Source organism: Thermobia domestica, chromosome 14 (genome assembly GCF_964235325.1).
Source record: "Thermobia domestica chromosome 14, izTheDome1.hap1.1, whole genome shotgun sequence".
Classification (NCBI taxonomy): domain Eukaryota; kingdom Metazoa; phylum Arthropoda; class Insecta; order Zygentoma; family Lepismatidae; genus Thermobia; species Thermobia domestica.
This window is the reverse complement of record NC_137467.1, coordinates 43,310,008-43,454,186: the sequence shown is the minus strand read 5'-3', so window position 1 is coordinate 43,454,186 and position 144,179 is coordinate 43,310,008. Positions and strand designations below refer to the sequence as shown.

The following is a 144,179-nucleotide window of genomic DNA, read 5'->3' as shown; positions in this document are numbered from 1 at the left end:
ATTCTTATAATCCTAATAATTATAATGACTAGAGACCGGATATTTAGGCATTAAAAACCTGGGAAATAGGCAGGCAAATAGGCATTTAAAATTTAAACAATAGGCAGTAAAATAGCTCTAAAATGTAACTCGAATTAATGAAGATAAGTATTCGATACAATTAAAAATAATAGTCAAGTCATAGATAACGTTCAAGAATATAAGAACATGCCTATTTGTTAATATCTTCGTTTGTTTTTTATATATAAAAACGAAGTTTGACATGTGTTTCATGTATTTTTGGTAAATACATTCTCTATGACTACACGCAACGGTCCAATACACTTTATCAGTACATACAGCAATCCAAAGTTTTACAGCACTTTATCAGTACACGTAGCAGTCCAAAGTTTTACAGTATCTTATCAGTACAAACAGCACTTATATTTCTCGGAAGAGGCAAAATCTTTACTTGAAATGCTAAATTAGATATATTTTCCCCAATTAAGTCTTAGTTTGAAGCAAATGCATAAAATAGGGAACATTAGGCACTAAAGCAATTATTTAGGCACGAAGGTGCGAAATAGGCCAAATAGGTAAAAATAAAATTGGCTTAAATGGAAACTATCTTTAATATTAAAGAATAGGCATTTTGCCTAACACCCGGTCTCTAATAATGACTATTATTTGAATAATGTTCTATACACGGAAATTCTCTTTGTCGGTTTTTCTTCGTCACAGGACGTAATTGCTCATTCGTTTCAATACGAAAAGACTAAAGCAACGTGTTAAACAATCTTTAGAAGACTACAATGAACTTAAGACTTAAAAAAAAAAAATCTTCCTTTGTCTGTTTTAGGTGATCTCACTTCCTTGTGTTGTCTTTCACGTCTCTCTTGACATTTAGAAACAATTCCGGCTGAACCTCAACTTGACCACGAGGCTTGGATTTGGAAAGGAGGACAGGGTAATCACATAACTTCGTGGGCTGCCTACCTTTATAGCTTAAATAAAGCTGATAACTAATAAGAAATCTAGAAAATGACGACAGTTATAAATGGTATTTTGGAGAGAATGAAAGTGTATATATATATAACATGAAGATGGTCAAGATTTATTTAAATAATTTCATAATATCTGTTTCTTTGCTCACAAAAATGAACAAAAAACAACGATAGGACAAACAAACATGTTTCTCGCTCAAGTGGTTGGTACCTTTTCCTGGTTTGAATTTCGGTAAAGATACAACAGTCTAAATCCATAAAAGGAAATTAAAGTGCTGTAATTTGAGAACTGTTTAGCAACACAAAATTTTGTATATTCTTACAGTAAAGTTTTTTTTTCTGCTTCTTAAACTTCATCGCTAACCCTCCTATTGTGCAGGTGTCTAGTGGTTAAAGCGCTGGACTCACGTCCGCGTGGTCCCAGGTTCGATTCTCAACCGGTGCTTCTCAATTTTCGGCATCCACCCAGCGTCGTGAGGGAAACTGAGAGGTCATATGAATAAATGACGTGACCAAAGATGTTATAAAATAGAGGATCTGCCCATATGTATCTACATCCTATTAAATCAATGAAGCCAAAAAAACCGAGCATCGGCACTTCTGATTGGCTACTCTCGTTTCCGCCATCGTCTGATTGGCTACTTTCGTTTCCACCATAATTGCTGGCTCAAAACATTGCAGTCTTATTGGGCGGAGTGGGCAGAGTAGGTGTGGCGAAACTGTGACGTATGGCTTTACGATTTTGTTGTAAAGGCAGATCCTCTATTTTATCACATCCTTGGACGTAACGGCCACTAGGTCTAGAAATCTCCCGATAACGCCTGTTAGAGACAGAGCGACGCGACGCGCTAACCACGTGTTCCTCGCTGGGCTAGACGCAGTTCAGCCAGTTGCTAACAGATGGCGTTGGAGCGGCTCAGGTCCTCAAACGGACTGTTATGCCAAGTGGTTTGATTTGGTTTTTTCTCCTATTGTGAACCATTGACGTCCAAACATTGTTGCAATCCTTTTTCTGAAACGAAAAATTGTTTGCTGCCGACACATTCAAAATCATGTAGGGGAGAATGAGGGAATGGCGGTCACCTAAGCAAAAATCGTTATCATCTAGCTCCTAATGCACGAAGAGTTTTTGCGATAAGTCGATCCTATAGGTAATTTTGTCTAGTTTATTGTGACCAATTTCAAAATACATCTCTTATTTCATTGCCAAGCTAAAAACGAAAATATGAGCACACTCAATTGACCGTTATTTCCCACACGGTTGGGTAATGGAGGTCAGAGATTTCCCCATGCTTTACATATGGGGAAAAAACTTCAACACCATTAAAATTTCAAATGTATTCATTAATTTTAGAATAGTTGGGTATCTACAGGGACAGATAATAAACCGGTTTCGTGTAAAGAAGATTTAAAAAACTACTTATTCATTGAAGTTACATATATTTTTCGTCAACACCTTAATATATTTGAAATATAAATCTATTGGTATTGGCAAAAAATCATCAAATGAATATCTACGTCTGGATCCAGTGGAAGTTCCTTGTTCAACTTCATCATCTCTGGCCTCAGAGTTAGAGTACACTTGACGAGCTTTGTTTGGAGGTTGACTGTCAAAACTTTTATTATCGTTTATTTTAATGTCGGGGAGCCCGATCACTGGCTGCCATTACCCCATCCGTTTGACCGGAGCTACCCAAAACGCATGTTTTGAGTAAAACACGGTCAACACCAACATACAAACAAATGAATGCATTAATTTATAGATTGCTTTAGAACTATATAAGCATAGTGTCTATCTAAAAAAGTCAATTAATAAAAATATCAAACGGAATAGTACTTACAGTGTCGAATATTTTGCCTAATATTACATCAAACGCAGCGAAAGAAAAACAACACGCCTTTATTTAATACCTATCACTCCTACAATGGCGTCGTTCTCAAAATTACTTTATTTGACAGCTGCCAGTAAGGCGCCATCATCTGCTTCTATTTACGAACTGACCGGGGCTACCTCTTCCTCCCCTAACTTATTTCATTCTTCACGTTATCCATGTAATCAGGATTTTCAACGCCCATACTTCGACTGTTCTGCTTGTTCACTTTTCCCGAAACATAAAACGTGGCCTCATCTGAGAACAGTCTACGAAACAAAAGGTCATCATTTCCTTGTTAAAGGTATGCATTAATTCACAAAATTCTATTATTATTATTATTATTATTATTATTATTATTATTATTATTATTAAGTATTCTGACTTTCAGCAGATACTGGGACTAATGAGGTTTTTCTTTTTTAATTTTAGATTTGGGCCTGGAAATCTAAAATTTCTTCTATGTTTCTCAATCTTCAGCTTCCTCTTTTAACTCCCAATATTTTCTCCTATCTTTCAAATCATCGATCACTTGTGTTCTTCTTCTTCCTATTCCTCCCTTTCCTTCCATCTTTCCTTCTATGGCGGTATGAAGAAGGCAATTCCTTCGCAAGATTTGTCCTCCAATTCAACTGGCCTTTCTATGAAGGATGGTGGCTTGAAGTATCTTTTTCTCTCCTATCCGTTTTAAAGATCTTCGTTTGTTATTCTTTTTGTCCATTTTATTTTCTACATCTTTCTCCAACACCACATTTCGAAACTCTCTAAATATGTCTTCTCTAATTTCCATAATGTACAAGTCTCTGAACCATACAGTACAATGCTCCATATATATACCACAAGACCAACTTCCTTCTTAGTCCAATATTAAATCCCTTTCTGCATGATTTTTTTTTTCTTTTAGCGAAAAAAAATAATCAGTATTGGAAATCTTCATATGGGAACTTGAAAAATGAATTAAAACTTGAATTTTAGATTTTTCACTTAATTCCGACCAGAAATAAGTAAGTGAGTATACACTTACAACTCACAAAGAACATGCCAAATGACACCAAAATCTCTTATTTATACACGTCAATATCTCACACAGCAGACAAAACAGTCATTTGATGCCTTTGATAAATCACAAAAAAAAAAGCTAAAGTGAAAAAAGGGTATATGCCATATATGGCACGGCATGCGGTAAGGGGTTAAGACTGCTAGTTAAGAGTGATCTTTTCTTGTTGGAAGCTTCTTTGGTTATGGCTATTCTTCATCCATTCTCATACGGATGATTTTATCAACGCATGTCATCCTTAAACCTTAAGTTATTACCGTAACGAACTCGTAACATATCGGTCTTATGTGTGGGTAGGGAAAAGTAATAATGAAACAATTATATATGATAATTATATCGTGATAATTACAAACTTAAAATTTCGGGAGCACGTGTCAACAAGAAAGTTTAAAAGGATTAACGATTCTTTTGATCGAGCAGTTTTTTTTGTAGGAAGAGCTGCACATTGAAGAAGTAGCAAATATTTTGTCCAAGTGAAAGCAAGAGGGAAGGAATTTTAAAGTATGAAAAATGTAATAGAATACTATGTTTATATAAACGGTAACCTAGAAACAAGTTCTATATATTTTCATATGAATTATTTTTAGAAATCTTTAAATGATATGAAATCTTTGTTTTACGTCCCACGATTCTGCCGGCTAGGCTAAAGGAAACGGTGATAATGAGAAATGAATGAAATGGTGGAATGAAGAAATTGGGAGGAAATGGGAGAGCCCGCAATAGCGCACACGGTGTTTGTCCACAATAAAGCTCACTTGGCGCGAGTTAGGATCGAACCAAGAATCCATGCACCAGAGGTGAATGCTCTACCACTGAGCCACCGCGGACCCGAATTACTTTTAGAGTTGCGTATGCAGGATATATAAAGAATTCAGTTATTATAGATAGTGTTGCCACGAGACGAGACGAGACGAGACTTCAGGCTGTCTCGTCTCGAAAAAATGTGCTCGTCCCGTCTCGTCTCGAGAGGTTCTTCCCATCTCGTCTCGTCTCGTTTGTCTCGTCTTGTCTCGTAAAAAATATAGCAGAATGCCATGGGAACGAAAGTAAAATATAGCGGACTGCACCATGCTAATCAAGATACAACTAAGTTATTACCCAGAACACACAAGACAAGAAATGTCACGGTAGCTACACCGTGAAGCATTCACCTCTGGTGTGTGTGGTGGTCGGAGTGGGCCAAAGTTGCCTAAAGGTCTCAAAAATAAATTCAAATAAGCTCACAAGGCAAGGACAAATAGTTTACAAGATAATATATCTCTACTGTTAGTTGTCTGAGGTTTCTCAACCCTGGCTTTTTTTTTTTTTTTTTTTTTTTTACATTCTGAAACATTGAAATTTGTTTCACCAGTTTCAATACACGAATATACAGTAAATTGCTCATAGGTACGTCGAAGATGAAGACACTAACGTCAAATAATATTTACAGAACAAGCAAAGTTCGATGTAAAGGTGTTACCGTATACTATCAGCCCACTTGATTCATAGTGTCTTATATATATATATATATATATATATATATATATATATATATATATATATATATATATGTGTGTGTGTGTGTGTGTACACTTTGATTTCATATATTCCAGCCTTTAGGTTTCACAGTGTTAACCCATACCAATCCAAAAAAGTACTTTCCATTTTAGCATGTTTTTTGTTTAGATTTGTTGAATTTTTTTTTAAAAAAAGCTTTGAACCAAATAATTTTATTGAATAATGGAAAGTATTTGATTGAAATTTTATACGTTACTGTACAGTAAGCTCTACTTAAAGTGCCATAGTAATGGGAGCTGAATGACACATCGGAGGAAAGAATGCTTGGGGCCAGTCTTCACCTTCATGGTACAAATCTGTTCCCATACCCGCCGGTTGTGTGCCCCTATATGGTGGTTGCCCCGTTTGTGGAACAAACTCATGACAGTACATCCAGATTAGCTAGTGGTCTAAAAAAATTGATTTTTGGGTGGCCATTTTGGATTAAAGTTTCTTATATTGTAGTGATCTATTCGTAATCATACAACGTACATCTTCATACCAAGCCGAGAGGTCTGCGGCGATAGACCATTGGCTTGAAGGCCCCGGGTTGAGTCCCGGAAGGGTCATGTGTATGGTTTTTAAAAGCATTTTTTTGGATTGTGTCAGGGGGCGAAATCGTACGGGATAAAAGGATTTCAGTCTGAAAAATTTGGATAGAATATCCTCCCCAGGTTACTTTCATGGGAGTAAGGAATTAGTAAAAATATAGGATATACATTTTATAGCAAGGTTAAAAATATGGTTTTAGTATCCTATTCTTTTCTGTTATGTTCTTCAATGTTCGAATTTTGATCATTCTCATGATATTTTCTGCTTTCAACGGAGTTCCATGAATATTATACCAAATGTTCTTTACACTTATTAAGTTCGAAAGGTTTTATGCGCCTGTAAGAAACCATTTCTGAAGATAATTCAGGTCTTAATGAATATTATTCACTAGGAAAGGGAAGTATTCCCCTCCTCTTAGCATGAAAGCAGAGGGCAATTTCGCACTCTGGTCAGATCAAACATTTCCGCGTAACAAAACCAAGACCCTCCTGTAAAACCTCTTCACCTCCAGTGTTATTGTTAGTATCATAAATTTGCTGAAAGCAAACCATTTGAAGGGTTCATCGACAACATCTTTGCTTTCTTTGTCCTTCGCCCGCCTTCCAAACGAAGAGGTGAATTTTACAACATGACTGCTGTAAGCGAGCGATTGGTAAAATGGTAAAAATGTGTTTTTATGTGTGTATGTGTGAGAGAGAGAGAGAGAGAGAAAGACAAAATTTTAGTTGCAAGATGACGTACTTTAATTGCTGTCTTTGGTTCACTTAGCAAAAAGAATACCGCCACCAAAGAATAAAGACAAGTGTAGTCCTTTCTCTTCTACCACCTCAGCCAGGACTTTTAACTACAGCCTGTGATGAGTATATAGACCTTAGCCAGTTTTCAAATTGAATAGATGGTGGTGGTAGTTCGGTTTCTTGACCTTGTAAAAATCTTCCCTGTCTTTGATTTTGTTTGTCATCCTTCCAGTCAGAAATGAAAAAAATGAGAATTTCTCAGTTTACAGCAAGGGGAATTGGGGACAAGACATTAAGGATGATATTCCTGGGAGCTCATGTACCACGATTGTTTCATTCAATAGACAGAGGACACTTTTCTATGAAGGCTTTTTAACATGTTTTCTCAGAAAGGGGACTTTCCTTTTGCAATCTATATGACCACTGGCAACTTCAATCTTGGCCATTCCCGCCAGCGTTTTCATTTTCCAGACACGAGACGAGACGAGACATTTCACAAGACGTACCGTCTCGTCTCGTGTCTCGTATAAACGGGTTCTGTCTCCTCTCTGTCTTGTTTCGTCTCGTCTCAACTCGTGGCAACACTAATTATAGAATTTTTAAGGATGTGAAGTGCCAATCATAGAAGCTAAAAGGCGGGACAGTATAAAAATTTACAAGAAGTCTGCAAGCTTCTAGTTGCGCAGCTGCCATACAGTTAAGGCTTAAAAATATTTTTAGCCTGGTTGCGCCTTATACATACAAACATTATTTTTTCTTAAATCCAATGTATTCTTTTTAATATTATGCTAGAAAATACTTCCCACCACGAAAAAGTTATTTTATCTTAAGGTTTCGACGAAAGTCCGCGATGGCTTAGTGGTATACCGCGCATTTCTAGTGCGGAAGGTCGTGAGCTGTGTGAGGTCGATCCCAGTCTTCATCAAGTGAACTTTGTGGTGAACAAACACCATGTGCGTGGGTTTTCTCGAATTTCTCCTCTTTCGTTCCAGTTTTTCCATTCCACCATAGTCATCACTCCGCCATAGTCATTTTCCATTCCATCATCATTGTCCCCCATAGTGTCCCCACAGTGCATAACGATGGGACGTTAAAGAAAAAAGTTTTAGACAAAAATGAAAGATATTGTCTATGGACGCGAAAGTATACTTTTAGTTTGTTTGTTACTAACTTTTAAATGAATGACTAAGGTGTACTGTTCAATGTCACGCTTAATTACTGTGCATTTAAAAATGGCAGCGGTCAGGGGAGGATTAAGGGTGGGCTTAGGGCTGCTATAACCCCGGGCTTCCAGGTGGACAGGCGCCTCTACTCTGACCAAATCTCAACTGAGTATCTGAAAAGAATCATAAAGATACAATCAATGACCAAAAATACGAAACATATTCCATTAACTTTCCTACTGCAATTTCACAGAAGTTTATTGGGTGAAGTCAGCAGGGGCCACATATTTTTTCTAGCTCCAGGCCTCCAGATGAGATAATCCAGCCCAGTGATTTATATCTTAACTGTAAACTTTACAATGTTACCCGTCGCAAGTAGTATTTCCTTCACTATTAAGACAAATCAAAGAATAGTAGGTAGAAACCTGCTAATCAAACCACAATAGAAAAAAATCTGCTAATCAAACAAAAATAGTCAAATCTGCTAATCAAAAAACAATAGATAAAGATCGGCTAATCAAACAACAATAAATAAAAATCTGACAATAAAGCAACAATAAATAAAAATCTGCTAATCAGACAACAATAGATAAAAATATGCTAAGCAAACAAAAATAGATAAAAATCTGTTAATCAAACAATAATAGGTAAAAACCTGTTAATCAAACAACAATAGTTAAAAGTTTACTAATCAAACAACAACAGACAAAAATCTGCTAATCGAAAAACAATAGATCTGCTAATCAAATAACAATATATAAAAATATCCTAATCAAACAACAATAAATAAATATCTGATAATCAGACAACAATAGATAAAAATCTACTAATCAAACAATAGATAAAAATCTGCTCATCAAACAACATTAGATAAAATATACAATTGATAAAAATTAGCAAATCAAACAACAATACATAAAATCTGCTAATCAAACAACAATAGATAAAAATCTGCTAATCAAAAACAACAGATCTGCTAATCAAATAAAAAACGATAAATATCTAATCAAACAACATATATCTACTAATCAAATAATATATAAAAATTTGCTAATCAAATAACAATAGATAAAAATCTGCAATCAAACAAGAATGAAAAAGCAATTAATCAAACAATAGATAAAAATGCTAATCAAACCAAAATAGATAAGAATCTGCTAATCAAACGACATATAAATATCTGCTAATCAAACAACAATAGATAAAAATCTGATACTCAAATAACAATAAATAAAAATTTGCTAATAAAAATAGATTTGATAATCAAATAACAATAGATAAAATCTACTAATCAAATAACAACAAATAAAAATATTCCAATCAAACAACAATTGATAAAATCTCCTAATCAAACAACAATAGATATAAATCTCCTAATCAAACAAAAATAGATAAAAATCTGCTAATCAAACAAGAAAAGATAAAAATCTGCTATTCAAAAGACAATAGATCTGCTAATGAAATAACAACAGAGAAAATGTACTAATCAAACAACTATATATAAAAATCTACTAATGAAACAACAACAGATAAAAATTTGCTAATCAAAAAACAATAGATCTGCTAATAAAATAACAATAGATAAAAATTTCCTAATCAAACAATAATATATTTACTAATTAAACAACAATATGTAAAAATGTGCTAATCAATTAACAATAGATAAAAATCTGCTAATCAAACAAAGATATATAAAAATTTGCTAATCAAACAACAACAGATAAAAAATCTGCTAATCAAAAAACAATACATCTGCTAATCAAATAACAATAGATAAAAATCTACTATTCAAACAACAATAGATAAAAATCTGCTCATCAAACAACAAAAAATAAAAATCTGATAATCAGACAACAATAGATAAAATCTACTAATCAAACAATAAGATAAAAATCTGCTAATCAAACAAAAATATATAAAAATATACAATTGATAAAAATTAATAAATCAAACAACAATACATAAAATCTGCTAATCAAACAACAATAGATAAAAATCTGCTAATCAAAAACCAACACATCTGCTAATCAAATAAAAAACGATAAATATCTAATCAAACAACAATATATCTACTAACCAAATAACAATATACAAAAAATCTGCTATTCAAACAACAATAGATAAAAATCAAAAACCAACAGATCTGCTAATCAAATAAAAAACGATAAATATCTAATCAAACAACAATATATCTACTAACCAAATAACAATATATAAAAAATCTGCTAATCAAACAAATATAGATACAAAATCTGCTAATCGAAAAAAATAGATCTGCTAATCAAATAACAATATATAAAAATCTCCTAATCAAACAACAGTAAATAAAAATCTGATAATCAGACAACAATAGATAAAAATCTACTAATCAAACAATGGATAAAAGTCTGCTTATCAAACAACATTAGATAAAATATACAATTGATAAAAATCAGCAAATCAAACAACAATACATAAAATCTGCTAATCAAACAACAATAGATAAAAATCTGCTAATCAAAAACCAACAGATCTGCTAATCAAATAAAAAACGATAAATATCTAATCAAACAACAATATATCTACTAACCAAATAACAATATATAAAAAATCTGCTAATCGAACAACAATAGATAAAAATCTGCTAATCAAAACCAACAGATCTGCTAATCAAATAAAAAACGATAAATATCTAATCAAACAACAATATATCTACTAAACAAATAACAATATATAAAATATCTGCTAATCAAACAACAATAGATAAAAATCTGCTAATCAAAACCAACAGATCTGCTAATCAAATAAAAAACGATAAATATCTAATCAAACAACAATATATCTACTAACCAATTAACAATATATAAAAAATCTGCTAATCAAACCAAAATAGATAAGAATCTGCTAATCAAACGACATATAAAATCTGCTAATCAAACAACAATAGATAAAAATCTGATACTCAAATAACAATAAATAAAAATTTGCTAATAAAAATAGATTTGATAAACAAATAACAATAGATTAAAATCTACTAATCAAATAACAACAAATAAAAATATTCCAATCAAACAACAGTAGATAAAATCTCCTAATCAAAAAAATAGATAAAAATCTGCTAATCAAACAAGAACAGATAAAAATCTGCTATTCAAAAGACAATAGATCTGCTAATGACATAACAACAGAGAAAATATACTAATCAAACAACTATATATAAAAATCTACTAATGAAACAACAACAGATAAAAATTTGCTAATCAAAAAACAATAGATCTGCTAATAAAATAACAATAGATAAAAATTTCATAATCAAACAATAATATATTTACTAATTAAACAACAATATGTAAAAATGTGCTAATCAATTAACAATAGATAAAAATCTGCTAATCAAACAAAGATATATAAAAATTTGCTAATCAAACTACAACAGATAAAAAATCTGCTAATCAAAAAACAATACATCTGCTAATCAAATAACAATAGATAAAAATCTACTATTCAAACAACAATAGATAAAAATCTGCTCATCAAACAACAAAAAATAAAAATCTGATAATCAGACAACAATAGATGAAATCTACTAATCAAAAAATAAGATAAAAATCTGCTAATCAAACAAAAATATATAAAAATATACAATTGATAAAAATTAACAAATCAAACAACAATACATAAAATCTGCTAATCAAACAACAATAGATAAAAATCTGCTAATCAAAAACCAACAGATCTGCTAATCAAATAAAAGACGATAAATATCTAATCAAACAACAATATATCTACTAACCAAATAACAATATACAAAAAATCTGCTATTCAAACAACAATAGATAAAAATCAAAAACCAACAGATCTGCTAATCAAATAAAAAACGATAAATATCTAATCAAAAAACAATATATCTACTAACCAAATAACAATATACAAAAAATCTGCTAATCGAACAACAATAGATAAAAATCTGCTAATCAAAACCAACAGATCTGCTAATCAAATAAAAAACGATAAATATCTAATCAAACAACAATATATCTACTAACCAAATAACAATATATAAAATATCTGCTAATCAAACAACAATAGATAAAAATCTGCTAATCAATACCAACAGATCTGCTAATCAAATAAAAAACGATAAATATCTAATCAAACAACAATATATCTACTAACCAATTAACAATATATAAAAAATCTGCTAATCAAACCAAAATAGATAAGAATCTGCTAATCAAACGACATAAAATCTGCTAATCAAACAACAATAGATAAAAATCTGATACTCAAATAACAATAAATAAAAATTTGCTAATAAAAATAGATTTGATAAACAAATAACAATAGATTAAAATCTACTAATCAAATAACAACAAATAAAAATATTCCAATCAAACAACAGTAGATAAAATCTCCTAATCAAACAACAATAGATATAAATCTCCTAACCAAACAAAAATAGATAAAAATCTGCTAATCAAACAAGAACAGATAAAAATCTGCTATTCAAAAGACAATAGATCTGCTAATGAAATAACAATAGAGAAAATGTACTAATCAAAAAACTATGTATAAAAATCTACTAATGAAACAACAACAGATAAAAATTTGCTAATCAAACAGCAATAGATCTGCTAATCAAATAACAATAGATAAAAATTTCCTAATCAAACAATAATATATTTACTAATTAAATAACAATATGTAAAAATGTGCTAATCAATTAACAATAGATAAAAATCTGCCAATCAAACAACAATAGAAAAGCAACTAATCAAACAATGCTAATCAAACAAAATAGATAAAAATGCTAATCAAACCAAAATAGATAAAAATGCTAATCAAACCAAAATAGATAAAATCTACTAATCAAACAACATGTAAAAATGTGCTAATCAAACAACAATTAATAAAAATCTGCTAATCAAAAAACAATAGATCTGATAATCAAATAACAATAGATAAAACCTACTAATCAAACAACAATAGATAGAGATAGATAGGAGAAAACCGATACCGATTTTATGAACATTTTCAAAAACCGGTTTCGGTTTTTCTAAAAATACGAAAGCCGAAAAATCGGTTTTTGTGCTCACCATTATTTCCTGGCTCTTAAGTTGTTCTGTTTGTGTATACCGTAGATATGTGAATAAGACAAAATTTGAAGCTGTTTTGTCTTGAAATGTCTCATGAAAGAAATGGCCCCTGTCGAAAATGTCTTGTGAAAGAGATGACTCGTCTCGAATATTTCTTAGGAGAGATGGCTCGTCACTAATATGTATCGTGAAAGAGATATCTCATCTAAAAAAATGTCTCATGAAAGAGGTGGCTCGTCTCGAAGTTGTCTCGTGAATGAGATGGCTCGTCTCGAAAATGTCTCGTGAAAGAGATAGCTCGTCTCGAATATGTTTCTGGAAAGAGGTGTCTCGTGTCAAAAAATATTTCTGTTTCTATTAGAATAGCTCTGTCTTGTCACGAAAATTCTCTTTCGTCTCGTCTCGGGCGCAACCTTAATATTCCATTCAACCTTTACAATAGAGCTTTCTCTGGCTAAGCAGTTAGCATATGCGCCTCTGACGTAGGAAACCCGGGTTTGATCCCCGGTGGGAGTTCATGCGGTTCGGATTCGGCTGTAAGTCCATATCTCATATAGCTTCTCTGCTGAAAGGGACGCTAAACCGAAATCAAATCAACGTTTATATATATATTAATAGGTGGATTCCGAACCAATACCATGCATTCGATGCTCTCCGACCGGGAAGAGAACCTGAAATCTCTAGCGTTCGTAAGTTTTCTCAGCTAAATTTCCCACAGATATAAAACATTTCCCTTTCAGTTAAATTTTCTCTTAAGTTAAATTTCCCTTTTTAGTTAAATTTTCCCTTCTAAAGTTATTTTTCCCTTTTAGTTAAATTGTCCCTTATTAGGTTAAATTTTCCCTTCTTAAGTTAAATTTTCCCTTTCTTAGTTAAAGTTTCTCTTCTTAAGATACATATTTCCTTTTTACTTAAATTTTCCCTTCTTAACTCTTTGAAGCACGGCGGTACTTTTATTATAAATTCTTTTACATAACGTTTGCGAAACTCTGTGCCGCAAAGAGTTAAGTTAAAATTTTCTTTTCTAGTTAAATTTTCTCTTCTAATGTTAAATTTTCCTTCCTAGTTAAATTTTCTCAATTTTTTTTAGTTAACCATTTTTAATTTAAATTTTCCCTAGTTTCCCTATAGGTGGTGATCTTTCTACACTTACGTACTACAACAATGTTTTACAATATGCCTTAGGTATTCCAATATGTCTTAATTGGAATAGAGTGTTGAACTTGAGCAGAAAGCGACTTTTGGTCAATGATCTGTCCTGTCCCCCAATACTGATATCCTTCTCCAGAAAAATAGTGGCAGAAGAATGAAGCCATGAAGGAGGAACTGAGTCATTTGCCAAGATCACAAAAAAAAAAAAAAAAAAAAAAGGAAAATTTCGAAAGCAACTTAAGGTGATCACCACCCGGAAGTCAGTACATATTTTAGCTCGTTCCCTTAACTACTGCGCAATGAAACGTTACCTATTATAAATATTGTACTATAAGAAAGAGTTACGTTTCAGCTACAGCAAAAAACGATCCATCTGGGTGTCTTCTGATATCGAAAAAGGTAACAAGTAAAAGAAAATATTTGATTCGTTTCACAGTGAGCACACAAGATGGCACTTGCTGTTAGATCTTACTAGAACTTCTCAGTTTTATGAAATGTTTATTTGGATATGTAAAGTATTTTAAAGTAACGATCTCATTATGAAACAGATATCTTGTTTGACCGTTTTTCGTGTTATGTTTCACATTTTATTTGAATATTAATCTATATTTAAGGAAATAGATTCTGAGAAGGAACTTGCGCAGAACGCCATAATGTGTGGTTGCCAAATTTGTATGTTTATTGTGGTAGTCACAATAAGAAAATTCCTGGATTCTAGCGTTGCAGTTTGAGAAGTGGAACTTAGCTGAGGGATCGTAGACTAATTTCTCCAGTACGTATCCAAGCATAATTCCATGATTACTTCCTTTATCATGTGGCACCAGTAAATAGCCGACACTATCTGGGAACACCGCATTCTCCAAGCAAGGTTTAGCATAGCACCGAGAACACCTAGTGATCCACCTTAAGAGATGTTAGACTCATGGATTGCTTTTAAAAGAAGATATAAAGAAAACATAGCCAGCAGATCGAGAAAACATAAAAACATAGAAACACGAAAATTGATCCGACTATTTCCCAGGACAAGAGAACAAAATTAGAAAAGGAAATGAAATCTAAGTTTAACGTCTCACGATTATGTCCTTTATGAGGGAGTGGAAGGAAACGGGAGTACCGCGAGAAAACTGAGGGGCACGATCAGGGCTGGATCCAGGATTGTCTGGGGGGGTGCACCAATAACTATCAAAATAACCAATCACACTGAAACTCTTCAAAGTGACATGTGACAATAGTCTTTACACCTGAGAACGCTGATACATAGAACGAAAGAGGAGGGTGTATTTTAAAGAGGGTCACAAGTGTTATGCAGGAAAAAAAAAAGGTTCTTTCCTCCTGGTTTATCTTTTCTTTCCTACTTGACAAATGCTATATTGATTTGCTTGGTGAATCCTTTTCTTTAAAACCTTTAGAAAATCGACTTAAAACTATTGCTTTTGCAAAGCTCTGCTTTGTTTTAAGCCCCAAACGGAAACATCGTGGCAGAAAGCTTCGGAAAGTGTTGCTATTTTCACTGCTAGCTTCACATTTTAGATAGTGTATATTTACAACGAAGGAAGGGGCGGGGTGCACGTGCACCTTTGCATCCTCCCTAAATCCAGCCCTGGGCACGATATTGTCCCCCACCAACTTGACCAGAGATCGAACCAAGAGTCCCACGCACCAGAAGTAAGCCCCACTGAGCCACAGTGCCCCAATATCATTAGAAAGAGGAAAGGAAACTGATTGGGACATTGGCTATGAAGAAACTGTATCACAAGAGACTAAAAGCAACAGTGGAAGGAAAGAGAGAGGGCGAAAGAGGCAGCAATTGATAGGGAATATTAAAACAGGAAATTCCTACGTTAAGAGTCCCTATCACTGCGAAATTAAAATGCTGCTAATTTTACAGTAATTATGTGTTATCTTCAAATAGATAAAAGATAATCGAAAAGTGGATCAAGACCTCCCTAGATGATGTTATTTTGCGTGAGGTACCGTTATCACGAGTCACCTAGTAGCTTTCCGTTTGCAGTTATTTAGAAACGCGAAAATAAATGCCCATTTTCTAAATGGCTGGTAATCGAAAGCAGATAAATGAGTCATGATAACGGTATCTCACGCAAAATAATATTATCTAGGGAGGTCTTGTTCCACTTTTCGATTATCTTTTATCTATTTGAAGATATCACATAATTATTGTAAACTTAGCGGTATTTTAATTTCGTAGTGATGAGGCCTCTTAAGACGAAGAGGCTAGTTGAGTACCATGGGGTATGGAAACTGCTCAGTCCGACAGTAAAGCCCGGCTATCTATAATAATGATACTCTTTTATTGCTTGTTGAAATTCAGCGTCGAGGATAGATGAGACGTAGAAATATGGTTTGAGATGGAATCCGAACCACCGTAATACGTTCAATACTCCCTTATTCCCAAATCCGGGACCTCCTGCATCTAAGGCGCCCTCGCTAGCTACTAGACACCAAGTAGGGCTGATTATTATATAACTAATGGTACGTTAAACCTCAATTAATGCAATTCAGTTCTGTTTTCCAAACTCGCCAGCCCAGTCATGGAAGAATACATGTGGTATGAATTGATTACATCCATGTCACTCGAATGTCAAATTATGATTGATATACACGTTATCTCTTTATATCAACTAACGAGATGTGCATGATACGATTTAGCCATACACGTTCGATTTCATTAGTCAATTTGCACAGTTGACGTAACGGATGGTATTTTTCTGTATCTCACCCATACAAGGATTCCAATAACATTGTTACTTTCTCTTTCACACGCGAAATCGTCATTTTCCACTGTTTCTCTTTTTTCATGCATTTATTTATATTTTTGCTCACCAGAATATACTCTCCTGAACGACAACGTAGGGGACTCCGTGCACAGTGCGATAAGTAAAGCTATTACAAAAACAAACATGGAAAAAGGAATTCGTCTTTCGTGAAACAAATTTCCCATCGTTTCCAGTTTCCATCGTCTTTTTGTTGTTTCTCTTTTTTTGTCTGTTCACTTTTTCCAAAATGATTTCTGCAATTGGAATTTCAGGGTTGCAAACGGCCTTGTTAAATATTACCAGATTTAGTCATTTTCCGAGTTGTGCGTTCTTCACCAACGCCAATACTAAGTACAGTGTGTTTCAAAATGAATATCGGGGTTTTAAAACTTTGTAGTATTTATTGCATTTAACATGTAATTATAAATAATACAGCAAATTAAAGAAGAACTCAAATAGTTTTTGCTACAAGTATTCAATGTGAGCACCATTCGTCATACTCCACACATTCGAGTCGATAGGCGAGAAAGGCCCATAAACTTTCCGCCGGAATATGGCACAAAACTAGGGCTGTGCGATATGTCGATATATCGATATCGTCGATATCAATATCAGATTATATCGATAATCGATATCGCAAAAATATCGACGTCGATATTCGATATCGATATTGTCGATATTGATATCCGATATTGTCGATATTCGATATCGATATTCGATATTGTCGATATTCGATATCGATATTGTCGATATCGATATACCTATTCGATATCGATATCAGAAAATATCGAAATTTTGATATCGCATAGCCCTACACAAAACACATTTAATTTAAAGAATCTCGTTGGAACTATACCACCTCGTGGGGAGTTACTGACTTCCAGATGAGAACATTATGAATATTCACATTGCCACTTAGGTGAAATGTCGATTCATCATTGAAGACGACACAATGCAGAAAATCTTCATTGCCATGCAGCAACATTTCATTTGTAAAGTTGGCAACGTAAACCGTAGTCTGCAGGCTTAGACCTTCTAGAAACTGCAAATGATAAGGGCATAGTTGTAAGCGTCTTCTAATATTCTCCACACAGGCGGCCGTACTGTAACTACAGATTCAGTCTTTGCAAAATGTAAAATACAAAAAGTTTTCTGCTCACTAGTCGCCATCTTTGCTACTAGCGTTTTTTTAACGGCAGACAGAGGAAACAGTGCATGTGCATGCGCGCGTACAAAACTGTTTGAGTTGCTTGCTCTTTCATTTGATATATTATTCATAATTGTAATAAATACTACAAAGCATTAAAACCCCGGTATTCATTTTGAAACACTCTAGTTTAAATCGTAGGGTGCAAATCTCATACAATCTCACTGGGAATGCAACCCGAGTTCGTAAAGAGAACTCAACAATTTTGGAATCCTTGACCACGTATCATGTTCATGTAAAGCAGGGATGCAAATAAGCAACAGAATTTTACTCGCCCAAGAAAGAAGCTACTAGTCCACATCCCACAATAGAAATCATTTACTTACCTTTGAAATAAATAATAGTGTTATTAAAAACTCGCCCGCACCGATGAAACACTCGCCCCGGGCGAGTGGTTATTTGATTCCTGATGTAAAGTATTGTTGTGATAAATAACTAATTTATTTATGTAGAGTAGCACATTGGGTAATTATATAATTTTCTAAGTCAGTGTTTAATGTCGTTAAACTTAATCATCTTTATAATTGGCCTAGGTTTCTGAGTTGTCTCGCTGGGAAACCACAGGTATTCGAACAACAAATGCGGACTGTTAGCTTCCTAATGACTGCTAATTGTTTCCGTAACAAGAAAATACAATGTGTACTTTTCAGGTCTGTTACGATATACGTGGTGTGTTCAAAAATAAACCGAACTTTTGAAATAGCACACCATCCGGCAGAGGGATCGCGCTGCGGCTTTTGAGCGCATCTAGCAGCAAATTTAGACAACAAATTGCCATTTGCTGCGTTTCTCTATGACCGTTAGTTGATAAGCTATAGTCGCAGAAGTGAGCACATGTACAAGCTGTTCGCCAGATTAATGCAGGGATGCAAATAAGCAACAAAATTTTACTAGCTCAAGAAAAAAAGTTACTGTCCTACATTCCAGAATAGGAATCATTTACTTATCTTCGGTATGATATTAAATACTCGCCCGCATCGATGAACCGGGCGAGTGGTTATTTGCATCCTTGGATTAATGATACAGTGACAATGAAAGAGCTTGAAGAATAAGGCGTGTGTGTGAAATTTTGCTACAAAAGTGGCAAAATATTTACAGAGACATTTCAATTGTTTTTCAGTTCATCCAGGGTCTTCTTGTCCAAAAAAAAAAAAAAAAAAAAGCTACGCATGAGTAGGTCAAAGATCAAGATGATGTTGGTTGTGTTTTTTGATTGGAAAGACGTTTGCATCATGAATTTGTATCACGTGGTCAGATGGTAAACAAATAGTTGTACCAGGACATTTTAGCGCGATTGAAGGATGTTGTGCGCACGAAAGAGGCCTGAATTGTGAGAAAACAGATTTGGATGGTGCACCGTGCCAATGCACCTACTCACACTTCTTTCCTCGTCCGCAGTTATCTGGCAAAAACACCAGATTCCCGTTGTGTCCCATCCATGCTATTCTCCGTAGCTAGCCCCAACATACTTTTTCCTGTTTCTCAGGTTTTCTAAAAATGACAGAAACGTTGAGAACGGTGTATTGACAGAAGAGTAACTACTTTGAGGAGGACAGTACTTAAAATGTTGTACACCTTGTCTCAAAAAGGTTGAGCGCATTCTTTATTGGTGTTTTGAGGCAAAAATTTTCTAAGTCCAGCTTCGGGTATCTTCGGGAAAAGGTAAGCCAGGTTCGAACCTCCAAGCCAGCCTTTGCAATCGGGAAAAAGTTTGCAGATGTGTTTTTCTTCTTTTAAATATAATAAGACTTGTTACCAAGTGTTTAAAAAAGCAACATTGATTGAAATACTTAATGATACAATATTTCGAAACCTTTTATTAATGTCACCATATGCTTGCTTATCATTTAGCTCTCCATACGTAATGGAACATTTAAATACGTTAAAGAATCTTTCCATATGTAAAAGAATGCTCAAAATTAAGAAATAGAACATAATTATCGCCTGAGTACTAAAATAAAAGTCAAAGTAGAACAGAAACAGCGTTTGTAATGAATATGAATGTCATAATTATCTTGAGATTCGTTATACAACGCTAGAAGCTTAGTTCTGGAAGTTCTTGTGTTAGCTCATTGGTAAGCTGTCGGATTTCAAATCATAAGGTTGTGAGTTCGATCTCCATCTGGGTCAATACTTTTTTTTAAAATTATATTTTCCGCAATGCATGAAAAATTATATAAAATAATTACATTAAAATACATAAGTTGTTTATATATAACATAATCATTGCAGAACATAGTAATTATTATGTTTAAAATATAACATCTGAGATAATTTTCACAGTAGGTCGGTATTATATATGAGGATGTAAATACAAGTTAAGAAACTCGTTCAATAGCAATAAATAAATCATGTAGTGTATTTATCTGCAGCTATTTGGCATATAGAGAGTAATTCTCAACATTCATAATGCAGAATGTCATTTATGTTCTTGAAAAGTTATTCGATGCATAAACAGAGGGTATAAACAGAGAATCCAAAGTCGGAACGCTCGCAAAAAAATTCATGAACCCCAAAGGTCACGTGAGCAGACTGGAATTGTCCTTATGAAGCATGCCACAGCAGAAAGTCTTTACATAGATTTTCAATTCAATTCCTGATATATGCTTTTGCAATGTGGAAGTAGTGATGCCTTGAGTCGCCCTCTCTCGCTCCCTCGCTCGCTCACTCTCTATTTATACAGAATATAAAAGTGGATTTATGTGTGTGTTTCAACATAATTCTGATATATCTAGAGCAATTTTAACTATATTTCTTACAGTCTGGAAAAAGAGTACTGTCGGGATACATATCAAAAATGCTAGAAACGGGTCGATATTAGTATCGAATCCATAGTTTCGTGGTCGCTTAGGTGAATAGCTCTACTTTCAATTCAAGTGCAATTAAGCTTCCATTAGCACCCAGGGTGGTTACGTAGCGACATAAAGATATCGAAATCAACCGATATTAGAATCGAATCGTAAGTTTTCAGCGCCGCTAACAGTGCAGCATTTCCCATTAGTCCACATTAGTCCCATTGCCTAGAGGGCAACATATTTGCAGAGTGCAAATTTTAAAACTTGAATAATATTTTAATTTTTTTCCGTATGAAAAAGTTAAAAATCATGAGCAAATATACTATTTCAGGAACAATCCTCTTCTCCTATTCTAATATGTTTAATAATAGCGTAAGAAATGTAATAGTAATTCAGAACATGTTTCACAGTTGTTATTTTTTGTTACATAGTTGTAGCTGTAGCATGTAGTGAGTGGAATTTAGCTGTAATAAATTCACTAATTAACCATATTCGAATTAAGTTTTATTTTTAAGTTCGGAATGAAGGGGCGGAGAAATATGTAGTTATTGGGGGCACCGATCTTTTCTACATTTTACTTTCAAGATCTCCATTTTTCTTTTGTCATTTGTTCCTAATAAAAAAAGTTCAGTCACTTTTGGATTGTCATAGGATAGTAGGAGTTGGATTTTGGGATGCAGCCTGTGAGATTCTAGAGGAGCTAACTGCTTGAAAAAATATTTTTGAATCATCTGTAACATATGAAATAAGGATATGTATCATAAAAAATTGAAAGTAACTATGTCTGCGTAATCATCACGGTCAAATTGCAAAGTCAAATGAATTGACGTTTGGTATATAATCAGGCTCCAATCCCAACTGGGAAGTTATCATACGCATGTCACTTTCATTATAATACATATCCTTAGGGGGAGTAGAAGTCCGAATTTTTGCGAAAAATTTAGTATCTCACAAGCCGTTCAACTGAGAGCTGAAATTCAGCATATAACTCTTTATTAAAAATAAAGAGAATATGCCCTGGCATTTTTTAAAATTGTCTTTTATGAGCGGGGGGACGGGGGTGCATTTTCTATATATTGGAAATTGGTAGTGGGTTGATTTGTAAAAATAATCGAAAACGATTGATATTAGTTGAGAAAAAAATTGAGTAATACAAACTAAAGTTCTTTTTGAATTTTATACCCACTGCTTTCTATTTATAATTGCTGAAACTGGTGTTTAATATATGGAGCGTTCCGAGCATAAGGCAATCAAGCCATAAAGTTAGAGAAAAATGGCCATAAAATTTGTATTATAAACTTAATTACATGGGCATTTTCAATTAATACGGCATGCTTAATTATATAGAAAATTAGTTTCTCTCTCTCTCTCTCTCTCTCTTTTTTTTTTTTTTTTTTTTTTTTTTTTTTTTTACGTTGGTTTACTTTTCCTTGATTCGAAACTTTTAAATTTCACCCTATTTTCTACTGAAATGTGTCTGTAAGGCAACAAAGAAATAATTACATATGATAAATTTAAATTCATTTTAATTCGGAAGATGAGAAACACTTTGCCATTATATATCGTAAAGGTCAGACCCACCAGTATTGTAACAAAGAGGTGCTTGAGCCAATGACGGTAGAAATTCAAACTCCGATAAGTGATAATTTCACAGTCTTGTTTTATTACAAGTGTAATCTCTTTAGTCAATGGAGAGGAGGACGTGGGTCATCGGTCAGAGTTGATATCGGTGGGTTTTGGTGGGTCGGAGTTGGTCGCAATGGTTCAGAGTGGTTCATAGTTGGTGGTGGGTCAGAGTGGATCACGATGGTTGATGGGTCAGAGTGGGCCAATGGGTCATTTGGGCGGTGGGTGATAGTGGGTCATGGTGGGTCGTGGATCAAATTTTCATTGACCCACAGCATCTCTGGTTAAAATTGTACTAAAGATAAGAGGCACCGAAAATGCATGTCGGCTATTATGCTTAAATTTTGCGCATGGATAGTACTCCACCAGAAAGCAATAAATCTGAAACGGTTCACGGTATCACCTCCTAGAACTCGAGATGTAGGGGTTTGTCTGATTGGCTAAATTAAGACGTCAATGATTTATCCTTCAACAACCAAGTTTTTTATGATTGTTTCCGTGGGGAAGTCAGAAGAACACGTGCCTAGTAATCGTAATATTGATAGTTCGCGTCCACCCCGGGTATTTGTTTTGTGTTTTTTTGATTCACCTAAATATAAACAAATCACACATATAGGCATTTTAACATATTTTGGGAGAGAAATTTTGTGGTTCGTTGGCGTTTCATCGCGTCTCTGCCGCTGGTAGTAAAGTTTTCAAAATGGAACTTGGGCCATCACGGATCGTCGCTGCGGGGCCACCAATTTCTGGCGAGAGGTTAATAGTTGACCATCTGTAGTCCACCGACGCTTACAGCTTAGGGTAATGAACGATGTCCTTACCTTGTAGACTTCATGACTACCGACGTCGGCAGTCAACTAGCTTTTAGTATTCCTTTACTAACCATCTATCGTTCATGTTTGTACACGGTGTTGTCATATTATTATTATTATTATTATTATTATTATTATTATTATTATTATTATTATTATTATTATTATTATTATTATTATTATTATTTGTAGTAACAGTAGTATAATTGATGATAGAATAATTATTGTCTATGTATTGTCTAGGTAGGACTACACACAGGATTTGGCTCGTTTTGGTTCGACTCGACTCTAATCCGAGTCGAGTTGGAAGATATTTTTCGCGCCGAGTCCAAGAGTAGACCTCAAAGATGTCTGTTTCGAGTCGAGTCGAGTTTCAAAGAAAAGTCGTTCGTGCCCATCCCTACTAATGAGAGCTTAATCGGAGTTAAGCAAAATTGAAAGTCTCACTATTTATCTAAACGACCCCGAAAACTATGAATCTAATATCTATCATTTTCTAGCAATCTTTTATATGTATCCCCCTCCCATTCACCATAGGTAACCCGACAGCTTTCTTTTTGAAACTATAAGAAATGTGGTTAAAATTACTCTAGGCCAGTGGTTCTCAATCTAATTCCTATCACGATCCCCTTTTATCACACGCTCTTGCCAGCGACCCTTTTATAATTTGTTTTATAATAAGCTTGTGTGGGATTTTTAACATAACATATAATAGTAGAATCCACTTTTTTGTTCATAGTGAACAGTGCCATGGAAAATCATTGCCCGGGGCGAGAGTATAGTACGATGTCACCGTATATATGAGTGACGTCGACAGACTAGCTACGAAGCGCCACCATGGTTTGCACGAAGCTCAATAACATTTTCAAAATAAACCCTACCTTTCCTTAATTTTGAGCACATTTTATTGCGTTTTTCCTTCTATTTTACACATGTGCACATGCACTTTCCTAACATGAGTAACACATTTCCCCCGAAATGTGTGGTCCCTTTTTTCGGCGCCCGGCACTGACAGTGGATACAGTAACTGTAATATCTATATTCCCAAAGACGAAGGTGGTGGTTCAAGATGGATGTTAAACTCTTCAATGATCGGAGTTTAACGTATCCGATCTAAGCCCACAACTTCTTCACCAAATAATAGAATGATCATGCGACAAGTCTTTGCAACTGGTTTTCTGTAACGAAGACTTGGACAAGTTCTGCCTGATGAGGAGAGAAGAATATCCTGGTCTGGTGATTGCTGCTTTAAAAGTAATAATTCCATTTGCTATATCGTACTTGTGCGAAAGTGTGTTTTTTTTATGGTAAACATTAAAACAAAGATAAGAAATCGCTTATCAGTTGAAAATGGATTGATAATGTTCGTCATGAAGATTGAACCGGGCATTGCTGCACTAGTGAAATTACACCATGCTTAGGTATTTCATTAGGTTTTAATTTTAATTGTATTTCAATGTGCAGGTTTTGTTTCATGTGTATTTTTCTAGTATTTTTATATACAGTTCTCATTAGTTTTATATCATACCTCTTTGATTTAAATTCATTTTTAAACAACTCTACTAACTAACTAACTCTATGGCCTATGGAACCCGGAGGTTCAATGCCGCGTTCACAAAAGCTCTACACTGACTTCTATCCTTAGCCAATTGGATCCAGTTTCTACTTTGTATTCTTATCTCAGCGAGATCCATCTTAATATTGTCCTCCCATCTGCGCCTAGGTCTTCCTAATGGTCGTTTTCCGTTTGGTCTTCCAGTCAAGACTTTGAAAGCGTTTCTACTTTCTTCCATTCTAGCTACATGACCTGCCCACCTAAGCCTCCTAGACTTGACGACCCTAACAATGTTGGGTACCCGTATAAATTATGTAGTTCCTCGTTATGAAGTTTCCGCCATTCCCCATTCCCGTTCCTCTTGGGTCCGAATATTCGTCTAAGGATCTTGTTCTCAAATACTTTCAGTCTATGTTCTTCCCTCAGAGTAAGCGACCATGTTTCGCAACCATACAGAACAACAGGCATGATTATCGTTTTGTATATTTTAAGCTTCAAATTTCTCGACAGAATTCGCGACGACAAGAGACTTTGAACCGAATAGTAACACGAATTCTACACCCTTTGAAAATGTTTAGTAGACTTATTTTTTATTGTTCTTTACAGTGTGTATAAAAAATAAAAGTATGCCTATCAGAACAAAATTAAAAATAATATTTAAAAATAATTTCTGGTTTTAGATTATAAGTATATTTATCTCTTCCGCCTATCTTCGCGATCCCCTAGGGGCCGCGACTCCCAGGTTGAGAAACCCTGCTCTAGGCATACATGAGCTATGATGGAACATACATACATACACTTTTATATGTATAAATGCAGATAAGAGCGAGTTGAGAGAGAGCGATTAAAGAATTACCGCTCTCAATGTCTTCACTTTACTTTTGCGATTCGTGAATTTCTTACGTGACAGTTTGGGGCTAGCTAGTTTTTTGTCTTGAACCACGATCCGATTTTCGATATGCTCTATCTAAATGCTGTAATGCGAATATTGAGAAGTTATCTGCGATGAAAGTAGCTGCAAATAAATACATTACATAACTTATTTATTGCTATACACGATTTTTTAAATTTGTATTCAATATTCACACATAACACACCGACGTTCTGTGAATACCTCAGATGATATATTTTAAAGATAAGAATTACTTATGTCGTGAAATGATATGAATATATATATTCAACTGATATATACAACTGATGATATGAATATATATATTCAACTCATATATACAACTGATGATATGAAAATATATATACAACTGATGAATTGTAATGTAACTATTTTACATAATTTTCAATGATTGAGGAAAGTAGAATATCATAAAAGAATCTCACCTGAACGGGTATCGAACTCACGATTTAAACGCTCGGTGGTGTACCACTTTTCGGAAGCTGCTTCTGAAATATAACTGAGCTCATACGTAAATGCTCTTTTCCGTATGGAAATCACAATGAGGAAACGAGAGTGTGAATACATAGTCTCGAAATATTGTATCATTAAGTATTTCAATCAATGTTACTTTTTTCTACACTTAATACCATTTCAACATGTCTTATTATATTTAACAGAAGGAAAAACATATCTGTACATCTTTTCCCGATTACTAAGGTTGGCTTTGGAGGTTCGAACCAGCAGCTTTAGTTTACTGTTTTCCGAAGATACCCGAAGTTGGACTTCGAAAGTGTTCGTCTCGAAACAGCTATCATCATATCGCTCAATCTGTTTGGTATATGGTATATGTTTTTATACGTGTAAAGTCAGTATAACAATTCATTCCTTAAACAGCTTTTCGTATGTATTAATATTCCTTTATAAAAACTATTTTTAATATTATTATTACGGCGCACCATTTTCAGATTTCTTTCGCGAGTCGTTGACCAAGTCGTTCGCCACCAGCGTTGCCAGACTCACAGCTCGGAATTATTCCAAAACCTGATTGAACTTATGCTAGATTCGGTCAAATTATGCTAGATCCTCATAATTACTAATTCAGGAGTTTAAAAAAACGAAGTTGAGATACGATAACGTAACTTAAAATACACAGAGAGCAAGAATGCACGTATAGAACTCAATACTTCACGCACCAAAATTTTAACTCAACTAAATTACTGCAGTCGTTGCCAGACTCAATGGCGTATATATGGTATAAATGAATGCAAAGTTTTTGTTTACATATTTTGAAAGAAAATTACTTCGCAGCATAAGCGGAGTTGGGAATCGTCTGCTGGGGGGGGGGGAGGCAGATTTTTGGTCGGTCTCGGAGCTGTCATTTCAGGTATAAATATGATCATGAAGTCAGAAATAAAGATGGTGAAGTTGTCAAAAAGTTGGGGGGAGAATGGCCCCCATAGCTCCGCCCATGCCTCGGAGTTAAAGGATTAGAAAACCCTGGGTGGAGCCACAAAAGAAAGAAAAAAAGCCCAAAGCCGTTCCGAACTTACTTCGGAAAATAAGACTGCCTGTATGGGTTACCGAGTGTATGAATCAATGGAAGAGGATACATTTCTGGGGAACCGGTCAAAACCCCCACACTCAAGAAATGTCAAAACGCCCACACAAACGGTCATAACCCCCACACAAATGGACAAATCTCCCAAACGTACGAACGGTCAAAACCCCCACAGCCAAAACCCCCACACTGGTAGTCGGTCATAACCTCCAACGGTCATAACGCCCACACAAATGGACAAAACAGCCACACATAGCAACGGTCACAATCCCCACATAAATGGACAAAACCCCCACACAAATGGACAAAACTCCCACATGCAGAAATAGTCACAATGCCACACAAATGGACAAATCTCCCACACTCTGAAATGATCCTGGTTGCATGTATTGTCCTTGTGCTTTTTAATAACTTTTTTATTCCAATTAAACTGATGTTGCAACTATTCTTCTTGGGCGTCATAAAGAGCCACAACAAAGACGTGGAATGAGGATCATTTCAGAGTGTGGGGGATTTGTCCGATTTAGTGGGGGTTTTGTCCATTTGTGTGGCAGTTGTGACAATTTCTGCATGTGGGAGTTTTGACCATTTGTGTGGGAGTTTTGTCCATTTATGTGGGGATTAAGACCGTTGCTATGTGTGGCTGTTTTGTCCATTTGTGTGGGGGTTATGACCTATTGTGTGGGCGTTTTGACATTTCTTGAGTGTGGGGGTTTTGGCTGTGGGGGTTTTGACCGTTCGTGCGTTTGGGAGATTTGTCCATTTGTGTAAGGGTTATGACCGTTTGTGTGGGTGTTTTGACATTTCTTGAGTGTGGGGGTTTTGGCTGTGGGGGTTTTGACCTAGACCCCATTTCTGCCGTTCTTTTTCTTCCCACGACCAACTTCTTTCTCATCTCCAGGTTTTACGGCTTTTTGATAACTTGCTGAAATTGTGCTAGATTTGGGCAGGATGCTAAAAGCAAGATGCTAGATGCTAGAGACATGCAAATTATGCTAGATCTAGCATCATTATGCTAGATCTGGCAACGCTGTTCCCCACAATAGGCGTGTCGTGCAAGTAACCAATCACACGTCAGGTACTAGCTTTTACCTATTGCTTCCTTCTCACAGCTCAGAACATTGGTAACTATGGATAGACGTACAGCAGTAATTACTTTATGGGAGTTGGAAGGTTATTCTGCAACTGCAGCTAGCAGGCGAGTAGGTGTCCCGGCCTCTACAGGAAGGCGATGGATTCGGAAATATGGTGCTACAGGTCAGACTGGTAATTTACGATCTCCTGGTCGTCCGCATGTGTCAACCGAAGCTCAAGATGCGAGATTAGTAAACTAAGCCCGGTTAGACCCACTAAGTACGTCTAGACAGCTAAGGGAAGCTTCTCTCTTTCCTGGTAGTAAGCATACAGCTCTGCGAAGGCTTCGTCATGCTGGGTTACGTGGCCGTGTTGCTGCGGTGAAGGAAAAACTCTCAGACGACCACAAAATTTACCGTCTCACGTTTGCACAGGCGAATGTGGGTCTGAATTGGGAAAACTTAGTTTTCTCAGATGAATCCATATTCACAACATCAAAGGAGGGACGCCGTTTTGTGTATCGTCCGAGAGGCACCCGAAATGACCATGGATATGTGGCTGCTTGCAATCGCAGTGGCCATGTATCTATTTTATGTTGGAGTTGGATTTCCAGTCGCGGAGCAGGACAGCTTCATAGAATTGAAGGACATCTGGACAATGCTCAGTACTTAGACATTATCAGTAATATCATGGTGCCATCTGTACGAGTATTTCAGCCTGATGGTGTAATTCAGTTCCAGCAATACCAGTCGCCAATACATACTTCCCATGTGGTTCAGGAATGGTTCGCAGTGCACCCTGAGATTGATTTAATCGACTGGCCGCCTCGTGGAGCAGACCTCAATCTCATGGAAAATATGTGGGCAGAAGTGAAGCGTACTCTAAGGGAAAGTTGGCCTGAGGCAGATCCACCAAGAACTCAGGATGACCTGTGGCATCTTGTTTCCGAAGCATGGCTGGAGGTAAGGGAAGGAGATAGATTTCTCACCCATGTAATAGATTCCATGCCCAGAAGAATGGAGCGTGTAATAAATTCAGAAGGGTCTTGGACACAATATTAATGCCCCCGCCTTAACTCCCGAAAACAGCCCTTTTCAGGGCTACCTAAACGCTTCTGAAAATATTTGTAGAAGTAAACCACTCCTTGTATCCGATTTCTGTGCAATCCTACTAACAAAAAAATGATAATTAGCTGTAGGCTTTGAACTCAAGACCTCTTCAGTGGCAAGTCCGTACTCTACCAGTGAGCTAACATGAACTCGCAAACCCAACCTGAAGAAACACGACTTTCAATTTCTGGTATTCGATGACAATGATGCTCATATACTTTGCAAATGTTGTATTCAACTTAAGATATTCCGCAACACACACACACACACATAAACAAAGCGAAAGAGAGAGAGAGAGAGAGAGAGAGAGAGAGAGAGAGAGAGATGAATACACAAAAGCATATTCAACGTATTCGAATGAGACTCTAAGTAACGACATTCCGTTCTAAAGAGAATTTGTGTTTCTTCCCGTGACGTTAAGGGGATCGGGAAAAGTTATGTGTCTTGAAGCAGGATACGACTTTGGATACTCTGTTTATACACTTTCTATATCCGTAGGAATATGCTGCATTTCACGAATATAAATAACATACTGTAATGAGAATATTGAGAAGTTAAATCTGTATGACAAATAGCTGCAAAAAAATACACTACATAACTTATTTATTGCTATTAAACGATTTTCCTAACTTGTATTTAACATTCTCATATATAATACCGACCTACTGTGAAAATTATCTCAGATGTTATATTTTAAACATAATAATTACTATGTTCTGCAATGATTATGTTATATATAAACAACTTATGTATTTTAATGTAATTATTTTATATAATTTTTCATGCATTGCGGAAAATATAATTTTAAAAAAAAGTATTGACCCAGATGGAGATCGAACTCACAACCTTATGATTTGAAATCCGACAGCTTACCAATGAGCTAACACAAGAACTTCCAGAACTAAGCTTCTAGCGTTGTATAACGAATCTCAAGATAATTATGACATTCATATCCATTACAAACGCTGTTTCTGTTCTACTTTGACTTTTATTTTAGTACTCAGGCGATAATTATGTTCTATTTCTTAATTTTGAGCATTCTTTTACATATGGAAAGATTCTTTAACGTATTTAAATGTTCCATTACGTATGGAGAGCTAAATGATAAGCAAGCATATGGTGACATTAATAAAAGGTTTCGAAATATTGTATCATTAAGTATTTCAATCAATTTTGCTTTTTTAGACACTTGGTAACAAGTCTTATTATATTTAAAAGAAGAAAAACACATCTGCAAACTTTTTCCCGATTGCAAAGGCTGGCTTGGAGGTTCGAACCTGGCTTACTTTTTCCCGAAGATACCCGAAGCTGGACTTTGAAAATTTTTGCCTCAAAACACCAATAAAGAATGCGCTCAACCTTTTTGAGACAAGGTGTACAATGAGCAACAAAGAAGTTACAGTAGAAGCTCGGTTTCTTTTTAAACACACCTCGTATTTCGGGTGTTTTTTTTTTTTTTTTTTTTTAATGCTGTGCCCGTCAGAGTGATTCTGGATTTTGTTTCATTTCTAGGACTTATTATCGCTTATTATAAGCAGGAGAACACTAGGTTTTATTTTATTTTGTTTTCTTTCTTTCTTTTTTTTCATTTTACTTATACGTTCACAATACTTTGTACAAAAATGAAAAACTGGGGTCAGGACGAAAGAGTACCCTGTTGTATTGGAAAAATATTTATGAAGTTAGAAACACTGACTATTTTCAACTTTACCGAGATACAGACTCATAATATTCATTGTGCTCAAGACATCTTGTGACCGGTTACTGCTAACTTCTTCGGAGTTTGCTCATAATAACAGTTCCACCCCCCCCCCAAAAAAAAACAATAGGAATCGAAAGCGAAAGTAGCTTTGTTTTTCTGTTTCACGAAATGCTTTATGATCATGTCGTGTTTATCGTTTTCCTCCTCTTCGTTTTATTTATTCAAAGTTCTCACGGCTACTTTCATCACAAGCCATTTCCGAAAAATCTCTTGAGCTTAAACTTCAAAGAAATAGAAAATAAATACGATATTCAGATGTGAAATTGTGTGTATACGTTTATTCATTCCAATATACATAGTTTCCGATATACAATGTATATATTTCTTGCGTTAGTGTTCTTGTATGTTAGGCAAGGATGTAGGTAGGTATTTGCTGAAACTTTTTTTTTTTTTTTTACGAGATTTTCGTAAACATTTCCAAGTATTTGATTGAGTGTGAGAAGAGATACTAATGAAAAAAAAACAGAAAGAAAAAGGAAGGGAAAAGATTTGGACATCAAAGTTATATAGCTTTTTTTTTTTTTTTTTTTTTTGTAGTTTCTCCTGAACAGTGGCGACTCCTCAGGGAAGTCATTCGGTAAAAAATTTTTGTCACTACATGCTAACGAAAGAAAGATTCATACTTAAAGCGATGCCAACTCGTGGGGAAAATCCCATCATATGGGATTTTTTGACATTAACTTCTCGAAAAGCGATCATGGGAATTTTCGTCGCAATTGGCAGCAAATATGGGATTCTTCATTCCCATACGAAAATCAAATTCTGTATGGGGGGAAGACACACCAATGACTCTTCAATAATCTTTGAAATCAGTATTAATGGTCAAATTTTGTTACTAGAATATGCATGCTAGTAATCTTGTCCCATATACTCCTCATTTTGAGAGTTTCACGTTAGTATGTCTCATAAATTCGCAATTTTGAGTTGCTGCACACAAAGAACTCCCCCCTCCCCAGTTGGTAGGAGATGTGACTGACATTTAGAAGTGTCACTCCTAGATGGCGGTAACATAAATAGCTGTTAAATCGTATCCCATGTACTGTTCACTTCAGTCCTGTCATGGGCACCCGAAGAAAACTTTCTAAGGGGGGACTCAAATCCCTGGTTGCTACATTACGTTTTATATTTTTATTTGTATTAAGAGAATCTTAAGAAATTTAATACATTTTCGAGAAGCAGTGAGGGGCTCGGGCCCCGCCTTGCCCTCCCCTTCGGGCGCCCATAGTCCCTGTAGATTTTTGTGAGAGTTTCTAACTTGTTTCTTTCGCGAGATAAATTTAATCTTAACAGGCGCGTACAAAATGATACCCCTTAATAGACCGAGTTACAAAAATACCTAGGTAGTGCGAGGATTAAATGTTGATAAATAGTTTTGATTGTGTTCGGGGAATCACTTTATCAACTTATAGTTTTTGGTCTATAATCAAGTAACGGTAAAACAGTGCTTAATATCTAAGATTTGGGTAAATTAGTGTTGCCCGTGAGACACATGATTCACGTCTCGTCTCGAATTTAGAAAGGTGCTTTTCGTCGCGTTTTCGAGATGATAATCGAGACAAAATCAGTGGCGGAACTAGCTCGGAGGGCCTTACAAAATAATTTAAGCTATTATTTATAATTTTTTTATAGTAAACTCACGATATACCTATCATAGTCTGGGTTCTTGTTGCCTCCCCCCCCCTCAACTCCCAGTTTTTACCTTCAAGATCCGCCACTAGACAAAACCAGAAATTTCTCGTCTCACAACAACACTAACGAACTCAAAAGCTTTTAATACCTTACTCTATCTGCAGTCTCACCTTTGTGTTAGTATATTTAAAAAATTCTGATTACGTTTTCTTTTTAATAATTATCAGTCTTACATTAACACCTTCCATAATCAATGTCAATACATCATCTGTAATTACCAGCTATGAGTTTTCCATCTTCGTCAATAGATGGCACTTTTTCATCTTTCTAATAATTATAAGTTGAACAGTTTACTAGCAAGTTATAAAAAATATTACACTGGTGAAAAGTAGTTTCATGACCGGACACTTAATTAAGTTCTATTAGTTATTTATTGCTAAAAATTTTCTTTAAGACAAGAATTGAGTAATTTATATTCTCTTTCACTGTTGTTACATTATAATATTCTTACATTATAAACTATAAATAGTCTTTTTATGATTCTTAATGTGAATAAATTTGGATTTTTTTTTTGTATCTATTGTACACTCAAATATAATAATAAGCAAGTCAGTAACATTTCACAGTGAGAAACTAAAACTGCAAAACTACGAGAATTCCAGGGGCGAATCCAGGACGGACTTCTGGGGGAGTGGTGGGTTGTAATACTGCTACTTAGAGCTACTTTTAAGAGCTCCAAACTCTGGGATGGGTTTTATTTATATATAAAATAGGAAAGTTTCCTCTTCTGGGGGGGGAGGATCTATCCAATCGCCCCCCGCCCTGGAGAATTCAATATCCAAATTCGGAAGTATTGCATCTATAAGTACTGGTTGCAATAGAGTAATAAGATTGAAGAATAGAACTTAATTCTCAGACCATCCAAATCAAAAAGCCAGTACCGGTACTCTCTACCTCTTGCTATGTTTTGTTCTATAGCGATGAAGGTTGAAACCAAAAATCGTTTAATTCAACTACTTCCGGTCTGAATAGAGACCTAAGGAAGGAGAAACAGCCAGTTTTTGGAATAGTGAATCGATTGAAAAAAAAAAAGTTTATGGAAGATATATGGATCATATGTTGAGAAACTACTGGAGAAATTTGCTCCTTTCTCCTTCATAAACTCTTAAAAAAAAAAAATGTGCATTCACGTATTCCTAATTAGGAATACATGTACCAAGTATCATCTTCACAACTTGAGTGTCTTGTGAGATACTATACTATATTGGTATACACTTTAAACACCTTGTTCCCTTTTTGGATACAGACTTTAATAAAAGTAACATGATCTGGGATCAAGAACAGTGCTACGTTAATTTAAAAAAAATAGTTAAGCTATCGTCCCGCGACGATGAGAAAGGAAATGTCGATTGAAATGAAGAAAATATAGAAATTGGCTCCTCCCTCCCATGGAAGTGTAATTTTCAAAAATTATGGGGCACGTGTCTAATTATTTTTAATGAGAGGTTTATACATCGATTTTCATCTTTCTAACTTCTAGAGACACTCTTATTTTCTGGCATAAATTTTGAATCCCTTCTTTAATATACACATTTTAATTAAAATGAAATAGGCCTAATAAAAACTCAGTTCTAGATAGTAACTATTCAAAAAGATAGTAACTATATTCAGAAGGATAGTAACTATTCGAAAGATAGTGACTGTATTCAAGATAGTAACTATAGTGAAAAGGATAGTAACTATATATTCAAAATAGTAACTATATTCAAAAATACAGAGTGATTTTAAAAAAAAAACTCTCGGATTTCACTTGGGTCTAGAATTTCTAACTGAAGTCCGATTTTCATGCGGTTTGTGGCAAATGATCAAGGAAGCACAGGAGATTTATGGAGGTATGTTTACTGGTTTAAAATCACCCGGGGTAATATCGGCTACACCTCAAGAAAAGACGCAAATATTCGCAAGTATACTTTACACTTGGAATGAGATGCGTTGTGATGAAGAGATTTGATATTTCTTCGTTAGATAGGAACCTCGAAAAGGTCAATAAGAAACAAGAAACTAGGCCGTTGTATTGGGAAGTGTCCTGTACAGTTCTGTGCTATTGTATGAGTATGATCAGGGCACAGTGAGAATAGTGTACTGTTTGAACCCACATGAATTTACCGTTAAAAGTTTTTGGAGAACGGAATCTGTTTTTGCTACGCAAAGAGCACTTAGAAACAAATTGGCTTCACGTTCTGCCCTAGATATTAACATAATATGGTCGCTAGTGAATATAACTATTGGAGTGGTCGCTAGTGAATATAACTATTCAATATGTGATTGATGGGTGTTACCTCTAACACTTAATTTGTATTTTCACTAATACTTAATTTGTATTTTGCAATTTCGATTCAAAAATCAAAAACCTCATTCCAATTGTAAGATACACTGGCGAAAATTTGCTGTTTTTCTTGAGGCGTGGTCGATATTATCCCGGATGAATTTAAACCAGTAAACATAGTCCCATAAATCCCCCATCCTTCCGTGATCATTTATACTAGCTGCATGAAAATCGGACTTCAGTTAGAAATTCTAGACACAAATGAAATCCGTGAGTTTTAAAAAAATCACCCTGTATAATAACTATATTCAAGATATAACTATATTCAAAAGTTAGTAACTGTATTCAAGATAGTAACTATATGCAAAGGGATAGTAACTATATTCAAAAAGATAATAACTGTATTCAAGATAGTAACTAACTATATTCAAAAATTGATTTTAAAATGGGAGAACCAATAGGATTTTTTGTACGAATAACAAAAACTACATTCAAATAGAGCACAGACATTGTCTGTTAGCTTCATTTGTTATATTCTTATTGACTGATACTTTCACCAGAGGTAGAGGGGGCGGGGAGAAGCTGACTGCCGACCGCACTCTGGGTCGAGGGCAACGAGGCTGGTTATAGTGGCTTCTTCTTCCACGCTTTATTAAGACTAAATGTATGTGGGTTATGTAATGATCATGTCACCTTTTGGCTGACCCTTCGTTTAATGTTAAAATGTTCTTCTTTATGTGGCAGACTGTTTCAATAGTGGGTGCCCGGAACACTTGCTCTGGAGAAAGGACGCTCTAACACAATACAATATGAAAGAAAAGTTTATAATATAACCGTGCAGTGAGGAAAAGATAATGTAAAACGTACATCACGACTCGTGATTATTAGTAATACAACAAAATGTCAATGCTTTTAAATGATACAAAAATAACATGCAACTAAAAGCCTGCTTATTGGTAGATATGAATAGTATTTATTCATGTATATTATATACTTCTTATTTTTAAAAATCATTTTGAAATGATAGTTGTTTCGTTTACCTATCTTCATTTCAGTTAAATGTGGAAGAGTAGTTCCAGAAATATGAAGCAAAAATAACACCTAACCTGACTTAAGCCTTATTATCTTGGGCCTACACTGCAGCACAAACAGGGATGCGCACGAGACAAGATTTGTGGCCGTCTCGTCTCAAAAATGTGCTGTAAAAGTGATGTTTCGACTCGAAAAATGTATATTTCTCTATTGGAAGAGCCGTATCTCGACTCGAATTTTGTCAGGAAAATCCTGTCTCGACTCGTCTCGTGCGCATCCCTAGGCACACAAAAGTCCTTCATTTTTGCTAGACTTTCGGTTTGTTAGATAAGTTAAAAATTTCAATTACTTTCACTGAATCAAATGGATTATTCTCGATCAGTCATTAGGGTTGTCAGATCTCCGACAACGTTTGGGAGGTGATTTCTCACACCAAGATAAGACGAAAATTAGAGACCAATCTGGGTGCACGAATGCTTCCTTTCGCAGTTATAGGCTGCCGAAAATATGAAAAATTGAACTTTAAAAGTGCATAACTCCAATACTATGGAATCTACCGCAGTCGGGTTAAGACTTCACTTACGAACCAGTATGCACCCTACGCAAATATACACGTTTCAGAATCCTGCGGTACTTCCACAACAACTTTTATAAAGGTATAGTTGGTGAGTACTTCAAATTATATACTCGTAGCCAAACTCCCTTAGGCTCTACTGTATCTTTTGATACACTATACACAAATTGACATGACAGTATGTTTCTTCTGGCTATAGAAAATATGATTGGCTTATGGGCAATTGGCAAGCGTGATCCGGCTGAGGTTTCCAGTGGAAGTTCATACGTCTTATATAGCCTCGTTTAGGGTTGTCAAATTGACAACAGTTGAGTTTGTCTCGTCTCGTCACCTTGACAATCCTAGCCTCAGGGCTGAAAAGGAACTTACATTTCAAATAAACTAATCAACCAAGTGGTTTCACCTCTACAAACACCACTGAAATATAGTTGTATATGAAACCACGCATACGATTTAAAAAATAAAGTATTGATTTCTGGTCAAACATTTGATTACAGAACATTGTACAGTATTTTGTCTTCACGTGCTATAAAGAATCGTCGCGAAATTAAAATACAGTTAATTTTACAGTAATTATGTGATATCTTCAAACAGATAAAATATAATCGAAATGTGGAAAGTGCTAAACAATATTATTTTGCATGAGGTACCGTTACCATGAGTCACCTAGTAGCTTTGCGTTTGCAGCCATTTATAAACGCGAAAATAAATGGCGATTTTCTAAATGGCTGGATATCGTAAGCAGGTAAGTGAGTCGTGTTGTGATAACGGTATCTCATGTAAAATAATATTGTCTAGGGAGGTCTTGTTCCACTTTTCGATTATCCTTTATCTATTTGAAGATATCACACAATTGCTGTAAAATTAGCGGTATTTTAATTTCGCCGTGATGGAGCCTCTAATTCTGAAATAACTTCATGGTTTAGAAAAACTAATCACTCTTCAAAATCACTTGTTGACTGCACGCATACGTTGCACAATTCCACTTGGTAAATTTGTTTCACTTCACGCACAAATCAGAATTATAGTAATGATTGGATTTTGTTTTTAATTTTTTGTCACACAGAAGCAGCCAGCCACACACAGACTGTATACAGTAGTAAGACTGCTCGCTAACTGAGGCAAGATAAATAAATTGATGGAACTCATTCCATCAACACCTTCATTACCTCATACAAATGGCCTCCACACTTAACAAGCATAACATGCACTGGAATATCAGGGCAAGGTCACGGCGAATTGGTTTCTTCTCATTTTTTTAAAGTTCACTTCATTAGCAACAACTGACGAACAAGGTCAACCAACTTCTTCCCATTTATCAACACAAAACAGTTGTGGTTTAATGACTTCTCAAAGCGTGCTTCTTCAAGTGTTATGTGTTTACATTTGTAAATTACACAGAACAATAAGATAAATTGATATAATTAAGGTCAAAATTGTATACATTTGGCGAAGAATCTGATTCTCTGTTTCTTTGACGTGTGATTTAAAGAATCTTGTATAAACTATTGCTAATGACTACCTTTAAACACGGTTTTATTCAACGTAATAACTTTCCCATTTGTGTCTGTCTGTCTATGTAAAATTTTGTAATATAAATTTTTTATATCACTGTAGCCAGGTCGATTTCTTAAGATGTCCTTGATCTCCTATTATATTAAAATATTTCATTGCAATTTCACTGAGACTCTAAACAAACCATCTCCAAGGAAGGCATAGCGGATGGCTCAGTGGTCGAAAATGAAATATTTCAGTTTAACGTCACATGATTATGTCCTTGGCTAAGGGAAACGGGTGATTAAGTATGTGAATGATGATGGAAGAATCAGTGAAATGAAATTATGGGAAAAAAACGGGAACATCTTGAGAAATCCCACGGATACCATGTTGTCTACCACAAACTTACTTGGTCGGGGGTAGAACCAGGGACCCCATGCACCAGAGGTAAACATTCGTCCACTGAGCCACAGTGCCTTCCAATTCAGTGGTAAAGCACTCGTCTCTTGTGCTAGGGGTCCCTGGTTTGCTCCCCGGCCACGTGAGTTTGTGGTGGCCAATACAGTAGCTGTAGAAGGATCTCATGTTTCCTCCCACATTTTAATTTCACAATTTTTTCTTTAATCATTTACTTTTTTCATTAATCACTTATCTCCTTTATCCTAAATGGAATAATCGTGGGACGTAATAATAGACATTTTATTTCATTTCAGGTCATTTTCAACTGACGTCATAGTCTTCTACATTCTCGGAATACCAGATGAAAAGACAAAATAAACGAGTAAAGCTGGCCAAGGGCGCCGATTTCTCTGTGAATTTCGGGGGGCCCATTCAGATGCAGATGGCATAGAGGATTTTAAGACAAATTGCATTCAAATTATACCAAATATTGTATATTCACAAATAAAATGAGGAGGGGCCGCGGTGGCTCAGTGGTAGAGCGTTCACCTCTGGTGCTAGGGGTCTCGGGTTCAAACCCTGCTCTCGCCAAGTGAACTTTGTGGTGGACAGACGCCGTGTGCGCGGTTTTTCTCGGAGTTCTCCCGTTTCCTCCCACCTTCTTCATTCCACCATTTCACTCATCTCTCATCATCACCGTCTCCTTTAGCCTAACCCGACGTAAAACTCAAAAATTTCATTTCATTTCATTTATAAAATGAGGAGCCAACATGAGTTTTGGGGGGTGGGCCCCCTGTATCCCCCCAGGACCGGCGCCTTTGAAGTTGGCGTTCATAAAGGCAGTCGTCTCGTGACACACAAAGAAGAACATATATTGGCGGATTCGATTGCCCCGCAGATGTACCACTTTGATGATGAATGAGCACCCGTACACTGCATTCTGCCAACTGCCCCATCTCATCTTTCGATCTACATGGGTTACGTGATTGAAAAATTGATTATGTCTTGTGCAATTTAGGTTGAAAAGTCCAGTATATTTTGGTTTACTTAATTTTAAAATGATTGAAAAGTTGATATATGCTCGATTATTTCATTTAGAAAATGGAAAATATCTTGAGTTATGTGATTCCAAAAGTGGATAGTTTCTTTGTTACTAGATTGTAAAGTAAGGACTACAGTATTTTGGGTTACTTGACTTTGAGATAGGGCGACCATACGTCCCGTTTTGACCGGACAGTCCCGTTTTATGCAAATGAAACAAATAAATAACAAACCCAGTACCTTTACTCTTTGTAAAGGTGTTAATAATTAATAATAACAAAGAGGCAAGATTTGAACTGAAATTCCCTACACTAAATCTGAAATTGAGAAAACGAGCATCAAAGTTTTTGCTCTTGATGCTTTTAGTATGCAAGTCTCTTTTAAAAATTTATGTAGCGCTCTATTAAAAAAAAAAAAAAAAAAGTATTGGGAATCTTTTAAAGTTATCAAAATAGAAATTAAGTCTGAAGGCATCAGTACTGCACTCTTCCTATGCAAATGCCAACTCACTGTCCGAAGTTTTGTCAGATACGGCACTCTGGCTTAGCACGGCTGTATAGTTCGCAGTACTGCTTGAAAGGCAGCAGAGGTTTTAGCAGTTACTTGTTTGTTGAACAAATTTCAACGTATCTTTCCTTTTTTATAAGAATCGAATTATTTGACCCAGCCCTGCAAACCAGTACCGGATCTAGAATTTTCAGCCCCCCTTCCCCCCAAGAAAATTTGAAAGGACCCCTTCTATATTCAATACTTTTTAATAGTACATTTTAATGAAGTATTCTTAGTGTTCTATTTGCTATGGAATAGAGATTCTTCGTTTTACAAGAAATCCTTCCTTCTCGACTTCATCTCCGCAAATTCCTGTATAAGATACCTCTTTTCAATAGTCAAAGTCCTCTCATGATTGATTGCCAACATTCCCAAGTCGCTCATTCTCTGCTGTGTCATTGAACAACTTAAATAGCTCTTGATTCTCTTTAAGACTTAAAAATGACCTTTCAGCGGAAGTCGCAGTCATGGGTAAAATCAGAAATTAAGCAAGGGATAACTTGAGGCAACAGTATTAAACTCGACGTATAGTAATACTGCCAGTTCAAGAACAGTGTTAATCTTTGAAATATGGGTTTTAAGTCCAGTGTGACGGGAAGTTAATTCCAATAGTAGCGATGGGCCAATGTCTTGTTGGTACTTCTTTCGTAGTTTTCCAGCCTTAACTAAAATTTCTTCGTCTGAAAGGTTCACAAGTATTTTCGGAAATATGATTGAAAATTCATCAAGAATTGTCTGCAACGATGTAAAACGGTTCTCTATTTCATTGTATCACATATGCCTATCATGTTCCCTCAGGTACATGAGAATGTGTCCAGTATGTGCCTTATGTACCTCTGAGAGAGGAATCACATGGATGGCAAGTGATAGTCACAGTCTATGTCCGCCCCTAGGCATATGCCTGACATGTACCTAAGGAATGTGCCTAGTATGTTCTAGGTATGTTCCCCATGCCATAAGCGTCAATGAATCACAAAATTACTCCCCCAAAATATGTTAAACCGCCTATATGCGTAATGTGTTATATTAAGATGAGTCTAAAAAAACACTTTAAATAAGTGAATAAATTTACCCCAGGTTAGGGTGAGCGCGAACCACCAATCTTTGAATTACTAGTCGCGGGCTCTTCCGACTTGGGCACGGAGGCGATGAAGAGAACGTCGCTTTTAGAGGGATAAATTGCTGAGGTCTATGAAATTGATTAATTAGAGTGCTACTTTAACCGTGTGTATTCGACGATAACTGTTTGGGATAAGATAAAATTTGCTCGCCATGTAATTTTATAACAAAATGACAACTGTCTATTTACTTTATTTCATGGTTCTTCCATATTCCCTTTCATATGATCGGCGGCAGTTGCCATCTAATAAAGTTGATGCGTTTGTTGCTTCTAGTACACAATCGCTTAGAAAAAGAAGCAACAAATGCATCAAATGTAGGAGATGAATTTAGAACACCTAAATGTAGCATGCCTAGCACCTTGTGCTGTTAGGGTATCTGAAACAGTATGTACCTAAAGGACGTACCAAGAACATGACAGATATGTGTCCCAAGCAGGGCCTAAAATTCAACGAAATCACAGCTCCACACGTAAAAATTTCATATAGTATAAAAAAACTAGTTTAGTCAGCAATTGTTTTGACATATAATCAGTGTTCTCTCCAGTACATCATGTTTACCTGCGACCAAAATTATTATTATTATTATTATTATTATTATTATTATTATTATTATTATGTAGGAAAATTTTGACATCCAGAGCAGACAAAATTAAAGGCACATTAGGATACATATTTAATCGTATTGTATTAAACCATAAAATACAGGAAGCAAACCGGTCACACGGGAAGAAAAAAAGTCACTTTTTCTTACATAAGAATTTCACTGTCATTTTTCCGTGATCATCATGCTGTCTGTCTGTTTTCTGCCGAGGCAAATACACCGTTATACCAGGGCTGTTCCTTTGACTTCCTACCAACTTCAAAACGCCTTTCCTTTCTGGCCAGCCATTTCATAACAGCAGGAGTTGGGCTAAAATCTTCCAACGGATCCATATTTATACTAACGTGAAGGTAATTTTTCACAGTAGTGGGAGCCAAAGAGAGTTTGTTATCTGTTAGTCACTTATAAGTCCTTCAACATCGATAGAAGATGGTTTCGAAGCAACAACTCGGGCTAGATTTGTTGACAGAGCATGAAATGACTGATATCCACAGATTTTCATGAGAAAGCTTTTAGCGTCCAGACCTTTCAACATACTGCACGATGATGCCTCTCTATATTGCATTGCGAACTGCAAAAGATCTGTATCAGGACAAATAACTTTGTGGCATTCTCTTAGGGCATCATCAGTTACATCCTCTTGCAAAACACGCAAAGGCTCCAAAGCAACAATACTGTTTTCATACAGGAAACGCTGACTAACAAAGTTATTCATGGAATCCAGAACTTCGTAGCGTACTACAGTAAAATCTTTTTTCTCACTGACATATTATTTGTTATGGGATTTATTGCGACGTGTGTTACGATGAAGTTGAATACCATGTAATGAGTATTGTATTTCTCCGTTGACGTTCTCTTGCACATGTTCGTTTAAAAAAGTTTCTTCCCACCCACCTACCAGAAGTTTCTCTTTCATACTCTCCAATTGTGCTACAGTTCTATTTTTATTTGTTATTGTGTCCAAAAGAAACATTTCATCACACTCAAACTTCTCCTGGCAGTTCTTGAAAACATATAGAGCGTCTGTCACAAGACACAGAAGATAAAGGCGATCTACTTCCATCCATTTACACAGATGACCATTTGCTTCATTACATCCATGGCTTTCCGTTTACAAGTAAAGGCAGCTTGGATACCAATTGTTTAGGAGAGTAGTGAGCATTCTGAATGAAAATTCTGTCCACCTAACGTCAAAATATTCTGGGTAGTGCAAAACTTCTAAGTTATTTTCTGAAGCTACCATCGTTAAACCTTTCGTTCGCTGCCCTGAAGAGTGATAGAAAGCACACAGTCAAGATGCTGCTTGTATAAGAGATGATATTTCTTGGACATTCTTGGTGACATCTTTCCATGATAAATTAATGCAATTGGCAGCACACCAAATTTTCAACAGAGGCAACGTTTCACCTGAAGCAACTCTTTCATGAGTTAACAATTTCCACATCTCTTTGTGTTCTCCTGTATTCATGTTTTCACCACCAGTAACTATCGAAGTCACTGGGAAAGAGTTCTTTCTATGGCATTGCTCTTTCTACTGATTTTCGTAACGCTGCAACATGCGCTTCGGAGCCTCTTCCTTCTGGCTCTTCAAATCCCAGGAACAATAACTTGTTCTTACCCTTTTCATCAACAATATTGGCCATAACGTGATGATCATGCAACTGCATTCTGTCCACACTACCATCGCTTCTCAGTGATATAGCTAGTGCGTTTTTTTTTTCGTTTTTTTAAATAGGGCTTTTCGTACATTTTCTATATCTGCCTCAACAATGCAATCTAACAGTTCGGCGTGAGATGGTGGATTAAGATACAAGAAATCTGAGGACTTGGGTGTTGTATATTAACATCACTGCTACATGAATCTGCGTACATCTGACCTTTCAGGAAAGCCATCTGTCTGGAAGGCCATGACCATGCACTTAATGTACCACGTTTAGCGTCATTAAACACTGTGTTCATGTATGCACCAATCTTCTTCGCTTTTTCTACATTTTGAGCTGAAAACTTCTTTAGTAGTTGGAATTATTTACCTTTCTCTTCAAATGTCATCGATGAAAATGTTTTAGCCTTAAGAACTTCTTCGTGACTCTGAGACGACATATGATTGTCCATGATTGCCTGTCTGCATTCTGCTCCAGTTTCAGTACAAATAGGTGGTATCTGTTTGCTAGTTCTAAAGCGCTTGACACTATGCAATACATATTATACACCTTATTTGCTTTCTTCCTTCACCGAATTTCTGTAAACATTCTGATACTTTCACTTTATGTTTTTGAGAGTTTGGTAGCTGGAAACTATGTAATGATGGAAAGATTGCTGCTGCAGTAGCAGAGCCGTCATTTTTCACTCTTTCATCATCTACAACGGAAAGGTTAGAAACAGTAGCTGGTAGACCTGGTTCAGCATCTTCAGGTTCAGGTGAAACATCATGGGCATTTGAAACAGAGGCGATTCTGTTTTCTTCTTTGGGTCTGTTATCTTTTGTGAGCTAGGACAGAAGACTCCTTTGAGTATCAGTATCCTAAATTAGAAAGAGAAATGTACTCTAAATTACTAATCCTGATTTGCGCTGCATAAAGTCGTGCCTAAAATTATAGAGCCGAAAATTTGCAATATAAATACTCAATAATGCTGGGGCTAGCGAAGAAACTGAGTCTACATTCTATTTTAAGAAAATAAGCGTTTTTCTGTCAGTGCTAACAGATTATATGCAATCATGAATTATTTACGAAAGAGCGTGTTTTTGTGATGTTACGAGGCTCTTGCCAAAGTTACGTAATTTTTTCCAAGGAAACAGGGGGACAGAATAAAATCTATCTTCATCCATGTATATCAAATCAATTTTACTATATAGGCTGGTATTGTTAGAATTAAATAAAAAAATAATTACATATTTAATTTTACTTAATTTTAACAATGAGAACTAATAGCAAACTTGACTTGTTATGTATCTCTGAAAGTACGTTTTATTCTGCTTATCTGTTTTCTTGCAGCAAAAAGAAAAAAAAAAATCGTAACCAGAAGTCTCGGATCATCACCATGAAACTTACGAACGGATAATATTTCCTGGGTTACGATTGGTTGTTGAGAGTCTACGGTGCTTCGGCTAAATTTTTGGCGGTTATTGATGTATGTTATCTCTGGTAGTATTTGGTCTAGGAATTAATTCGTGCGGGTGGACAAGAGATGGCGCAACGAACGAAGCGTCCCTCAGTTCCGTGTATCCACACATGTGTTGCAAACCCCTGTCATCGCGTATCGTTCGTAGTATAGGGCAGTGGATTAAAGCGTCAACAACACCAGTTTGTAGTTAAGTGAACATGGCGCAATTTGTGCCTGATAAAGTGTTTTTGCGGGGTGTCCTGCTGCATTACTTTAACATGCAGAAAAGTGCGACTGAAAGTCATCGTATTTTGGTGGAAGTGTATGGTGACCATGCTCTAGCTGAGCGAACGTGTCAGAAGTGGTTTGCACGGTTTAGAAGTGGTGATTTCGGCTTGGCAGACCAAGAGCGAGCTGGACAGCCAAAAAAATTTCAAGACGAAGAATTGACAGCATTGCTCGAGCAGGATTCGTGTCAAACGCAGGAACAACTTGCAGCAGCATTAGGCGTTGATCAAACAACAGTCTCCAAATGCTTGAAAGCCATGGGAATGATTCAAAAGATGTCACATTGGGTTCCACATGAATTGAAAGACAGAGACGTTGAAAGACGAAAAACCATTTGCGAATTACTGCTTCAACGACAGAGCAGAAAGGGGTTTCTGCATCGAATCATTACGGGTGATGAGAAGTGGATCCATTACGAGAACCCTAAACGAAAAAAGGCCTGGGTGAAACCAGGTGAACCAGGTCCATCACAACCAAAACGAGATATTCACTGTGCAAAGGTTATGCTGTGCATATGGTGGGATATGAAAGGTGTGGTGTACTATGAGCTGCTGCAACCGGGTGAAACTATGAATGGAGAACGTTATCGACGACAATTAATGCGTTTGAAGCAAGCTCTGGCCAGAACACGACCAGAATGGGAGAACAGACATGATAAACTTATTGTTCAACATGATAACGCTCGCCCACATGTCGCAAAACCGGTCAAAACCTATTTAGAAAATGTCGGATGGGAAGTTTTACCCCTCCCGCCGTATTCACCAGACGTTGCTCCTTCGGACTACTACTTGTTCGATTGCATGAACAACGATTTGATTGGACAGCGGTTTACTTCTTCAGAAGATATCGAAACATGGGTCTCTGACTGGATCGCTTCCAAGGATGAGGACTTCTTTCGCCACGGAATCCGTACATTGCCTGACAGATGGGCGAAGGTGGTGGCTAGCGATGGACAATATTTTTCTTAAGGTATTTATGTATTTTGTGTTTGTACTACAGCTTCAATGTGTGCGTACCAACCGCACGAATTAATTCCTAGACCAAATACATATTTCTATAACGGATTCAAAGGATCGTGTAATTTTTATTTACAAAACAACACATTTCATCATATCGGAAAAGTGTAATGTTCTATTAAAATAACAGATAAACGTGCAGTTAGTTGCATATTTTAAAACTATATGAATGCAACCGAAAACGTTTGAAAACTAAATATAGTTAAAAAGTTCCTTCACCTCAAAATTGGCAATGGCTTTCCCTGCCATATAGGAGCCACCTATATGTATTAACTCTGGCTTAATGTCATATACTGGCAGTTACATGGAATTGAGTAACCCATTGCATAATGAATGTATTGAATCAGTAACATTTAGTTTGACACACTAAACGCGTTTAAATGCATAATCCGAGAAAAGTAAGGTACATTAATACCACTCCACACTTAAGAAATTACAGTTCCACACTCCTTTCCTACAGTTCCACAAAGTGTGGAGTACTCCACTCAATTTTAGGCCCTGGTCCCAAGTGACAACATAAAGCAAATGACTGTTAGAGTGCGAAACAGCCAGGTATATAAATGTATATTTGTGGTACATAGTTGCAAATACCAATTAGGTGTAACAAGTACCTAAAACTGTAGGTAGCTACATACTTAGTACATGAATATCATATGTGCTAAGTGTCGGATACCTAAAAAGTAGCTGGGACTCCTAAATCGCACATGCCCAGCACATCTTGTGCTGTTAGGGTGCCAAGGTCGGTTACCTAAAAAGTAGCTGGGACACATAAATGGCATATGCCTAGCACATCTTGTGCTGTTAGGGAAGTAGTCTATGGAAGTCAATATTATCGTAATTGTACAATAAACAACGCAATGTAGTTAGTTGTATTGACATTTCATAATATTTCGCATATCTTCGAGACCTACAGTTGTTTACGTTCCAATTTTCAGGTCGATGGTTATACCATCTCCTTTCGAAGTGAAACTTCAATGTTAAGGTGGGGGCGGTGGCTCAGTGGTAGAGCGTTCACCTCCGCTGCTTGGGGACCCTGGTTCGATTCCAGCTTGCGCCTTGTGGACTTTGTGGTGGACAAATACCGTGCTCGTGGGTTTTCTCGGGGTTCCCCGTTTCCTCTCACTCTTCATTCCACCATTTCACCCATCTCTCATCAACACCGTCTCCTTTAGCCTAACCGGCATAACCGTGGGACGTAAAACTTAAAAGATTTCATTTCATTTCATTTCAATGTTAAGGAATTTATGTTTAAAATCTGTCTAGAAACTTTAAAAGATTGAAGCCTATTAAAATGCAGATGGCTTTACTGTTGTATCGTTGGACCACACGAAAATCGAAAAAGTTAATATTATATAGTTTCTCACTCAAAATACTAGGTTGTGACCCTGGTTCACTTGGTAATTATTGTTTGAAATACAGTGTGGACGTATGGCTTAAAAACTAGTGCATAAAACATGAACCAACTTGTGCTAGATGGCCACTAAAAAGCGCGAATGCTATCTAAGCGAGTCAGGGCAGGAGTGAAGCAGGGGGCCCGAGCGGTAGCGAGGGGGTGCGTTTGAGGGGAGCAGGCGCGCCAGTGGCAGTGAATACACACTTAAAAGAGGATAGTACAAAAGCACTTTAAATGCCATAAAATGAGTGACATGTGTGTTGCACAAGTTTAGAGAAGATACTAAATGTCATCCAAAAAATTACCAAAGGCATTAAAGTAGATTAGATTACATTAGGTTTGGTTAGATGTTCCTCTTTCTTTCTGTAGTTTCAATTCGTCTCTACACTTACGACAAGCTGTTTGCCTATTTAGTAGACCATGACTTTCACACAATCTCATCAACTGACACTATTTATTTTTGTACACTTCGATAATACTCAAACACGATATGTGATAATCTTGTCATTTGCGCACCATTTCCACACTGCCTTTCCCATAAATCATAACAAGTTTACCTCTCAGCCAAATAGTCCCTTCCACCTCCACATATAGTGCTACTTACACCAAAACGAACTAACAACAACAAGTATTTTTTTAAAAATCAACTATTCCCCTCACCTGACTTTCACTCACTCTTCCTCACAAACTAAAATAAGTTACCCTATTCACCTGGTAAGTTTTCTACAATTGGTCCGGCGATACAGGAGGTAACCCTATATGCGTTATTTGTTTACATTAAGGAGAGTCTGAAAAACACTTTTTAAAAAAGTTTTAAAAAAAGTGTCCCGGGTGGGCGCGAACCCCCAACCTTACTAGGCGGGTGCTCTTCCGACTTGGCCACGGAGGCGATGAAGAAAAAATCGCTTGTAGAGGTATAAATCCTTGAGGTGTTTTTAATTTGGCTAATCAGAGTGCTCCTGTAACCATGTATATTCGACGATAACCGTTTAAGATCAGATAAAGTCCGTTCGCCATGTAATTTTATAACAAAATGATGCACGTGTATTTACTTTATTTCATAGTTTTCCCATATTAACTTTCTAATGATCGGCTACAGTTGTCATCTAAATTCATACAATTATATGCACTCATCTCAAGATTTTTCACTTCATGATGTAGAGCCAGGGGTTACTCTTGTCCTCCGTAGCTCACTTTAGGAACAATTCGTCAGGAAAAAATAATATATAATAATAACCGCATGCACATGACTGGTGATAGTTCGTGTTGATCCCTTCGCGATTCTCCGCGACAAATCGAAGGAGCGCGGACCAAAATGAAGTCCTCACTGCTACGCGGTGGTAACTTCAATACCCCGACTCTAGATATCTCTTTCGACTCGACGAAACCCTGCCGCCAGGGTGGCGGCAGTTCTTCGACGCGTCGCTATAGCGACGATCGACACTTACCGGCAAGTGGGACACTAGGTGTTGGCGACGTTTACGGCATGGGGAATATTAACAGACGAAAACAATATTCACGAAGAAATTAAATGTCGACTAAAAGCAGGGAATTCGTGTTATTATTCAGTTCAAAATCTCTTGTCGTCGCGAATTCTATCGAGGAATTTGAAGTTTAAAATATATAAAACGATAATCATGCCTGTTGTTCTATACGGTTGCGAAAAAGGGTCACTTACTCTGAAAGAAGAACATATGTGACGTAACAACACATTATTTCATTCCGTAACGTCACATATGTTTTGTTCCTAATGCACGTTCGTCACGGTTCTCTCGATATCATTTACGTGAATATAATGAATATGTGATGAACACACAACTCTGACTTCCTATTCATACTGCAAAACAAAAGCTGAATACCTTCGGGACTTTTCTAATTTTGTCATACATAGTTCACACATAAAGGACTTGCTGCACCAGTCAGGTTAGGGGCTTTATTGTAACGTATTTGTGATGCTTATATTTGTATGCTATTCATTGGTTTGATCGCAATATTTCAAACAATACCAAATATACAATATACTCGTATATATACTCATTTAAAAGACTGGCGAACAGTACCAAACCACGTGTAAATCATTTCAGTACATCGAGCTGCGCAAACTTTTTGGTTTGTCACAATATGCCAAGAAATAGCACATTTATATACAAATTCATTTTTCACGCTGGCAGCCACATTGAATTACAGATTATACTCTGACATTTCGTGGATATCTACTATTAACCATAAACGTAAATACCACATTTCGCTTCTCCAACACCAGGGTTTGGGCTGAACATGCGTTCGATACATATTGCGCCATTTTGAACTCCTGATGTCGCGTTTTTTAATATTTCGCATCTTTTCGTCACCTACTGATCAACATTCATGCCAAATTTGGTTTTCCTAGCTTCAGCAGTTTGGTATGTACAGAATGCCTATCATTTCGATATAGGTTTTAAGCGGCCATCTTGGATTCAAGGTGGCCATAGATTTTCAATTAAGCTTTTGTTTACATTTTGATCCGCCGCCATGTTGTACAGGATTGTCGTAGAAAGTCGAGTCTTGCTCCATCTTCTTTCATTTAACAGCAGCTTTTAAACGATGTGCTATTTAACCCCTCTTGCCATTTGAAACTTTTTAGTTGGACCCCACCTGGGACCCTGGGACAAGATGTTTTAATCTAAATCGTTGTACTTTGAAAATAATACCACACTACCTCTCCTGTTTTCACATTTGTCGCACCGTTTCCGATTTATAGGGGTGGCCATGGACTTTTCAATTAAGCTTTTGTTTATATTTTGATCCGCCGCCATATTGTGCAGGGTTGTCGTAGAAAGTTGAGACTTGCTCCACCTTCTTCCATTTAACAACAGCTTCCAAACGATGTGCTACTTATCCCCCCTTGTCATTTGAAAATTTTGAGTTGGACCCCGTCTGGGACTCTGGGGCAAAGTTTTTAACCCCAAAAAGTTTGTCCTTCAAAATGATGGGATACGTGTTCGCCGAGTTTTCCATTTACCCAACCGTTTCCGAACAAATGACCCGGTTCAAACTATTCCGCCATGTTTAATTGTTTGCAGCTTTTACATTACAAAATAGGTTGTAATTCACGATATCCCGTTCGGTGACACGTATAACTTTGAGATTCTCCTAGTTCTAACATATCAAATTCAAACATAATTGTCTCGTTCAGATCTCAGCGGAGCAATTTCGTGACCCTCCCTTGTAAAATTACAATCCGGCTCACTAGGGATGGTCAGAACCGGTTCCTGGGGAAACTGATTTTCGGCTCTGAACGGATCCGGTTCTAGATCCAGTTCCAGAACCGGGTTTTCGGATCCAGGTCTGGAACCGGGTTTTCGGATCCAGGTCTGGAACCGGTTCCAACGGAACCGGAACTTTGTGGCCATCCCTAGCTTAAACCTCTTGACATCTAGCGAAAGCGAATGTCGTGCAAATCAGGGGCGCATCCATGTAGGGGATTTCACCGGGTCCGAACCCCCAAAACTACGTAAGTTGACGCATTTTCAATAAAACTATACTTGTTTAGGAGAAAAATGGTGTAGCATTAAGATTGATCTTGCACTTTATCTGTGCAATGTCTTTCCTTAGCAAAAATCTGGCAGTACTTTAATAATTATTTATCGTCTTTCGGGTGAAAAATAATACCGGTTTAATATTACATAGAGGTAGTGTCTTGTAGTAAAGAACCTCCCACCGAGCTTTAGACCCCTCCCAATAAAAATTTCTGGGTGCGCGCCTCGTGCAAGTGCGACATTGCCGAGTTTCGTTTTCTTTCGTGTGCAAGCGTAACGTGAAACATTAACGCCAGAATATAAACTGAACACCATTCTTCTCACTTTAGTGTTGTATCCACCGAAATGACTACTGTCACTTGCACTGGCCCTAGTAAACGATTTTTTTTTTTTTAATAAGCTACAAGTCAACCCTAAACTGAAACGTCAATCTAAACGAAGTTCCTTTTATTCCTGCGTCATTAAAAGTCAGAATGTTTGTCATAAGCATGATCTGCTTAATTGTCGTTTCGTTTAGGGGTTATTCACATAGACCGTCACCAGCGACATTTTAACGCCAGCAAAATTCGCTTCAATGTACAGCATGTCCACAAAAATACTATTATATTTTAAAGTGGTATTACGTCACTTTGGATAAACGTATTTAAATTCGTCACATTTGAAAAAAAACTCAAATATTTTTGTGCATGTCAACAATGGACAGCAATGTCAATAATGGAGGGGATCAAACACAGAAAAAGTAAATTCACTCATGCAGTGTTGCCAATTTGGGAGAAAAGTCGCTAAATCTAGGGGATTCGACTTCAAGGATAGCGACAAAAAAATAATTTTTCCGATTAGCGACTTTTTTTGGTGATTTTTGAATGACAGTTTGGCGACTTACAAATCTAGCGACTTTTGTGCTGCGAACAACTTGACCTGTAATCAAATATTATTAGCTCGAATAACTTCAGATATATGTTTTTCCTTTTGCTTATTTGAATTAGCGTAAGTGATGACGAACTGGTAATTCCTGCTTTAATTGATTTTATCTCTTGGCCTCTGATGAGGACAAACTCCAACGTTTAATATCCTTTAAGTCTGCAGAGCTTCCGTTTAGAGACCCAAATAACATATTACCGATAGCAAGTTGATATCTGTAGAAACTTACTAAAAGTGGATGTAGAATTTTCTTTGTAAACTTTTACTTTTGCTTGATTTTCTAAACAACTCATGTTTGATTTCGTTGAAACGAAATTGATCATAAAGTAAAACGTTATATATTATAGATACTAAAAGTTATTTTTAGTTACGTATTTTTCTTTCATTCACTTTTTACGTATAAGTTTTTGAAGCACAGATAATATTATGACTTGAATATATATATATATGAGAGACGAAAATCCACGAATAATATTTTAGCGACTTTTCACCCAAAATTGGAGTTATTTCATCTCCCATTTAGCGACTTTTTGTATCAACTTGTTGGCAACACTACACTCATGTTTACTTTGTGATTAGTCGATATGGGTTCATTGTTGGATATTTAACAGGCAGTTGCTGTTTCTGCTAGAGGTCACTGGGGAAGCTTTTATGTTCTGATATTCTAAAAACAATCTAGTTCTATATCTTTTTTCCTGAAAATATAGATGGAAGTATTTAACAACTACTTATCGTCTTTTTGGGTGCAGATAATACCCGTTCAATACTACATACACGTAGTGGTTTGTATAGTGCTGCCAAAATGTCTTGAGCCGTGGCAAAAATGCGAACTAAAGCTCATACCCTCACATACCCACGCGCTAAGCCAATGAGAGTTCAGCCTTTGTTAAGCGAGAGAGCGGATGACGAAAGGGCGTGAAATTCCTTCAGCCGATAGCAATGCTTGGAACGTAAGGCTAAGTATCAAGTCAATGTGGTATATCTCTAGTAGTGGACCTCCCCCCCCACAAACAAGAAAAAAAAACTTATTTTTGCAAGCATATGTCCATCGTACATGAGATCTGATTTTAATCTATATTATAAAACTGAAAGTGACTGACTATCTTTGTAACTCTTGATCTCTCTAACCACCCGGCTGATCTCGTTAAAATTTTCAACGTAGATGAGGTTCAGACCTGATTTTTTTTTTTTTTTTTTATGATATCACTTTGACGGTGCAACTTAAGGGAGGGACAGATATTTAAAACTGTTCGAAACTGTCTGATATTAATGTAGAATCCATAGTTTTCTGGGTCGCCGAGATAATCAGTAACATTTCAGATACTCTTTAAATCCAAACTCAGCCTCCATTCCCCTTTATGTCCAAAATGAAATGTATTCTTTCTGCAAGCATTTAATAAATGCATGTTTGTTAATAGTTGATATCTCTGTCGCTAGAGGACAGTACGAGAAAGAAAATCGATTCACTATTGTCGTCCCACTAGAGTCATCTGCTGGGAAGTTGTGTAACGTAATGTTGTACGCTTTCGTTAGTTTCGTATCACATCGCAAACTTATTTAAATATATATATATATATTCCCAATATACAACTGCGGAGTGGTGGCCTTTACAATTTACATACAGCGGATCGAGCAACTACCCGGAGCTCCGCACTTGATTTTTGAAAACATTTATGAAGTTTGATTAATAAATAAATAAATAAAATAAAATAAAATAAAAAATCTAGTTTATAAAATCCCAAGTATAGACTATCGCAGTTCTACGGTATAAGTAGCCTAGGAAAACATCAACATATGCACCATGAAAACAAAATATTCCCATCATTCCCTCTATCTAATAAATGTCCGGTCCCGTAACACTTGAATTTTATAATGTATCATCTGTTAGGTAGGAGACATTAATTTGCTACGTTATTTGGAACAGTATTATCTAACAGTCTATTTATCTGCAAGTTGAAATATAGTTTCTTTTTTGTCACTATACAGGGTGTTTCAAAAACAACACCGATAATGTTTGCGAGGTGATCAAGACAAAACAAAAAATATAGACCAATCTGGGTGTACAAATGCTTCCTTTCGGAGTTATAGGCTGTCGAAAACATATATATATATATAAACCCTTTAGAGGTTCAAGTCACCAATACTATGGGACTTACCGTAGACGAGTCAAGACTTCACTTAAGAACTAATATGTGCGCTATCTAAAAATACATGTTTCAGAATCCGAAGGTACTCACGAAACATTTTTTATAGAGGGAGTTAGGCTACGGGCATGTAATTTGAAGTACTCCAACCACCTCTATAAAATCTTACCCGTAAGGGATCAAAGCACTTATGACTAAAATAAATACAATCATACTATCACTGTTTGCAACTATGTTTTATTCTATTCTGTAAGTTCTGACTTAGTGTTCTCTTTATTTCTTATTTACATAGAAATTGTACACACTGAATCTTTGGTTTTTAAAAAACTCATAACAAAAATTGCAAAGATGCTCGAAATATATCAAACATCATTTTTAAAGCTTAAGATGTACAAAAATGGACAATCTTTTTTGATTCTATTTTTTTTATCATCAATACTATATACGCAAAAAGACTTAAAACAAACATGTTCCGAAAAGGCATTATACAAATGATTATATAATGTTAAACTTTTCATTAATATCATTCCCAATGGCTACGGACAATTTTTTGATATGTTTCTTTTGCCAGCCTTGTATTCCTTTCTTAAAATACCGTTGTAAGTACAAAATTTCTCTCTATAGCACTTAACTATTAAAATACATTGGTGGATCTACCATAGTATGCAGATTTCTGTATATGTGTTGTTTCTATAAGTGGACAAGAAACTTCAAATAAATCAGTATACTGATACTACAAATTTTTCTATATTGAACATGGTACGACCGACTAAATGCTGAATGAAATTTCGTTTAATTCTTGTAAGATGGCAGTGCTGCTCACATTTCATGCTGAGCTACTTCATTACATCGTATAAAGAATAACATTCTTATATTTGAATTGTGTTAGCCAAAGAAGCATCCAACAAGAAAAGATCACTCTTAACTAGCAGGCTTAATATTGGACTAAGGAAGAAGCTGGGTCAAGTGCTATATACAGTTTCGGGGTGTCTACCAGTCAGGGAAAGTCAGGGAATTTGTAGGGTCAGGAAAAATGGCAGGGAAAGTAGGGAATTTCATTGTGTCAGGAAAAAATCTTTCCCAGGACGTCTATAATGGGAACTAGTCTAAAACTACCTGGGGTTTCGCCCCAGGACCCTCGCGCTAGCTCGGACTACGGTCTCGTACCTTATAAACCTACAAGCATGCCAAAGTTCTCACTATAAATATAAATATAAATACAAACTTACAGTTCACTTTAAATATAAATTATTTTTCATGAGTTATACTAAGAAAAAAGCGACAGTCAGGGAAAATTATAATTTTGTCAGGGAAAGTTAGGGAATTTGATTATGCTTGCTGTTCACAATAACTGCACCACCTGCTAAAATTTCAATGTTTTAATTTCCCTTAGGAATTTTTTTAATTAATTTTATCTCTAAAGGGGCTTAACGTATTATACAATTGTTGGCCATTGCATTTTGATATGTTTTTGTTTGTTACTGCTCATGGATTTTGTGTGCTCTTTGCTCAACAGGTAGCAGTGTATTCAGCATACAAATGGCTACCTCATGTAGGCACAAGTGAATGGTGATCCATTGATCATTGTTAATTAAAATTTGTTCCATGTGACCATTTTTGCTTATGAGTTGTTGCTTATGATCTGTATATAATATTTAATGCTTTGTAATTGTTCCTTAATAATTAGTTTGATTACATACTAAAAATGCGTAAAACACTGAACGACACATTCCCTCGTAAACAAGGGAAGATTCTGGCGTTGTACCAAACTGGAAGTTCGCAACGTCAAATTGCAAAACAACTTGAACTACATCATATAACGGTTGGTAGAGTTATTTAAAAGCAAACAATATATAATAAGTCTTTGAGAGACAAATTTGGCCGAAGGCGAAAAACAAGCCCTAGGATAGACAGAAAAATAAAGGCCCTAGCTCTGACAAGCAAAGCATCTTCTTTACGATAAATTGCTCAAACTGTGTCCGATAATACTGGTGTTAGTATATGCTACGTGACAGTTTTTAGATGGCTACAGGAACAAGAAATTCCTAAGAAAACACCTAGAAAGAAGCAGATATTTAACGCAAATCACATAAGGGCCAGGAAACATTTTCTTAGCATGTACGAATCGTGGGATGTTGAAGAATGTGAACACATGATTTTCTCCGGTGGATAAAAGTTTAGGGCGCTTGGGAATGACAGTGGTGTTCGACTATGAATGGGAAGTGGGGAAGAACTAAATAGCGAGTGTATATCACCGACAGAGAAGTTTGGTGAGAATGTAATGGTGTGGGGCTGTTTCACGTCGAAAGATGTCGGAAGACTAGAAATTTGCAACAGATCAGTTAATGCACAGTATTACATGGATATTTTAAACCGTAAACTTCTAGCAACAGCAAGGGATCATTTCCCAGGCAAAAACTTAGGTTACTTCATATTTCAAGATGATAATGCGCCGTGTCATAGAGCTGCTGTGGTTAAGAAGTGGTTTTTAGACATGCATATTCAAAGGTTGTCGTGGCCACCAAACTCTCCAGACATGAATCCAATTGAAAATTTATGGCATATCATCTCCCGCAAGCTTTGCAAGGGAAGTGTTTCCAAACAAGGAATCAGCTTATTGAAGCTGTAAAGAAAGTTTGGTTTCATGAGTTAGACGTATTCCTGTGCCAGTCTCTCGTACATAGCATGTTACAAAGAAGGTTGCAGTATTGAAAGTGGCACATAGAAAACATAAAAAGTACTGTAATGGGGTACATACACAATTATGACCTTTATACACTTAATAGTACTGTTCAAAAAACTCGCATTCATTTTTTGATCATTAATGAGATGTTAACATGCGTTCATACAAAGTGCATGAAAACACATATGTTCATACTTTTTGTAATAATAGGTATTTGTAACGTATTATTATGTAATATATTATATTTAAATCTTTTGCCTCTATATATGTAGTAGATAAAACACCAAACGATGTATGAGAAATAATTTGAAACCATTGCAATTAATATCGTTCATAATATATATAACAATTCGCAAAATGTATCCCGCCTTATGCAGAGTCGTTTTGACATATGATTAGTGTCATACTAAAGGTCTGACTACTGTAGGAAACATGTTAGTCGAACTCTTTAGTATGTCACTAATCACACGTCAAAACGACTCTGTATAAGGCCCATCGATTTTTCTTAGGTGGTGCAGTTCTTTTGTAACAGACTTATATGGAGGATTGGATTGTATAGTTCAGAGACTCGGACATTACGGAAGTTAGAGAATAAATATTTAGAAATCTTCGAAATGTAGTGTTGGAGGAAGATGGAGAAGATAAAATGGACAAACAAGGATGTTTTAAACCGGATAAGAGAGAAGAGGACGCTTTTAGTCAGTTTTCTTCGTAGGAAGGCCAATTGGATTGGACACACATTGCCTTCTTCATATCGCCAGAGGAGGAAAAATGGAAGGAAAGCAAAGAAGAAGAAGAAGAGGAACACATCTGAACGATGATTTGAAAAAAAAAAAATAGAAGAAAATATTGGGACTTAAAAGAAGAAGCTGACGATCGAGAAACGTGGAGAAAACATTTCAAGACCCAAACCTAAAATAATTGGAGAGAAAAAAATCCTCATTAGCCCCAGGACCTATTAAAAGGGAGGATACATAATAATAATAATAGAATCATACAACTAGTTACTATTCCTGTCTTTTGGGGTCTGATTTCTTTCTTTCTTTCTTTTTCTTTATATATATATATATATATATATTTTTTTTAATAACAGAAAGGAGAATTATTATCATTTAAGAATGAATCTTTCATACATAAACTAGTCCAAGTATTTTGTTTTTCTGCACTTTTCTCTGCTATCATTTAACACTGATTTATAGTTGGGAGCAACTGAATGAAAATATTTAAAACAAAAGTAAAATAATATTTTCTGGACGAAACTCTTTGAGTTCAATAGATTTCAAGTCAAAAGTGGAGTTTTAGCTAAAATCATTTATTTTCAAGACAAAAGTGGAGTTTTAACTAAAAATAATTTATTTTCAAGGCAAAAGTGGAGTTTTAGCTAACATAATTTATTTTCAAAACTAAAGTGGAGTTTTAGCTAACATAATTTATTTTCAAGACAAAAGTGAAGTTTCAGCCAACATCATTTATTTAAGCTAAGGTTTTTGTTCTAGATTTCTTACATCGTTCACGGATGGTATTAACTTAAAAATACTTACTTCTCTTTATACTTAAAATGAAGAAATGAATTAAAAATGTGAAGATGGAGAGTGCTAGGTTACAGAGCACATGTTAATAAGATATATAAAGAAAAAATGTAGCAGGTTGCGAGTGTGTTGTTGTTGATGGATTTAGCAAGAACATGGGCAGATATTTAAGGTGGATCACTAGGTGTTCCCAGTGCTATGTTAAACGTTGGTTAAATAGTGTGGCGTTGCCAGATAGTGTCGAGTGTTTACTGACACCAGACAATAAAGGAAGTAATCATGAAATTCTGCTTCGATACTTACTAGAGAAATTAGTTTTTGACCCTTACCGCAATACCGCTTCTCGAACTGCAACGCTAGAATCCAGGAATTTTCTTATTGTGACTAGTACAGTAAACGTACAAATTTGGCAATAACGCATTATGGCGTTCTGCGCAAGTTTCGTCTTAAAATATATTCCATTAAATGTTAATTAATATTTAAATAAACTATGAAACATAACACGAAAAACGGTCAAACAATATATCTATTTCGTAATAAGATCGTTACTTTAAAATACCTTACACATATAAATAAACATTTCGTAAAACTGAGCACCTCTAGTAAGATCTTGCTAAGATCTTGCAGCAAGTGTCATCTTGTATGCTCATTGTAAAACGAATCAAATATTTTCTTTTATTTGTTACATTTTTCGATATCAGGAGAGACAACCAAATGAATTAGTGTCTTGTGCTGTAGATGAAAAATTACTCTATCTTATAGTACAATATTTATAATATGTAACGTTTCATTGCGCAGTAGTTAAGGCAATGAGCTAAAATATGTACTGACTTCCGGGTGGTGAACCATTTTAATATTTAGAAAGACGAAAGCATATTACCTCCTACCCTTGTAATAAATTATAACACAAACGATTTCAAACCTTCTCTCATCTCCTTCTCAGTGGTTTTTTTTTTTCTTCTTTCTTTCTTTAAGCTGCGTTGCTAAACTTATGATACATGTTAATGGGATTTTTCATTCTGGAAAAAACCCGTAGCTCAAATAAAATGGATTTTAAAATGAAACCACGCAGTGGTGTACGCAAGAGGGAGGGATTTCGGTTTTAAAACCCCATTGAGCAAGACATCATAGAAAAATAAGCATTTACTATATTAAGATATAGGTATATATATATATGCAGAAGTCACGCTTCTCCTAAAGGAAATGTGCATGTATGAACAAGTTGTTTCGAGAATACAGATACACTGTAATAGTAACATTTCTTAGGTTTTGGTATAGGCCCTACAAGTGATGTCAAGACTAATGATATTATTCTTAGCATCTTCTACATTGAAATTGATTCCGAGTGATATTAGTGGCTGGATCAAGCCGAAGAATATGTTTTTAAATATCTCATCTCTTTGTTTATGTTTTGACATTTACGAGGTTTAGACTATCATAGCATCTTGAAGTTAATATCTTTAATATTGCATAGTTAATCTCTGAACCCCATTCATAGGCTAACCTGTATATTGATAGTATTCACACTTTCGCTGTAGGTGACCGCAATGATAATGATAATCAACATTTATTCTAACAAAATCGGCAACGTTGGAGTATTTTGTAAGAAATTCAACTGATACAATGGACTATTTGGCAACTAAAAGCATTATAATTAATACACTAGATCGTGCAGGTCAAGTTTATGATCATCATCAGAAATCCTGATTGGAACAAATACTCTCCATGCTCACGTTCCCATTGAACATACAATCAATTAACCATCAGAAGAACTCACGTCAATACTATATTAAAATTCTACTACAAATTGTGGTAATACAGAAAGTTGATCCGTCTGTATGTACCCGATTTTGACGTCTCATCGACCTTGAGAAAACCACGAGACCACCATTGTTTGCCCTTGATGTAAACGCCATGTGTCTTGGCAACAGACCTTCATCGTAACTTCCATTGTAGGAGGCTCCATTGAAGTGTAGGAATCTTGAGCCACTCCTCTTGAAAGACTTTCCAGAGGCCAGGGATAGTGGTGACACGACATGCAAGTGCTCTTTTCAATAAGTCAAACCCGCAAAAAAACATGGGACTGGCATCAGGTCACTTCACTGGTATGTCCTGGAAGGAAATACCCTGGATGCCAGTGTCTGTCGCCATCTGTTGCAGAAATCTGTATAGAACGGCGTGTATGTGATGACGCCTTATCCATAAGCACACGAACGTTGTATCTCCATGTAAACGGGGCAAATCTTCTGTATAAATTGATGTAAGGATATGTTGCTGATAAAATGTGGAGTTGACTTTGTGGTTTTTCGGCATCTGGCAAATTCGTAACTTGCCTTCGTAGCAGTATCCCGCGATAACCAGAAATTCCTTCGAGAAACTTGTTTTGCACTGAGGATGAAGTCAGGATGGGATTTTGCGTCTCGTGGGGTGTACGTTGCGGATCGAATTTTGCCACAGTCTAATGGATAAACCCTCACTTTACTAAAAGTGACAACGAACATCCACTTTCCCAGGATAGATGGCGTTCGTAGAGGCTTCTGCAGTAGGTCTTTCTCTCCCTCCGATAGGCCGCAGGAGGAACATGTCCACGATCTTTAAACACCATCCAGAGCTTTAATTTACCACGTAGGTTGCGGTTCATAATTGACTATGTCACGTGGAATCGTCTTCCCATCACACGTTCTGTATGAGAGTTTCCTGGAAGACTACTCGGAGCAACTTTCGAGCTACATGTGGAGTCACCGCAGTACACGGCCGCTTTCTACTTTTTTTTAATATATATATATATATATATATATATATATATATATATATATATATATATATATATATATATATATATACACTAGGTGAGCAAAGTGGTGGAAAGTTTATCTCGATTAATTATGTTCTTGATACGCGTTGACCCCAATATACACCCATTTTCCCTGCACTGTTTCTAAATCCGTGTCACGGAAATCTTGGCGTGGAACAGTGCTACGACGTAACCTTCCCAAAACCGGTTCACCATGGGAGTCATGATGTCCACACTATCAATACGCGAACTTAGCGCAATCTTGAGGCCTTTGCCTTCCTCTTGCTGTTTGAATCATTTGGATCTGTCGATTCTGTATGCAGGAGTGAAGATTTAAAATCAGACACATATGGGCGGATCAACCGTCTGTGCTCCTTTACAAGACATTTCCACTGGATATCAGGATATGAAATGCACTGCGTACAGGTGAACACAATTTTAACTATACAGTTGTTTAGAAATCTATCTAGGCCTTAGTAACAAAAGTTCACTGGACACTGTGCTTATTATTCTGATTAAGGTAATAGGTAAGATTGTATTCATTTAATTAAAACTTTGCTACATATTTTTCTCTTTTCTCACATGTACGATGTCTTAAGTCACTTTTTTTCTCTCCTACTTTATAAACAATGTTTACTTGCTTCTACTGAAATCTGTAAAATTGGCTATTCGTTTCTAAGCCTGGCCATCTGGAAATGAATTTTATGAGCTCACCAACTAGATAAAACGGGTTGTTTTACATCAATACAAACTGATATCACTATACATTATATCTTCATCTTAATGAAGTCTGTAATCTTGATTATTCGTTTCTAAGCCTGACCATCTGGAAATGAATTTTATGAGCTCACCAACTAGATAAAACGGATTGTTTTACGTCAATACAAACTGATATCACCACATTATATCTTCATCTTAATGAAGTTTGTAATCTTGGCTATTCGTTTCTACGCTTGACTATCTGCACATTAATTTTATAACTCGACAACCTGAATAAAACGGACTGGTTTATGACCAATATAAAACAGATATTGCTACATTATTTTTCTGCAAACTTAAATAGATCCACCAATGCTTAAATAAATCTAAAAATACTCTACTGCTGAACAGTATCTAAATATCTTTTACTATGTAATACAACAAAAATTTGACGCTTATCACAATGACACTGGCTTACAACAATCCAAGTTTACAATATTAGGGCTTCACAAAGTAAACAGAGTCAATGGCCTACAACTGCAGAGATACATCTGAAATACTACAGGAAACGTTCAGTTAATGCACTTGTGTAGCGATAGGCAACTTGTTTACTGAAAGGCATGTGACAGTACAAAGGCAAGTGTGTTCGCATAGACATAGTTAATAAAAAAAAATCCATTTATATATAATGCGGAGATTTACTTTGCATATTTCCATAACCAATTTACAGAGTAATAATTCCTCAGCAGAATAACGAAGATGAACGCAATACTACGTTGTTTACATATCTATTTATTTATTTGGTTATTGAAAATTGAATAACTTGCCATTTTAAGCTACTCAGTACACATTTATCAAGATATTTCGATCCAAGTGCTCTGACATCCTGAGACTAATCTGGCTTAGTCTAACAAGAAAGAGCATATTTCAAAATGTTATTTCCAACAAACTGTACACGACAGAAACATAATAATACACACACACCAATGGATAAATTAATGTTCAAAGCTTTGTTGTACGACAATTGTATTCACTCATGTACTAACAATGCCATTATTATTATTATTATTATTATTTCATGTAAAGGACGACGTCACAGCAAATACTGTTTGGTGTACATGTGAATTTATTGTCTAAGCGCAACATGAATTCCACTGTAAATTTAATAAACAGCCACCAGATCAACAAGCAAATCCATGAATGCCATAAATAATTTGCCGAATGTGGCTGCATGTGAAAAGGGAAAAGCACTGGTCACCCACGAATGTCCAATGAAAATGTCGAGTGTATCTCCGAGATGAGTTTGTACGGAGCCGTAGAAAATCTACAATGGAAATCATAAACTAGGTATTCTTCAAAACTAGTATGGCGTGTTCTTCAACATAATCTAGATACTAAGCCGTATAAGTTACAGTAACTACACGCACTGCAGCCTAGCGACCGTCTAAAAAAAGTAGGAATTTTGCACTGGAATGCTGGAGAACACGGAAAAGAATTCTCTCTAACAACTCGTTTTCTTGTTTATATATATGAATTAACATTGTTTCCTGTACTGTAGTTAATCAGCGTAATGTCAGAATCCATGCGTCCTAGTCTTGAACATAAAAGAGACTTATGAAAGGAAAGATGTCTTTTGTGTCTGGCACCAAAGTTTACGTTAACTTTTTTTGAAGAAAGAACAAACACACCGGATTTTCATGCCTGGACATGCTTTTCACGTTAAGATCAACCGTTATTTCAATGCCACCATTCCTGGGCACTGTATTGGAAGGCTTAGAGAACAAGATTTTGTCCATCGTCAATGGCCTTCCCCGACACCATCTCTTACTCCCTGCAATTTTGATGTGTACGAGTACACAAAAGAAAGAGTGTTTCGTCCTACTTCACGTCTGCTACTCTTCAAGATCTAGTACATCGAATTGTTAAAGCTGTGAGGTCAATAACTAGCGAGCAGTTGAGTCATGTGTACAAAAAATGGATTACCATTCCAGTGTTTCTCGAGCAAAACAGCGCGCTCATATTGAATGCACCACCCTTCAGTAGGAATTAAAAACCTTTAACGTTCATCTATCCAGTAATGGGGAATTATACTTTCGTAGTGTAAGATGTATTGGAAATAATATTTTGAAATCTGCTCCTTCTTTTAAACTAAGCCAGTACAATCTATAAAGCAATACTGCGCTTACAATCACGCAACAACGTAAATATGTACAACGTAATAACAATAATAATATTATAGCATATGCAGCTGTGAAAGTCCTAATAACAGAACAAAATAAGACGGTGAACATATTTAATTTTCAGTTTAGCCAAAAAGAAACAAAAAATAATATTTTATTGTCCTTAATATGAGATTTTATTTTATTTAGAGAGCAAACTCGTTAAAAGTACTGGATTGGATCTCACCCTTATACATAATTTTTTATTAAATCCTTTCAGAATAATGTTGTCACCAAATATTCGTACCTATCTACCTTGAAAACAAAGCTTTCTTCGATTTAAAATTAGCATGCGTTTTATTTATAAGATTTATTCGCTCAGCTTAAGAGAAATTTAGATAACAGGGTTGCCACAAAATAAAATGAGAGTATTATATCTAAATTCTGAAGACATTTAAGAAACGTTGCCTGAATTTAATCAATAATATAAAAACATGCGTATACGGCTCAAAGGATGTAAGACATTTAATCGGCATAATTAATACCGTTTTCTGTTTTAAAGGCATGAAATACCTTAATAATAAATAGAAAAATTGTTAAAAGCTGTCTCCTATGTACAGAAATGAATAAAGAAACAAAAGCAGCACAAGCACAATAAAAATAACGATAATAATAATAAAAAAAGAGATTGAGAAAAACATAAATATTGGTTTCTAACAGGGATGAAAATTGTGTTGTAACTACTGTATTTAGCTCCCCATTTGTTCTCGCAACGCTGGATGGACCCCGTAATGCCAACACCATCTAGTAAGTACGAATGGTCCGGTCACCCATCTTTCATCTAATCCAGATTCGGCATTGCTTGCCTTTGCTGATCTTACGACATGCGATATTTCAGTGAGGCTAGGGCGATGTTATAATAATAGACGTATATTGAGAAACTCAAAAAGGTAAAAACCGCGGACCATAACTACCAGATTCTTTTGTGGCCAATGCCTTAACTGATTAGGAGTTCTTAGAAATATTATATATACCTAAATTTTATAAGTGATTAGTATAAGCTAAGAATGAATATACGAAACGAACATTCATACAAACAATAAAATATGATTGCTTAGAAAACACCGAAGGCACTAAACGAGCCATTTAACTTTCACGCCTCGAATGAATTACCGATAGAGTATAGAGAGAAGCAGAAAATATTTATAAAAATCGCGTTTTTATATTCTATACGCAAATATCTCTACCTGATTCTCGTTTCAACTTCTATGAATAAAGTGTTCATCATGAACAAGCAAGGAACTATAACTTCGCCTTGATCATTTAATTATTTGTACAAAGTAGGTGTATAGATCTAAACACAGAAAGGGAATCTAATTTGTAACTTTGTTTTTCCGTGTTCACAAAAGCACATTAATGCAACAGATTAAGTAACTGCACTCCTACAAAAAGTTCATTTATTTATTTTCAACTTAAGTACTAGTTCCAGAAAGTAGTTGTAAAAAAGTATAGTATTTGTATAGATACTTTGAGGGGGCTTTGAAGAAACAAAATCAACTGGTTAACGACTCCGAAAGATGGTGGTGGTTACATTAGAACAGATACAAATTTAACAAATTGTTCCTTATCCTTTCTCCCTAAGAAAATCTAATACCAACAGGCATTTTAAAAACTCTTTTTTCTCCTTTTCTCCCTTAGAAAATTTAAAAAATTTACCACCACCTTAAGAATTCTTTCTCTCTATTTCCCTTAGAAAATATATCACGGGAATATTTTAAGGCTTTTCTTCCCTCTTTTCACCTTCGAGCGGAGATTTTCAAGATTCTTTCTTTTCTCTCTCACTCTTAGAAAACCTAATGCCACAGGGAATTTTTAAGACTCAATTCCTTCTTTTCTCCTTAGAAAATCTAATACCAGCGGAGATTTTTAAGACTCTCTTGTAGAAAATCTACCATCAATAGGGACTTCTAAAATTCATTCTTCCTTAGTAAATCTAACACCAGCGGGAATTTTTAAGACTTTCTCTTAGAAAATCTAGTATCAGCGGACTCTTTCTTCCCTAGAAAACTTAATACCATCGGGAATTTTAAAATTTCTTTCTTCCTTCTTTGTCTTTTATAAAATCTAATACCAGTGGGGATTTTTAAGACTCTTCCTTCCTTCTCTTTCCCTTAGAAAATCCAATGTCAGCGTAAGACTTCCTGTCCTTTATCTTCATTAGAAAGCATAATATCTGGGGAGTATAAGACCCTTTCTCCTCTCTTTCTCCCTTAGAAAGCCCAATACCATCGGGAATTTTTAAAACTCTTCCTTCCCTCTTTCTCTCTTATTAAATCTAATACCAGCAGGAATCTTTAAACCTTTCTCTTAGAAAATCTAGTATCAGCGGACTCCATCTTCCCTAGAAAATCTAATACCAGCGTAAGACTTTCTTCTCTCTATCTCTATTACAAAGTGTAATATCAGGGAGATTTCTAAGGCTCTTCTTGTGCTTTTTCTTCCTTAGAAAGTATAATACCAGCGAGGAATTTTAAGGCTTTCTTCCCTCTTTCTTCCTTAGCAAATCTAATACCAGCGCAAATTTTTAAGACTTTCTCTTAGGAAATCTGGTATCAGCGGACTCTTTCTTCCCTTGGAAATCTAATGCCAGCGGAAATTTTTAAGATTTTCTTTTCTTGGAAAATCTAATACCAGCAGGGATTTTTTAACACTTTTTCTTCTTTAGAAAATCTAATAAACATTCATATCATCATTTTAGTACTTTTCAATACAATGTAAAATTTACTGCTCTACTTATTGCTGAGTGTAACATTAAGTTTTTTTTTTTTTTGTTTTTTTTTAACACATTAGACAGTTGTTTTCTATTTTCCTAATTACGACCGGTCTTATTTTTTCTGACTTTTGAAGTTTGTGGCAACCCTTTATTTCTTTAACATTGTGCATATAGAGTTATGCCATTACTGAAACTTAAATATCACATTACTGATCTTTATCAAAAATTACATCATTCATAGTATTAAATACTCTTGGTAGAAATAATAGTTGTTTAAAATTTTACATCATCACAGTTCGATTTCGTTCTCAGTACATCAAAAATTTATTTATTATTTTCAATAAGAAGAAGGCATTCCTGTGAATTTAGACTTACTATTAAATTCTGTCTATGAGATGGTTCTTTTTATACGCCATAATATTATAATTAATACATACTATTTATGATTTTATCCCTTTTTTTTTATGCCCTTGTTAATGTTACGATAATTGAAGTATTTTTACCAAACTGATTACATCTTTTTAAATAAAAACATTTCCAATTGATCTCCCAATATAGAATATTTCACAATTTATGGCACAACTTTAGACATGAACTTCTATACGGAAAGTTTCTTTTAAAAATTGATTCCGTTCCGATCGCCCTTCTTTACCCGAAAAAGAACGTGTTTCGTTTATAGTTTATTTTCTTTTAACTCATTCGTCACTCATTCATTTTTTGTGCATTCATTGTGCTGGAAAGTTATGACAGTGACCCCTATAGCCAGAGTGAGGTCTATATATAGGTGTTTGAAAACAACACCAACAACGTTTGAGAAGTGATTCCTGACACCAAGATAAGACAAAAAGTATAGACCAACCTGGGTGCACAAATGCTTTCTTTCGGAGTTACAAGCTGCTGAAAACATGAAAAAGTGAACTTTAAAGGTCCATAGCTGCAATACTACGGGATTTACCGTAGTTGGGTCAAGACTTCACTTAGGAAATAATATATGCACTATCCAAAAATACATGTTTCAGAACTCTGCGGTACTTCCACAATAATTTTTATAGGGGTAATTGGTGAATATTTCAAATTATACGCTCCTAGCCAAACTCCCTCTGTAAAAATCGTTGCGTGATTACCACGGGATTCTGAAACATGTATTTTTGGATAGCGCATATCTTAGTTCGTAAGTAAAGTCTTGAGCTGACTATAGTAGGTCCCATAGTATTGGAGCTATTAACTTTTAAAGTTCATTTTTCTCATGTTTTCGGCAGCCTATAACTCCGAAATGACGGATTTCTGCACCCAGGTTGGTCTATACTTTTTGTTTTATCTTGATGTCAGGAATCACCTCCCAAATATTGTCAGTGTTTTTTTTAAACACTCTGTATTCGTTCTCTGTACCACCTTTTTATTTATCATTTATCAGAAAAGGATTTAACCCTGGTCGAAGAAAAGGCTGATAATATAAACGATAATTCGAAAATCAAGCACATACGGACCCAAACTGACAGATACAGATTTTCATTTTTATCATCTGAGAAGTTCATCCATAAAATTCTGCCGAACTATCTAGAATAATAATTCTGTTTTTATAGTCTGCTTATATACTAAAATACTAACAATTATTCAGCTTGATCACCATTACTACCTTTAGATACCAAATTTCACTATTTAAACATTCTTCGTACATCATACGAATAATTATTTTCCAAATATAAAATACTTTGTGACCCTTCATCGTTAATTTTGATTTTTTTCCACATGCCAGTAATTTTATATATAAACATTTTATATAAAATAACTACTACAAAGCATGACCATAAAATATTTCTCTGTAAGTATTACTTCATCATTCCTAAAAGTAGTGTATATTTAGAATAAATTACATTTTTATGCTATATTATTCCTAACTTACATTTACCCAAATCTTAAGTTTATTTTTCCTTTTTCACACTAAATCAAATGTGTTAAAAATGAAATTGATTTTGTCACTGGTTTTGCAAGTAAATTTTTCTGTTTTGCTTAAAATATAATATTTATACATTTTTACAGAGGTTTCGGCTTTATATCAACCATATGATTCGTTTATTCAACAGAATACAAATATTTACTACTACTCTCCTTCCTTTTCTTTTTTTCTACACGGGATTCGAATTCTGGTCATTACAAATCAAAACTAAATATTAAAAAAAAAAAAAAATGGATATCGAGATTGGCAAATAAATTCTTTTGTTGACATCAGTTAGTTTTCTTCTTTTACCTTTTTTCTTCTGACAAAAATTTCGAAGAATTTTAAGTAATTTTTACAGGAATATTCTTATTGTAGTTTAAGTACCAAACTGAAAACATTTGAGAAAACATGATATATATATAAAACCAAATAAAGTATAAAACATTACAAGCACAATGAACCCTGTTCCCTTGGGCACCTCTCTTAGTTGGCCAAATATTTATGAAACCCGTGATTTCCCATAAAACTTGTATTAATTATTACTCTGTTAGTAGGCCACCTGTCTAACTTGGATCTTGGCCGCACTGAATCAACACTATTTCAAAGTTTACCTCTCTATGTTGAACATCTACGTAACCTTAATTTCTCAGAAACCCTTTCTGAACATCTTTACAACTTTTACGGGATGGCAATAAGCTCAAGGGAAAAAGAGGAAAAACTTGTCCATTGAAAGTAGTTTTTCAAAAGTACAGTAGGAGTGGTACTGTTTATTGCATTTATGTCTGTTTTCAGCGAATGTATGAAAAGATTGGTGCTACAAGAAATCCCTTTCATATTCCCTATTGCAAAATATTTAGTATGCAGATGAATTTATTGAGCTATCGGTGTCTTATTTTCGTAATGTGTTCGAATCCTTTTCTACCTATTTTTACACTTATTACACTTATTATTTTCTGAGTTGGCTACCTGTCTAAGTTGAACACTTTTCAATGGAATCGATAGTGGTGAACATAAACAGGTTTCACTATATGTATGTGTGCCTCTATTAGCTAAAGACAAACAACTACAGATACTGTGCAGTGCGAGCAGTCACGGGTTCGATTTTGGGTGGGGACACTCGGTCAAAGATCAGCAATCTTGAGTAAGGCTTTCCCTGGACTTTATTCATTAACACTGCTCTGCATTAGTAACATAGTTCGGTTGCACATTTACTTAAATGACTATTATTCATTAGTAGTAATCCTGTAAAAAGTTTTTTTTTTTTTTTCTTTTTTTTAAGTGAGGGAAAACTTAACCTTCTAACTGACTTTTTAAAAATCAGTGCATCAGTATCAGCGGTATTTTCATGGCTCTTCTTTCCTCTTTCTCCCTTAGAAAATTCAACGGGGATTTTAAAGATCTTTCTTCCATCTTTATCTCAGAAAATCAAATAAACATTAATGGCATCACTTTAATACGATTCAATACAATGTAAAAATTCACTGCTCTACTTAAATTTTATTACAATATCAGAGTCTCCAAAAAAGTGCGAAAAACTACCTATTTGTATAAATGTACCACAGACTTAAGTTGCATTCTTTGGAGCAGTAGCGACCTTGTACCCAATGGCATGGCAACTATGATATCAAACGCGTAAGTTGGAAGTTGTAGTTGCAATAAAAATGATACTACAGTAATTAAGTGTCCAAGTATCCGTAGCATGTGTTCGAAACATGTGCGGTGTGCTTACAACATTTTAATCTACATAATCCATCTTTACAATACGTACTTACAAATAACAACCCTATTTATATACATTTTCTATTCTCATCACAATAATCTTGCTTTACAATGGCACAAACAACACATAATATCGAAAACACTGAATATAAAAGTACTCGCATCATAAATATCATCTAAAATGTAATATGAAGACTGACATAACCTTGAAATGCACAAAGGAAAAAAAAAAAAATCAGACAACTTCTGTCTTATTATTTTGTACATGCTTATCAAAGAATGAATTAACATTGCACAGTCCTAACAAAAATAAACAATAAAACATTAATTTCTCTTAATATATATATATATATTTGCTACCGGCAAGAGGCATTATACATAATGTCTAGGCAAGGGTAAAAGGAATTAATATTTTTTTTTTTTTTTCAAGTTCTTTCTTAGGGTGGATTAGATTAAGATAGATTACCTAAAGTTATTAGGTAGTGCCAATATTTACGTTTCTTTGGAGCCGTTATGTATGTTTAAACCTACTAACATTAGCTTCTTTAGCACAATCAATTACAAGCTAATCTATCTAGGAAAGAAATGAATAGGTTAGTTAAGCTTACTCCAACATTTCCCTGGATAATTTAATTTCTACTTTAATTAATAACCATATAGACTCGAATGAATAGGGTATGTTATTATGGATATTAATAATATGGATATTAAGCAGCATTGAGATTTCTTCAAAACCTTTAATCTCCTTTATTGTAATAACTGTAAGTAATTTATTCTAATCTAACCCATCAGAAATTAATCTAATCAAAAAAATTGGTTAATTAAGATAGGTTAGTTAAGACAGCATAAACACTTCTCTGAAAAAAATAACTTCTGTTTTATAAGGAAACCTTATGTATTATATCCTGAGTAAGATTAGATAAGAGTGAAAAGACATCAACACTTCTTCAGAATCTTTAATTTCTTCTCTGCCTAACAGCGGTAACTAATCTGCTTCAATATAATCTACATTAGAAACTAATCAAACCGTGGTAAGATTACGGTAAAGTTATTAGGTACCATCAATATTTCTTCGAAAGTTTTAATTTCCACTTTATCAAATAACTTAAGTAACCTATCTTAACTTAACCTAACATAAATGTGTGTAATCTATAGTAGAATAGATTACAGTAGATCTGTGAAAAACAGGTAACATCAATGTTTATTTATATTATTAGGCATCGTCAATATTTCTTTCACGATCTTCAATTCCCACAGTTTACAAAATGACTTTAGCTAATCTATGCTTACCTAAGTAATCCTCCGCCGAAGATATTCTTAAAAAATAATAAAAATAATATTTCTATATTATTATTATTATTATTATTATTATTATTATTATTATTATTATTATTATTATTATTATTATTATTATTAACAAACTATTTCAAGGCATCTCTCTGCCCTTTTTCGGTGTGCAAGATTTCGCTGCCCTGCTAAATTTATGACATTATGGAGGGAGGAAGAGAGTTACTCTAGACAATCCCGTAACTAGAACAAAATATTTCATATTTTCAGAGCACATTTGATAAATTACTTTTCTAGCTAGTAACGGTTCCTCAAGAGGAAGGTTTTTGGAAGGTTTTAGTATTTTCGTCCCTTGGATTTGAAAATTTGGAATAAAAGATATAAGTTTTCATTTTAAAAGGAATTTTATTTGAGTTCAGGGATTTTCCAGAGTGAAAAATTCCCCTGTTATGTAATAAATTTTGCAGTGCACTGGAATAATAACTACCGAGAAAGAGTACAGAAAGCCTTGAAATAGTTTGTGTTGGAAAAGAAAGAAAAAAACACACACAGGGATGTTTAGGCAAAACAGCTTTGTCTTTTTAATATTAAGTATGCAACCTATAACATCCATCACTAAATAATCGAATATATTCCATTAACGTTACTCTTTACCTCGCCTAGGCATTGTGTGTTTCTATTTTGCCGGTAGCACATTCAACTACACTACCAGATCTACTTATCTGATTTTATTTTGATGAAGATGATGATGATGCAGGTGATGATTTCTGTTGGAACCCACACAGAACACAGCTGTTCTTATGCTGTCGAAGACACACGCCGTGGTACGTATGTCCACAATCCAATACACTCATTCCGCCTTCGCGAAGAAGAATGGGAGTGAACAATGGCAGTGAGCACCAGGGGCAATTACCATTAGCTATATCTAAGCGCGTGCCCCAATGGTGTAACGGATTTTGTTCGACAGGAAAGTGGTTCGGCAATTTACCTTGAGAGGCAAGATCCTTCCGAAGTGCATCCAGTACGAGATTCTCTACCTAAAAGGAAAGCGAACTTTAATTAAGGTTGATGTCCTTTATACGACTTATAAACAGAAAGGGAATATCAGGTTTGCCATAAGGACCAGACTATGTCACAGTGATCAGGTCAAAAGTCACGTTGCGTGCTAAATCGAGTATGGAGATTCCAAATCCAGATGTGAGATACTTCAAGCACGTAATCTTCGCGTGGGACACCCTGGGTAATTCGCACAAGATACATATAATTCATCATTATTATTGAGTTTTCTAAATTAACTTGACTTCTGATAATATTCCATCCATATTTACCTTACGTGCTATATACATTGTTTTTAAGCTTTTCATTATGTCTTTGCAATAAGATTATTATTATTATTATTATTATTATTATTATTATTATTATTATTATTATTATTATTTTAACTATGTTCCAGCCATTTTAGGAAAACTAAATTTTAGAATATAGTATCTATATAGTTTCTTCTATATTTAAATTGAATTTCAGAAATCTTCCTCTTTTGGTTTTTGAGATAAGTGGAGGAATTATTTGTTTTTGATTGATTTTCCATTGAGATTAATATTAATGTTTCGTGCTTTTTTCACTATGTTCCATGCATTTTAGGAGATTTTTTTTTTCGAATATAGAATATACATAGTCTCTTGTACATTTAAGCTGAATTTCAACCATCTCCCTCTTCAGGTTTTTGAAATAAGTGGAGAAATTATTGTATTTCGTTGATTTGCCATTAACATTAATGTTTCGTGATTTTTGACTATGTTCCATCCATTTTAGGACAATTTGCTTTCAGTATACAGAAACTATATAGTCTCGTTTACATTTAAGCTAAATTTCAACCATCTCCCCCAAAGTGTTCACATTATTGCAACCGGGTTAACCCTTTATCACTGTGAATCACTGTTTATCACTGAAAGTAATATAGTAAATCAAGGTGTCTACAAGAATAATCAAAATTTAAAGATCATGACCTTTTCTTGTTTTCCTATTTTTTTAACCGGCCTCTGCTTAGAAAAGTTTGAAATTAGCAATTAAGACTTTTTATATTATATTATTTTTTTTTAATTTAATTTATTTACTTTATGGAAAACTTCTACCAAAACGCGCGACTAATACTTTGTTTATTAATACATGCTTCATATTTCATTCTGGATAGGGAATGGCCATGACATTTTTACAAAATTTCACATATGCATAAATATTAATCACAACTCAATACAGTTTAACACTTTTTTTTTTTTTTTTAAGCAGGGCTCATAGTGGTCTAGTCTCTTGTAAATAGTTGAAAAGTGACCAAAAGCACACGAAAAAGTGACCAAAATCTCATCATGTCCCCTTTTTCAGTTAATTTTCTCCATCACCTCTCTCTTAGTTTGTTGTTTTGTTTCATCTTTTCTTCTTTACTTCTTCTTTTTGAGCTTCCTCCTTTCTTAGGTTTTCTAAGTATGCTTTGTAGTTCCGGTAAGCAGACTTAGCAGATGTAAGAAGCTTCTGAGTAAGTAGAACCCGCTTTGGACTATTTCCGAATTACTTCATCCCAGACATTATATTTAACTTAGCATTGAGAGTTCTCAAAGCCATCAAATATTCAAATTCATCACCTACTCTTAAGAACATCATACAAGAAGCATAACACAAGACGAACATGATGAACTACACAAACACACACACATAACATTAACTATTACGAGAGAAAACTAAGACTATTATGATAGAAGAAATAATAGACACAGAAGGGTTCTCAACTCCACCTTGAGAGCTTAAGCATCCACCAACCATCCACTGTGCTTTAGAAAGAATAAAAGCTGAAGTGAGAATAAAGCTGACTGTTTCACATGTAGAAGCTTTCAGAAGAGTAATGAGTAACAAGTTTCTGCCTTTTACCATTTATTTTTATAATATTTTTTTTTAGAAAACTACCAATGTAAAACATAAATCACACGAAAAAGTCAGTTTACCTCCAGAAAAAGTAACTTCTAATGACAAATTTGAAAAAAAAAAAGTAACTTTTAGTGACCAACTTGAAAAAAAGGTAACTTTTAGTTTAGAAAGTGACTCGCTATGAGCCCTGTTTAAGTTTCTATTTCTATCAAGAAAGGCAGAAAAATGTATGAAGACTTTATTCGATATATCGGCTTTCTTCACAACGCTCAATTAAGAAATCATTAAGTCTCACTTCATTATCATCAAACTACTTCAATGATTCTTTTTCTGATGGTGTTTCACATAAACGTAGATAGTCTCGTTTGATACAATCTACTGATAATGGTGATTCTTTTTGGATGTAAATTCTTCAAGAGCTGCAGTAACAAGAGCAGTCCTCAAAGATTTACTACCCGTAAGTTCTGGCGAGAAGCATGATGCATCACGAATAATTCTATATTTCACAGGATTTATCTATGACAACTTAGTGAACAGTTGAGTTGATTTTGAGTTTAACGTCCCTCTCAGCAGCGAGGCTATATGAGACTTGGACCTACTGAGTAACCTGGAATCCGAACCACATGAGCTCCTGCTAACTTAATGAACAGTATAATAAGAAACATATACTCAGCTTTAATGTGAACAACATAAAGTTCTTTAAGGTCGTGTAGAACAGGAGTTCTTTAAGGGATCTCACTCCTTTGCCACAAGAGTCTTGGATCCTGTTAACCTAGGTCTTTGGGTTCCTACTCACCAACAAAACATCAAATATCCAAAAGGAACTTAATATTTGAACTGTAATTAATTATTATTGCACACAAGAGGAATTTTATAAGAAAATGTGATTGGGAAAGTCTAAAAATTTCCGTGTACCATTTTTGGCTCTACCCTTAAAAGAAAGAATTTTACAACAGAGACATCTAGGTACACTCTATACGTTAAGAAGAATTAGTGTTCCACATACGTGTCTTTTTTATCGTCTGTACGCAAAGCTTAGGATAGTTCAGCAGGGTTTAGTACGGAACTTATGGTCAAATAGGAAGTGAGGATGAGATTGGGAAAGCTTTGAAGAAAAGTCACCTCCGGTTAGGAAAAAAGTACTACATGTTAAACCATACCATAAACACATCTTCATATGTTCCGTGTTATTTCGTTACTAATTAGGACTACAGGTAATTACGTACGGTACTTTCTAATTGACAGATTTTTGTGTAAAACTAGTTCAAAAGTCGGCTCTTCGCCGAAAAGAACAGGTTTATACAAAATGTCAGTGTTGGGAAGTAACGTAACGCAAGTAACGCTTTACTTGTAACGCGTTACTTTTTAAGTAACGTTTCCTAGTAACGCGTTACATTTTTCCCAAAGTATCTGTAACGGTAACGCGTTACAAATTTTTAAGTAACGTACCTAGTTTGTGTTACTTTTTTCGCGTTACATTTCGGATGAGTAACTACAATATATGTATATTTTTTTCGGAAACAAATGTTTCTTTCTTGTAAGTGAATTTCTCAGAATGAAACAATCGAGCATGAACTACGTATGTCAGTGACCGACAGTCACAGACACACAGAGAAACAGATAAGTTCGTAGTGCCACTTGCTGTTTTTTTGAAGATGAGGACAGCCTTAGGGAAATCACGTGTACTGATTGCAAGCACCTGGAAGATTTTGTCGTAGATTTTGACAGCTCCAAATCAATACATTCAGTGAGTGAACTAGGAGTGCAATGATACCGGTAGTCTATTTTACTTTGATTCGTGTTGTTTTTATAAAGATGGAGAACGAAAATATTTTACTGTTCGAACATTTGAAAGAATACTTTTTTCTTAAGATTTGATGATGATGGTGGACAGAATTTAAAAGTAAAGTGTCTCCAATTCGAGTCGAGTTGGAGGATATTTTTCGAGTCGAGTTCTCGGGTCGAGCTCAAAGATGTCTGTTTCTAGTCGAATCGAGTGTCAAAGAAAACTCGCTCGAACTCGCTCGTGTCCATCCCTACGAGTAACGCAGTATGGCATTTTATCAATGTTACATTATATGAAAATGTTCATATATCAAGTAAAAATTTGTCCTTGCATTCACATAAAGCGATTCAGAACGTGCAATAATAATAATAATAATAATAATAATAATAATAATAATAATAATAATAATAATAGCGGTAGTAATAGTACTACGGAAAATTGAAGTCATATTTTTTTTCACATTTTTAAAGTTTCGGACCTAAAAGTAACGCGTTAGTAACGCGTTACTTTCGAAGTAAAGTAACAGTTACTTTTGGGGGGCAAGTAACGCGTTACTAACGCGTTACATTTTAAGAGAAAGTAAAGTAACTTGTAACGCGTTACATTTTTACAAGTAACTTACCCAACACTGCAAAATGTTTCAAAGGCATGTTTCAGCTCCTTCCACATTTTCGATATGTATTTAAATCAAGGTTAAATTAAACAACTAAGCTCGACTCAAGTGCTAACTATATTCAAAGATTCATTTCAAACGGTGCAGCGGTTTCCTCCTCTCCTCTCCTTCCCCCCCCCCTTTAAGACAGATTTTCCAATCAAAGTGAGATGATAAAATACACGCCGACCCAAGAGCTATGTTTAAAAATGCATTTTACACAATTCAAATGTATTCTCACTTTAGCCATTTCATAAACAGAAAATGGGAAATTAAAGTATTTCACAAATTGCCTCCCCCTTCCCCACCTTAGACGCGTTACTTTCTTAAAGGCTGGGACACAGGTCCACTTATTTTTAAAGAGTTTATATTAGTGATGGGCACAAAAACAGATTTTCAGTTTTTGGTTTTTAGGAAAACCTAAACCGCTTTTTGAGAAATTTCAAAAAAACGGTTTTTCACCAAAACCGGTTCGTTTTTTCTCCAGGTCCGGTTTCGGTTTTCTTCAAAACAGGTTCGGTTTCTTCCCAAAATGGGTTCTATTTCTGACCAGACTAGTGTTCGTTGTTCTCCAGAAACCGATTCCGTTTCCACAGAAATAATTTTATGTTTTCCAAAAGTTTTTACCGAAACCAGTTTCAGTGAAAACCGAACCGGTTTTGAAGAAAACCGAATAGTTTTTTTTCGAGAAAACCGAAACCGGTTTTTATGAAAATCTGTTTTGCCTATCCCTAGTTTATATAGTTAGTTTCATCTTCCTAACTTCAAGGGCTCGTGAGATACTTCATTTTTGCACGCATTTTGAACTTCCTCTTTACGACACGCATTTTAGTGAAAGTAATGACAGAAACTTGGCTCGACCCAAGCTTTAGGATTTGAAAATTTCGTTCAAACGGTCCCCCGCCCTTTTTCCGTGATGGTAAGACAGGCAACGCTGATTTGAATTATATATATATATATATATATATATATATAGAGAGAGAGAGAGAGAGAGAGAGAGAAATTACTTCCTCCTCCTATCTCATGGAAGCATATTTTCCAAAAACGCTAGGACACGTATCCAGTTATGTTTAACGAGTTTATATACCGAATTTCATCTTCCTAACTTGAGAGGCTCCTGAGATATATTTTTGGCATGAATTTTAAACATCTCTCTACTCCCAACTTTTTAAATCAAAGTGACATGATAAAATCCCAGTTTGAGGAAGTACCAACTACGAGGGAGGATCAGAAACTGATGTTACAAGGCCGATATTTCCACACTTTCGTCTGTTATAGAGGAATGAGGAGTGTGTGCTGATTTTAAAACATGAAGTTGGCAACTGTGCAGAGTTTCAGCCACAAGCTACTTACTGCGCTAGTTGTATGTAAACACAAACGGCGACTCGTTTGAAACACTGGTCTCGCGAAAAAGTCCGCTCAGTTATTCGACTTCTGTAGGCGAAACATGTGACCGCAGCTGAAATTCACCGGCATCTGGTAGAGGTTTACGGAGAAACTGTAATGTCTCGTCACCATGTTGCAGAACTGTGTCGACAGTTTGTGGCTGAAAGAGGAAACGCCGCCGACGAGGCACGCAATGGCCGATCCAACACAGCATCAACAGAATTGACATCATCGACTACCCCTCCTCCAGCCCGGACCTCACTCCAAACGACTTTCACCTGTTTCCGCACTTGAAGGAGCACCTCGGAGGTCATCGCTTCGTTTCGTGGCTGAACACGCACGGTAGTCCAGTCAAAAAAAGATTTTATGTCGGGACTAATTAATAACAAGCTGAATTTTTCAAGAACGTTAGACCACAATGCAAAGGGTATTTTCTGAAAAGTCCCCACCTCTCCCCTCTTGCTTTTTCCTCTCCCCCTTAACCCTTTTAGACTCTTGCATTTTTTGAGGAAAATGTTGACCTTCAGTTAAATAGCTACTACTTCAGTACTATTCATCCTTGTATTATGGGTTATGCGTCATTCTCTTCAGAATAAAACATGCTTTCGCTTTCAAATGGTATCATGTGCATGTTTGCAAGATGTACGAGGGAGGGAAATTCGGGGTAAAATAGAAAACTTTCCAAAAAAATTCCTTTTTTGAAATTTGGTGTCTTTGGAGCAGCCCTGGCTACAGGTATCTGAATACCTTGCAACACACTATAGTCTATATGTAATGTGTGTCCAAGTTTTATTGTAATATCTAGAATAGTTACGAGGGAAAAAAATTCTTAATTCTGCTTGACAATACCGAATTTCATATATAAATAAGGAAAAGTGGAACATATATAAAAAATAAATTTCCAAACACAGTACTATACATCCAAGTACCATGGTTAATACGTCATTCTTTTCAGAATAAAACAATATTTTAAATGATACCATACGCATGTGTTTATAATATACAAAAGAAAAGGATTCTGAGATAAATAAGAAAATTTCCCTCCAAAAATCCCTTTTTTTAATTTTGGAGACCCTTGAAGCGGTACCGGTTACAGGTATAAGCTACCTTGAAAAATACTATTTTCTATATATAGTGTATGTGCCAAGTTTCGTTGCAATATCTAGAAGAATTACGAAGGAAAAGTATTTCTTAATCCTGCTTGATAATACAAACGTGATACTTTCGGAGAATCGAATCTAGTAACAGCACTCTTACCCTTCTAGTATACCAGGAAAATATGACAAACGGAATGAAATACAACTCTTAGCTTTAAAATATATACACGTATATACATTATTAATATGCACGTAAGTTAATATTTTATTTATAATAACTAACTCTATGTTCTATGGAACCCGGAGGTTCAATGCCGCGTTCACAAAAGCTCTCCACTGACTTCTATTGGAATTGGATCCCGTTTCTACTTTGTATTCCTATCTCTGCGAGAAATTTTGGTTACTATATTTTATTACTTTTTACTACTTGTATTATTGATAATTAGCATGACCAATTTTGGTTCGGGGAATTATTCCTAACTTATATCAGGGCCGTTCCATTATCCACTACCTATGAACACGCCATGTCCCACCTAGGTAGACTGGCAACAATCGGTAGGTGCTTAACTGAGTGTACTAAATGTGCTATGCACCCACACTGAATGTAGAAAGTAGGATCAAATATTCTACTTTCTACAACATTACAACATATTTTATATAATCGATATTTACTTGTTGACTGATAAAAGTCAATTCAGCTGTCAGTCCAATCTGGTTAAAACAAAATGCTACACTGTTCACACTTGTCACCATTAAAGTCGGTAACATCGTCTAGGCAGGAGAATTATCGAGGAAAGTCCATTACAATGTTCACACATGTAGGAACAATCTAACCCTACATTTCTACATATAATTGGCGCAAGGTTATTCATAGCTGTGAGAACGAGACGAAGATCACCAGATGCAAAAGGCTTAGGGCTTGGTACTGGTACCAAAGCTTCACTTTAACATGTTTCATCTTCACGATAACCGTCACAAACGACAGTGACATTCTTCAGTATGTACTTACAATGTACACTGAGTGCTCACTGAATTGGAACCACACCTCCACACAAAAAAGTGTGGTCAGCAGTCGAGCTTACTATATGACCACCCCGACTGGTAGTATTGCACAGAAAGAACACACCCAAAGTTACATGTTGGCAGACAGCACACTGTTATAATGGGAGGTGGGCAGGATTTATCTGCATTTTAATAGGGCAAGATTGTGAGTACCCGAGCAATAGGTGCATCAATAACCCAGACAGCAATACTTGTCGGATGCGCCCGTTCCTGTGTAGTGAAGGTGTACAGGGAGCGGGAAGAAAATGGAGTAACGGTCTCCAAGAGACGGAACTACGGAGGTGTATGGAAGTTCAAAACATGAGGCGCGTCAAATAGCTCGTAACAGGCAAATGAACCATCAATATCTTCGAATTACGTGACCAATACAATGATAGATGCACAACACCCATATCCCACGCAACTATACGGCCTACACTGACACGCATGCACTTCCGCAGCGGACTACACACTCGTCAACCACTCCTTACAACTCGTTACCGCAGACTTTGTCGCGCTTGGGCATAGGAATACGTTAATTGGACCATGGATAATTGGAAAAGGGTGTGTTGGTCCGATAAATCACGGCTTGTGTGCTACTCTCGGGCGGTAGTGTGTATGTGTGGCGCCAACAGCACGAAGTTATGGATTCCTCGTGCATGGTGCGTGCTGTACAGGCAGGTTGGGGCGGCTATATGGTTTGGGGATGCTTCTGTTGGCATGGACTGGGGCCGTTGTTGTGCATGGACCACAGCGAGACATCCATTGTATATCTGCAGGTGTTAGAGAATCACATACACTCTATAATGCAACACTTCTACCCACAAGAAGACGTCAGTTTCCAAGACGGCAATGCATGGTGCCACCAAGACACCCAGGGCTGCACTTGCTTGGCTTCAGGAACATTTCACGAAGCTGCAGCGTATGAATTGGCCCCCTGAATTATCGAATCTTAATCCTATAGAACATTTGTGGGATGTTGCGGAACGAGCTCTTCGCACCATGACTACTGCACCAACATCTGTGAGCTTAGTGTGGGATGCCCTAAGGAATATGTAGTGTCAGATCCCTGTGGAAGCTTATCAGACCCTACCAGAATCCATGCCACACTGTGTTTAGGCCGTCCTCTGAGCAAAAGTGGACCAACAAAGCTTAGGTAGGTGGTCGTAATTCAGTGAACACCCAATGTAGTTGCTACAGTTTTGAATAACATTTCTGTAAGTATAAGGAACATAATCAATAAGAAATCCATCAATAACTACAACTGGTTTCATTTTCTGCTTTGACCAATTGCAATACAGCCATAATATACGTGATTGGACACTTTTTTCGAATTTCTTATTATGGTAGTCAGAAATCCACTCCATCCTGGCTGCGACTGTAATCCAGCAAGCCATATAAGGTTGAGGGAAAACATATATTGTGAAGACTGGGCCGTAAGAGATCTTACTTGTTGAAATTCACTTACGTGTAAGTCTTCAATGATCATTGAAGAAAGACCTGTATTTCTCTCTTTTTATTGGATATAAGTACTACCGGATAGTTGCTGTGTTAATAAAAGAATTAACTCAATTGGAATTCTCTTAACATTATCTTAGTTTCGACACAAATATCTGGCGTGACACAGTGAATCCCTCTCATAGTACGAAAAATACCTTTGCTATTAAGACTTCACATATTTACGTCAACATTATCAAAAACATGTTGCAGAAATCCATCTGAATGAATAGCTGGGAACCAGCGTTAATGATCGATGTTAGGTAGATTGTGGCTTCATGGTAAGATCCTCGCACTCCCATTGATGAACTATGTTTATGAAGTGTTTTAAACCGTATAATTGATGTAGGTTTAGAGCAAGGCATGTCCATATTGTAGGGGTGACAGAAATTATCTACGTCTTACAGCAAATACGAGAGTGCGATTTATAACAACACACTTACTTTCAACTTTTGGGATTCACTTTAAGTTTCGTTTTTTGTAACTTATAATGTAAAAATGTCAAGACTTTCTGGAATAAAACTTTTGTTCACTCTGAATTAATCATATTTTTAAAATTTACATTTTCTTAATACTCTTACTCCGTAACTTTTTGTGCATATCACCTTTTCTTTGTACACTAGCTTCCCCAATAACATGTACACCATTTTTACAACTACAATGTCTACGTTAAGTTCATTTCCACAAATTACACAAATAAAATGAAAATTATTCTTATTTTTATATTAATGTTGTTCAGGTAATCTGGAATAATATGAAATTACTACACTATTGTTAGTGTATATTATACTGAGAGTTAAGTTTCATTAACGAAAATGATATGGAAATTCAAGTTTAAAATTAGGAACATTACTTTCTACTTTCTGTTATTAATTACGGTAAAAGATACTGACAAAAAGAAATAGTAATATTGCCAGCTCGAAAATGATTAAATATTGTATAATCACAAAACGTTATAAAGAGTTATGTATTTTAAATTGAAGTTAAGTTTTTGAAATGAAACTCATTGGAGTTTTTATCCAGGCATATTATATAACATATTTTACATATGTTTTTTTTTTTAATTGACTGTGAATAATCATGTAGTGATTAAACATTTCAGTGCTTGCCCTTGCACTATACATTGTTCAGCGTAAGCTCTAAACTCCGATAAACAAAATATTTGTATCCTTCCGCTTGTCACAAATACGATTGGCTAGTGATGTATCACTCCCACTCCCCACGGAGAGGAGCAAATTATACACGTACACATTGACAATACTGTCTCGTGTTGTCCAAATACTTGCAGCAGCAGCAGAAAAGAAACTCGAAAGATTAAAAAAAAAGAAAATATTTGAATTTCGCTCGTTGCTTAGTGAGTAAAGGTTTGCCTTGTTGGTGTTTCACCACAACACTCGCGGAACGGGGATTCATGCCAGTCATCTTTCAGACTTTAAAAGCAGAACACCCGTCCACAGTTGAGTTGGCGCCAAAATTACTGCGCATGCTTAGTGTTTATTTCTATTATTTCATTAGCCACATTCGGCTGCAGTTTTATTAGATAATCCGTATTATATTTTTGTCATTTATAATAATATAGCAGTTTTATATGAAGCTTCATAGTAAAAGTAATAATGCAATCACATGAACTATTTTGCGGAGGAGTACAAGCGTCGGTAGGCCAACAGCGAATCAGCGAGATTTAGTTTCACGTGGCTTTGTTTATCGCAATTTAGAGCTTACGCCGAATAATGTACAGAAAACTGCTATTTTGCAGTTAAATCTAACGTAAACTTCTCTGTAGATTTTTTAAAAGATAAAAATCTAAATTGATTATGAGCAAGTAAATAAAATGTTACGTTCTAGTTGAAAATAACAAATCAGAATACTAAAGACATACTAATATATGCCTACATTTCATATGATAAACCAAAAATCTTACAGAAAAAAAGAACCTACTAGACATTCATTAAGTACTTCTCACTTTCACTGCACAAAATCACTTAGAACATAAAAACTTCATAAATCTCCCACTGAAACTGATGCATGAGGGTAGACAGTGTCAAAGCTGGAATACGGCGTGCGTCTAGCCGGCCCGGTAGGATGACTTTCACGCAAGAACTCTCTGGACATCGTTCCCATTCCTATAAACCTGTTAATACGTATATCATTTTAAAGCTAATAAAACAAGCTAAAAGTTTTATTTTAAACATTTTGCTGTAGCGTTATTAGATTTTTAATAATAATAAGAAGAAAAATGTTGAACATTATATTGAAAAATCTACTTTTTCAGCAATTTATTTCAATAGCACCATATATATTTACTGTAGCTAGAAACACGTAAGGACATAATTTAAAGAACGTAATGTGAGGAAGCTGACTTCAAAAAATTATATTGATACGAGCTGGCATAATCGAGTTATTGACATTTTAATATAGGTATGCAAATTTGTATGTTTAGGGACATGGGGGGAAAGGAAGAGGGGAAGAGTTAGGAACTTTTGAGGAAATACTCCCCATATAATGTTGTAATAACTGACAAAGTTTCAGCTTATTACTAATTAGTCCCGACAAAAGCCTAATTTTTTCCTTTATTGATTGGATTTAGGACAGGGTTTTCACCAGAAAGGAATCTTCAAACTCATTCCACGATGCGACAAGTGCTTCAACCGACATGGAGACTATGTCGAAGACGTTTCATTGCAGGATATGTAACTTTATTTTCTGATCACTCCTCGTATGCCCAACAATTCATTTTAAACGGTTCAGTGGTTTTTCCGTTAGGATGTGAAAGATAATATCAACTTCATTTTTAATTACATGTATATTAAATAGACATTGATTCAGACGATCTTACCTTTGGTGAAAACACAGCTCTTTTCACTGTTCCTCCGAAAGAACTATTAAGGCTGTCAATGACCTTTGTACGGAGCCCAGGAATATGGCTATCAACCATCGCAGAAAATATACATGCTTGGTAAAATCTGCAAATAATAGTTTAATATTTAAACACATTTAGAAAAGCACTAAATATTGTATAAATATATACATAATCATCAGGTCAGACAGAATAATTAAATTTTCGATAGTAAGAAATTATTGTCGAAGTGGAAAAAAAGAAGCTGAGCGAAAAAAAAAATTATTTCAGAAACCGGCTGTAAGAAGAAATGTTTAATTCTCTGTACACTAGCTATTCTATTACTTTTAAGGTAGTCTTCGTAACCATACTGGACCTTATAGTTTCACTCTAGGTGTGTGTGAGAGTGGCTGCTACTATTAGCCGGATCTAAATCAAATTTAGTGGGTAAGCAGCCATAGTCTGCGGCATAACAATCGCTATACTTGGTATTCGAAATCGGCCAGGGACAGTCTCGGCTCACCTTGTATGTGATACGGGGGTTGGACAAAAAAAATTTAAAACGTTTGCAAAAGTGTAAAAATCATACCTAGTATGGTGTGGGGCCTCCTTTTACGTCCAAAACAGCTTGGATCCAACGTGAAATGGACGTATACAGCTCCTGAATCGTGGTGTGTGGAATTTTGTACCATTGTTCCTCCAAAACATGCTCCAGTTCCTTAAGGGATTCTGGTGGAGGGTAATGATACCGGACACGCCTTTCTAACTCAGACCACAGGGGCTGAATGATGTTCAGATCTGGTGATTGTGGGACCCAGGAGAGGTGTAATAGCTCCTGGTTATGCTCCTCAAACCATGACTTCACCGTTTTTGCAGCGTAACAGGGTGCCAAATCATCTTGGTAGATGTCATTACCATCAGGGAACAATATTTGGGCCATGGGTAGAACCTGGTCCCCCAAAATGGCCTCATACGCCTTAGCATTCATCATTCCATGCAGGGCTATGATGGGACCTGCAGAAAACCACGATATCACTGCCCATACTGTAACAGAACCACCCCCATGCTTTATAGTTGGGAACAGACAGTCTGTATCATAGGCCTGCGACGGTGTTCATACGTAAACACGACCGGTTGTTGAAACAAGGTGAAGGTCGATTCATCGTACCACATTACGTGTTTCCACTGCTCATGAGTCCACGCCTTGTGGTCCTTTCACCACTGGATACGCCTCTTCGCATTTACTGCTGTGACCAGGGATTTGGCGATAGCGGCCCTGCCATGAATTTTCATTTTATGAAGTTTCCGTCGCACTGTTTTCGATGAAACTGGGTTCTGTAGGCCGGAATTGAGTTCAGACGTAATTTTCGTTGCAGCGGTCTTCTTTTTAGCTGCTACAATCCGTTTTAATACCCTCCGGTCCCTATCTGACAGGACTGTCTTTCGACCACTGTTGTGCTTTGCAGACGTCGTTTGCCTATGAATTGTGTACGCCCTCGTGACATTGGACACAGTGCCTTTCGATACCCCCACAATGTTCGCCACTGTTGCCACTAAAGCTCCAACCAGACGGACACCAACGATCATGCCTCCTCGGAAATCTGTCAGATCGCCCATTTTCCGCACTACTTTCACACCACGACACTCACAGGTGAACAGGTTACTGCTGACGGAAGAGGAAGGTCCACATGACACATTGAAAACAAAAAACGATCGGCAACCGCAACACGCGTTGTACAGTGGAGGGACAAACTTACATGTCCTGTATGAAGTGTTTTTATAAGGGGCAATAAAAGATGTGTTCCACTGATTTGAACGCCAGAAGCTTCCGAGTCATGGTTCCCATTTATTTGTCAAGCACGAATTTTATGACTTTTCCAAGTCTTCCAGATCACGATTTACAAATTCCCACGTCTATATATGTAAAAATGCAATTATATTTCTCCCCACGGGTTCCTCACCTACTAAGCATGTATATGTATATAATGAGTGTATAGGTAGAGAAGTTTTGCAAAACAAATTTATTTTATAAAACATTCTCTACCAAATAGCCAGGTAAGGTAAAGAGAGAAACTGGTTCTGGAAAGTAAAAATCTCAACTTAAAATTCCCCTGACTTTTAAAAATTTTTTCAGCTTCTTGAAAATTCCTAACTTTTCCACGACTCTTTACATCTAAGCTGAATTCTCTAACTTTTCTAGGTTTTCCAGGACTTGCAGGTCGGTGGGAACCCTGAGAGTTCGGCCCACCGACTGTATTCTGCTTGTTATTTTTGGAAACGGCCAAACATCACGGTTGGTCTAACCGCAAAATATCTATATAAATGATGATAATGTTCGGAATGTGAAATATCAAGATTTGGATATCGAAAATCGGTATCAATAAAATATCAACCTTGATCAATTTATCGAAATATCAAAACACTGAATAGAAAAATATCGAACATTAATATAGCAAAATATAAAAATATCGAAATATTAAATATTAAAATATCAAATACAAAAATATCAAAAATCTCGAAAAAGTAAGCATCAGATATCAAAAATATCGAACACTGCAAAATATCGAAATATAGAGATATCGAAAAACATCGCTATTGATCAATAGGACTCGGATTTCTATGACCTAAAAACTTAGAAAATATGCATGCATTCATGCCCTAAAAATTTGCTAAATATGGCCTAAAATATATCGTAAAAACAAATGTGTCTTTGGAGATGATGTATATATATATATATATATATATATATATATATATATATATATATATATATATATATATATATATATATATATATATATATATATATATATATGCCAATACTATAATAATATGGTAATCAAAAACGTAAAATTCTACTTATGCCGGAGAATCTTCCTCTCCTCTTAATAGCAAATCTGAAACGACTTTAGTGCTATAAACCACTGAACTTCACATTACTAGAGCATTTGACTTTAGGCATCTTGAAATTATATTCAGTAATGCCAGCTGCTATGACAAAAAACCCTCCAGCGTTTGTCAAACATCCCGTATACTCGAAAAATACCCCTATGTTCAATATAAGAGAAAGAAAAAAAAAAAGACGGACCAGACAGAACTTTCTTTTTCCTACTCCTCGCTTTCCTTCCAGTTTTTCCTCTCCTCTTCCTTGCATCTTTCTTTTTCTCTCAATGAAGGAGTGGAATGCAAGAAAAAAGAAAGAAAGTAAATAAATAAATAAAAGTAAGTTACTTATATATACACACACAGACTTTTTTGCTGCCCTTCCCACTCCCCCTAGGAGGGCTAATGGGGTCTTGCCACCATTGCAGGCTGTATCTGTCGCTCTATCTTTTACTCTTTTTTTTTTAATTTATTTATTATAAGTACATATAATAATTTCACAAGGTAGCGGTACGAAAATTCTCCCGGGGTTGTAACTCCGATTGTAGTCAATGAGGCTTACTAGTATTTTCGCAACATTAAAATCACGTCTTGTGTATTTGAATTTCCATGACTATGTAAATGTCTTGACATGTCTTCACAGACAGATATGGAATACAGTGAACAAACTTTTATAACTGGTTAAAGTTTTTTTGTTGTGTTTTTTGCGAGCACTAATGCTGAGCTGAAATGACCCTTCCTGACACCTTTCGTCATTTATGTGTTTGCAATGCTACCAGCTGTCAGCAAAAATTCAACGTTTAACACGTTAGCTTGACTTATCTGCAGAATACATGGGAGGAAAATGAGTAAGTTTTGAGTTTATCGATAACAGCGCTCCTGTAGCTCTTGCATAGCATATTAAAATTAATCATTTTATTTATTTACTTTTTTTAAACCTAAAGTAACAGTTACTTACCTAGCATTCAGTTCCCCTGATTTGATTTTTGATTCATACTCCTTTAACATCTGGCACGCCTTCATTGGACCCAAAGATTTAACGAGTAGTATTCCTATATAGCTCCATGCAATTTCTTTCCTTTCTCGCTGACCATCTGTGGATAACCCTGTATCAGCTTCCTGGTATATCACGGTTCCACACCCTAAGCAACAGCCTTTAGAGCTTTCAGTTTTCAACTCCAAAACTTCTTTCCATAAATTTTCATCGAAATGTTGTACTAAGTCTTCGAGTAGCTTACCATCCCCTAACTGTATCACAGAGGGCAGCAAGTTCACAATATTTTCACCTAATTGTTTCTTGTAGGATAAAAACTTATGCCACAGACCGACTTTCTGCAAAATGTCAAAAAAAGTAACTCTATCATTGTCCCAATAAAAATTCAGAATTAATTCACTAATTTCCGGAAACATGATTGTGGTATGGTCTAACACTGGGAGCGGAAGACCACAAGTACATGTTCTCATATTTGATATATCGGCATTTGTTTCAACAAAGGCACTGGTAATATATTTACACAATTCCTTATCGTTCAGGCTCTCAGTTAACATGGTAACCCCTTCAAAACAGGTTTCCTTTACTTTACTGAGATATGTAAGATATAAACTTTGGCAGTAGCGCTTATTTGCAGCTTCGGACATCGGCCTTGTAATATCCAAATATTGCCACAGTTTTAACACTAAGTAGCATACGAACTTCAAATTGATCTTTTCACAGATCATCAAACAGATATCTATACCACTAATTCCACTGACCTGAAGAATAAAATATATCACATTTAAGATGCAAGGCAATGGATAATTTCCACTAGCGAGGATACTACGAACTTGTTCTTTGTCCTCGGATGTGATATACTGTAAAACTTCCTCTTGAAAACTACACAAAATAGCACACCACGATAAAAAATAACAAGTAAAAGGCGATTTCATAAGATCATCTAATATTAGCTTTGGCTCTAATATCCGGGAATAAATCACGATTGTTGCGCTCAATAAGTGGTCAAATTTAAGATCATTTTCCGTGTAGACATCTTTGCATAGTTGAGGAAAGGCTTCCTTTTCGAGTGAGACAAACGAAATGTAATTTTCAAGCCAACTATGAAGGACATCGTTCTTGAGCGATTCATGGTAAATGGTCCTTATTAATTCAGTTTTCTCTTTAAAATAATAATCAAACGGGAAGGGATATCTCACTTTCAGATTTACCCACAAACAAGGTAATTCGGATTTACTTGATCCCTGAAAATCTGTTCCGTTTTCAACTGGTTCAGCAGATTCGGTTTCCTCGTTTTTATCCTGAGAAACCTCATCCTGTCTCTGAACCTCATGGGCGTATTTCTCATAAAGTAGGGAAAAATTCGTTAAAAAATCATGAATTAATTTTTCTTTGTCATCACTACTTCCATCACAGATTTCAATTTCGTTCAGAAAGCGTAGAGTTTCAGTGCTATCTAATTCTGGGTAAACAATTGTCGGTTTCTGCTTCATTGTTACGTTATTGTTTCCCTTGATATTCATTACAATTAATCCTTCGTCCCCATCATTAGTTAGCTCCTCCTGCACTTTGTCCTTGTACTCTGCCGTCTTCACATCAAACGGCTCTGGCAATGGTTCTTGACCTAACGAACGCACTTTACCTTCAAACATAGTCCATTTCTGCTTCAGCGTTCTGGTACCACTGGTTATCTTTGAAGACAACTGTTGTTTCAGATCTTTTAAAGCATTTACGGTTTCAGGTGAGGTTAAAGCTATAAAGGGAAGTTCTGGGGCATTGATGGCTTTGTCATACGTTAAGTTTGCGTAACTCTCATCCTCTTCTTCTAAGCGTTCACTATTACGACTTCTCGAAGTTGTTCTTTCCCGAGAATGACTAGAACTCCTATCATCTGTGAATTTATTTGTACCTGACGCGTTTAATAGTTCCGGAAGGGATAAAGTACTATCAGATTTGTGAGACATTGAAGATGAATCTTGCGAGATCTTTCTCTGTCTCGAAGCGGATCGAGATCTTCTTTCCGTTTCTGGTGATGAACTAAGTGAGCGTGTTTTCTCGCGGATTCTTGACGATCCTAACAACGATCCATGCGTACGAAGCGATTTGAGTAAACTCAAACCAACATTCCCTTGATTTCGCTGCGACTGTCTTCCTAGTTCAGGATTGGCAAGATGGGAATTCCCTACGACGTAAATACCAGATTTCAGTTTTTGAGCATTCTGTTTCTCCTGAGCATGCTTAGCTATTTCAGCAAGAAATGGAGAAACTTTTTCCTGTAACTCTGCGATACCTAATTCTTTTAATTTCTCACCCAGATCTACTAAAAAATGCAACTTCCTTGATACGGGAGCTTTCTGTAATAAATGATTCGTGTGAATAGCACACAATTGAGCACAAAGCGCATACTGCTTACGAAAATATAATCTCATGACACATTTTTCTACCGGAGACAAAACAAGGGCGTGCATTTTACCTGTAGAAAGCCAAAGATATATGGTATCATTTTCAACTTTTGCATCTGTAATATCACAGTACTCATTATTCCAGAGTATAACTTCAGCCTTTTCAGGATCGAAGACGTAAATACCATCTCGCTTAAAAGTAAAAAGAAATTTTGTAGACAAAACATAGAGTTTGGCAAAATTGAAAGATTGCTGTTGACTCCCAGATTCTGAGGTATTTGTACTTATCACAGACTGCTGTTCAGAATTAATAGCATCACAGTCTGTTTGAGACGAGTCTTCGGTTAAATTCTTCCTTGATATGACTTTCGTGGGTGGAACTGCCAAAGCTTGTTTGAACTGATGAGTACTAAGGACGGTTCCATCTATTTGGACTTCCCACAATCTTGAGCCAGGTCTGGCCGAAAATATCTTCAAATGTTTGAGCTTATCGTGGATGCGAAATTTTTCATCATCACTGAGAAAATTGAAAGGACTGGCTGCAGTTTGTTTTCTCTCAGATTCAGTTTCTGTTTCCAGTTCTTCAAGTACATCATCTGGCAGTTCTTCTTCTAAGGCGTCTCTCGAGCTGAAAAAGCAAGCACCAAACTCTCCATCTCTTAATTTTTGTCCGATTTGTTTATATTGCTCTCGGACTGTGTTGCATATGTAACACCGCGTCAATGTGGACACAAGCAGTAGACGATACATAAAGTCCATTTGAACAACTCTCGAATCCAGCTTCATAAGGACTAAACTTGGTGCTTGGAATATATTCTTTGCCTGCAAAAAGAAATAAAAAAAAAAATATATTACTAATATGAGAATGAATACTGAAGACAAGAGAAGGCAAAATGTACTCACAGTTTCATATACATATATAACGTATAATGTTCATCCTAACGTTATCATTCTTATCTAGGTGTGAGCAAATTTAATTTATTACATGGTGACTTTTCTTTAATATTTTAGGGAAATATACTGAGATTGATTTGTTAGCTTTTGTTACTCGGTATCAGTAGCGGTTCGTGGTCTGTACAAGCACCGGTTGCAATGTTGCAATATCAAAAGGTATGTAGGTACGCGCAAGTGTTCCCTTCCCCCAGCATTCTTGAGTCTTATCCAAAAATATTCAGGAAATATGAAGAGGAAAGTGTTTTAAGCTCTATTTGTATATTATTAATTAAAGTATTTCTCTAATATTGATTTAATATAAAAGGTATTTCCTATTTTTCAAACAACCACTATCAATGTACGTTTATACGCTATTTATATACGAAACTTCTACACTCATGCTATTGAACAAGAGATAAATAGAATATATAACGTGCTGTAAGCCATGACTGATGGCGTTAACCCAAAAAGAAGAAAAAAAGCAAAAATCTTGCATATATTCATGCACTCAGTTAAACAAAATTATTTAATTATATAAACTATGCATTATTTTAGAATTGAAGGTCTTTCTTCGTTCTTTTCGAGCTTCAAATTTTTCTATGACTTCATTGAAATCTGAAATGCAGCTCGCCAAGTTTTTCTGAATAGAAAGCATCGTTACCGCAAATATTTTCCGCTTTATTTTCTTAAGAGTCCAGAAACACCTCTCTTCTCCGACAATATGCATTTTGTTACAGGCCGGTAGTCAGCCCAAAAATGTAGGGGGGCCCGGCTGAAGTTAGGGGGCCTGATCCAACCATATTATAGTTCATTTGCAAGCCTACCGTGAAAATTTTAGGGGGCTGCATTTCTTTGTATGCTTTGTTAGCGTTTCTTTGAATGAATATAAGGAACGAAAAGTCCATTTTCAGAAACCACGTATTTTTGTCTGCTGTTCTACTATAAAGAAGCATGAAATCTAAGATATTTTCCTTCGAAAATGAAAAAGAAATAATAATAATAATAATAATAATAATAATAATAATAATAATAATAATAATAATAATAATAATAATAATAATAATAATAATAGTTTAACATTCCAGCAAATTAGGCTAAAGAAGACAGATGAGTATTGGAAGTGAATGATTTTATATTATTTTTTTATGATCTCCGCCGGGAATCGTACACGACATCATGTGCACGAAAGACACAAAGCTAAGAATTAGATCAGTGGTAAGACATTTTCTTCTTCGAGACTCAATCGCCCCCTCCCTCCCCCGCGCAGAATAGGATATTTTTATTTTAAAAATAAAACTTATCACAAGAATTTTCACCTGTGTATTATAAATGTTAAATAAAATCTATTGACTTTCAGCCTGGATCCGTCCCTGCTACCACCAGACCTGTATTTGTTCTTTGCGAGTTTGTGTTTTGTGAATAACTTCTTTCTTCCAAGCGTCTGTATCTCTCTCACCCTATCAATTGAGTCAAGCGCTGCCAATTGGAGGAATTCGTAACTATTATAGAAGCTGACCAGTTGCGGAAGAAGTGCAACTGCAAGCGGGCAATACGGGAAGATAGGAGCGATGCAAGAATAAATCCATTTCCTTATGTTAAGAGATAGGAGCTCGCTGCCATATGCTTCGAGTGCTGCTGCTTCCAGTGGCAACGCTCACTGCAACTGGAAATGTAAATCTCTCTCTTTCTTTCAGTTTTTTAATTGATTTTTTTAAGAAATACAACAATACTGTTTTGCACTCAAGAGCGAAGGTTTGTTTTTTACTGATATATACATTACTTTAATACTTAAAAATATTTTTAGTATTAAAAAAATATCCGATTGCACAACCATGCAAAATATAGTACCAGCCACCGCTGCTCGGTGTACTTACAATATACAGTATGTTTCCAAACACCGACAACGTTTGGGAGGTGATTCCAGACATCAAGATAAGACAAAAAGTATAAATCAACCTGGATGCAAGTTTCAGAATCCAAAGGTACTCAAGAAACAATTTTTATAAAGGGCATATAATTTGAAGCATTCGCCAACTACCTGTAAAAATTGTTACGGAAGTACCGGAGAACTCTGAAACTTGAATATATGGATAGGGTACATATTAGTTCCGCGGTGAAGTTTTGAGTCGACTACGGTAGATCTCATAGTTTTGTAACTATGGACCTTTAAAGTTCATTTTCATGTTTTCGGCAGCCTATAACTCCGAAAGGAAGCATTTGGGCACCCAAGTTGGTCTATACTTTTCGTCTTATCTTGGTGTCAGGAATCACCTCCCAAATGTTGTCGGTGTTATTTTGAAACACCTTGTACATGTATCTACGTAAGTGCCCTGTAGTGGTAATTTTCATGGTTTCCAGCCATCGTCATCGAATGACCCACTCAAAAGCCATGAAATCTATTAATCGTAGAGAGCAACTTTTCGTCGTAGCGAGCACTAAATAAAATAGGTTAATATTCCTACGATTTTGTAGGTACTGTATATTTTATTTGTTCACTTGGAAAGTCTCTCGATTGAAATTAATTAAGAGAAAGATATAAGCAAATAGTGATGGTTTATATTTATAACTTTGTGTTAGCATTAGACGGATTAGTTCGACGATACGCCCTACGTGATCCAACAGAAAACAAGTACAGAATTTTTCTCATATATTATTTAACCATTTGCGTTAACTGCTTTTTGTTAGCTTCACCCCTTGCTTCTGAGTTCGCTATATGTATGTTTATCAACTATGCATTTACTTGAATTTTGCGGTTCTTGTATTACGTGGCATTTCTGATTCGTAACCCGTCCTAGTGACCTATCGAAATACAACGGAATTAAATTGCTATAATTTGTTAAGGAAATATAATAATATTCATTACTAAAGAATAATATATTCTATTGAAAAACATTGCTGTATTTATGTTGAAGTTGATTGATGTTTTTGTATCGTTGATTTTTGTTGTTGTTGTTGTTGTTGAAATGTTTTGCTACAATACACATATATTCTTACAGTAATTAATTGCTGAAATTATCTTTTAATCGAAAACAGTATTAAAAGCTCAACCCATTATGTTCCAAATAATAATTAATAAATAGTTATTATAGTTTCTATTAAACAGACTTGACCTATTGTATTTGCTGTGGGGGAAACTATAATAATTAATATTGCGTGTCTCTCTCTCGGATGTATCTGTGTTGTTAGTTTGATAACACACTTACATTACAATATATATAAAGACACCATTAGTTTAATGTCCAATGATTACAACCTGTAGGCTAGAGCAAACATATAAACACAAGTGAATGACGATGGTAATAACAGAATTACAAAAGAAGCGAAGTAAAAAGTAGAATGGACCGTAAAATCTTTCAAGAAATCTCGAAACAATGTTGTATAACCTATAATATACTATGTAAGATTGTAATATATATACAAGGTTATTCAAAAAGAAAGAACAGATTTCAAACATTTATTTCTTCCAAACTACAAAAGATAGAAACATGATTCGAATGTTACTTGATTAAGAAAAGTTTACAATTTAAACAGCCCGGATAGAAGTTTCAATCACGGCCACATTGGCGCTTTGTTTGTTGTTGTTTGTCTGTAGTGAAATGGCGGCGTCATCACAAGAGAAGTCTTTTTGTTTGCTACAATTGGCAAAACTGGAGTCCATTGTTGCAATTCAGCGAGCATTTCGCTGTCAATTTAATGAACCGCCGCCGCATCATAAGCAAATTTACGAGTGGCATCGAAAATTCGTAGAAGATGGTTGCATCTGCAAAGGGAAAAGCACGGGACGTCCACGCACATCGAACGAGAATGTTGAGAGTATTCGTACACTTTGCGAAAGGAACCCAAAGAAATCCCCATCACGAGCAAGCAAAGAACTTAACATTCCTCAACCAACGGTATGGCGAGTTCTAAAACATCGTCTGCACATGAAACCATACAAACTGCAGTTATTGCAAGCATTACATCCTGACGACCACAACAAAAGGTACGAATTTTGCATTAGCATGTTAGATGATATGGAAGAAGACAATTTTGCTCAACGATTAATTTTTTCCGATGAATCCACTTTTCATCTTTCTGGTAAAGTTAATCGCCATAACGTTAGAATTTGGGCAAGTGAAAATCCTGCGGCAGGTATTCAACATGAAAGAGATTCACAAAAGATGAGCGTGTTCTGTGCGATATCTGTAACCAAAGTTTATGGGCCTTTCTTTTTCATGGAGAAAACTGTGACAGGATTAACCTATCTAGACATGCTTCAAAACTGGTTATTTCCCCAACTTGAAGATGAGTCAGATGACTTCATCTTCATGCAAGATGGTGCCTCGCCTCATTTCTCTAACCACGTTCGACGTTACTTGAATGACACCATTCCAGGACGTTGGATTGGAAGAGGAGGAGCATAAGATCAACTTTATCGCCGATGGCCTCCCAGATCTCCATATCTCACTCCGCGTGATTTTTATCTATGGGGTTACGTAAAAGACCGTTTTTTTATTCCTCATATGCCTGACACTCTTGAAGGCCTACGACATCGAATTGTTGAAGCTATGAATTCGATAACTAGAGACCAGCTGATTCGTGTGTGGCAAGAAACGAGCCACCGCTTTGACATTCGTCGTGTAACACACGGTGCTCATATTGAATGCACACCATAATTACTAACAATAAATTGTAAACTTTTCTTAATCAAGTAACGTTCGAATCATGTTTCTATCTTTTGTAGTTTGGAAGAAATAAATGTTTGAAATCTGTTCTTTCTTTTTGAATAACCCTGTATTTGGAATACAAACTAGACATGAAATCATTTATTTATTTGTGAATTTAAATCACCGAACAGAAAGCAGTGTTACATAAAATAAATAAAACAAACAGTACTGCAACACAAACAAAATCATCACCCCCCCCCCCCCCCCCCGCCCTCATTGTGTCTGTATGTCAGTTCCAGAACAGAAACGTCGCATTCACGAAGTAGTTCCTAGAATTCCCTTAGTTATGTTGCAAAAAGTAATAAGTGACCTTAGCAAGAAGGTACCTGGATGTGTACAGCGGAATGGCACTTATCTGCAAAATGTCATTTTGGGACAGTTACGTATTCGGTGGAACATTATATATATATATATATATATTGTGCAACACTGCTTTCTGTTCGGTGATTTAACTTGTTACAACCAAATGAATTTAATCATTTTCTCGTAATAACGTTTTTTAATCGCCCGATTGACTGTCGCACCCTGTACATACAGGGTGGATTATTTATCTTGAAACGCCCTTGTAACTTTTAAACTAATAGATAAAAAAAGAGGCTGAAACTTTGTACGGTGCAAACATTGTCAAAGAGATATTATTTCATATACTCAGCAATATCACCCGACTAATAGTGTTGCTAACCCATACACACACACACATACACATACAGACTTGTGTTCTCGTAAACTTTTTAAATGACACTATTTCAAGTTATAGTATATTTCACATTCACATATTATATGAAAACTTGCAACACTACGCTTATAATCTAATAGGACAAACTAAGGACGTTACGGTATCACAAACAAATTTCGGACGCAACTACATCGGCAATAACACAAGTGAGACAGACGGAGCAATATACTTCTAAAGTAGATCACGATGGGACGAATTTCGAATAAACAGGAACAGAGTTACAAGGTACTGAAAATTTGACAGAATGAATTTTTTTCAAAGGGTTTTATTTCGAATAACTGCTTAGATACGAGGGTTGTTACTTAAAGTCTAAGCCTAATCAAGAAATATTAGAATGAGACATGTAATACTTTTAGGTTGTATGTATCGAATCTTCCTATGACGTCACACCAAATTTGGTATTAATATCGACTTTTAGTATGTTGTTACAGGCCATGAAAGAAAGAAGAATGATCAAAGTGTGAAAAAAATGGAGACATTGAAAGCGAGAGTTGTTATTGAATATCTCCACAAGAAAGGTTTAAAACCGTAGAAGATCCACGCCGATATAGTTGCCACTTTAGGTTACAGTGCCCCTTCATATGTCACAGTGAAGAAATGGGTAGCCGAATTTAAAAGAGGGAGAACCTGCACTGAAGATGACACTAGATCAAGAAGCCCTGGAAGCACTAACTCAGTAAAACATTGACAAAGTGCATGAAAAATAATCACGAATGATCGGTGAATGACCATCAGCCAGATTGCTGAAACGGTGGGCTTATCTACTGTAAGTGTTGACCGAATTATCACCCAGGATTTGGAAATGAGCAAGATTTCCATGAGATGGGTGCCAAATGACACCTGATCGAAAGCTTACCACACGCAACATTTTAAGAGGCAATTTTCTTCTCTTCCGGACAAATACAGATGCCTTTCGCACTTGATTCATAACGGTAGATTAGACCTGGGTTCATTATTACCAACCAGAGTTCAAACAAAATTCCAAGCAATGGAAACAACCCTCATCCCTTGCTCCGAAGAAGGCCAAGTTAGTGCCCTGAGCTGGAAAAGTAATGGCTATACTTTCCTGGAATTCGGAAGCAATAGTAATGGGGAATTGTTTCAAAGAGGCGAACAGTGACTGGGAGTACTATGCAATGTTTTACAACAGCTAAGTGATAATATTCGGCAGAAGCGTCGAGTGGGAAACTAACAGTAGGTGTGTTTATCCATCAAGAACAATGCACCTAGCAACAAGTCAGTCATCGCAATGGCAGCAATTCACTATTCGCCTGTTTGTGCACCTTCTGAATTTCAATTCTTTCCAAAGCTCAAAAAGAAGTTGGAAGGTACTCATTTTGGCACTGTCGATGATGTCATGCACGCAGTAGATGAAATTTTACACGCTTTCGACAATTTTTTTATTTCTTATTTATTTATTTATTATTATTATTATTATTATTATCAAGGTTGGCAAAAACCATGTGTTTTTTTTTAACTGTTTGTTTGGTTTAAATAATTTGATCTATTTATTTATATTACATATGGACAGAAACAAGTTTGTTTCGCTTTAGTGTTATTACGCAGCAACGAGGTTGTGCTGGAAGGAGTCACATACGCGTAAAGTGGAATACAAACCGCTTCTCGGCTTACATTCGAGAGAAATTATTCTCCATTTGGACTCAAAACCGGGACTATTGGCCACAAATGCGATGAGTCTGCCGACTCACTTACGAAGGACTCCTGATAAAAATACGTTGTACTGATCTTGACATACTTGTTAAGATAATTGTCAAGAGTCAATTCAGAAGGAGAAAAAGATACACGGTTGCACAAATGTAACCATTATACAGAATTATATATAAATCGGGAAACTCCCGCCTTAGCCATTGAGAAAATCCTGTGTCAATGCAAAGCAGTAACGGAAAAGTCTCGCTATTGCTTCGCATGTAGGCCTAAAAGTTTATGGCCAACGTATCATAATCAGTATGCTAAAACTGAGGTATCAAATTGCAAATTTAGTATGTAGGTATCATTCAATTAAATTAAAACTGAAAGTCCAATCAAAGCTAATGTTGGAAGCTACATAGGCAGTCAATAAATTTTGCTAATTTCTATCAATATATTTATGCAACCGTGGCTTCTTTATAATATAAAAACCCATTCGGGCATACAATTTGATTTCGTTTCGTGTGTTTAGGCTTAACATTCTTATGTAATGCCGAGGTAAGAAGAAGACTTCGCTTAAAGTGACATCCGAATCGCTACTTGATTTACACTTGAAAGAAGGATTGTGGTTCGACAGAGAATTAAACATGGGACGCCTTGATTAAAAGGTGAAAAGAAGAAACTAATACATATGGTATGTTATGTGGAAACGCCACCATGAAGTTCATACGATTTAAAGCATTTTTCGTTTTTTTTCGTTTTTTTTTTCGTTTTTTTTTTTTTTTGAAAAAACAGCTGGTTTAAACCAGCCAACCCTGATTATTATTATTATTTAAATGTACAAGTGGGGGCCGCGGTGGCTCAGTGGTAGAGCGTTCACCTCTGGTGCTTGGGGTCCAGGGTTCAAACCCTGCTCCCGCCACGTGAACTTTGTGGTGGACAAACACCGTGTGCGTGGGTTTTCTCGGGGTTCTCCCGTTTCCTCCCATTTTCTTCATTCCACCATTTCATTCATTTCTCATAATCACCGTCTGCTTTAACCTAACCGGCATAACCGTGGGACGTAAAACTTATAAGATTTCATTTCATTTCATTTTTTTTTTTAATGTACAAGTGACATTAACTCACTTGAACATCGAGGGCAAAATGTGTTGACTTAGCAGGGGACTATGTTGAAAAGTAACCCCTATCCATAAACCTCTACTGCTCCGTTCATGTAGACTTAGAACTTTTGAACAACCCTCGTAAGTATCCCACCCAATTACGTAGATGGGTTTCAAAAGACGTAAAGATCATAATGCCGTTAACAAAAATTTAATATATAAAATCATGTAGCTGCGAGAACTTGCTGTAATTACAATTACCAAAATCTACTGCTAACGTTATATATTATTGAAGCATAGGAAACCCGCAATAATTATGAAAAATTCCCACCATTACGTCATTTTAAGCAGTACAGCAATCTCTAACCATGTTTTCCCATATCTTCGGAACGGTTTGAGTTATCGAATTGGTGAAAACAGTATTATGATCTTTAAATCTTTTGAAAACAATACACTAATTAGACATAATACCTATCCGAAATAAAGCCTTTCGAAGAAATTTTGTTCCTATTGCAATATCCCCCCATATTTACAAACAACAGCACCACGTGCTTCTCTAGAAGAATCATCAAGCAGTCGACGCATGCCGTGAGTCACGAAGAGGACCTCTACAACCCCTTCACACGCTCCGCCCCCAAAACTGGCTATATAAGAGGACGCCAAGAGGCAGAAAACATCAGCTCTAGCTGATCACTTCCTATCTTTCTCTCCAAGCTGTTCTTCTGGGCGGGAGAAACTCCCTACCTTACCTTTGAGCTGCTCCGAGCAAGAGGTTCCTATCCAATCTCCGCGCTGCACTGGGCAAGAGATACTACCCACTTCTGTGCTGCTACAGGCAAGAAGTTCCTTTCTGTATCCGCGCTGCACTGGGCAGGAGATATCAATCCACCTCTGCACTTATACGGGCAAGAGGTTTCTTACTAATCTTCGCGCTGCTCTGGACACGAGATTAATAACCAACAAATCATAAGACCCCCGTACAACAAATAGATAAATAAAAAAAGCACTTATTGTGATATATATCGGTTTTCTTGAAAGTTATACATTAAAATAAGTTTGATAAACTTTCCAAATATATTATTTTTTGCTCTGACATCATTCTTTAGCTAAACAGTTTTTTTTTTTTTTTTTTAAGTTCAACTAACTATGTACTATGCTCTTTTGCAATTCCAGCCTATTCCGAAAAAAAAAAAAAAAAAAACTCCTGCGTACATAAGTGCATCCAATCCCACCAAACGCACAGCACAACCTCTCTGGCTTCTACAGACTAGAGCTTCTATTCGCTTGAACTTCAATCTTTTTGGCACATTCTTGTCGTATGTAATCCACTTTTCATCACTTGTGATCAACCGCTTCGGAAAGGGCTCGAGTTCGTTATGTTTCAGCAAAGATTCGCAGATAGAAATTTAGCCCTTTAATGGGCAAGCATTGACATAATCACCATTAAAATATTTAGTTTGCTTTTATGGTTGAACCATGTCTTCCTGATCATAATTTCGTAAGTATTTTTGTACTTTGGTTACAAAATACAGGGTGTTTATTTCAAAGCAATATCGCCATAAAATAGGTCTTATATGTAGATACTGAGCAGCATTGCCCTATTATGGTAAAATATCATAAGAATACTCTCAGTAATTACCAACAGTTTCGTTGAAATATTTTCCTACAGAGCAAGAAATCACAAATAAAAAAACAATTTTCGCGGAACGTAGGAGATAAAGCTTCTACAATACTAAATTTGACTGTCCCCTGTTGACGAAGATTAAAAGTATCTAAAGAAGCGACCCGCAAATCATGTATATGAATATTGTATGAAAGCAATAAAGCCAAATAAATGATCACTGAAGTTATAATTCATGCGGATAACGCAATAGAATGCGATGTTGCTTGAGAGCAACAATGCGCAATAAAGGGTTAATCGAGTAAATGCTTTTGAATCAAATCATGTGGTACCCAAACGTTATAACATGATAGTTATGGATTAAAACATTTTTATACAACCCTTATACATATAGGCAAATTTCTTGAAGTCGCGGTTTGCCAGACGTAATTCTCAGAAGAGTAGAACTGCGATTTTTTTCCTTCACTAGCGCTTCTGTGTGTGTGACGCCCACAACTCTTTTTATATAGCCACATTTGGTAAGGAATTCAGAAGTTGTGGTGCTCTCACCCACTCCTCTACAAGCTAATGTGTAAACTAACGAACTATATTATTATTATTTAATTTAGTGCTTGTGCAATTACATATATCATTATGCCGTTGATAACGTAAAAATCCATGTATTAGTTTCTATAAAAGGAGTAATCTCTCAAAAACTAAGTGATTTAGTGTAAATATTTTTTATATAATTTGTATCATTGCGCCTATCCAGTGTCTGCAAGGATGTGACACCTGAAAGCGTGGGCATTCAGTGTTTAGAATTCAGTGAATCCACAGCATACTTCAACATTATGTTAACAATGTAAAAGAAACGTACTATGAAGTTTATTTTCAATACGGTAATTACAAAACATATTACGTTAAGTTTAAAAGGAAGAAAGAATATGTCATCCTGAAAAATGTGGAGTAATTTGTGGTTTTGTCAAAACTTCGCTACTGCATCAGTATGAAACGATACGAATGTATGCAGTTTGTGTGGTGTATGGAAAAGTAACAATCACTAACGCATAATGAAGAATAAAATCTTTGAGTTTTGAGTTTTACGTCCCACGGTTATGCCGGTTAGGCTAAAGGAGACGGTGATTATGAAAAATGAATGAAATGGTGGAATGAAGAAAGTGGGAGGAAACGGGAGAACCCCGAGAAAACCCACGCACACGGTGTTTGTTCACTACAAAGTTCACTTAGCGGGGTCTGGGATCAAACCCGGGAGCCCAAGCACCAGAATGAAGAATGACTCCTAATGATCGTGGATACTTACGTGTTCCGAATTGCGCATTCCATGTATAAATACCCGGATCGTTCGCGTTTCAGCGTTTGGGACCAAAAAAAAAAAAAAAAAATTCATAATATTTTTTTCCCAAAGTGTATAAATATTAGTGCAAAGGAAAAGTGAAATATAAAAGAATCTTAAATAAAGATATCAAAAGTGAATACTCTAGTAATCATTGTCTACAATAATTAAGTGAATACAGTGTATTTTGTTTGTGTTTAATAATATATTCCTTTTAGGTAATGTATCCGAATGAATATATGTATTTATTTTTAGGTTAAGATTACGTTTTGGTTTCAGAGTAGTGCAAGGAAATTTCGTGGTTTGTTTGTTAAATTTAATGCATACGTTAGTTTGGTTTGAGTTCCTTTTTCCTTCTTCCCGAGGTTATACGAGAAATTAGATAATCGGGAACTTGAGGCTATATGAGACAGGATTGTAAAGATGGAGGCTCAGATTAACTCTACGTATTCTAAACGCCTATCGCGAGAGTGGGCACCCAAGGTTATGGAATATTCTATGCCAATAGTGAATGTTGTGGAATACCACGAATACGATATTAATACGATCGTACAATTTTTTGGATTCGAATCCTTATTTATCTACTTATGCCCGTGTTTTCACAATAATCTATTGGTATTGTACCCCTGCTACCTTCATATCTTGGCTAAGCCCTTACAAGAAGATAAACTTCCGAACCTGTAACCTTAATAATGTCCAGCTTCTTTTTGTAGCCAGCTTTCTCCAAATAGGTTAACACTGTTTGGTATTGGATGTTTATATCATGACTGCTTCCAAGTTGGTCTTGCTAGACGTGTGCCAGAATATTACCCACTTTTTCTGTGATTGGTCGCCTATTACAAAAAGCACCTTGGACATCCAAATTTCCAGATTTGAAAATGCCTGAACCATCTTTTGGCTTTCGATATCGTATATTGCCAATAAACCACACAGATTTATATAGTGGTTAATAATATTAAGTAGCTTTAACAGCAAGGTGTTACATATTCGTTTGCTTCTATTTTGAGATAACATGTCACAAAATAAAACTGCGAAGCTGGAAATTTACAAATACTAACAGTAGATGATTACAAACTACATTGCAATTAAAAAAAAAAAAAAAAACTTGCTTTGAAACATAAATAACGGTACATTGTACGACCATAAACAAACTAAAGCATAAGAGTCAGGCAGTTGCCAGGAATTTATTTCGTGTAAGATCCAAAGTTTTTTTTTTTTTTTTGGGGGGGGGGGTGGAGAACCTAATTCAATATCAGGATAAATTATATCAAACTTTTAAAAATCATCTCCTAAAATTAGACTAAATTTATAAAGAAGTCGGAATTTCGAACGGGAATCCGGACCTACAGGACCCACCGTCTGCGTACGTATCTGATAAAAGGAAATGGACAATTTATTCTTGTGTTGTACAGCTAGAACAACACAAAATAAATTAACTAAAATGCTATTTTTGATTAAAAACATTGGAATAAAATATTAGGGAGTAACAGTAAAAAGAACCGAAAATGAATATTAGAGACAAATTAAGGAAACAAGAAAAAAAGGAGGGAGGAAAGGTACTGGAAGATCTCGAGCTGGAGACATTTGACACATTGGGTATTTTCTGAAGGTCCTTCCTTGAGTCTAAATGAAAAAGGTGGGCACCTAAAAATCTTAACCCTAATTATTATTTTGGTCATCAGAGAGGTCATTTCTGTGAATAAAATCACCCAAATTGTTAACAACAAAATGTAGACAAGAAGAGTGAATTCACTTCTCTCAAAATTTATTAGCAGAGGTATGCATGAATGCAGATATCCGTGCCAGTATTTACTTGCTTCCCGGGAATATATTTTTTTTATTTTCTTTCCGGATGGTGGATAAAATTGCGGATATAAGTGAAAAGAAAAGAATTTTCGTACTCATTCTTCGAGACACTTTTTTTTTTTTTTTTTTTTTTTGTATTACCATATGATTACCCTTTTGGGACATACCAAATGGGCCAAAAATAACCGTGCAGTTGTTTCATTATAGATTTCACTGTTTCAAATCTATTTTTTCAAACAATAATTCTAAACTAGTATTCTATGTCTTTCATGTGTGTTTTAACCTACGTCCTGATATATATTTTAATTGCCTTCTTTCTCTTTTAGGAAATTATTATCAAATCGTGACCCACTCGGTTTGGAACCAGACCTTTTGGATAAGTTCATCTTGTCAGATGATACTTGCCTCAAACTGGCAGATAACGTGAACAGGCATATCTTCACGATCCGCACGTTACCACCAATTCTAAACTGAACCAGGCTCGTATCACAGTGTGAAATGCACTGTCCAGTGAAAGTATTGTCGGACCAGTTTTCTTTGATAGAACTGTGGATGGCGTGAAATACCTAGAATGTTTCGTGGCGTGGTAGTGTCAGAACTCAGCACTAGAGCTAACTTCGTCAAACTATAGTTTCAGCACGATGAAGCACCTCCTCATTATGCTTTGGAGGTAAGGAACTACCATAGCCAAGCCTTTCAACAGCGTTGGTTTGGAAGAAGGGGCAGCATAGAATAGCTATCACGTTCAACTGACCTAACACTAATACAGTTTGTTTTGTGGGGTGTAATAAAGAATAAGGTTTACAAGAGAAATCCCCATACAATGGTTGAATTAAAAGAGTACATCTCAGAAGCATTTACTGAAATTGATGCAGATAAGGTTCTATATCATACTGTGTGTCATAGTATTACGGAAAGATTCGAAGCATATTGCTATGATGAAAGAGGTCAATTTAAGCATTTAAGAGATAAAACTGTGTTAGAATACGTAAGTGAAGTCTTAAATGAATGTACTTGAAAAAGTATTAAAGAAATATGATTGTAAGAAATACATATAAACGTACCGTACATACTTTTGGACCACTCTGTATAATCGCCAAAAACAAAATTGTGTTTTGTTGAATTTTTCTTTGCTTTTAAATCATCATGAAGTGCTAAGTGTGATTTTATACAAATTTGTTATAAGTTGCTTCCTCTTTCTCAAGGATGTTTTATTTCCTTTCACTTCTGCATTCTCACCAAGGGTGGGCCTTACGAATAATGGAATTAAAGATTATTAAAAAAAATGTTAAAGACAGTACAGAGGATTTCACGTAAAACTTACATTTATAAATGAATGAGCCAGTTTCTATAATACATATCTAAATATTCTCGCCTAGATGCTTTCTTCAACATGTAATTCTTAAATGTTTGGGGGTTGTGTAATTAGCATTACGCGAAAAGTCCTATTGAAGTCATCGTCACTTATGAATACGTTAACGAATTAATTCCATTAACGAAGTTGGTCGAGATAATCGCTCTAGCCATCTATTGCAAAAAAAAAAAAAAAACAGAATTCAAATATTCACTTTCGTTTAACAGTTATCGTGAGGAGTAATGGACGGAGGTACTAACGTTACAATCTTACAAGACCCACTAGCGTGATCCTAATAACATTACAATCTTATAGTATCCATTAACGTAATCCTAATAACATGACAATCTTATAATATCCACTAGCGTGGTTCTAATAACATTACAATCTTATAAGCCCCACTAGCGTGACCCTAATCACTCAATCTTATAAGGCCTACTAGCGTGATAATTAATAACATTACAATCTTATAAGGCCTACTAGCGTGATCCTAATAACATTATAATCTTATAATACCCACTAGCATGGTTCAAATAACATTACAATCTTATAAGCCCCACTAACGTGATCTAATAACACAATCTGATAAGGCCCACGAGCGTGATCCTAATAACATTATAATCTTATAGTACCCACCAGCGTGGTTCCAACATTACAATAAGTCCCACTAGCATGATCCTAATAACACAATCTGATAAGGCCCACGAGCGTGATCCTAATAACATTACAATTTTATAAGGCTTACCAGCGTGATTTTAATAACATTACAATCTATAAGGTCTAGTAGCGTGATCCTAGTAAATAAAATATGTGCTGTATAATTGGTTTAAAAAATAAGACACTAACTCTGCGAAGCCCTACTCATACCACAATTACTTTAGGCTCACAGTTTGTACATTATTGCAATCCGAATAAACCAAGCTTTCGAAATGACACTGCATACATCTCGTTAGTGCAAAGTTTTGGAAATTTCCCGTAATACTTGTTTTCTTGGGTTCTTGGGGTAACTCCTATTGGGACCCCGTGAGTTCGTGATAGTACCTACAGATACTATACCTGAAAAAATACTTATATGTTGTACGATCTGTATCTGCCAAGTTCTATTGAAATACGTTAGGAGATACGGAAAGATGGGAAAGCGAACAAACCCGTATATAACGAGAATATAAAGTGATACATTTCCTTGCTCTTTGCCAATTCTGAGCAACCTGAATATGCGAAAAGTCACATATAATGTTATCTAGTACATTAAAAGACCAGATAAATGACAATAATTGAGCATGAATCAGATGCTGCTTCAAGTGTAGGTGATATATACGTTAAGTATCAGTTTTATTTGTTTCTATCACACTTACCATAAACAAAGACACATTAATGATGGATATTTTTCCTTTATCGTCTCCCACGTAGAGTTCATCATTGGTAGCATTCCACTGCATCGCTGTAATTTCAGATCCTACATGTTCAGCCGACACCTGAAGTCTTCTGGCATTGTTGTTTCTTTGATTTACATTGTGCTCCACTATCACTACAGTGCCTTTGACAGTTGAAAATGCAAAGATGTTCTGATCTGGAGATATCGAGACATGGGAAATGGCGCCATCCTACAAATAATAACAATAATAATAATAAACAAAACAGCTCAAAAATGCTGATTTTTAGCAATGAAGTTTTTATTCTTAAACCTGCTTTTTCTGGGAGTGTGGAGGGAGTGAATACTAACTTAACAACTTACATCTTTGTTTCTAGCTCAAGTGTGAATATTGCACAAAGGTATTTATGTAATTCCCCCTGAATAAATCTCTGATCGTGCTTAAAGGTTACCAGTATTTATGCAATACTACTTTAAACTCCTGCGTATTAACGCCACACCCCCGTGAGAAATTTATGAAATCATCACTGGAGTTAAAACAACAGATTTCTTTACATAAAAACTGAGAAGTGTGGAACAGAACTGATAGCAACGTACTGAGGACTATTCGGTGCAAGTTTTTCTATTTACAGGTTTTGGAGTGATATATAATGTAAGCAAAAAAAAAAAAAAAAAAAAAAAAATCGGCTAGCATTTTCGTAGCGAATTCGTAGCATTTAAAACACTGTAGTAATGAACTTCCGAAGTGGTGTTAAGCATATGAATTTCACCATCAAAGGGAAAAAAAAGAAGACAAAATAATTATTTCTGAATTATTGGCAATTATTTCTGAAAAAGGCCCAGCTAACACCAACCTCAAATTTTCAAAATAAGTAGCTCTGGTGTTCCTCTTTAACATATAAAAAAAATTAGGAGGGTGTTTTTTGGTATGTTCAAGAAAAACAAATTATGACACAGTGTAAGTTGATATGTTGAAGCACGATATACTTACATTTTAGGTTTTCCAAGTTATACTTTTGAAGTATGTTAACGATATTTTTCCACAAATTAAACACATTATCTACTTTGAAGATGGGTCAGCAGCCCAATATAAAGACTATAAAAACAACTTTGTCAACTTATGCCTGCATGAGTGATTTTGGACTCACTTGTGAGTGGAACTATTTTGCCGCAAGTAACGACAAAAGTGTTTGCGATGACATAGTTGAGATACTGAAATGTCTAGCGAGACATGCTAGTTTACAGAGGCCACTGGATGACTGGATTGTTACTATTGCCAATTTCTTCGAATTTTCTCAAACTACAACCAATGTCAAACTATAACCAACTATAATCAAACGCTTTTTTATGCTGGAAATGTTGGAAACCTTTGTCCAATGCTTCAAAAGAGACTGGTAAAGCCATAACGTTGCAAGGGACGCGTAAAATTCATCATTATGAACACGTCAGCCTGTTGAAACTTGAAGTCAGTCGTGCATCTTCTTCAAAGACAACATTCATTCTGAATACTTGCGCAGAATCGAAAGACATTAATCTTTCATGTGAGTAATTTATTGCGTGCATTTCTGAAGCGAAATGGTGGATTGGAAAAATAGTTGAGAATTCACATGAATATCTGACTAATGTGAATTTCCTTCATCCTCCTGGGCCCACGAAAATGTTTTTCTGGCCAAAAACACCTGACACATGCTGGATTCCATACGAAAACTGCACCATTAATATTGGAGTACCCAGTATTTCAACTGGTAGTGGCAGAAATTACAGCATTTCTGAAGAAGAAATTCAAGCTACTGAGAAGACCTTCTCTAAAATTGGTGATAAGAGACCTTAGGTTCAATATTTCAATCAACCAAACATGTAAATAATATTTGTGTATTATATAACGATAGTTCACTATTGTTCAGTGTTTCTTTTATTAAATCAAACAGCACTATATAGGTTGCGTAATAGGCACATATTGTTTTTAAAGTAACTTTATAAATTACATTTAAGGAAGAGTTTCTACTTTTTTCATCATAAGAATCATCAACAATTGTAGAGGAACATACTTAGCCATGCAAGTCGTATTACTAGAAAATTAAATAATATGAGACTTGAATTATGTTTTTTTCAACATATCAAAAAACACCCTCCTAGTTTTTTATAGGATAAACAGGAATACCAGAACTACTTATTTTGAAAATTTGAGTTTGACGTTAGGTGGACCTTTTTCACAAATAATTGAAAAATTGTGAAATTATATTTTCTTCTTTTTTCTCTTTGGAGGTGAAATTCATATGCTTACTGACACTGACACTCAATCCAGCATTTCAGGGCACTTCATCACTGTTGTAAAATTCTGTGACTAAATTATAGATGTTTGCAGGAATACTATATCCCTTTTTAGAACTAAGTTTGCTAAAAATGCAATGCTCCTTTCTGATCTGGGCTTTACGAACGAGATACTCGGTTGTTTGAAATGTTTCAACAGTCTTCATAATCGTCCATGATTTTGGAAGTAATGACAGAATCTGAGTCCTTTCAGCAATGGTACTTGAAGTTTCAGATTTCTGGCACAATTCATTTATTCAGTCATCTCAGTTTTGAGAATTATAAACATTTTCAACATAGAAAATTGGAAACAGTCATTGGAAATTTTGGCGTTTTGTGCAAAAAGTATCTAAATCCGTCCTCAACTTACACTGTCATAATTTGTTTTTCTTGAACATACCAAAAAACACCATTCTAATTATTTTACACATGTTAAAGAGGAACACCTGAGCTACTTGTTTTGAAAATTTGAGGTTGGTGTTAGGTGGACCTTTTTCAGAAATAATTGCCAAATTTTGACATTATTTTTTCTTTCTATTTTTTTTCCCCTCTTTGATGATGAAATTCATATGCTTAACCAAACTTGGGAAGTTCATTACTACAATGTTTTAAATGCTACGAATTTTAAGATTATTTTAGTAAATACCATTTTCAAATAGCTTCAATATCTCTAAAGATCTAGCAGTTTCAATACTTTAAGTCGAAAGCGGACTTAGGTGCTTTTTGCACAAAACTCCCAAATTTCGAATGGCTCCTACAGCAGTTCCCATTGAGGCAGAGTTGTAACATTTTACAGATGTGTTATGTTTGAATACCAACACATGTACAAAATTGGAATAAAATTTAAAACATATGAGCCACATTTTAGTTTCAAATTTGGTGATTTCAAATGGAATGACCCATGTTCAAGATTGCCTCAGGATTTTAATCTCACATTCTTTCAGTCTACTTCTTCTCTCAAAGTAAATGACCATATTTCGCAAACATAATTATAATTTTATACACTTTAAGTTCCAACTCCTTCGACAGAATTCGCAAAGACAAAATGAGTTTGGATTGAACAACGACACGAATTCCCTGCTTTCAAAATCGACATTTAATTTCTTCGCGGATTGGTTTTATTCTGTTAATGCTGATCCTAGATATTTTAGTGTTTACTTTGTCGAAAGTATTACTTGGTCTTTTAACGTATCCGAAATTTGCTGTATTAAATTTACGGTCACAACGAATTTCCATGTGTTTAGTCTTCTCAGCATTTACTTCTAAATCCATTTCTCAGTAGGTGTTTAATAAAACCTTCGTTTTTTTCCCCACACCATCTCCTATTAGATTGACATCATCAGCAGACGGCATATCCAGGTGAATGTTATTCAGTTCTAGTCCCTGATTGCTATCTTTAATTTTCCTTATATCAGTACCACATTTTATTTTATATATTTTAACCTACCTTGCTTGGTATTAACTGGAGGAAAACGCATGGTTCTCTCTTGAAAACATAGAGACCACCACTTGTTGCTCCTAGGACAAGCAGATTCTTTGAAACATCAAAGCACGTATACTGAAATAAGGAAAAAAGTAACCATTAACATAGTTATAAAACTGACTTTTACGTGCATACTTTAAATATACAAAGTAATTACTTCAGATCTATTAGGTACAAAAATGTCATAATATGACTTAGTCGGAATGCTTGCAAACATACAGTAAGATATTTATAATCAAGTACCAAGTTTTCGTTGGGAAGTACCCAATATTATCACATAAAAAAAAAAAAAAAAAAAAGTATTATCAAACTAAGAAAAAATGCGTAAATGAAATAATAGATCGTCAAAGCACATAATTGTTTAAAACTTCACAATTAACAAGTCGTATTCTACAATCTGGTTGTTTTGCGGGAATTGTGTTCTCATCATTCTTTATATCATAAATTCTGTCTTGCTTACCTCTTCTCTTTTATAGTGCTGGGTACATCCGAAAGAAAACTGAGAATTTAGACAGTTATTATCTTGCTGGAAGTTGGAGAGCATAGCAGGTAAGTGATAATTACAATTCGAATGTTTTCTTGTGAGGTTTCATCACAACATAAAACTTTTCAGAATTATAAATAAATGGGCCAGATCAATGTGCTTACGATAGTTTGAAAAGAACTTTAAAAAACTAAATGTAAAAGAAAGATGATTATTAATTATTATTATCGAAGTTTAAAACTGCCGTAAAGGAAATATGAAGAACATTTGCATTTCCACAGAACGCGTTAATGGTTATTACAATACTAGTATATTGCAGATGTAACACATGGAAGGAACAACACATTTTATGACACTCTAATTACTCAACTTTGCGCGAATTTAATTATATACTTGGTTTCTTTCAGAAATGAAACTAAGCTGTTCATGGCATTTGAAAATCCATATCTGTTCCGTTCGTCGTATACGTGTTCCGAAAGTGCATGAAATAACAACCACATCGTATCCTGGCGCCACCTGTTCTATGTATGTTTGGGAAGCAGTGTTAAAATGGCCGCATTACTGGAAACATGGACAAACATGGAGGTTTGTAGCGTGATTCGATTCCTTTATTGCCAAGGAACCAGGCCCGTTTAAATCCACTGACAGTTTCAGTGACGTCCTTAAGGAAGTGTATAAGTAGTGCAAATCATTTGAAGAAGGAAGAACTGATGCATGCGACAAATCCAGGACGGCCGACAACATCGTCTGGGGAGGATATTGCTGTGCTGGATTGAGTATCAAACAGTCACAGAGCGGAATATAGCCAAGGAAGTAGGACGCGCCCAAGGTAGTAGGCAATGTGAATATTGGACTACAGGAAAGTGTGTTCAACATGGGTGTCGAAATTGCTACCCGAAAACCAAAAAGCAACGTGAATGGGCATGGCTCCGATCCATTTCCATCATTAACATGTAGAAGGGAACGAGTTCTTGAAATTTACAATCACAGATGATGAGCCAATGGTTCACTTAACGATCTCAAGCAGTCACCATTCCTCGCTGTCACGGAAACATCCATCGTCACCTCCTTCCAAGAAGTTGAAGAGAATTGCATCCCAATTAAAAATCATGGTCACAGTCTTCTGAGACTGTAGAGGTGTACTGCCCATCAACTTTTTTGGAATGTGACGAAACAAATTCACATTTTCACCACATTACACAATGCTATTCGAAGGAAAGGACATGGACTACTGTTGGATGGACTCATTCTTTTACACGACAATACTGGGAGATACAGAAACACCCACCATACAGTTTAACCTAGCCTTTAGTGGCTTCCATTTCTTTGGCCTCCTGAAGTGTCACCTTAGAGGAACAGGAGGCGGGGCCTGTAAGTTTATATTTTATTGCTCTTTATTTTATAAATCTACATTAGAAGTTAATCTTAGCATATTCTAAACACCATTTTGTTTTCTATTTGTTTGTACAAACATTTTTTCACATTTGTCCGAAAAAAAAATTGTTTTAGAAGAAAGAACTTTGACTCGAAGTTTTTTATAAAAGAAACACATAGACACAACTCTACGTCGAAGTAATTATGTCGGTCATAACGAACATGGCATCCTCTATGAATGCATGCATTTTGTTCCAATATAACAGTTTGTTCCCGTGCGGACAATACCTACTGTATTAGGACGTATTAGTTTGATTTTTCAAACAAATCAAATAGAATTAAAAAATAAAATAAAATAAAATGAACGACTGGACAGAATCGTACCTGTGTCTCCAGCTTACCCTGCTGATGCTTTAACCACTACCTACCCAACCTGCATCCTGAATAGCCATGCATTTTAGCAATCTTCAGGTCGGTGCTCAGCGATTGAAATCACTTAGACTATATAACATATTGCAGATGTCTTTATTGCAAATATCATGAACTTAAGATACAGCTTTGACCCTTCACGCAAAACAACAAATTATGAAAATTCTTATATCTACTTTTTTTTCTAGATCTAGGTTAAAAGTAAGATGGCATCAGTACAGTGAACTTTAAAATAAATAAATAAAATGTCCATACAATGGTCATCCGAAAAGTAGCTCCTCCGTTGAATAAAACATGAAATGAAATCTTTGAGTTTTACGTCCCATGGTTATGCCGGTTAGGCTAAAGGAGACGGTGATGATGAGCAATGAATAAAATGGTGGAATGAAGAAAGTGGGAGAAAACGGGAGAACCCCGAGAAACCCACGCAAACGGTGTTTGTCCAGCACAAAGTTCACTCGGCTGGGGCTGGGATCACCGTTGAATAAAAATGAAACAACAGAAAATAATTAAGTTCCTTATTCTAATATCTAAGGATATATTTTTCACAAGCCATCCTAAATATTCAGAGACACGTAATAGCATATGTAACAAATTTTTGTATTCCTTCGTCATAAACTTTCTTCACCAACCCACGCAGAAGCGTACTAACTACTACTTCAGCTTTTTCTCATTTGTAAAACGCAGGCCTTCCAGAAAAGAACTTTCAGGCTTCCGAGATGGTGGATGTCGCCTGCAGATGTTGATTCACTCCATCTTTCGTAAGAACAATTCGACACCGTAGTCATACTGCTGATTTATTCCATAATTTGGCAATTAATTAACAGGAGTCCATACTTTTTGAGCTGAGAAACCTTTCAATCGATCTCACTTCATACATAGATGGCGTCACTGTCAGATATAACTTAACCCTCGGAATCTCAAGTTTCTTTTGTTTCGCGAAAGCCCAGAGGGGTACATTTCGTACCCCAACTTATTTTTTACCTTAATATTAGAGGGAAAGCATTAAGATTATTATTTTGTGTTCGTACACACCTTTTATTGATAATATTGATAAATTCACACAATATGATACAATATTTTGAAAAACAAAAAGAGAATTAAGATCATTACGATAACAAGAGATTTTGTTGAATTAATAATTGCATGGACATAGAAAAGCAAACTCCAAGAAACAAAAATACAAAAGATTGAAGGAAATATCCATTTACATTAAATTTTGTATAAAGTTCTCTAATGTTTGCATTACTGGTGAATAACATCTTACTAATACCACAAAGAGCAGAACCATCTGTTGAAAAAAAGAAAAAAAAAACCTACATGGAAGCTCTCATACGGATACATTTTGGACCCCAGTAGTACAAATTTCCAATTATTTTAACAATTAATTACATCCACCGGAACTTTCATGTAGAAAATGTAGAAGAGTCAAATATATTCAGCTAGAAAAAGAACAGCCAAAGTCGCAGAAAAAAATACAGGAAACAGAACCAAATTTGAAAGTATGGGGTACAAAATGTACTTCATTGGGCTTCCGAGAGTTAATATATATATATAAACCTTATCTTGCATCTGACGATCGAAAACTTCTCCAACGGATTCGATTCTCTCCAGCATCCTTTTTTATGTCTTCAATACTATTGCTAGACTGATATTATGTAGGTGGGTTCTTTCCTTCTGTGTAGACTTTTTTTTTTTTTAACAATTAAGTGGATTCAGTTCTCATTTCTAAAATACGTGGAAAATATAACTTTACTTCAAGAAATTGAAACTTCTCTACACCTTATAACGTTTTTTCTTTCTTTCTTTCTTTCTTCAATAGGCCGCACTTAACATAATTTTTGAAAGGAAGGATTACACCTACTCTACTTTTCTTTAAAACGAAGTCTACACAGAAGGGAGACACCAGACAGCAACGAAACTGTTTGGAGAAGTTTTTCTTCCCTGGATACAGGGTAAGCTCTTTTTGTCTGTAAGTTATAAAATATGTATCATATAGCTATACTTAGGAAATATGGCAAGATACATTGCTCATTTTCAACACGCACAAATGCTCCTAAGAAAGACAAAACTTCTCATGTATCTGGAAAACAAGTAACAGTAAATGGCTGTGTTTTCAACAGCAGGACTTACTTGTGCGGATGCAATGCCCAAACGATTGAGTTGATTTTGAGTTTAACGTCCCGTTCAGCAGCGAGGCTATGTGAGACGTGGACCTACTGATTAACATGGAATTGGAACCACATGAGTTCCCGCCGGGAATCGAACCCCAATCTCCCATGCCAAAGGCGCGTACGCTAACCGCTTAGCCACGAAGGAGCTCTACAATGCCCAAACGAGTATTACCCTCCAGATTATTCTAAGACTTGCTCCTGGTACAAGCAAATGCGCGACTATCTTATGCTTTTTGTTTGTTTTAAAGTTTAGCATCCCTTTTAGCACAGAGATTATATCAAACGTAGAACTACAGCTTAACGTGGGATCCGAGCTCATGAGCTCTCGCCAGGAATGGAACTCGGGTCTCCAGCGCGAAGACGTGTACGATAACCATATCACCACGAGGGAACTGTGAATGTCTTATTCTCTTGCCACTTATGGCACACCTACCATGTTTTGTATTTCATCCATTCATCAGAATTATACATGTTGATCTGAAAGGGAAAGACACCAAATGTGCTTAGGTATCAATCTATTTTGAACGAAGCTAATGTTTGAAAAATATGACTGGCTCGAACTTAAAGATGCTTCTTAGCCCCAAGGCTACATGAGACGGAACTATTACTCCTTAAGAGGCTCCATCACGGCGAAATTAAAATACCGCAAATTTTACAGTAATTATGTGATATCTTCAAATAGATAAAAGATAATCGAAATGTGGAACAAGAGCTCGCTAGACAATATTATTTTACATGAGACACTGTTATCACGACTCACTTATCGGCTTTCGATTTCCAGTCATTTAGAAAATCGGTATTTATTTTCGTGTTTCTAAATGGATGCAAACAAACTACTACGTGACTCGTAATAACGGTACCTCATGCAAAATAATATTGTCTAGGGCGCTCTTGTTTCACATTTCGATTATCTTTTATCTATTTGAAGATATCACATAATTACTGTAAAAATTAGCGGTTTTTAATTTCGCAGTGGTTAGGTCTCTTCAAAAGAAATGCGAACCACGTACGGATTTGTATCCGAGAAGAGCACTCAGCCTCGAATCGAACCCAGATCCCCACTGAAAAATATTATTGTTTCCCTACTTGTGATTTTCATTCTCTTCATTTTGCATATAATTTTAGCACTCTTTTTTATGCGTAGTAGATGAACATTTGCAATAAGATACTGAAATATGTGCATCATAACATTATATATATATATATATATATATATATATATGTTCGTTTACGCCAAATATCGATCTTTGAGAGGACAAAATGTAGTGTAACGGTTCAAGCAGGTTTGTAAGCACAGCACTTCGTACGAATCTAAGGTTAAGTTTTTCGGGTATCAAAATTAAACCTATTGCTGGGTACGTGCTTAATATCTTCATAAACGATAAAATATTGTAATACAAAAGTGTTTTCTGAAGACCTTGAAACCTTACGCAAGACAAAAATATTGAAGTATTTCTTTCCTTACGAGCTTATTATAGTTATCACTATTATATTTTAAATTATAAAGAGGTTAAATCAAAATTATTTTTCATTGAGTTTTACGTCCCACGATTATGCACCGAGACTAAGAGAGGCAGTGATGATGATGATGGTATGAATGATAATGGTGGAATGATGAAAGAGAGAGGAAACGAAAAAAACCAAGAATCTGGTGCACTGAGTGGGGGCCTAGATCATCATGCAGGATCAACCTTTACAGTATAAACCGTTTCCCACCACACAATCTAGCCTGCAAGTTGGTTATATGACCACACCACCGGCCCAGGAGAACATATTTAAGCGGAAAGTGTGATCTGTACTGTTGTGAGTGGTGTAGTTCATCAAGCAACGTTGCTTTTCTGAAAAGACCCGTGCCGAGGAAGGGAATAACCCTTTGCTGAAACATTACCAAAAAAATTAGTTATTACCAATATCTCCTCCCGTGGGAAAAGTAAATACTCTCCATACGTTTCAGTGGTAAGGTAAAAAGAATAAAAAATGGATGAAAGCACTATGGTATGGAAAAAGTGATACACACCACCAAATAAATATAACGTGCGAGATGGATACCAAAAACAACGAGAGGGGCCGCGGTGCCTCTGCGGTAGAGCATGGTGCATGGCGTTCTGGTTCGATCCCAGCTCGCGTCAAACGAACTTTGTGGTGGACAAACACCATGTGCGTGGGTTTTCTCGGGGTTCTCCCGTTTCCTTCGACTTTCTTCATTCTACTATTGCCTTCATTTCTAATAATCACCGTCTCCTTTAGACTTAGCCGGCATAACCGTAGGACGTAAAGATTTGAGCAGAGCACAGTGGATGACAAAAAAGAACGAGTTGAGTTGAAAGAAGAGCGGTGTCTCTGTCACACCAGTACTGCCAGATCCATATATCAAATTGTGACTTCACCTAAGACAACATACACACAATATAAAACAGTTAATATAATAAGTTCAGAAAAAAAAAAATGAGATTAAAGAATCATTCTTTATTCACAAATATAAACCAGCTTTAAATCTGGATTCAGACAACATTGATAAAATCTGGCTACCTAAATTTGATGTATATTTTGGATCTGGCAATAGTGACGTGGCATACACACCGCGATTCTTTCAACTCGGCTCGTTGTTTCTTTCGTCCACTCTGCTCTACTTGTCGTTTTCCGTATCCATCTTGCACGTTATACAGTATTTATTTGGTGGTATGTATTCCTTTTTCCATACCATAATTCTCTCATCCATTTGTATTCTTCTTATCTTACCACTGAAGAAGGAACTAGGTTGTTCCGAAACGTTTGGATAATATTTAGTTTTCCCACGGGAGAACATATTAATAAGTAACCAATTTTTTTCTTAATTTGAATCATCCTCTCATGAACCTACACATTTTTTAACTGGCAGTGAGATTTTAATCTCGGTGTTTTCGATAAGTACAGCTTTTTTTAGTTAGTATCCTTAAGAATACCTCAAAATAAGAATAAAACCTGAATTTATGCAACACTGTACAAAGTGTATAGTATATAAACATTTATAAACAATGCGAGGAGAAATTATAAGTCAAAAAGCCAATGGGTGCTCACCTTTATTCTCTGAGTTGCTTTGAGAGGAGAATATATTGGACTTAAGTTTTCTAATTCTGTTAATACGAATGGCTGCCTCTCCATGTCTATTACTCTACTTGTGTTTTTAGCTTCACTCAGGACATTTTCTTCCAAACGTTTCTTTCTTCAGTACTGATGCTGCAGTGTCCACCTAATCAAATAAGATACATATGTATGAGTCATTAGAACAAAGGAATTCCAACAAAGACACACAAAAATCAAAATCAAAGCAACAGGAACTGACTTAATGATAAATATAAATAGCGTTAGGACTTTTAGGTAGCCTTCACACTAGGATCCTGTGAGCTGCAGCTGCTAGCTTTACATTATCTTAAATGTACGCCTTCACACATGCGCTTCGGTGCGAGTGGGCCGCCGGCTCTGAGCTGCTATGAAGATCACCCTGCCGTACTTGACTTCTGCGGGCTGCTGGCCGGGAATAAAATAACACACAGTCTTATGAGAGCCCTTCACACGCGAGCGTGAACTTAGTTGGAATGAAGAAAACTGCAGATATATTTGATGTTAAAAATTTTCTCATTTTGGTGTTACTCTGATAAAATGCACACTTTATACTATCATACAGTTTGTCAAACGATGATATAGACATCTTGAAATAATTGAAAAATTTTCTTTCATCTTCTCTCGGTTTAGGAAACAGACTGTAAAATGAACATTCTTCCAGTCTTAATCGATTTATAGGATGAATCCACATTGTTATATATATATATATATATTAATCTTTTTTCTTGCAATTTATCGCCAAGATTAAAGCTACAACTTCTTCTGGCTCTAGGATGGCTGCCTATTTTAGTATCACGTTCTTTTGAATGGCTTAGAAGTATTCAATGCCTTCACACTAGAGGTTCACATGAGCGGCTCACAAGATGCTAATGTGAAGGCAGCCTTACTTGCACACATTTTTTTTTAAAGCAAGAAAGTGTTCTCATAAAGTAACCACTGTACCAAATGTTGCTTCAAGACGGGAATAAAGATAATTTTCCAGCACAATTTTGGAGCCTAAATTCTCTTTTCCTCTTCTAGGACTTTCTTCTTAATCTGCCCATAATCCACTTTTATCTCCTTTTTCACTGCTCGATTCTAAAATCTTCCAAAGAAAAGAAAAAAATCGATATCTTCTATTATGACTTGTCTTTAAACAACCACCAGTTTTTTTGAAGATGAAATTTATAAGAATTAATACTGATTTGAATGTTCACTTACAACGATAACATAAATATCCGATGTATATCTCAGGGTTGACAAAAACCATGGTTTTTATTTAAAAAACAAAAAAAAAAAAACTTTTTTTTGGTTTAAACCAGGTTTTTATGGTTTAAATAATTTGTTCTATATATTCATATCATATATGGACAGAAATAAGTTTGTTTCGCCTTGATGTTATTATGCAACAACCGGGTTATGCTGGAAGGGGTCACATAAGCTTAAAGCGGAATAAAAACCGCTTCTCGAGTTACATTCGAGAGAAATTGTCCTCCATTTGAACTCGGAACCAGGACTAATTGGCCATAAATGCGATACGTCTGCCGACTCACTCACGAAGGAATCCTGATAAAAAGATACGTTGTACTGATCTTTACATGCTTCTTAATATAACTGTCAAGAGTCATTTCAGAAGGACAAAAAGATAAACAGTTGCACAAGTGAAACCATTACACAGAATTACATATGAACAATTTCAAAATACTACGGAGTACGGAAGAACTAATTTAGTTCAAGTTAGTTAACAATGACTTTTATTGGTCCAAATTAAAGAAATACACCGACTTAATCTGCATATCAATAAGAAAAGTGAATAAAGATACGAATTATTTGAATCCACTTTGGCTCAGACTCATTTATACATAAATAGATACCAAAGATACTTATTTCACTAAATGCCTCTCGTGGGGTCTGTATGACCCCCCCCCCACACACATACACAAAGTACGGCATTTTCGATGTATTTTATCAATAGTAAACATTGAAACCAACAATATTTAGAATTTTTCTTCGATTGCAATTACATAACAATAATAACAACTACAAAAAATCAGAAAATAAACATTTATAAACTTATAAAAAAAGTTGCTTTTGTGGTATAATCTTTTTGAGTAATGAATGGGGAATTTAGGTCTGAATATAATACGAATAATATACGGAAGTGAAATGTGATAACCCACAAATGTGTGTTTATCAAGATTTTACAAACACTTACACTTTTACGAACATTTTTTTTTTTTTTTTGTTTAAACCAGTTCGTTTTTTTGAAAAAAAAAAACAGCTGGTTTAAACCTTGGTTTAAACCACCTTGGTTTAAACCAGCCAACCCTGGTATATCTTATTTAATATTCTGGGCAAAAGTGTTACTTCAGCAGGCACTAGACTCATTACAGAAGAGAAAGAAGAAAAATTATTATTAATGTCATAAAAATGTTCATTTTGATGTTTATTTTTTGGTTACAAAAGTAGAGATGTTTGTTTACTGGGTGTGACGACAATAATCTCGTTACAGCTAGAACAAGCAGAGTCGCAATATATGAAAGTCATATATATCAATAATTGAAAATATACAAATGGAAACTGATGTGTAATCATTCGACTTACATATAATGTGTTGTTATTACCACAAGGTTTAAACAGGGTTGGCAAAAACCATGGTTTTTATTGAAAAAAAAAAAAAAAAAAACATTTTTTTGTTTAAACCTTTTTTTTTCTGGTTTAAATAATTTGCTCTATGTATTTATATCACTTATGGGCAGAAATAAATTTGTTTCGCCGTGGTGTTATTATGCAACAACCGGGTTATGCTGGAAGGGGTCACATAAGCTTGAAGCGGAATTCAAGCCGCTTCTTGGCTTATATCCGAGAGGAATTGTCCTCCATTTGAAATCGAAACCGGAACTAATTGGTCACAAATGCGATACATCTGCCGACTCACTCACGAAGGACTCCTGATAAAAATACGTTGTACTGATCTTTACATACTTGTTAATATAATTGTCAAAAGTCATTTCAGAACGACAAAAAGATGCACAAGTGAAACCATTATACAAAATTACATATGGACAGTTTCAAAATACTGCAGAAGAACTAATTTAGTCCAGGTTAGTTCACTACGACTTTTATTAGTCCAAGTTAAAGGAATACAACTACTTAATTTGCATATCAGTAAGAAAAGTGAATAAAGATAAGAATTATGTAAGTTCACTTTGGGTTACCCATTTATACACAGATACCAAAGATATTTCCGATTTCAATAAATGTCCCTCGTGGAGTTTTTATGACCTTCCCAAAAAAATATGGTATTTCAATATATTTTATCAATAGTAAACATTATTAAAATGAAAAAAATATTTAGTTTTTATTTTTTATTTATTTATTTTATTTTATTTTTTTTATTTATTTTTTTTTTTTGCAATTTCATAATAATGATAAACTATAAAAAAATCACAAAAGAAACGCTCATAAACTTTTATATATATATATAAGTTGCTTTTGTAGCATAATCCCTTTGAGTAATGAATGGGGAATTTAGGTCTGAATATAATACGAATAATATACGGGAGTGAAACGTGATAATCCCCAAATGCGTGTTCCAGATTTTCCGAACACTTTCACCTTTACGAATATTTTTCGCTTTTTGGTTTAAACCAGTTGGTTTTTTTGAAAAAAAAAAAAAAAAAAAAAAAAAAACAGCTAGTTCAAATTATAGTTTAAACCATGGTTTAAATTATAGTTTAAACAGGGTGGAAAAAAAATCATGATTTTTTTTTAAAATCATTTTTGTTGATTTTTTTGATTTAAATCGATTTTTTTGATTTAAATCAAATCTTTCTCCTCGTATAATACAAGTCACGAACTGAAGAAAAAGCATTAGGAATTAGTATTAAATGCTAATTATGCCATTTAAGTGAAAGTATTGGGGTTGAATTTTGAATTATCCCCAATCGTTAACATATATCAATCCAAACAATGTTTCTTAACCCTTTTAAATTATGGCTCTTTTTAAAGGTAAATTATAGACTTTCAGTCAAGCAGATACAGCACCATCCCTATTTATCCTAGGATCATGGTACATACTCTCTTTAGAATAGAACAGCTTTTGAAACGGTAACATTCACATTTCCTTATCATATCCCTGAAGCGGGTAATTTTGAGAGTAATTGGCATTTTTTTACTCTTTTTTTTTTTTTTTTTTTTGATCCCCTCTGGATTTCCCTGTGTTACCGCACAGATCTCAAAATCAACTGGGAAATACTAAGGGGTGTACAAAATTTCAAGCTTCTATCTTGAGTAGTAAGGGTGAGGAAACTATTTAACAATGAGCTAAGAACATTCCCACAATGATCCAGATGACTCGGATGTAATATAAAAATTTCCTCAGACATCCCTATTTATTCTAGGATCATGACGTGTACATTATTCTCTTCAGAATAAAACAAATTTTCAAACGGTACCCTTCAAATGTCTCCATCATGTTAAAAATATATTCTTTTTTGTTTTTAATTCTTACCTCTGTGGGCCCCTCCTCCTGTTTTAAAAATACTGAGGTGTGCACTGAATAAATGTGCAAAATTTCAATCCTGTATGTGCAAAAGTAAGCCCTCGAAAAATAATATTCCCCAAATACCCCAGATTCCCGTATAAACAGGATCTCAGGTAACAGTTTCCTGAGACATCCCTATTTATCCTAGGAGCATAGTACGTGCATCATTTTCTTCAGAATAGAACATCCTTTCAAACGGTACTATTCATATGTCTCCATCTGAGGCGGGAAAATCACGAAAAAGCTATTTTTTGTTAAAAATATCCTTTTTTTTTTTTTTACACATTTTTTCCCCCTCTGGAACCAGCTGTCTCCACGCAGATATCTGAAAACATCCGAAAATTATTAAGGGGTGCACTGAACGAGTGTGCAAAATTTCAGTCTTTTGAATGCAAAATGTAACCCGCCAAATAATAATAATAATACGCATGACAAAAAATATCTTTTTAAATTTATGACGTCATCACACACTATGCCTCAACGTAAAAAGGCGTGAAAGCATATGTAACGTGTTCTAAAATGCCTCTTGTCTTGAAGAAAACGAAGTAAAAAGCCTTATTCGTACTTTTTTAATTGAATAATGAAGATTCTACCCTATCACCTAAAAATAGGTGATATAATTTAAAAGGTTAAGCATTAAGGAAAAAGTACAGCAACGTTTATCAAAATAACACTTTTTTTCACAAAAGTTACTGATATTTGGCAGGGGCCTATTTTTAAAAACTCAGAACTTAGCTTGCGGCATAAAATACATAAATTTCGCCTAAAGTTATAAAATTAAAAAAAAAAAAATAGAGATGGGATAGGACCTCTCTAAATACGCCCTATTACCTGGGAGCAAACAAACAGACACGCACAAAAAAGAATTTTCGTCTTAAATGTGGATGGTGATTTCCCCCGTTAGAATAGTTAACGATTTTAAAACCCAAACCCAATGATACGAAAAGAAGAAAGCAGGATTGCTCCGTTACCTGTTCAAAACGGGATTTTCCCTAATCATCCTCTGCATGACACTGGTTTTCATACTATTGCACATTTGAGTCTCATTGAATTATGATTATTAACTTCCATAATCGAAATAGCAGAACAGAAACGGGATTTTATTTATTTTCACTTTAAATTAATTTATTTTGGAATTCGATTTAAATCAACGATTTTTATTTAAAAAATCAAGTGATTTAAATCTTGATTTAAATCGTGATTTAAATCAGACTGATTTAAATCAATCCACCCTGAGTTTAAACCATGGTTTAAACCACCTTGCTTTAAACCAGCCAACCCTGGGTTTAAATATTTACAACTGTGGGCAAAGTATACATCGTTATACACTCAATAAGACAAAGCATCCGACGTTCAAGCAATTTCTTTAAAAAATCATGAATATCACTGCCAATGAGAATACTTTAAGTAAACACTATACTGAGCCACGAAACGTTAGAAAGAATTATGCGGAAAGTGTCGGTCTCCAATGTGGGAATCATACTAGGTGAAACCATAGATACATTGGACAGATATTTTTCAAGCGATTTGATGTTCTCTCTCACAGGCGAGAAAATGGAATCTATGTTGTGCAAGATGTATGACCTGGAGAAAACTATGCCAATACAATGCAAAGTTAAGTTCGTAAAACCGTCTTGATGGTTACGCACCAGGTGCTCCGTATATTATTTCTTTAGTCAAACAACTAAAAATCTATGTTCCTATAGTTAAAGCGTTTATTATGTTTCGTATATTTCTATCATAGGGTTTGAGAGTCCATTAGTAACGAATACGATATTGCAAATCAGTTTATCTCTACCCCAAATCACATTGCTGCCCACAAAGAAACTATACAGCCCTGATCGTTCTAAATTTTCCATTCATTGCTTGCTGGAGTTCGTGAGTTGTCTTTCTGTTTCAAAATTTTGACTAGATCAAGCACTTTGCACTTTCTCTAATGCTTTTGCGAAGAAAGGAAAAGTACTTGGGGTAATTCTTCACAAAAATTCGGATGTCCTCGAACATGCCAGATCTATCGAGTTGCCACTCTATAAGTTAACATGAAATTTGCCCCATTGTTTTCTGCTGATCTACCTATATGAGGAAGTTTTAGCACCTACAAAGACGTTTCATCTCGAAATAGACACAGGTTTACGCCTAACAATTTAAGTGCATAATATTTTTAAGTACAACACCTTCATTCCTCTATCCATTCTGTAGTAACGGCTAATACAGGCGTATAATCGAGAGAAGAAAGAAATACTATAGAAATTTACACAGTTTCTATTAACTTATTTTCAATTAGAAAAAATAGTAATCATCAAAGTAGTTGTGGCAAGTAGCACCTTTTATGCCCCTTTTTCACTTTTCAGTTATGCACTTTATTTTCAGCACCTTTTTCATACTGTTTTTGCTATGAAAACTTATCCTAAAATTCCTAATTCCGGTTATGAATAAGATGCTAAGAAAACTACTGTAAATATAGACATCAAATTACCAAAAACGGTACTTACTATTTGCTCGTCCGAATTAGTCAATGTAACATTTCGATAAACTCCACAGATTCTCTCTTTTGCTTCTCCAAATTACTTACTTGGCTGGGGGTCGAACCACCGACTCCATGTACTAGAGGTAAGTGCTCTACCAGTGAGCCCCCTACACTCATGGATAGAGACATCTAGCTACTCTTACGAACACAAATCTTAAATTTGTGTTCTTCTTCCTCAGTGGTTGGTGACAACGGTAAAGGTGTCAGCGATATTACGCAAATTTTTGTCCAAAATGCCTGTGTCCAAATTTAATTCTAATCCCTGGTTCAGATCTAAAGTCTCGTATCCCTGTCTTTTTGTAAACAATTAATATCTCTTTACAATGTTGATCGTGGGCATCATCGCATTTGGCATGCAAAATATGCACTTTCAGTTTAGTCTCTGAATGTTCCTGTTTATCATGCCTAAATAAGTATCGTAACATGTGCAGGAAAGTTTATATACACCAGCGAACTCAACGCGCAACAGTGAAGAAACTTTTATTACTATTATTATTATTATTATTATTATTATTATTATTATTATTATTATTATTATTATTATTATTATTATTTACTTATTTCGTTCCCAATAGTCTTTAAAAGCACTAATGTAGTATTAAAATTATGCATCTTGAAAACTTCTTGTAATTTGTTAGAAACCGAATTTTAAAAAGACATTGCTATTCATCTTATCGTATCATCATTTTGTTGTAATATTGTTCGTTTTGAGCGAAATTGTGACATGTTGTAGCCATTTTTGCAAAGTACCAAAGTAATGTCCTACCAAAGAAATCCTCTCACATGCTAAGCTTTTGTCTTATTTGAGTGTGCCGAATTTGCATGTATGTACGCATTGGGTGCACTAAAACCTCACAGGCAAATTCTCTCAATTTGTGATGAATCATGGAAGATGTATGACGTCTAACGTTGTCAGCATGATATACGACACCCGGTCTGGCTGTTTCCTTTGAATTTACTAGTTGCACTCGTGCTAATTCTTGATAGTAGAGGTGCAAGTGCATCGTTCTGCCACGAGGCGACAGTTCGTAATGCACGATGCTTTTACAATCCCACCGAACGCACAACATAATCATCTTAGGCGTCAGTGTGGACTTTGCTACCGACTGTGGTACTGGACTTACTTCGACCAAGATCTCTTTCGCACATTGTTACCCATCTTTCATCACTTGTGATCCGCCAATTTAGAAATGATTCGGGTCGGTTTGTTTCAGTACAGATTCGCAGATAGAAATTCGATCAGTAAATATTTTTATTTATTTATTTATTATTATTATTATTATTATTATTTTTTCAAAACCAGCTTTCTCTAAATAGTTTAACTGTTTGGTGATGCAGCTTTAGATCATATTGGCGATATCACGACTGCTTACATGTTGGTCTTACTCGATTTTTTTATTTATTTATTTATTTTATTTTATTTATTTATTTTTTAATTATTATCAGAATACCATTCATGTTTGCTGTGATTAATTGCCCGCTACGAGAAGCATTTTGAACATCGAAATTTCCCGAACAAAAGCGAATGAATCAAATTTTGACTGTTGCTTTGATAACGTATCTTGCCCATAAACCGAACAAATTTCTTGCCAGTGCAGCATTTGCGTCTTCATTCAATCAAACTTGTAAAATGTAGCGCAGTTTTACGGAAAGTTCATTTATTTTCACGACACAATATTTTATGTCTGATTAGGCCTATATGAATTGCATCACTTTTTGCACAATTATTAGCTTCAACTGTCACTTGACGAACATTAGGCCTGACTCGCTGTGACTCGGGAAACTAAAGGCATCTTGGGCGCAAAAAGCTCACTACTTTTTAAACTACCTGATCTATACCGTAACTTGTAAAGATAGTTGTTTTAACGGAAGTTATATATCCTCCTGACGCCCAGAGGAAATCGCCTAGAGCCGGCTCTACGCGGGGTGCTAGGAGGATATATCCAGTTTATGAATGAAATTAAATATTTCAGTTTTAGGTCCCACGGTTATGCTAGCTAGGCTAAACGAGACGGTAATGATGAGAAATGAATACAATCGTGGAATGAATACTAAGGTGGAAGAAAACGGAAAAACCCCGAGAAAACCCACGAACACGGTGTTTGTCCACCACAAAGCCCACTTGCCGCGAGCTGGGATCGAACCAGAGACTCCACACGCAGAGGTAAACGCTCTATCACTGAGCCACCGTGTCCCCATGTATCCAGCTTAGCAACATTTAGAAAATATCGACAAAGACTTTAGCACACACTGAAACAGTTTGATTTAAGTTCAACTATTTCGTGAAACAAAATACGACTGTTCATATTTGAGGCATTTCTTATGTATCCTACAACATCTATCAGCAATTACACATGCTATAACGTTTACTTTACGAGTGCGATTCTGTGTACTTACTTCTGAGTGTACACAAGTAAAATGTTTTATTAGCAGTTAAGGAACCTAAATACAACGACATAATAACTACAGTGTATCTGTGTGTATTTCTTTTAATCTTTCCCATGAGTTCAGAGGCTGTATTACACGGTGCATTTACAATTACTTCACTTCGCACCTCCAACGTGCAGAATAGCATTAGTAACGCATAAAAGTAAATGAGTGTCACCCTAGGTTATGGGTTCAGATATACTTGACTTTAGGATGGCTTAACCTTTATAAATACAGCATTCGGACATATACCATGAAGAAAGAAAGAAAAATACCAGGAAAAAAATAACCAAACTGTGGTGGCTGAAAATTAAAAGCAAGAATTGTTTATAACCCGGTTAATGACATGGTGAAACCGGTGGTCCCGTGTGGTAATGCATGTATAAGGAGCAGGTATGCACGTAAACTAAGATAGCCTAGTAGAAAAACACCTTGTTCTCTATGTTACTTTCTTAGTTTTAAAAACAATAGTGCAAGAAACTACTGATCATGACTTCACATACTGCACTGATGGCATTTCAGTTCATTATGGTTTCTTTATGCAGTATTACGTGATTAAAAGCATACACTTTGGTTTACGTTTTTTTGACATTATTACGGATGTCATAGGTAAGTTCTCGTTATATTTTGATTACTTATACATTCCTTTTTGAAATAACATTAGATATTACTTCTGGCCTACAGTGCTGGAAATTGGTATAAAGGCAGAGGGACATTTGAAAATAGAAGAAGGCAAGAATGTCGAGGATGGCTAAAGATGATATATTTACAAAGTAACATTGTAGACTGTACAAAATCAAAGGCATATCGTTTGCTAATACGTCACCGACACGCGTAGTTTACACAAAAATAGAAATTAAACCATTTTCGGGTGGAAATTATTATAAAGGCACCCACTGTCTTTGGCAAAAAATAAAAATACAGTGCACGGTACAGAATGGAAAATAGATGTTTAGTACTTGATTGACCCTCCTTTCTTCTGAATGAGTTGGAATATACGCTTCGGCATTGTGTTTATGAGATATGTTAGTTGTTGCAGTGGAATCGCTGACCACTCTTCTCGTATCGCGTTTTTCAACTCAGCAACATTCCCAAATTGCCGACCATTGCGATAAACATTGCGCGCAAGGATTCCCCAGAGGTTTTCTATCGGGTTAAGATTCGTGCTTCTCGCTGGCCACTCCATAACTTTGATGCCCTTACCTTCAAACCACAGTCGGGTTGCTGCTGCCCTGTGGATAGCAGCGTTATCCTGCTGGAAAATCAGGTTCTGATCGTCCAACTCCTCATACATCCGCAGCAATTTTATTTCTAACATCTCTATGTACGTAGATGAATTCATTTTGATGTTAAGCCATGCAATGGTGGATGTACCTTTAACACAAAACGCTGCCCAAATCATAACACTTCCTCCACCAAAAATTCTGCTCATTTGCACTTGCTCCTCTTTCGTAAGGTCATGCCAATAGTATTGAAAACCATCCGGACTATCTAAATTGAACTTCTTCTCATCACTAAACACAACGTGATTCCATTCGGATGTCCACGACATATGTGTTTCCGCAAACTAGAGTCGCGCCTGCTTGTGCGTCGCACTAAGGGGTGGTTTACACTTTAGTTTCTTGAATATAAGATGTGGGTCTTGATTCAAAATTTGACACACTCTTCTGGATGTGACAGGTAAGTTGCAATCAGCAACAATTTGGGAAGATGACATACTTCCAGCCCTTGCCTTGCGCACAATTAATCATTTCGCAGCCTCCGAAAGTTTTCTTGTTCTACTATACTTCCCGTTCTTTCCGTATTGTGCACCCAATCGAACGTAATTATTAATTACACAACTTGAACGATTTAGCTGTTTTGCAATTTGCCGATTTGATAGGCCCATGTCCTTGTATGCACAGACACGTGCTTGTTCCCCACTCGACAACCATTTTCCACGAGGCATGGCCACACGAGCTCACAGACGTTCGCACCCGCACTTCCCTTATTGCACTGTGTCAGCTGATTCTCAAAGTGGCAACAGGAGTAATGCTGAACGTGTAGAGGGCGCCAAACAACAAGTAACCGTGGGTGCCTTTATACCAATTTCCACCCGACAATCGTATCATTTCGCTTTTTGTGTAAACTATGCGTGCCAGTGACGTATTAGCAAACGATATGCTTTTGGTTTTGTACAGTCTACAATATTACTTTGTAAATATATCATCTTTATCCATCTTCGGCATTCTTGCCTTCTCCTATTATCAAATGTCCTTCTGCCTTTATACCAATTTCCGGCACTGTATTCCATTTCAACTCAGGCAAATTTTAAAAAATCTGTCCAGTGATTCTCTCAGATTTTCATGAAATTTAAATATGTTATACTAGGTACAAAAATAAGGGACCCGTATTTTTGCGTTTTGCTCAAAAAAATTTTTTTGACCAAGTTATGCCCACTTGAAATTTTGGGTCAAATCTCCCGCGCTTTTGGGGTCAAAATCTTTAAATAGATATATCTCGAGAACTGTTCAAGATATTTTCATTCTGTTTTCTTCCTCTGAAAGCTCTCTGGAAGTTCTACAAAATGAGACTAAATTCAGAGCTGTAAGTTATATACATACTGAGCTATTATTGCTGAAAGGAAAAAATAGACCCATTTTTGGGTCAGTATATCTCAAAAACCCCACCCTTAAAAAAATTCATATTTTCAGGATAGATTTAACAAGATCCCAACATGCTTCTGTATAAATTTCAGAGAGAGTAAATGCTTGGTACAGATGTTACCGCTTTGGTTGTACAAGACTGTTCAGTTTTCTCGAGAATTGAGCAGTCACAGAGCAGAATAGTTTTATTTTATTTATGTACCTAGGTATTACTGACCTCACGTAAGGTAAAATTAGCTTACGTTATCCGTGGTAAAAAGTACTACTATTCCGCAGTGAATTGAACTGAGCTGTGCAAGCAATATTCGTGCCATGAAATTTTTGGAGGAACTGCACTATTTAATATTATAATCGTTAATATACGACAAAAATAACAAATTATCTTTGCTACTCTTTAACAATTATCTACATACAAATTAATTTTATTTTATTATTTATGTTTCAGGATGATGTCATAATAATAAACTCGTCTTATTTCTTCTTTAAATGAGGGCATTTCGAAGTGTGGATCAAAAGTCGCAACTCCCAGCCAATCAGAAGATGTGCTTCATTCAATTTTATAAACTCAGCTGGAAATTGGAATGTACGTTAAGAGTTGTGTACTGAGGGTTGAATACTTACTGGTATTTTTGTATCATTTCGGTAGAGTTCTGTGTACATCATTCTAAAAGTTATGGGGAAAAAGAGTGGAAAATCTGTTTCTTCTGGTGAAAGATATAAGTGCCCAGATTTTCAACATAAACATAAAAATGTAGTGTACAAAAGCACAACATGTAGATTTGTGAAACTGGAAGATATGTCCTTTTTATTGAAAAACTTATTTAAACGTGATGATATATCCAGTGAGACTTTGGTTTGTTTCAACTGTTATCACCGGTATTCCAACATGTTTGAAGTGAGTTCTGACGTCTCCAAACCAACAGAGTATGTTTCCTATATAAGTGCAAGCACAGCAAATATTTCTATGGAAGAAAGTGATCCTGAATTCAATGTACTTGATGAGGACGCAACATTTAACGAAACTGAAGAAGTGATGCAAGCTATGAACACGACCATTTCCAGCCTTGAAATGAATGTGACACCACTGAGGACACCTACTGTTGTAAAGCCTGAAAGAAGAGGAGCTTATGTGACCAGAAAACGAAAGCAACTGATAACAGAATTTGAAGCAAAAACAAACTCTAAGTTGGCAGAAATTTATGATGTCCTTGTCCATGAACAAAATTTAAGTGCTCAGCGTCTAGTGTGTGTTAACTGCGAACAGTGGCATAAGAAGATTAATGCTGCCTTTGAAGGATGCCGCTCTTACAATGAAAAAGTACGATTGATGACAATTGTACCCAACAAGATAACGAAGACGGAATTGCTGTCCCGGTTTCCCCACGTGACAAAGCACTTAATAGACAGATCCAGAAGAAATAGAACGAATGCATGGAGTATACCATATTCCTGATCCATATTTAGGTCACCCATTACCTCCAGAAACTGTGGCACTTGCAAAAAGTTATTACTTTAGTGACGATGTTGATTGCTCTCTTCAGAGCCCCAATGCTAAGGACGTTATAACAGTGAGAGAAAATGGTGAGCGTATTCAAAAAGTTAAGCGCTTCTTAACAAGAACAGTTAAAGAGATTTACCACAAGTTCATAGAAGACCATCCGAATGTAAAAATTGGCGTGTCAAAGTTTTACACACTTCGCCCGAAATGGGTTATTCTCCATCCACCAAGAAAAGTATGCATTTGCATATATTGTGCAAACTTTGAACTCTGTTGTGCAGCGTTAAAAAGTTTCAGCACATCGCTATCTAACGACAAAACTGAAATCAGGCAACAGTTGCAAAATCTGGTGCTGTGCTCCCCTCCACGTGAATCTTGCCTCTATGGAGAATGCGCAGATTGTCCGGGAAAGGAAGAAATTAATTCAGGGTCTCTTAGATTAGTGGAAAAAGAAGATGATGACGAAGAAATTTCATTTGCAGTGTGAGAAGCAGGAAATCTAGTGAAGAAGTCAACAGAAGTACATGTTTTCACTGAAGAAGTAGCAACATGGACTCTTAAGGCAGTGACTCATCTTCACATCAAAGAAGTACAAAGAAAAGCCATAGCCGCAGAGAAGATGGTAGTTAAAGAAGACTCTCATCATCTGGTGCTCCATGTAGATTTCGCTGAAAATTGGGCGTCCATAATGAAAGATGAGATTCAAAGCTATCATTGGAGAAATGACCAGGTCACTATATTTACAGGAGTTTCTTACTGTGCCAACAACACTAGAAGTTATGCAGTTGTTAGTGATGACCTTACCCATGATTCGGCTCATGCTGTGCTGGCAACAAAGAAGATCATCTCCTGCACTGAAAATTTAGCTGACATTAAAACTTTCACAATGATATCGGATGGGGCAGCGAGCCATTTTAAAAATCGTTATCAACTTCATGAACTCACAAACTTAAATTTCGAAAAAAAAAAAAAAAAAAAAAAAAATGGCTGTATTCAGCAACAGGTCACGGAAAATCTACCTGTGATGGAATAGGCGGAACAGTAAAGCATATTGCAACGAAGCACAACCTGACATCAGAGCATTTGGAATGCATTCAAAATGCAACAGAATTTGCTGCCACTGTTGCAACATATACGAAAGCCATCACCATTATCCATCTTGCATCCACAGAAGTTCAAAAATTTCGTGATGAAAAAATTGCTCAGTGGACCAGTGTACGGGCTGTAAAAAACATACAGAAAAGTTGTGGTATGTATGTGACAAGAATGTGTACACTGCACGCACAGCAGAACATGAGAAAGACGAAATTTAAGCAGTTACAACATATATGGCAAGTGTTGTTTCACGTAAAATTCAAGACATCAAAGTTGGCTCATTTTTGGCTGTGATTTATGATGATAATTGGTGGGTTGCAAAGGCTAAACAGGTTTATTTTGAACTTCAGGAAGTGCTTGTGCATTTCATGCTGCCCCATGGACCGGCCAAAGGCTATAAATTTCCAGAGGGGAAAAGACAGCGAGCTCATGAGTGCGCAATACCAGTGGAAAATATTCTCAAGATTCTGTCACCACCACATCCTTTAGGACAGACAGGAAGACTTCACGGTATAACACAAGAAGAAGAATCTGACATTCAAAACGCTTTCATGTACAGAGCTAATTTGTAGTGAATCTGAAAAACAAAATATGTATAATTTCTCCGGCATAACCACAATTAATAAATGTGTCCTAACATCTGAACCAAGCATTTACTCTCTCTGAAATTTATACAGAAGCATGTTGGGATCTTGTTAAATCTATCCTGAAAATATGAATTTTTTTAAGGGTGGGGTTTTTGAGATATACTGACCCAAAAATGGGTCTATTTTTACCTTTCAGCAATAATAGCTCAGTATGTATATAACTTACAGCTCTGAATTTAGTCTCATTTTGTAGAACTTCCAGAGAGCTTTCAGAGGAAGAAAACAGAATGAAAATATCTTGAACAGTTCTCGAGATATATCTATTTAAAGATTTTGACCCCAAAAGCGCGGGAGATTTGACCCAAAATTTCAAGTGGGCATAACTTGGTTAAATTTTTTTTTTTTTTTGAGCAAAACGCAAAAATATGGGTCCCTTATTTTTGTACCTAGTATAACATATTTAAATTTCATGAAAATCTGAGAGAATCATTGGGCACCCTCTGCCTGTCTTGAGATGGAATAGGCCTTCTGTACATTTCATAAATCGACGGTCATAAACTAGGATGACACTGCTAAATGACCATACACATATTGTCGTTTGGAATGGCATTTAGTATTTCCCCCAAATCGACGGCTCCGGAGCCAGTATTGTGTGTTATAGTTAAGCCGCTGTAAATGACCTTGTTTATGTGAATACCGAACATCGCTGACGTGCCTACTTCCTACAGACGCACCCTTTCTCTATTACTCACGCTCCCCTGCTGCGCTCCTGTTCTGATTCGGTTAAATAGGGGTCGTCCGTTTTAGTGGCCACCTAGCACAAGTTGGTTTGTGTTTTATACATTGTAGTCTTTTACGCCATACATCCACATTGTATTTATACTCGTCACAATTTCAAATAACGAACTATAATCTCTACTACATGAGCACATCACTATGAAGTGATGTGGAGGGAAAACTAAATAATATCCGTCTTTTGAATAAAATCAACTTCCAGTATCTTAAAAATTTAAACTTTTTCCGATTTTCTTTTTCTCTTTGTATGCTTGCACGAGGGAGTTTGTTTCATAAATCAGAGAAGAAGGCGGGAACTTGATCGAAAGAAGACAGGCGAGTAGCATACAGATTCTACGGGTATCGGGGCGAGACGTAGTTGAAGTATTTTGACTCTTTGAAGAAGGACATAGCCTATATCGTGTTTAAACTTACGCAAGTGCTTCTCTGAGAAGTACATGGTGCTGCACATACAAGTGCCTTACTCGATGCTGATGTAGTTTAAGCGCACCACATTTTGGAAGATTACACAGAAACTTCAACACTTTACATGAGAAGACGTGTTCATAAGGAACAAATTTCTGCAGGCGATAGAATTAAATACTAAGTAATACAGCTGTATTTTAGATTTACAAGTAAAGAGTTACTAGCGTAAAATAATTACAAGTGCTTTACAACGGCTAAAATTACTCTGAAAGATGACTCTATTAGATGCTATTTCCCACTGACGGTATATTTCTGCACATTATACAGAAGATGTATTTTATATTTACAAGTAGGGTATTACTAGTATGAAACAATGACAACTGCTATTGAAACTCGTATCATTGCCAAATTCACTTCTTTTCAGTACCCTCATTTACACGCATATCCACCATCGCCGACGCGCCTGTTCACTTCGGACGCACACCCGCGCGGATCCATCAGTTTCGCCCTGCCATGACTCGGTTAGATACGATTCATGCTTTTTAGTTGCAACTTAGCAAAGGTTGATTTGCATTTTTTGCACTGTAGTTTTCATGCCACACACCCAGAAACTGTATTTATACACAAATCGTAAAAGAATTATAAATTTTCAACAATTACTTCTGGTGATCCCCTTGAATTTTATTTATGCCAAGTGAGATATTTTCATGTCGCCCAGCGGAAACCATTTAGGGAACAACAAGTAGGAAATCAGTGAAAGAATTATAATTTTTCAACTGTTCTTTCTAGTGGTGCGCCAACAGTAAATCAGTATGCCTTGCTCCTCGTATACTGTATCAGTGTTTTGCAGGGTGAAAAAAAATCATGATTTTTAAAAAAAAATCATTTTTGTTGATTTTTTTGATTTAAATCGATTTTTTTGATTTAAATCAAATCTTTCTCCTCGTATAATACAAGTCACGAACTGAAGAAAAAGCATTAGGAATTAGTATTAAATGCTAATTATGCCATTTAAGTGAAAGTATTGGGGTTGAATTTTGAATTATCCCCAATCGTTAACATATATCAATCCAAACAATGTTTCTTAACCCTTTTAAATTATGGCTCTTTTTAAAGGTAAATTATAGACTTTCAGTCAAGCAGATACAGCACCATCCCTATTTATCCTAGGATCATGGTACATACTCTCTTTAGAATAGAACAGCTTTTGAAACGGTAACATTCACATTTCCTTATCATATCCCTGAAGCGGGTAATTTTGAGAGTAATTGGCATTTTTTTTACTCTTTTTTTTTAATTTTGATCCCCTCTGGATTTCCCTGTGTTACCGCACAGATCTCAAAATCAACTGGGAAATACTAAGGGGTGTACAAAATGTGTGTACAAAATTTCAAGCTTCTATCTTGAGTAGTAAGGGTGAGGAAACTATTTAACAATGAGCTAAGAACATTCCCACAATGATCCAGATGACTCGGATGTAATATAAAAATTTCCTCAGACATCCCTATTTATCCTAGGATCATGACGTGTACATTATTCTCTTCAGAATAAAACAAATTTTCAAACGGTACCCTTCAAATGTCTCCATCATGTTAAAAATATATTCTTTTTTGTTTTTAATTCTTACCTCTGTGGGCCCCTCCTCCTGTTTTAAGGCAGAGATCTGAAACAAACCTGAAAAATACTGAGGGGTGCACTGAATAAATGTGCAAAATTTCAATCCTGTATGTGCAAAAGTAAGCCCTCGAAAAATAATATTCCCCAAATACCCCAGATTCCCGTATAAACAGGATCTCAGGTAACAGTTTCCTGAGACATCCCTATTTATCCTAGGAGCATAGTACGTGCATCATTTTCTTCAGAATAGAACAGCCTTTCAAACGGTACCATTCATATGTCTCCATCTGAGGCGGGAAAATCACGAAAAAGCTATTTTTTGTTAAAAATATTCTTTTTTTTTACACATTTTTTCCCCCTCTGGACCCAGCTGTCTCCACGCAGATATCTGAAAACATCCGAAAATTATTAAGGGGTGCACTGAACGAGTGTGCAAAATTTCAGTCTTCTGAATGCAAAATGTAACCCGCCAAAAAATAATAATAATACGCATGACAAAAAATATCTTTTTAAATTTATGACGTCATCACACACTATGCCTCAACGTAAAAAGGCGTGAAAGCATATGTAACGTGTTCTAAAATGCCTCTTGTCTTGAAGAAAACGAAGTAAAAAGCCTTATTCGTACTTTTTTAATTGAATAATGAAGATTCTACCCTATCACCTAAAAATAGGTGATATAATTTAAAAGGTTAAGCATTAAGGAAAAAGTACAGCAACGTTTATCAAAATAACACTTTTTTTTTTTCACAAAAAGTTACTGATATTTGGCAGGGGCCTATTTTTAAAAACTCAGAACTTAGCTTGCGGCATGAAATACATAAATTTCGCCTAAAGTTATAAAATTAACAAAAAAAAAAAAAAATTAGAGATGAGATAGGACCTCTCTAAATACGCCCTATTATCTGGGAGCAAACAAACAGACACGCACAAAAAAGAATTTTCGTCTTAAATGTGGATGGTGATTTCCCCGTTAGAATAGTTAACGATTTTAAAACCGAAACCCAATGATACGAAAAGAAGAAAGCAGGATTGCTCCGTTACCTGTTCAAAACGGGATTTTCCCTAATCATCCTCTGCATGACACTGGTTTTCATACTATTGCACATTTGAGTCTCATTGAATTATGATTATTAACTTCCATAATCGAAATAGCAGAACAGAAACGAGATTTTACTTATTTTCACTTTAAATTAATTTATTTTGGAATTCGATTTAAATCAACGATTTTTATTAAAAAAATCAAGTGATTTAAATCTTGATTTAAATCGTGATTTAAATCAGACTGATTTAAATCAATCCACCCTGGTGTTTCACATATTTTTTTAAACACTAACCTAATTTAACCGAACCAAAACTAACCGACGAAAAGTGAGGGTTAAGTTTAGAGTTACCCCTCCGCTTTTTATAAAAATCAGGAAAAGTTACAGGAGAAATGAGGTAAGAAATGATAATTTGAAGTTTTTATTTGATGTTTAGGAATGTAACTTCGGCAGGAGAGTTATGTTTAATACGATAAAAGATATGTGGAAGTTAGTTCTATTTGCCGGATGCGGAAGGTTTCAGAAGCATGGTAGTTGTAAAATATGGCGAATATGGCGAACAGGTGTAACGGATGCGCAAAAATAATGAAGAAAACCTTTTAAATTTTTGTGAAGCCCACGGAGTACTGAAGTTAAGTGAAATGTAACAATTTTTAATACTTTAAACACTGTTTCTTGTATGTTGCAAAGTCCAAGGGCAACTCTAAACTGGAGGGGCAACTCGAAACTTAAGCCAAAAGTGAACATTATTTATGCAAATACACTGGTCTCCTCTAAGAAAAATCCTTAATTTGCATCATATTATACAATTCCGTACATTTACATAATTTACATATGAAAGAATACAACAAACTCATAGTTGACGAGCGTATTCATAGTTCAATAATATATCCTTGTACTTTTAAGCTGTTCTTACAGTTACATATTTTCAATCTTAGCTAAACTAAGTTATGTCAATATTGTCCGTTTTATCTTTCTTTTACTATTCATACTCTATATAGATAACTATCAGTACAGGATTATTAATATCCCCTGAATTATTCAATGATGTGACTGTCTGCTACATCTGCAATATTTTGTATTTACACATACCAATCTATATTTGCTAAATCATAATAAATTATGTAATTACAATTATTAGAGATTAAATTTTCTCTGTGCAGTTTAAACATAACATGTCTTTTTAATCAAATAATTAAAAACATTTATTGCATTACCTTTTTTAAAAATAACGATGCGCATCATATGACTCCATTTACTTGATATATACAAACACTAGCGCCACCTCCACTAGACACCCAATCCTGAACTAAATGACATTTGAGATGCGTGCACCGCAAGACCCAAAGTACAGTAATAGAAACTTCAGAGTCATCTGCTAATAAATATGATTAATTGATAAATTTAGAAAATAGAAGGCCGAGCACTAATCTTTACGTCAATAGTTGGCAGGGATCCACAACACATTATAATGTGTCATAGTTCGAACAATTCAAGGAAACATGAAAGAGGAAAAATATATGTCAATTTTTAGACTTTCGTCAAACTTCCTATAAATTAGTATAGAAGGCTATGCTTATAGGTCTGTCCGTCCATCTGTCTGTTGAAAGCTATCAGAGCTAAAATGGTTAGAGATAGTACGAAACAATTTTGTGGAATTAATACGTCTTAAAAATGGGTTTTAACTGTTCCCTTAACCAGTGCTGGAAATTGGACGTTAAAAGTGTGTGGGGGGGGGGGGGAGGGGCAAGACATGATACCGTCGTATTTTATATTTTATTAAGTAAATTGACAAGAGCAACGCAAGTAGGTACTAGCCCTTTGTACTCTTAAACAACGAAAGTGTAAGAAGAGATTTGATTCCTTGCTCATGAAAATCTTAAAATTCTGTCTGAAAGATTGTGTGATCAGATTATTTAATAACAAATTTGCAAAACAAATAAATACTAATGATAATGTTACTTATAGTAATGAATAATGAGGCTTGTTTTGCAAAAGTTATATTGAAACTGGGGATTAACGAACAACTTATATTTTTAATTCCACACATGACATTAAATGTAGACTCTATATTATTACTCTTAGAAAGACAGTAAATACAACATTTAAGAAATACTATTGCAACTTCCCGAAACATGTTTGTTGCTATTAGGTACAGTTTTCACTTTCTTGGAACAGATCAAAACACAACAATATTAAGAATCACTCCACACTCCAGTTAAACAAAACAATCCTAAAACCTAGAATTATGTTGAATTCACTAAATTTAATTGTATATACACTCGTACACCCCTAAGCACACCATTTGACTCATATATTACACTGAAAATCAGGGGAAAAGTAGTTGTTTCTTATTACTCTCTTTTTAATCAATATTCCTTATTATTAGAAAGAAGACATTTTAGTAACTGTCTTTTTTTGTACAATTAAAGAACGACTTGTGAAATGTTCTCTCAATTAGTTTTAAAGCGGCTGCCTAATATATCGAGCCCTTGTAAGAAGAAATGAAAGTACGCTGGAATTGTTGCACTCCAATCGGTTAATTTCTGTGCAATTTTGAGTGGCAATTAAAACCCAATTTTTTATAGCTTTCTTAACTCCACGGGAAGACAATCAATACATACTCAAGCAATGGCAAATATTATATGACACAATTTTTCTATGAACCAGTAATAAGATACAAAAACTTTACATTTCCAAATGAAACTCTAAACATTAATTGTTCATTTCGAAAAAGTTGGGGGCCAACTGTCCCCCTTTGCCTCCCCCCTCGAGTCGCCGCCCATGCTCTTAACCCTCTATTTAAACCGGAAGTGGTAGAAATCAATCATTTCAGTTTCAACGTTGGTTGCCATAGACTACGGCTGGCAATAGTGACAAATGGTATTTTCGAGTCGATTCAGCATTCCAAGAATTGATTTAATATCTACCCTTATCTATTTACTAAATAAAAACACTACGGTAACTGGTGAGAAATAGACTACTCCTTCCGGTTTCAGTGTTGATCTACACCAGGCGCGCACCCAGAATTTTATGTTGGGAGGGGTGAAAGCTTTTGGGGAAGTTCAATACTATAAGCCATTACTTCTATGTTCTATTGAGCGGGTATTATTCTGTACCGGAAAAGACTATAAGTAATTCCACCTATATTTACAGAAAGAAAATGATAGATCTAGATTGTTTTTATAAGAGAAAGCTAATAGATGAATTGTAAGATCAAATTTTCAAGCTACATCAGTTATTTCTCTGTTAAGAAAGTAAAAGTTCTATCGAGAAAGTGTAAAAACGTCTTTTAAATTAGGAAGTTTTGAGAGTGACAGGACCCGGTAGACCCCCTGTGAGAGCGCACCTGATCTCCACAGAGCAAACACAGTAAGAAATAGCGAGAAATGATTTTTTGATACGGATTCGACGTTCCAAAATATTTTTAACCTCGATTCTTACTTCAAACTTCCTCGTGGCTAAGCGGTCAGTGTACGCGCCTTTGGAGTGGGAGACCCATGTTCGATTCCTGTCGGGTCCTATGTGGTTCGGAAATCCGTTAAGCTGTAGATTCATGTCTTACATAGCCTCGCAGCTGAAAGAGATACTACGCCAAAAATCAGATCAAATTGACCCTTATTTCTCTTTCGAAATCGGAAATGGTAAAAATTACAATTTTCAGTTTAAACACTGATCGACACGTATTTACAGAAAAAAACTATTATATATATATATATATATATATATATATATATATATATATATATATATATATATATATATATATATATATATATATAGGGTGTCTCAAAAATCCCTGACATGTGATGTTTTCAATCTAAAGGGAAGGATTTTTTTTTAAATCGGACGAGCCATTTAGGTTGTACACTCTTTATGCGTCTAATGTTAAACGATAATGCAATGTTGTCATTTACCTGGACCCACAACATAAGTGAATGAGGTTACTGTTTGAAGTGGGGGGCTGGCCATCGACGCGTTAGCGTTAAAGACAGTAACTTCATTCACGTATGTTGTGGGTGCAGGTAAATGGAAACGTTGCATTTTCATTTAACATTGGAAGCATCAAGAACGTACATCGCAAACGACTCGTCCGACTAAAAAAAAAAAAAAAAAAAAAAAAAAAAAACTTTAAATTTAAAATCATATTTGGAGACGGTTTACCCTCTTACATTTTGTTGTAACTCTGATAATAACAGACATCTGTGGACTACAAGGTGGTTGCATGCGCATGTCACCTGCAGCGCTGTCGTGGCTGTGACGTCATTTGGTTTGCAAGAGACAACGGGAAAAGGCGCGGCTTTATGTGACAAGTGGAAATTCTTTGTTACTTTGTTCTTTTAAATGATATCGAGAATGCCTAACTGTGCAGTGTACGGCTGTAGTAATTATTACAGAAAAACTAAGGGAACTAATATAAAATACTTTAGATTTCCTCAAAAAGAGGGGGAATGTCTCCAGAAATGGATTTTAGATTGCAGGCGACAGGACAAAACAAACCTAAAATATGGTTACTTTCACATAAAAGTAATAAATAAATGCAATGTTAAATGAAATTATAGAAAAGCGATTTCATTATGTAGTTTCTTTTTAGTATAAATAGTATGTAATAATAGTATATAGGGCTACAGTAGCTTGTGTTGATTCTGCATACAAATATCCAATAGTACGATTTGAAAAGACGAACTTTGAGGCAAGACCCGGATTCGAAATCATGAGGGAGGGGAACCGACAGAGGTGATCATTTCTATCATCATTTCCATAAGATATTGAGACAAAATTTTCCCCACAGAGGCAGGCATGTAACTCGAGGAGGGAGGCACGATGTTCTAGGGGGCATTACCTCCCTCGAGTTAAGCATATGGAGAGCATTGAACGCGTTAAAGTAGTTCAGGCCCCATTTCATTCTGGAGGTCTGCATTCCCTGTAACCTCGGTGCTAAAACGGGACTTTGCACTTCAAATTAACTAACGAATGGAAGGTTCGTAATGACGATTAACGGTTACAAAGATATCTGTATAAACAATGTATTAGATCAAGAGAATAAAGTATCCACCTACCATGTCAGGGCGACATTGTCGGGACATTTTTACACTCAAATGTTGAAATTTTTGTTCATTTTAGTCATAACTTGGATAATTACATATACATATTTAGGGGCCCCCTCCAGAATGACAAAATTAAGAATGACTGCAGTAAATTTAAAAATATGGTAGATTCTCAACCAATCACAGAAGCATGGTGGCTCAGTTGCAGAAGGCTCACCTCTGATGCAAGGGGTACTGGTCTGCTTCTCGGTCAAGTGAGTTTGTGGTGGACAGCATCGTGTCCGTGAGTTTCTCGGGGTACTCCCGCATTCTCATTCCACCAAATTCCACATAATCATTCACTTGCATTTATCTTTTGTCTTCTTTAGTCCACGGGACAGAAAAGAGAAAACTTATCAAGAAATTTAAGAAAATTATGTAATTTTATGGTTTATATGTTTTCTAGTCTAGCTGTAACACCCCTACATCGTCTTCACCTACGCCTAGTATT

The 144,179-nt window shown here is 35.6% G+C and overlaps 1 protein-coding gene across 2 annotated transcripts; it reads right to left on the bottom strand.

Annotated features, from left to right (window-relative positions):
* Positions 1-61,799: 61,799 nt before the first annotated feature.
* Positions 61,800-139,971, bottom strand: p (WD40 repeat domain-containing protein pink). Of its 2 annotated transcripts, none has more exons than XM_081737908.1 (7): positions 139,859-139,971; positions 119,433-119,604; positions 111,879-111,989; positions 108,105-108,353; positions 89,076-92,332; positions 85,235-85,361; positions 61,800-73,060 (listed from the first exon to the last, which is right to left on the bottom strand). In XM_081737908.1, exons 2-7 carry the CDS (start codon positions 119,514-119,516, stop codon positions 72,752-72,754), a joined length of 4,137 nt encoding a protein of 1,378 aa, XP_081594034.1. In that variant the 5' UTR covers positions 119,517-119,604; positions 139,859-139,971; the 3' UTR covers positions 61,800-72,751. The 2 variants fall into 2 exon arrangements, with proteins under 2 accessions (XP_081594034.1, XP_081594035.1); XM_081737909.1 differs by lacking the exon at positions 61,800-73,060 and adding an exon at positions 84,356-84,529.
* Between the last annotated feature and the right edge of the window lie 4,208 nt (positions 139,972-144,179).

Coding starts and splice junctions, on each gene's coding strand:
- p (XM_081737908.1), bottom strand. CDS start 119,516: ATGGAGAGGCAGCCATTCGTATTAACAGAATTAGAAAACTTAAGTCCA. Junction 108,354..111,878: donor TCCAGTTAATACCAAGCAAG/GTAGGTTAAAAT, acceptor TATTATTTGTAG/GATGGCGCCATTTCCCATGT. Junction 85,362..89,075: donor TCAGGGGAACTGAATGCTAG/GTAAGTAACTGT, acceptor TATTATTTGCAG/ATTTTACCAAGCATGTATAT.